The 144179-nt window shown below is 37.0% G+C and overlaps 4 protein-coding genes across 8 annotated transcripts; 3 read left to right on the top strand and 1 right to left on the bottom strand.

Annotated features, from left to right (window-relative positions):
* The first annotated feature begins 423 nt into the window (after positions 1 to 423).
* On the top strand, positions 424 to 32129 carry LRRCC1 (leucine rich repeat and coiled-coil centrosomal protein 1). 3 transcript variants are annotated; one of them, XM_079143749.1, is made up of 19 exons: positions 424 to 689; positions 2697 to 2902; positions 3329 to 3394; positions 8017 to 8184; positions 9516 to 9691; positions 9793 to 10002; positions 13841 to 14037; positions 15354 to 15501; positions 16370 to 16518; positions 20978 to 21182; positions 21714 to 21853; positions 22987 to 23188; positions 25475 to 25660; positions 26722 to 26896; positions 28004 to 28167; positions 28536 to 28744; positions 28836 to 28973; positions 29296 to 29431; positions 31435 to 32129. In XM_079143749.1, exons 1-19 carry the CDS (start codon positions 601 to 603, stop codon positions 31555 to 31557), a joined length of 3087 nt encoding a protein of 1028 aa, XP_078999875.1. In that variant the 5' UTR covers positions 424 to 600; the 3' UTR covers positions 31558 to 32129. The 3 variants fall into 3 exon arrangements, with proteins under 3 accessions (XP_078999875.1, XP_078999876.1, XP_078999877.1); XM_079143750.1 differs by lacking the exon at positions 2697 to 2902 and having other exon boundaries at positions 428 to 689; XM_079143751.1 differs by lacking the exons at positions 424 to 689; positions 2697 to 2902; positions 3329 to 3394; positions 9516 to 9691; positions 9793 to 10002 and having other exon boundaries at positions 8022 to 8184.
* A 10965-nt stretch (positions 32130 to 43094) lies between these two features.
* On the top strand, positions 43095 to 67114 carry E2F5 (E2F transcription factor 5). Of its 2 annotated transcripts, none has more exons than XM_079143795.1 (8): positions 43095 to 45646; positions 58533 to 58642; positions 59487 to 59648; positions 61619 to 61662; positions 62498 to 62562; positions 63267 to 63534; positions 65523 to 65570; positions 66521 to 67114. In XM_079143795.1, the coding sequence occupies exons 1-8, from the start codon at positions 44819 to 44821 to the stop codon at positions 66628 to 66630; spliced, it is 1635 nt and encodes a 544-aa protein (XP_078999921.1). In that variant the 5' UTR covers positions 43095 to 44818; the 3' UTR covers positions 66631 to 67114. The 2 variants fall into 2 exon arrangements, with proteins under 2 accessions (XP_078999921.1, XP_078999922.1); XM_079143796.1 differs by having other exon boundaries at positions 65526 to 65570.
* A 140-nt stretch (positions 67115 to 67254) lies between these two features.
* Positions 67255 to 72758, bottom strand: RBIS (ribosomal biogenesis factor). Its single transcript, XM_079143965.1, has 4 exons — positions 72619 to 72758; positions 70214 to 70330; positions 67843 to 67959; positions 67255 to 67397 (listed from the first exon to the last, which is right to left on the bottom strand). The coding sequence occupies exons 2-4, from the start codon at positions 70325 to 70327 to the stop codon at positions 67329 to 67331; spliced, it is 300 nt and encodes a 99-aa protein (XP_079000091.1). The 5' UTR covers positions 70328 to 70330; positions 72619 to 72758; the 3' UTR covers positions 67255 to 67328.
* Positions 72759 to 90053: 17295 nt separating this feature from the next.
* CA13 (carbonic anhydrase 13) lies at positions 90054 to 124582 on the top strand. 2 transcript variants are annotated; one of them, XM_079148454.1, is made up of 8 exons: positions 90057 to 90261; positions 94003 to 94200; positions 98928 to 99046; positions 105509 to 105604; positions 106845 to 106907; positions 107408 to 107563; positions 111595 to 111666; positions 122043 to 122123. In XM_079148454.1, exons 1-7 carry the CDS (start codon positions 90225 to 90227, stop codon positions 111619 to 111621), a joined length of 696 nt encoding a protein of 231 aa, XP_079004580.1. In that variant the 5' UTR covers positions 90057 to 90224; the 3' UTR covers positions 111622 to 111666; positions 122043 to 122123. The 2 variants fall into 2 exon arrangements, with proteins under 2 accessions (XP_079004579.1, XP_079004580.1); XM_079148453.1 differs by lacking the exon at positions 111595 to 111666 and having other exon boundaries at positions 90054 to 90261; positions 122043 to 124582.
* The last annotated feature ends 19597 nt before the right edge of the window (positions 124583 to 144179 follow it).

Here is a 144179-nt window from a genome sequence, read left to right on the forward strand (position 1 = left end):
ATGACCCTGGACTATTCCTAGAATTTGTCATGCTAGGCTGCATAATTGTTTTCTTCAGTGGACAAATGCTTCCAGGAAAGAAAACGGACTCCACCAATTCCTCATTGCATAGTGAACAACGCACAGCAAGACACCGCACAGAAGTTCAGTGAATCAACAGGAGGAGCGATTGCCGGTGAGGGGACAATTTATACGTGTGTATGACTATGCAAAGTTATGCAAAGCCAACGCTGTGAAACCACCTTCTGAAGGCAGGTGGTTATAATTCATTAAAAAAAAAAATCATAGGGAAACAAATAGGATGGCGCCCTAAATCCCGCAATTTCAGCATTCCGGGGAGGGGAAAAAGTTTCGCTCTACAGCAAGCCCCAAGAGCCACTCCACAGATGCCGTAAAAGGGAGCGAAGCCCTGCGTGGAGAGCTGGCTTCCAGCTTTGCGGCACCGTCAGGGCGGGAAAGTGCCGGGCGTCGGTTGGAGGGAGCGTCCTCGCCCCGCCCCCCACACCAGGGCTGTACCACCGCGCTCCGAGGAGGCGTGTTCCAGGATCTCGGACCCAGTGCTGGCCGCCAGTTAAGTCCCCGCTTCCTGTCGCCGGTACCATGGAGGCGGCGGTAGAGGCAGAAGTAGAAAATGAGGACGGCGACAGCAGCTGCGGGGATGTGTGCTTCATGGACAAAGGCCTGCAGAGGTAAAGGGCGTTCGGCAGCCGGGAGCGGCCCGCGCACCCCCAGGGCTGCGACCGAGGGTGGTGTGTGGCTTGGCGGGTCAGGGCGCGGCGCCGCTGTACCAGCTTCGCCAACACTCGCTGGCTTGCGGTCGTCCTGCTCAGCGAACGTGCTCCGTGGCAGCGCGGGAGTGTCTGAGTCCTGCCTGCTCTGTCCTGAGCAGTTCCCACGGCTCTGCTTAGCCTTGAACCTGCCCACCACCTGCTTCTCCAGCCTTTAACCACTCCTTCCTTCTGCTGCTCCTCTTTAGGGGTTATTGCTTTGCTGCCCTTTAATCGTTGGTCTTCTCGTGTTCTCTTGGTTCTCTTACCCTGAAAACCAGCGGCAACTTAGCATCTCCGGCAACCGTGTAGCAGGAGTTCTCTGGTCCTCATTGGTTTTGCCTCACTTCTCTTTACCACCATTCTAATTTCTTCTGTACAGAACACTGTAACACATATGTTCATATACTTTTCGAAAGTACTGAACATATCTTATTTAGTTTCCCTTTTCCATCTCATGCTGCCCGAACTTCGTACACGACTTACACAGGTTCTGCATTACAGACCGCCCCTGCGTACCTTTTCAGTCTCCACTTACCATTTCTAAAGTTACTTTCTAGCCACACTGAGCTACCAGCAGTTCTTTTGTAGGCGTCTCTTTGCACATGATGCAACTTTGTGGAGTGCCTTTCTCTCTGCAAGTCTTAACTGACAATTATGCATCTTGTTCTCAGTCCTAATCTAAAATTTGCCTGATGACCCGGGAAGATGATTTTCAAAGAAATGTCTACATTTTTATTTAATAATAGCTGCTATTTCCTGAATGTCACCCATGTATTCAGGTTACACACATTATCACTTATCTTCACTGCAATTCGCAAGTTAATTTTTCTTATATCAGACTTCATGCAGCTGGTGAGTAATTAAATTCGGAAATTCAAACTCTTTTGTTTCACCCTCTGCTTTTTCTACTTTCCCACATTATATGCACAGTATTGATTTCCAGAAGGACTATAATTTGAAGCATGTGTTAATAGCATAAGTTATGGCCCTGAATAAGAACTTAGTGAATGATGGAAGTTATGCAATTGGCAAATGCTGCAAACAGATAGCTTTAAAAATTCCTAGTTTGAGATTTGCAAATGCTTCCTTGCTGCCAGTTAGGTTTCCTACAGATTTATAGTAGCTGCCACAAGCTACTACTGATGACTGTACATCTGACTTCTCCAAACAGCACTGTAGTTTGTATGCCTTGAACTACTACAGGAGAGATTCCAGTTATAACTAGTAATTGAAGGAGTCAAAAGATGAGTTCTCTTTAGGGGAGGTACATTCCAACTAGAGATAGAAGACAGGGATGAATGAAATAGCAATAATTTCTGGGGTTTTTGGTATTGACTACGTTCTGGATCAAATAGCCATTGTACACAGTGAAGAAAGTAAGATTATAAATTTATTTTGTAAGATTAGATGTGGACCTGGACTCTGTTACCATAACTACAGGAACTTGGACAAGTTATTTACTTTTTAAAAACTTCAGTCTTATGATAACATACTACTTAGAGTTGTCAGAATTAGATGATATAAAGAATCTGAGGCTTAAAAAGTTGCCATTTGTTTGGGTAACACAGCAAGGTAATGTGCAAATTTGAACTGATGTATTAGAATTTAAGAACCTTTACAATTATTTGCTATTCAGTATTATCTTTACTATCTGTCCCTGACTTTGCACATAAAAGCTAGAAATACCCAGCATTACTCACCTTCCTTGAACAGTTTCATATTTGTATAAATGGTCTAAAATACTGGCTTGTGTTGTAGGAAGCACTGTGTTTTATGATTACACATTTCAAGGCACAAATGGGAAGGACATCATTCTGTAATGAACAGAGCACATAGTTATTATCTAGGTGCTATTTGATGAGTTTAATTATTTGGTCTTATAAAATCCATTTTTACTTTTTTTATAATGTATATTTTCTTTTTTAGCATATCAGAGTTATCTTTAGATTCAACCCTTCATACCATCAATCTTCATTGCAATAACATCTCCAAGATCAAAGCCATTGATCATATTTGGAATTTACGACATTTAGATCTGTCATCTAATCAAATAAGTCAAATTGAAGGGCTAAACACACTGACAAAACTATGTACTCTGAATTTGTCCTGCAATTTGCTCACAAGAATAGAAGGTTTGTAAGTGATTTTCATGTAATATTTAGCATAAAGAAGGTGATTTGTCTTATTTTTCCCCAAATAGAATGGAATAAATATTATCATAAACTTTTTTTCTTTATTTGGTTTATTTAGTTTTATGTGGTGCTGGATCGAACCCATTGCCTCATACATGCTAGGTAGGCAAACACTCTACCACTGAATCACAACCCCAGCCCCTTACCATACACTTCTGAAAACTAACCCTAAAACTCATTATACAGAAGTTTTCTTATAGAAAAGTTTGTTTTTTAAAACTAAATATTTTTATAAAATTGATTTCACTGTTACCACATCAAATTTGCTTCAGAACAGTCTAATAGTACTGTAGTGCTACATTTCTCTAATTTTTTAAATCCTTTAAAAGCTTTATTTTATTTTGTTGTGCTTTATTTTATTTTTAGGACTTGAAGCACTAATTAATCTGACTAAACTGAATTTGTCTTATAACCACATAAATGATCTTACTGGTAAGTAGATATGCATGTATTTTTGATAATGGTATATGTTTGCAATGTATGAAGAGTTAGCTCATCATGTTGGAAAATTCCAAGTTATAATCCACATTTTGACCATAGAGCTCATCTATAGAGTATGCTGAAATTTTAATTCTTTTTTGTTGTTGCTCCCCAAACTATAGTTGAGTAAAAAATAGAAATAAAGACTGAAATGATTAGGAGCAAGGGGAAAAAGAACTTGGATGAGAAGAAGCTACTTTAGAGGAATGATGTTTTGATTTTTGTACCAGGGATTGAACCCAGGGGTGCTTTACCAGTGAGCCATATTCCCAGCCTTTTTTTTTTTTTTTTTTTTTTTTAATTTAGAAACAGGGTCTCACTGAGTTGCTCAGGGCCTTGCTAAGTTGCTGAGGCTTTCTTTGAACTTGTGTTCCTCCTGCCTCAGCTCCCTGAACTACTGGGATTACAGGCGTGCACCACCATGCCCAGTAGGAATGATATTTTAATGTTAGGTAATTAAACAGTATACTGTTTTAGAGAGGAATAATTCCAATGAAACTTTCTACAGTGATGAAAATGTTCCATGTCTCTGCTGTGTGGTATGGCAACCAATAACTAAATGTAAGCACTTAAACTTTGAATGTGCAACATGGGAACTAAAATTATAATTTTATTTCATTTTAATTTAAATATAAAAATCTATATGTAACTAGGCATGGTGGTGCACCCTGTAATCCCAGGAATTTGGGAGGTTGAAGCAAGTTGGAGGCCAGCCTAGGCAAGTTGGTGAGACCCTGTCTCAAAATAAAAAATACAAAGGGCTGGCTACATAACTTAGTGGTAAAGCACCCCTGGGTTCAATCCCAAGTACCAAAAGAAAAAGAAAAAGCTACATATAACTAATGGCTACCACTAGGCAGATATGAACAGTGCAGGTATGTAGCATTCCAAAAATTATTGCAAATTGAAGATCAAATAAAATTATTTTTTTCTCTGTGTTTAGTTAAGTCTTAAGAAGATACAAAAATTGTTGACTACTTTTTAATTATGATTAAAGTGATAACTAATCAAAGTTTCAAGAGTATTACTAGAATTATCTCTTAAAACTAACAAGATTTCACTAATTATCTTCATAACCTTTATCAGTATTTGAAAGAGTATTATTCATTTGTTGACTATTTTTCTTCCTCATTAAAAAAAAGACTACCTTGTGCCTGGTGCCTAGTATACAAAAAGACCTCATCAGTACCCTTAAGCTGAAGTAGCAACTATAGTTTAATTTTTGAAATCTTTTTTTTCACTGAAGACAAGAAAGCATTAGAATTTTGAGTTTAAGTCTAACTCTGTCACTGCTGTGTGCTATTTTACTTTTTGGATACAGTTTCCTTTATCTGACAAATGATTATTAGATAAAAGGGTTCATTCACTCACTGGGCAGATATTTGTTACAAATAGCTTTATCAAGTACTGTCCTATAGTGCTGAAAAAACAACAACAAAAAACAGATAAGGTCCTTGCTATATAACAGGGTTTAAATTATAGTGAGAAGAAACATGAAGTTTATCAAGTCCCTCCTCCCCTAAGTAAGCAAAAGATTTAAACAGACACCTAGCCAAGAAGATGCACAGAGGGCAAATAAGCATGTGAAAAAAAATATGTTTACCATCCTTGGAGATTAAGGAAATGCAAATTAAAACCATAATGAGCTACCACTTCACATCTAGAATGGCCAAAATTTTTTAAATTATCAAAGCATTGATGAGATTGTAGAGCAACTAAAACTTGACTACATTGCTAGTGCAATTTAAAAAGCACCACCACATTGGAATAGAATTTGGCAGTTTATTATAATGGTAAAAGTACAGGTTATTCAGTGCTCTTCCTCAGTATTTACCCAGATAAATTAAGATGTACCCACACAAAGACTCATATGTGAATGTTTATATGATTATATAGCTTTTCATATGCTCGTGTTTATATGACTTATTAATCTCTAAAAATTAGAATTAACATATATATCCAGCTGGTATTACGGTGTTTAGATCTTTTTGGAGGGTTGTGGGGGAATACCAGGGAATGAACTCAGGGGCACTCAACCACTGAGCCACATCCCCAGCCCTATTTTGTATTTTATTTAGAGATAGACTCTCACTGAGTTGCTTAGCACCTTGCTTTTGCTGAGGTTGGCTTTGAACTCTCAATCCTCGTGCCTCAGCTTCCCAAGCCACTGGGATTACAGGTGTTCACCATCATGCCCAGCTATGATTTAGATGTTAAATGTCCTCCAAAGTTCATGTGTTAAACTTTGGCTGCCAGCCTGTGGCAATATTGGGAGGAGGCAGTGGAATCTTTAGGCAATATGGCCTACTTGGTCATGGGAGGCACTTCCTTGAAGGGGAGGTTGGCACCTCAGCTCCTCCCTCTCTGTACCTTCTAGCTGCCATGAGGAGAACAGATCTTCTTTACCTTGCATTCCTACCATGATATACTGTGCTACCACAGGCCCAAAGCAGTATGATCAAATAACTATGGTCTGAAACCATGAGCCAAGATCAATCTTTCCTTGTTATAAATAGATTGTCTCAGGTATTCTGTCACAGCAACGGAAAGCTAATGGATGAAAAAATGTTTGAAACATCTGTGTAGTGGAATACTACTTGGAACTAAAAAAGGAATGAACAATAACACATGCAACGACACATATAAATCTAAGAAGAATTATGCTAAGTGAAAGAAGCCAGTCATAAAAGGGTGTATCAAATGATTCTGTTCATTTGGCTTTATGATAAAGGCAGAGCTGTAGAGGCTTTTAAAAATCAGATTATTGGTTGCTAGGGCCTGGAAATGGGGAGAGAAGATTGATTACATAGGAACAGAAGGGAACCATTCAAAGTGATGGAAACTTTCTATTTGTGATTATAGTGGTAGTAGTACAACTGTGTAAATTTGCTTAAACACACCAAATTATATACCAAAAAAAGGGCAAATTTTAGTAACTTAATATCAAACAGAGTTGAGAACTGTGAAGAAAATAAAAGGAGCAACCCTGGATGTTCTTATAGATCATTCTTAGAATGCTAAAGTTTTGATGTTCAAAAACACTTCAGTAAATAACTTGTATACCCTACAAAGACAATAAGGCAAGATCAAACTTGCCATGTACAAAAGCTAATGAAGGGTTAATGTGCCAGGAAAAGGGATTGGAAGTAGGCAGATGCCAGCTCAGTATAGTAGAAGCAGGGTGAGAAATTTACATTTTATTCTAGGCACAATAGGAGTTGTTGGAGATTACATAGAGAATGACATGATTTACATAAGGGAGTGACATAATTTATGTTTCTAAAAGACCACTGACTGCTGAGTGGAAAGTACATTTTTTTGGTAGATAGAGAGGAAATAAAGGAAAATGGACTCGAAGATAAGTCTTCCCTAGATTAACGGGTGTGAATGGTGGTACTCTTTGTTGATATGAGAAAGATTAGGAAAAGATCACATTTCGAGATAAGTAATGAGAAAATGGATCCTATCTTAAAATAGAGAACATATGTATACATATGTTGAACATAGGTATGTGTGTGCATATAATATGCATTTGGGGGTGGGATTGGGGATCATGGTTGGAGTTGTAGATTTGGCAGTTGGAAGAACTGTAGCCATGAAACTAGAAGATTTCCAAAGAGAGTGTAGATAAGAGGAGTAACTCCTGGTGCACTCTAATATTAAGCATAAGTGAACCATCAAGGTAAAACAAAAAGAAGAACTAGTAACATTAAACAAGAACTTGTAAATGTGATGCTAATTAAGGAGAAATGCCAAGGACTGTGAGTGACAGGAAAATTAGATCTCATAGAGATGGTCAAAGACTTCTGAGAATGTATTCAGAAAGATGAATAGAAGTTAGCCAGAGGTCATTGAGGAGAAAAGAATATTCAGTCAGGTTGAAGAAACTGAAGAAAAGGGTGAGTGAAGTTGAAATGTGAAGAGGACTAAACTAAGTTGTAAAATTGCTCTCTCTGAGGAGCAAGGTGTGGAGAAAATGGGGCATTTATTCACTAGTCCTTTGATAGAGGTGAACCCCTAGAACTGTTAACTCCCTCACACTTCCAGGGTTTGCCTTTGCTGATGAGCAAGCTCCTTCCCTTTTGAGGTAGGAAAAGAGGGTACTTACAAGGGCACACTGACAATATACACAGTACTGTGTATATTAGCTGCAGCTGAAGTCTGGGTGGATGAGTACCAATAACATCTGCTATAAAAATATTCCAAGAAGCTGGGGCAAGAAATATTATCAGGGAGCTAAAATAAATGTCATTTGTATTTATTTTATACTGAAACCAAGAAAAAGAAAGTGTAGTGCAGTGTTATGTCTGGTAATCAAAAATGGTACCTTGGGAGATCCTAAAGCCATAGCTTTGTGCTTATTTTCATATAAGTGCGTACAATGACCTAAGGAGATTGTTTTTCAGTGTATTAAACCCAGCACCCAGAAATTCCAGGGACTGAGGACTCTGTGAGTTGCTAACGTTGTGTTTCTTCAAAACAACAATTGATTTTTCCTGTTACCGGGTATATCTTTATAGCAAGATCTCATGAATGCTATTCCTTTGCCTAAAAGAATTTTTTTCTTATTGCAGGGCTGATGCCTCTTCATGGACTTAAGTATAAACTTAGATATATTGATCTACATAGTAATTGTATAGATAGTATCCATCACTTACTTCAGTGTATGGTAGGTTTGCACTTCTTGACAAATCTTTCTTTGGAGAAGGATGGAGAGGGGAATCCTGTCTGTCGTGCACCAGGTATAAACAATTAATTTAATACTTTTTTTTTTAACAAATAATAGTCAAAGCTTCTTCATTTACATAACAGGCTACTGCATGTATGTAAAGACTGACACATTCATATGTGTGTATGTGTATGTTTGTATATAATATATACAGTAAAACATCTAGAAAAATACACAAAAAAATGATGATATTGGACAACTCCAGGGAAAGGAAATGAATAGCTAGAGATCAAGAAATACTGGAAAAACTTTACTATGTACTTTTTGAATTATATATCATATGAATTTGTCACATTTTAATAAGTGGATGATTGTTTTTTAAAAATAAACTTAAACTTATATGAAAAAATGCTGCTGAAATGCCAGTCACTCTAATTTAGAATCAGTCAAATTGGCAAAGATAAGAGAGACCAGAGTGCCATTTCTAGCTTCAGTTATCTCATATTGCTTAACCAAATAAGAAAAGTGAGTAGAATTTTAAGTGTACCTTCTGAAACTCTGCTTGGATATAAGTTGGCTATAGAGGCTCCATTCTGTGATTCATATGCAGCCATAGGAAAGCTTTTTGTAACATGACAACTTGTTTTGATTATTTTATCGAAAAGGTTTTTTTTTTTTTTTTTTTGGCAGTGCTGGGGATCAAACCCAGGGCCTTATGCTTACAAGGCAAGCACTCTACCGACTGAGCTATCTCCCCAGCCCTGAAAATGTTTTTTAATTCAGTTTATCCAAAGAATTCATTGGTCTTTCTGACAAATACTTAGTTTTAAAATTACAACTGAGCAAAGTTGAAGTGCTCCTATTAATGTTGATTTGTAACTTTCTCATATTTAATTATTCTTAGGGGCAATAAAATAAATATATTATTCTTGGATACTTGATAGATTACATATCTTAATATTAGTTATATGTAATTTTAAAAACAGAAATTACACTAGGCTTGAGGCTTCACTAGGGAAATTCTGGTGTTTTGATCATTATCCACATCATCCTTATAACATGTTTATGTTAAGTTTATGCTATTTCTATTAAAAATAAAAAAGACATGTCCTTCCCAGAATAAATTGCTGCTGGTTTCATGCATTCACAGCTTTAAAGTAATTTTCATAGGTGATGATTATGTTTCTTATCTTCATTGGGAAAATTATTTAGGAGGGGTGAAAGGAGCATTTTGTTTCTTTTATATTTAATTACATGCTGGAAATGTTGAATAAATTGCATATATGACAAATTTATTAGTTGTTTCTTTGAACTAATTTTATCATTCGGGTGATACATATAGTAACTTAATTTATTTTAGAAAACGTTAGCCTTTTTTTAATGTTTAAATTTTCACTTTGAAAGGGTACAGAGCAATTATTCTCCAAACTCTGCCACAGCTTAGAATTCTAGACTGCAAGAACATATTTGGTGAACCAGTAAATGTGGCAGAAGTAAATTCATCACGCCTACAGTGCTTAGAAGGTCTTTTGGATAATTTAGTTTCTTCTGAATCTCCCCCAAATATAAGTGAAGATGAGGTATAGTATTGGGGTTTTTTTTCCCTAATATAAAAGACACCTTTACACTTTAATAAATGAATGTAAATTTAAAAGGATATTTGTTTGTCCCTGTGTCATAGATCCTTGAAAATATGCCAGTGGTACCATCACCCATCAGTGAGTTACCTCCCTTGGAGCAGTTTGCAAATACACCAGCAGATGCTGTTTTGACATCATTTTTATCTGTGTGTCCATCTTCTGAGCCAGAGAAAATTAGTCATGAAAAGGAATTTCAGAATGAGAGAAAACTTCAGAAATTAGATGATCAACTTTTACAGCTTCTCACTGAAGTAACTATTTTTCCTATTTTTGGAAAACCCAATATGAGTTTATTAAAGAAAAAAATAGTTAAGAAAATGCAAAATAAAAATGTGTAAGCTGACCAACCAGAAACACTCCATAATAAATATATCAATATGTGTATTTTTTATTGTTTGTTCTATTTAGTTATACATGATAGCAGAATGCATTTTGATTCATTGTACATGAATGGAATACAACTTTTCATTTCTCTGGTTGTACACGATGTAGATACATGTACATAGGGTAATGACGTTTGTCTCATTCCACCATCTTTCCCCCCTCCCCACACACCTTCTCCCCTCCCCACAATCCAACAGTCATTCTTCCCTTACCACCACCACCACCCCCATTATATATCAGCATCCATTTATCAGAGAAAACATTTGGCCTTTGGTTTTTTGGGATTGGCTTATGTTACTTAGGATGGTATTCTCCACAATATGTGTATTTTTGTTTTCCTGCATGGAAATAGGATTCTGTGTAGCAATAGTGGTAGAAAATAACGCATACATTTTCCTTGTTGCTTTTTTTTTTTACATCTTCTTTACATAATTCCTTTGTCTTGTTCTTCAGTGCCTCACCTTGTTTCTGTCTCTTCACTTTTTGTTTCAACCTTAAGCAAGGTGAAAACTTTGCATTCAGTGTTCATTATCACAAAGAACACTTGAGTTTACTCTTGGCCCCATACATCTTTTCAGCTCTTACTTGTCAAGACCATCTCTAAAATTTACAGCTGACTGACAAATTAATGTATATAGTTCTGTTTCATTTCAATTTCCAGCAATCACTTAATTAATTTCTACTTTCTTGGACCAGTGATCATTTTTTTACCCTTGCTACTGATTCTCTAGTTTGTAAAAATCTGTGAACTAAACACGTTAATTACAGTTCATAGAATTTATTGCTATTGTGTCTCTAGCCCACGCTGCGGCATTCTTACACTGATCAACAGTGATCCCCCACACCCCTTGGGAACTACACCACCTGAATGAAACAGATTTTTAACTTTGCTTGCCTATCATCTGGGTGTAGGATGGAGAGAGAGTAGTATAAGTTAAAAAGACTATCAGTTAAACATCAGTTTGACCTCGAAATTTGTAAGTAGGTTTTTTTGTTCATTTGTGTGGGGGTACTGGGAATTGAATCCAGATGTGTTTTACCACTAAGCTACATCCCCAGTCCTCTTTATTTTTTGTTTTGAGACAGGGCCTTGCTAAATTGCTGAGGGTCTCACTCAGTTGCTGAGGCCAGTCTCAAACCTGGAATCCTCCTGCCTCTCAGCCTCCCAAGTTACTGGGATTACAGCTCTGTACTACCACACCCAGATGTAACGATTTTAATATTCAATTGTTTTTCTCAAAATAAATAAGGGGAAGGAATAGAAAATGCTTGTAGATTGCCTATGGTTCTGGAGATTTTGAATAATCCTGAATTCCTATCATACCTAAAACAATAAACTTGAGGTCAGCCTTAGATATGTGAGAACTAATAAGGGTATGAGATTTCAATTTGAATTGCATAAATAGATAGTAGTAGAACTGGGACAAGAATGCTGGCCTACTCATTGATGTTGATAATGTATATATGAACTTCTAAGAACCCTTCATTTCCTCAGGTTTCATCTTCCGACTTACTCATAGCTGACTTTTCTGTCAGTATCACAACTTAGATTTAAGTTTAGTAATACATTTGTAGTAAACTTGTTAGCATGTCTTAGGATATTCTCATTTCATTTGAGAAGATAGAGATCAATGTTATTGTCTTTATTATATAGAAACAGAACAAGTTTAAATTATTTTATCCAAGAGTACTTTATTAATAACACAGTTGAGCTTCAAACAGAAATCCCATAACCAGATGTTTTCTTTCCACTGTGTCATGCTACTTATTTAGTTATGGCAATAATTCTTCCTACTTCATTAACCAAGAATAGAATAGAAGTCTTAACTATCTGAGAAGAAAAGGTGATTCACTGCTATGCATATTTAAAATGTTTAAGAAAATAATTTCTGAATTTCTTGGTGTAAAAAGGAAATATACAATTTAAACTCAAATGGTTTTGTTTCAAAAGTAATGTCACTGTAAAGTTACTGTGCTGAATTTTGATAAGGACACTTGTTTCTTAAACATGTATCACTGAGCTACATCCCAAGCCATTTTTATTTTGAGATAGGGTCTTACTAAATTCCCAAGCTGCCTTCAAACTTGTAATCTTTCTGCCTGGGATTATAGGTGTGAGGCACCACGCCCAGCGTAAATGTTTGCATTTGATACAAAATAGAGGTATATACCTGAATTGGCAATACATATACCTTACCCAAACTTTTTGAAGATAAATATTACCATCATCCTAGAGTATTCCCTCCTACTTCTTCCTGCAAGCAATCCTTCCCTGCTTCTTCAGAGGAAATCATTTTTCTGATTTCTTTCCTATCATAGATTATTTAATATTTGTTCTAGAATCTAATAAAAATGGAATCATAATACGTACTTTTCATGTAAGGCAACATAGCCTTTTTGAAATTAATCCATGTTACATATATTAATAGTTGTAGTTCCATGTGTTCTTCCATTTTATGACTACAGTTTATTTCTATGTAGAATTGGTTTATTTCTATGTAGTGTTCGATTTTATGTCTCCCTTTTTTTTTTTTCATTATCCTATTGATGTGCCATTGGATTATTCCAAATTTGGGAATAAACTGCAGCGAACATGACTGTACAGTCTTTTTGTGAACGTGTCTTCATTTCTCTTCAGTAAAAAGCTAGTAATGAAATTTCTGAATTATAGGATAAGTGTATGTTTGTTTTTATCTGAAACCAAAACTTTCTCCAAAATGGAAAACTCTGCGTTACTCCCATCAACGATATGTGACTGACTTCTAGTTTTTCGACATCTTCACCAATATTTGATGTTAGCATTGATTTTATTTTAGCCATTCTATTGAGTATATCCTAGTATTCATTTTTATTTTAATTTGCATTTCATTAATGATTAATAACACTTCTCATGTGTTTATTATGTCCATGTGCTTATATATTTTCTTTTTGAGGTATCTTCAAAATTTTTGTTCATGTTTTTCTTGGATTATTTATGTATTACCATGTTGTAAGAATTCATTATTTATCCTGGATAAAAGTATTTTGTTAAATGTACCTTGTGTGAACATTTTTTCCCAGTCTGTGGCTTACACCTTAATTTCCTTAATGGCCTTTTTTTAAAAAATTTTTTTATTTATTTAATTTTTTTTGTGGTGCTGGGGATCGAACCCAAGGCCTTGTGCATGCAAGGCAAGCACAATACTGACTGAGCTATATCCCCAGCCCCTTAATGGCCTTTTGATACTTTCACAGTTGCAACAGGTTTTAGTTTTGATAATTAATCTCATTTTTATTTTATGTTTATTGTTTTTGTGACTTCAAGATTTTTTTATGTATCTCTAAGTAACAAAGATATTCCTCTGTGTTATTCTCTAAAAGTTCTATTGTTTTATCTTTTGTGTTTAGGCCTATGTATATGGTGTACATATTTCTATGGATATTCAGTTATACCAGCACCATTTGTTGAAAAGGTGTTTCATTGGATGACTTTGATTTGTTTTTGTTTTTTTATTTATATTTCCTGAAAGTTTTCATTGTTATTTGCCGAAGAGTTAACTTGATAGAAACTTATCTGTACTAGAAACCGAATTCCCTGTCATTAATTTCCAACATATCTAGTTTGTTAGCCCTCAGTCTTTTAGAAAGCCTTAATCCTTAGCAAAATTTTAAATTTTAATTTTTATACTGAATTGAACTTTTAATATACTTTTTTTTCCTTTCTAGACTTCTACTACTTTAATAGATAATGTTCCTGAAAAAGACCTGAGACCAAAAAGAGACACAGATATAACTTCTGAAAGCGACTATGGAAACAAAAAAGAATGCAGTAGAAAAATTCCTCGAAGATCAAAAATCCCATATTATGCCAGAAGTATTCAAACTATTAAGCATCACAATAGAAACAACAACATTTTTGTAAGGTACTTAATTTAGTTTTAGAATTCCAAGTGAGGCACCCAGAAGTTAGTGTGGCTGTCTCCTTCCTTAAAACTATCTTATTGTGATATTTATTTATCACATTTAACATCAGAGGTGTAACTTTTCAGTCCTGTGGGCTCTAACTAGGTCAGTATAGTCACCTCTCTCTGGTTCTGCAGATTCTTCATCCGTGAATTCAACCAACATTATTCAAAAATATTTTCTAAAAAAAGTTACATTGTTAATGGCATGTGTTACTAATAAAGCCTATAGTGGTTCTATACTGAACATGTATAGACTGTTTTTTCTTAAACAAATCATTACACAGCATTTACACATATCAGATATTTTATGTTATCTATTATCACACCATTCTGTGTAAGGGCCTTGAGCATCTATAGGTTTTGGTATCTGAGGAGGGTCTTGAAGCACATTGCCTGTAGAAACCAATGGACATTTATATACTTGTATAAAGGATTACTTTCTCTGTCATTGCCAAAGTTAAAAAATCAATATATAAAACCAAAATTCCACTGCATTCATTTGCAGTAGGAAATAAAACCAATAAAACTTGAGTCTTAGATGTCTAGCCTTTTTTGTCTCTTGTCAGCAAGTATAGATGGGGAGTCAGGTCCTAGTTAGATGGTACCTACTGAGTTGAGGATCAAAGGTAGGTATGATGGTTATGTTGAATGCCATTAGGATAAGGGAATCTAATGTTTGTACTTTCACAATTGGAATCACCATGATAGTTGTTCAGAAATAACTACACTGGGATAGATACAATCAACTTTTTACCTCTTTACTTTTTCTTTTTAAAAAATGAATTCTTTTGTTGTTTTAATTCTTTCATAGCTGTCCAACTGTTTCCATGTATACTCAGTTACTTAGTTCAGTTATATTCGGGATGTACATTGCAATTTCTTCAGTCTCTTGCTAATGATGGAATCTATTACATGCTCTGTTACATGTCCATTTTAGATTTTCAGTTTTCAAAGGTAATTTTATCTGTCATTTTCCCAGTTCTTGGGTGTCATCTTACCTTAATCCTAAGTGCTGATTATACTTTTTAAATTATTTTGATATATTCAAGAATTCTACCCAACCTGAATATGTTGAGCACTTAATTGTCTTTCTTATAATTTTGAGGCTCTCCATCAACAAAGCACACCCATAAAATTTATGAAGTAGTGTAAGTTACTATTATTTAATATCCTTTTTTAAAAGGTGTTTGCAAATCTTACTAAAATATTAATATTAGAGAATAGTATAAACTGTACTTTTCTTGGAATTATTTTCTGAATTTTATTTTTTGCAGTTGTAATCGTAAAATCAAACAACCTTACTTTAAAGATTTATATGTAAGATCATCTTTAGCAAACTGTAATTTTTTACAAGAATTAGAAGAACAGAAGAATGAAATCATTAAAGTAGAAAATAACATCGCAGAAGACAACACATACCGGGTAAAATTTAGGAGTTTAAGATTATTCACATTCATTATTCATTATTCATTTGAATAATCTTAGTTTTAAGTACAATGTCTCAGAAAACTACGTATGTTTCTATGAGCAAAAATATTGTAAATAGTAATGAGAATTTTTCCTTCCTGATTTCCAGGCATTGTGTAACATGACTGTTTTTATAATTTTAAAGGAATAGAAATTACACATTTATTTAAGATCAGATGTAAGTGAAATCATTTGTTACATACTTATAGAGGGAGAAACCTTTTCCACTTCTTATTAAAGTAGTGGTTCCTAGCTTTTTTGAATGTCAGACCCTTTTCAATAAGGAAATCTGAAACTCTTCTCAAAAAGCAACCTTTACACACAAAATGTTGTATATGAGTTCCAGGTTTTCATGAACTAATCTGAAACCAAATTTTGGGCACAGGTTAATAGGTATCAAAAATTTTCTAAATTACTCTGTTTGCTTGAACAGCATTCATGTTGAGAATTTTTAGTACATGTTCATTTTTTACTTTATATTTTTTATTAACTTGCCAGTTGTACTTGTTGAAGTACTAGTTAGTTGTTCTTCTGGTTGTACTTAGTAGATTTACATTTATACCTTTGTTGTTACTGCTTTTCTCCCCTTATTCTCAACACTGGAGACTTTAATATTGAGGAAAACATATCATTATGTTATGATAGTAATAATAGCAGCTAACATTTTTTTGAATGATTACTATGTGCCAGACACAGTTCTGCACTGTTTATCATCCTTCTATTAATTGTTTAGTAGCTCTTTGAAGTGAAGTAAGATGAAAAATTGAGACGGTAAAAAGTTAGGTTACATTTCTAAGTTCACCTAGCTGTTGTTTCTTTTCAGTCTCTTGTTGAACAACTAGACCAAGAGAGAGAGATGAGATGGAAAGCTGAACAAGCTGAAAAGAAGCTAATGGAGTATATTGATGAACTACATAAACAAGCAAATGAAAAAAAAGATGTTCATAGCCTGGCTCTACTTACCACAGACAGGTAAGGCCAAAATATGTAAACCTAAAGGACACCTTGTAGCATAAAGAATATTAAAGTTGGAGCTAGAATATCTTAATTTAAATTAACTACAGTATGATTAAAAAACAGATGTTTTCTTTTGATTTGAAGAGTTAATGTTTTGTTAACTTGTTACATAATTTAGGAATTCCAGGTATATTTATTTGAGCCCTTAAACTGGCTGGGAAGTGTCAGATAAATATATAGATATGTATTATAAGTAAAAAACAAGCAGGTATTGGCAAAATTTTTCTGTGAAGTTCCAGATTGTACAAAGGACAGTGTTCACAAATTTTTGTTTAGGTTTCCTGGGTCCTCATTAAACTGTTGTCAAGTTTGTCTTTTGAAATTGGCTGTGGTACCTGATAGCCCATGTTTTTTTATTCCATTTTTATTTTTTTTCTTTCTCTGCCTTCATTCTAGCTCCCATTTTATCTCATGGTACACTGTTTAATACAAGTCAGTCTTACTCTACTGTAATCTATGAAAATACCAGTTTTCTAAATATAGTACTTGTTTTTCCCTCTGTTTTCTGTAATTATTTCTAAAGTTATACCTTTCTTCAAATGGTTATAAGATTTTTCTACAAACTTCCTTTTGATTTTTATGTCTTCTTACCCTTGAAGGAATGCTAGTTTTCTAGACTTGTTATTTGCCACAAAATGGATTTAGAAGTTGCTCTTGTTTGCAGTTTCTGTCTGTATAGTGTAAGATCTCATTTGAATAACAAGTTGATGTACACAGCTCCCAGCCCAATTTCCAGTTTCTGTTAAGCATTTAACTGGGAAAGTTTTATGATACTATGTGGTAGTTTCTACCCTCCTACCCACTTCTGTGTTGTGTAAGAAAAATTATAAAACCTGTTGTGTACATTATGAGAACCTCTACAGTTAAGCACACTGTGATGCATTGTGCTACTACAGTCTTCTCTCCCCACCACCACCATCACCATTTTTGTGTTTGGGAACTGCTATCTTTTAAATGGATAAAAGATGGTATTTAGCAGGGATGAGAGACCAGGATGGATAAATTAACAGTTCTCTGACTACCTCAGAAAAACAGCACTCTTGCTTGAAGTAGGTAGGTGGGTAGCCAACATTATCAGCAACACCTTTATAGAAGCCCCTGTAACTGAGTCATGGACATGACCGTGGAAAAGAGGATTCATCTTTTTCTTCAGAATGAAGCAAAACTTATTCTAGGAGTTGTTTTTATTTCATTTTAATTCCTTTTGGCTTATAATTGAAATTCCTTACAGATTTGATAATAGGCTATCTTCACTTTTAGCTATATATGAAGGAATTTTTATTTTATTTCATACTGCAGGTATTATTTAGTGGAATATTAGAGGAAGGTGGGTTGAGTCTGCTTACTAGATTCCATTTAATTTGGAAGGATTTGGGTATATTTCATCTTTATCCTTGTATAACTTGATTTAACCCATCATTCTCGTATTACATATTCATTGTACTTGAAAAATCTTTTTTTTTCTGATTCTAATTTTATGTAAACTCATGTTTGTCTGTCTGTCTGCCCTTTTGAAGTTAGATCCTGACCAGTCTTGATATTCCCATATGTGCTTTGTTAGAGACTCTGTATCCCTAGCTCCTAATACAGGGTCTGGCATCTAGGTGTCATACATACTTGTATTTGTTATCTTAAAAAATTAATCTTGTTAGGTGTGGTGGTGGCTTGTCCTGTAATCCCAGCTGCTCAGGAGGCTAAGGCAGAAGAATTGCAAGTTCTAGGCCAGCCACAGCAACGTGTCAATAATTTTAAAAAAAAATTTTTATTTTAAAGGCTTGGTAGAATACCCCTGGGTTCAGTCCCCAGCACCACCAAAAAAAGAAAGAAAGAAAATATCTTTTCTAGCATGATATGTTTATTGTTTAGACCTCCTTGGTAAACAAATTTGCTTATCTAATTGCATTCTAAAATTGCCTTGCCTGTATTTCTCATAAGATTTTTAAGATTAACATATCCTCAGGCAAACTCATCCTGCTTCCTTATTTTGTATTGTTGGCTCTGATAAGTGGTGTTCCATCAGCATCTGGACAGCCACCAAAAGTAGAAATCTAGGAATAATTGTTCCTAGATTATTGTTTTCTTTCTCTTTCTCATATCCCACAACCAGTAAGTGTTGATATGCTCTTCATTCCATTTCTTAAAATACACTGAATTATCTCCTCTATGTCCTAAAATTGTTGCATTAATTTATGTTTTATCTCTTGCTTAGATAATTGCTCCAGCTCTCCTTGTCTATAGCTTCAGTGGCCCCATCCTATAGTCCACAGAATAATAAATTCTGACATTCTCATAACCTCAAATTGGAGTTGAAAGAGTAAACAAAGACAGACCAGTATGGCACTTCTCTTTTGAAATACAAGAAGAGAGATAACAAGAACAAAAATTAGAGAAATGACTCTAGTAAAGAAATTGATGGATATATTTCTTTAAATACAGCCTAGAAGCAATAGATACTGGGGCAGCAGCCTAGCTCAGTAATTTCTTCATGAGGCTATCTTTTCCAAATACTAGACTTTTATTACATCATCAACTATATTCCTATAGAATGTGGATGAGGGGTGAGGGGTAAGCATCTGACCCAGGCTAGTTAATCATAATGTATTAACCCATGTCCACAATGATATTCATGGGTGCACATATGAACTAAATCAAACTAATCAGAATCTTCCCTGTGACTCTTCTAAGTTGAGCTAGAAGAAGATAATCTTTTCATTTGGTCCTCAGATGTATTAGAATGGAAGTCCAGGAATGTTTGTAGTCCTTCCCTCTATATCCCCTGCCCATTTCCCCCAAACATAAGGATACCTAACAGTTGAAACAACTGAAGATAGCCTCTAGGATATCAGGTATAAAGAATTCCAATGGAATTCATGTTCTTGGTTTCAGTGGCCCCCAGAATAGTTCTAGTCTTCTCTTTCTCTAAGTTTAGCTATGTGGGTCAGTAAATTCTTCCATTTTGTTTAACTAGTTAAGAGTTTTTAACTATAACCAATGGGTTCTGACTGACAGGAAGCAAGCATCAATATGTGGTGTCTGGGGAAGATACAGAGAAGTCAAAGTTGATTTTCAGGTAGTTATTCATACATCACTTAATACCACACAACTTTATAAATATGTCTTTTTCCTCTGTGACTATAGTGAGTGTTTTGAAGGCAAAGACTGCATATTATTCCTCTTGTTTGCTTTTTAAAAAGTCCACAACTAGCCTGACTGCATGAAACATTAAGTATTCAGTAAAGTCTTAAAGTGGAATAGGAAAGCTTATTTAAGATGAAGTTCCGTTAATTTATGTAGAATATAGAGCATTTTTCATTTGGACACATTGTTAGGGTCAGGGATGGGGGAAAGGCATATACTGCATTTCAGCCTTTTTTTTTTTTTAACTGTAATTACATTTTGAAACATACTTCGAATCTTCCTCTTTACTTTTTTTTTTTTAATCTTTTAATTTTTTTACAGGCTGCATTTTGGTACATTGTACACAAATGAGGTACATTATTTCATTTCTGTGGTTGTACCCGATGTAGATTCATACCATTCGTGTAATCATACATGTACATAGGGTAATGATGTCTGTCTCATTCCACCATTTTTTCATACCCCCCACCCTCTCATTTCCTTCTACATAATCTAAAGTTCTCCCATTCTTCTCTCACTCCCCACCCCCCACCCCCATTACATATCATTCTGCACTTATCAGGGAAAACATTCGGCCTTTGGTTTTTTTGGGATTGGCTTTATTTCACTTAGCATAATATTCTCCAATTCCATCCATTTATTTGCAAATGTCATAATATTATTCTTCTTTATGGCTGAATAGTATTCCATTGTGTATATATACCAGAGTTTCTTTATCCATTCATCTGTTGAAGGGCATCTAGGTTGGTTCCACAATCTAGCTATTGTGAACTGAGCTGTATAAACATTGATGTGGCTGTGTTACTGTAGTATGCTGATTTTAAGTCCTTTGGGTAGAAACCGAGGAGTGGGATAACTGGGTCAAAAGGTGGATCCATTCCACGTTTTCTGAGGATTCTCCACACTGCTTTCCAGAGTGGCTGCACCAATTTTCAACTCCACCAGCAATGTAAAAGTGTGCCTTTTTCCCCACATCTACTCCAACATCTATTATTGTTTGTGTTCTTGATAATAGCCATTCTAATTGGAGTAAGATGAAATCTTAGAGTTGTTTTAATTTGAATTTCTCTAATTACTAGAGATGTTGAACCCTTTTTCATATATTTATTAATTGCCTGTATGTCTTCTTCTGTAAAGCGTCTGTCCAGTTCCTTGGCCCATTTGTTGATTGGGTTCTTTGTATTTTTGGTGTAAAGATTTTCTACTATAGTCTTAACATTGATTACATTTTTTTTTTTCATTTTCTACTTTAATGCTGTTCATAATTTCTGCTTAGGCTAAAGGATATTATTTTTAGAGAAAGAACTGCCAAAGCACAACTTGAAGTTATGGTTCACAAGCTTCAAAATGAAATTAAAAAATTAACTATTGAATTAATAAAAGCAAGAGATCAGCAGGAAGATCACATTAGACACTTAAGAACCCTGGAAAAAGCATTAGAAAAAATGGAGAGACAAAAAGGGCAACAGCAGGCAGCACAGGTATTTCTCTTTTTTAATCTATCAGTGATGTGGATTAATTCATAGCTTCTCATCTGTAATAAATTATACTATATGGTAAATCTAAAAGATATTAGGCTGTGTGCAAAAAATAAGTTATTGTTAATTTAAATATAGCAGTCATGTTGACTATGGAATCATACCTAAATTAAGGCTACCAGCACTTACACAAAGTAATTATAAGAAGAGGAAATATTGAAGGTTATTAATTAGGCTTGTATTTCAAAGAGCTAAGTTTTAAAAGTTAGGAGAGTGGGGGACTTCAAGGAATTTCATTTTCATGGTTTCTGAAAAAAATTCCCATCAAAATTTGTAATGCAGATAAGTAGTAGTTAATGCCAGTATATTTGATGCTTATAAGGTTATACTTTGTGTGACTTGTTAATAAACTTCGAAAATAAACTTGGTCACTAGGTCTAATCATTTAAAAAGGCACTTTTATGGGAATTGGCATTAAAATAGAAGCATGGGAGATTGTTGTCTATGAACTATAATTGTGTGCACTTTTCTCAGATAAGACTTCTCCAAGAGGTGGAAATCAAGGCTGCAGCTGCTGATAGAGAAATAAACTTACTTCGAACTTCCCTTCATCAAGAAAAGGAACAAGTGCAACAACTTCATGAACTTCTGGCATTGAAAGAACAAGAACATAGGTAAATGAAAAATGTATCAGAAAAAAAAATTTTTTTTAAAATTTTTTGTTGTTGTTGTAGATGGACACAATACCTTTGTATTATTTATTTTTTTATGTGGCACTGAGGATCAAGCCCAGGGCCTCACAACCCCAGGTCCAGAAAAATATTGACTCTTAAAAATAAGTAAAAACTTCCCCCAATATTTAAAGACCGAGATTGAACATTGATGAAGTTTGACAGAATTAGCTCATGGAAAATACCTTACTTATGTACCCATTACCCTATAGCAAGAACTGGTAGCTAAAAAACAAATTGATGCTTTTATTTTCTGCATTTGAAGAAAGATTTTGTAACAGTGAAGCTTGATCTACACATTTCTCCAAACCCAACCAAAAGTTCACATAAAGAAGTTATTTAATTTACTTCCAAGTAACTTCTTATTAAATTAATCAGTATTTATTTCTCTGAAGCAAGGATCTATGAAAATAATGGAAAATAATTCAGTGCATGCCTGTAATCCCAGCAGCTAGGGAGGCTGAGGCAATAGGATCACAAGTTCAAATCAACTTCAGCAACTTTGCAAGGCAGTGACTCAAAATAAATAAAAAGGGCTGGCGATGTGACTCAGTGACCAAGTGCTCCTGAGTTCAGTCCCCAGTACCACAAAAAAAAAAACTTGACCCAAATCCAAAGATTTATAAATACTTTTGCACTTTCACTGGACTGACATTTTATTTTAAGCTAGTTCCAATCAAGCTGCATTTAAAAAACAAAGGCCTAGTGTGCTCTCTGATAGGTAGAAGCTAACTGGAAAAAAGGGAGGGTGGGGAGGGGAAGAATAGAAATCCACTGGATTAGACAAGGAGCGAGGGGAATAGGAAGGACAGCAGAATTAATCGGACATACCTTTCCTAGCCTCATATTTAATCATACGATCAGGGTAACCGCATCACATACAACCACAAGAATATGATTCTAAATAGAATAAGTTATGCTCTGTGTGTGTTTAATTTACCCAGATACATCCTACTGTCATGTATCACTGAAAAGAAGCAGTTAAAAAAGAAAAAAAAGACCTATTTAAGGACCTTTACAATGTTTCTTTTTAAGGGAACAGCATTTTTTTGATTTGTATTTGTTTTTCATTCTAGGAAAGAACTTGAAACAAGGGAGTTTTTCAGTGATGCTGAGTTCCAGGAAGCATTAGCTAAGGAAATATCCAAAGAAGAGAGAAAACATGAACAAGAAATAAAAGAATATCATAATAAAGTTGATATATTAAACCAGCAATATTTGGATTTAGAAAATGAATTCCGTATTGCTTTAACTGTTGAAGCCAGAAGATTTAAAGAGGTAACAGTTGGTATCTAGCTCTTTATTGAAAACAGAATCAACAAAATATTGTTTGATAAAAAGACTGCATTTTAGAATCCTTGCTCTATGTGCATGCTGGCTGTAGGATCTTAAATTATATAAATTCTTAGAACCTTTGTTTCCTCACATAAATAACTAGTCTTAATGAGATTGGAAAGACTATTAAGATAATAAATGGTGAAGTAAAGAGAGCAGTGGAATGGGAATGGGAAAATGTGAATTTTCCTCTGCTATAGTAGAGCAGGAGTTGACAAAACTAAAGCCCCCGGGCAGAATATGGCCCACTGCCTTTTTTTTTTTTTTTTTTCTTCTTAATAAATTTTATTGGAAAGATGCCATGCTCATTTTGTTATATATTATCTGTGTCCACTATCTGACTCTTACAGAAAAAAGTTTGGCAACGCCTGCTACAGAGAAACAATCTTGCTCCTGTCCCACCAGTTATATGCTAGATCCTATTTGTACTTTTCTGCTGAAGGGTGTGGCTTCAGCAAATCTTCCCTCTCTCTGTCTCTTACATCAGCAGTTTTTCCTTCTCTGTTGAACCATTCCCTTCAGCACATATGCCTTCTGTGATTTCTCTTAAAGAAAACTCTCTTGATCCCATTTGGCTACCACCTTGTTTCTCTACTTTGATTTATAACAGAACTTCTCAAGTATATGTTTTTGCTCTCACTAATTACTCTACTTCTCTCCCCTCTCACCTACTCTGAGTAGGGTTTTATTCCTGTTGCTCTACTGGTATTGCTGTAGTCAAAGCCACTAGCAACAGTCACACTGAAATTCATCCATTCAGTACTCATTTGATTTGACCTGGGAGCAGCATTGATGGAGTTGTTCTCTCCCTCCCTCTCCAGATTCTTTCCTCACTTGCTTGTCAGTACACCATATCTCTTGGGTTTCATGGCTTTCTGTTATTTCTCCTCTTTTCAGTCTCTTCTATTGATTTTTCTTATTTTCTCCAAAATTCCATTACTGGAAATGCCCAAGTTTCAATCCCTAACCTTGCTTTTCTAGACACAGTCTCTTGGTAAACTCCACCAGCATCATTTTATTATATCTCCAACCTGGATCTTTTGCCTGCATTCCAAACTTGGTATAACCACCTACTTAAAATCTCTAATTATTGACTTTTTCTCAAACCACCTTCAACACTTTTTCTATCTTAATAACATCTCCATACTACTAAGGGCTTAAATAAAAAATTAGAATCAGGGCTGGGGAGATAGCTCAGTTGGTAGAGTGCTTGCCTTGCAAGCACAAAGCCCTGGGTTCAATCCCCAGCACCACAAAAAAAAAAAAAAAAAAAAAAAAAATTAGAATCATCATTGACTCCTCTTTGATAGTGCATATCCCATGCCTCAAGATATTCTGTCACCATTATGTTGAAAATATATATAGTCCTTTCTTATCACCTGTTAATGCCACCCTAGTGTAAGTCACATGTGTTTCACCTGTATCATTTTAAAAGCTTTTTAATTGATCTTCCTTCTTCCATCCTTATCCCTCCTTTCTGTTTATGCTGATCATAGCAGCTGCAATGTTCTATTAAAATAAAATGTAAGTTAGATCATATGACTCCTCAAAGTTTTCTATTGTACCTCCAGTTCATTCAGGTTAGTTAAAAGTTCTTTATAATTTAACCCTCTGATTTCATGTCCTACCATCCTTCCCTTCATTCACGCCACTCCCAGTGACACCAGCTTTCATGCTATTCCTCCAGCATTCCAAGCACATTTCTGCCTAGAACATCTGCATATATTTGCAGTTCTCTTCTTTACCTCCTTCCAAGATATCGATGCAGTGTTACCTTCTCATGATTATGTCATTTAAAATTGAACTTGCCTCTCCAGCATTTCACATCCCTTCAACCTTCACCCAAGCACACGTCAGTGAATAAGCTATATAGTTTAGTGTGCTTATCGTATTCTTAGTCCCTACCCACTAGAATGTAACCTTTACAGAGGCTGGGATGTTAGTCCATTTTATTCATTGATATATTCGTATGCCTAGAACAATGATTGGCATACAATAGGCTCTCAGTAAATATTTCTCAAATTAATGAATTCTGGTTGTAGATCCACTATTTCCCTGGGTCTCAATTTTATCATCTGGAAATTAGTTATTGAAACAAATTATCTCTGAATTTTATTCTTTTTCTAAACTCTGATTCTAAAAATGAAACATGGAAGCTATTTACAGAAGCAAATTTTTTTACTTATTTTGAAAACTGTCATTTATATAAAATGTAATTTTGAAATATAGGTTAAAGATGGTTTTGAAAATGTTGCAACTGAGTTAGCCAAGAGCAAACATGCTCTTATTTGGGCTCAACGGAAAGAAAATGAGTCTTCCTCTTTAATTAAAGATCTGACCTATATGGTAAAGGAACAAAAATCAAAACTTGCAGAAGTTTCCAAATTAAAACAAGAAACAGCAGCAAATTTACAGGTAAGACTTCATAACATTATAATTTGCTTCAATTTTTTATATCATTGTTTTCAACTGTGTTATGATTTTAGAAAATACACAAAATGAACTTTTTTTTGGTACTGGGATTGAACCCAAGGATGCTTAACCACTGAGCCACATCCCCAGCCCTTTTTATTTTTTATTTTGAGACAGGGTCTCACTAAGTTGCTGAGACTGACTTTCAACTTGCAATCCTCCTGTCTCGGCCTCCTAAGTCACTGGGATTATAGGCATGCACCATCACACCTAGCCACAAAATGAACTTTTAAATGATAGCAATTATATATTGTGACGTGTATGAAAAAAAAGAGCAACTAAAGGGATTAGAGTTTTGATTTCATGTATTATATTGCTTAGCTTAAAATATATATGCAAAATAAGTGAATTAATTTTAAGAAGCATGTTAAATTGGTCCTCAGTTGTACAGGTTATACAACAAAAATTGGATTGGTAGTGTTCAAATGGTTGAAGTTTGGAAGCGGAGGGATTGGTTGAAGTTTGAGAAACACCAGTTGAATTTCTGATACGAATGTGGTGGTGGTGGTGGTGCTTTTTGGATACACTTAATCATAGTAGTTTTTAAACTAATGTTTTTATTGCTGTTGCCTCGATTAAACATAAGTACTATTTGCCCCAAGGACCACTCAGTTTTGGGGAAGTAACTTTTAGAATGTTGAGGGCTAGGGATATATAGCTCAGTTGGTAGAGTGCTTGCATTGCAAGCACAAGATCCTAGGTTCAATACCCAGCACTGCAAAAAAAAAAAAAAAATGTTGATAAAAATGCTTCATGAGAAATTTTGAAAATTATAAATATAGTTTCTCCTGTATAATTTTAGAATTAAATTCAGAGTGTCAAAAGCTTTTTATTTCATGGTTGATCTTTTTCTTAAGTTAATAAAAACACACTTCTGATATATAACTTGGCAACATTCTTGTCTGTACTTGCTTAAATAATGTTTTTTTCTCTTTGTAAAATGCAAAAGAAAAATTGAAATAAGCACTTAATCACTTTTTTTTTTTAATTTGGGGGTTAAACAGAATCAAATCAACACTCTTGAAATTTTGATTGAAGATGACAAGCAGAAGAGTATTCAAATAGAACTTCTCAAGCACGATAAAGTCCAGCTTATCTCTGAGCTAGCAGCCAAGGAATCACTGATTTATGGATTAAGGACAGAAAGAAAAGTGTGGGGACATGAGCTGGCACAGCAGGGTAAAATTCTCAAATTTTCATACGCACAATAGCCAATAAATTTGGGTGTTGAAAAGAAAAGGGTGTAACTGCCTTGAGATACCAGGGAAAAAGATGACATTTTATCTTGAAGAATATGTAGGCATTTGCCACCCAAAGAGGAATGACACCTCTTAGAAAATGGAAAATAGTTTATTATACCAATTAAATTATAACTGATATTTTAAATTTTTCCATTTAATTTTTTACTCCTGTAAAAAACATAAAAATCATACCTATTTATGGAATACCATGTTTTTATGCATATGTACATTTTTTGTAATTTAAAAAAAAGTTTTTTCTAGTTGTAGGTGGACACACTACCTCTATTTTAATGTAGTGCTGGGGATTGAATCCAGTGCCTCCCACATGTTAGGCAAGTGCTCTATCACTAAGTGAGCCACAATCCCATCCACATTTTGTAATTTTTAAATCAGAATAAAATGTCTCTCCTCAAGTATTTATCATTTATTTATGGTAAAAACTTCAAAATGCTTTTAGCTCTGATATTTTGTATTAATTTCTTCCCAATATGATTTTGAACCATGTATACCTTTATAATAAATTGTTAAAATAATTATTATATGATGATTTTAAATTATTTGTATAGTATGCAGTTGTTTATATTCAGATGTTTGTAACCGTTATACTATTGGGCATGCAGAAATATAAAATAGCATATGATTGAAGACCACTTTAGGTTTAGGTAAGCCCTCCATCTCATTCTTTTTCCAGTTACTATAAGACAAGAGATAATATGCTGTTTTACAGTATTTATAGATGCCTTCAAAATTATGAATAGTTAGATATTGGTCTTAATGGAGCCATGACATGAATTAAGTATTGCATGTCTGAGTTACTTGTCTTTGATTTTATTCATGATTTTAGGTTTGTAAATAGCCCAGGTGTATAGAAGGCTTTTTGTTCGCTTCCCCTCTCCCCTTCATATTATATTATTGTATGCTTTGTGATTTTATACAATTTTTCTGTTTATTTACTATATATTCTACATTGTTAAATTTTTTTTTCATAAAATAAAAAGCCTCCAAGGCATGTTCCCATTTCTAACTGATGATGTTTGTTTTTAAGGATCCACTCTAGCCCAGAATCGTGGAAAATTAGAAGCTCAAATTGAAAGTTTATCTAGAGAGAATGAGTCTCTAAGAAAGGGAAATGAAAGGGATATTGATGCATTAAGAATAAAGTGCAAAATCATAGAAGACCAAACTGAAACCATTGCAAAATTAAAAACTGTAAGTTTGACATTTTATTTTTGAAAAAGGGCAAATGGCAGGTTTGAAAATCTCTGGATCGTAGCATCTACAAAATAATTTGTCTCAGTGATTCCCAACTGTTGTAGAATATAAGACAAATATCTTGTATTTCCTTTTATAATATTTGCCCCTTTGCTCTTGAAAGTGCTACCTGATGTTTATTAACTTGAATTTTATGGAAAATTCTATTATTGCCTTAGAAAAAACTGGAAATAACCTCGTAAAAGAAGTTATAAAAAAAATTAGCATGTTTATAATAGCCTTTTAAATGATAAGTTAAACCATATCTTACCAGAATATGAAACATTTAAGATTGATAAAAATGAAGTGCAGATTTTTTTTCTTAGAGTTTACAAGAAAAAGATGAACAAATCAAAATATTACAAGAAAAAATCACCCAAATAGAAAAATCTGCTCAAGAACAACTTGACGAAAAATGTGCACAGCTGGATAGTATAATTGAGAAATTGGAAAGACACAATGAAAGAAAGGAAAAGCTGAAACAACAGTTGAAAACAAAGGAATTAGAACTTGATGAAATTAGAAAAGCTTACAGGTATTATACACTATTTCTCACTGAGAAAAAAAATAAGTGACTTCATAATTTCATATACCTAATTTACTTTTTAATTTACTTCTCATATTAGTACACTTAATCAGAAATGGCATGATAAAGGAGAACTTTTATGTCACCTTGAAACACAAGTAAAAGAAGCAAAAGTAAAATTTGAAAACAAGGAAAAGAAACTTAAAGCCGAAAGAGACAAAAGTATTGAACTACAAAAGTAAGCATTATGTCCTACAGGATGTTGGGGTCTCTTTAAACATAAACAATGATTTGAGAAGGGTAAAATGTGTAATACTCAAGAGGAAATAAAATTTTACCTTGTATATAAATGGAGTTCTAAAATTTGTAAAATTGAAGTTTCTTTTAAAAATAAGTTATTATATAGTTTAATGATCAGTTCTTGTGTCAAAATATAAAATGGTATCAATAACATGGCATATGGATAGCCCTCCCCCCCCCCAAAAAAAAAAAAAAACACTTGTATACACACCCTCCACATACACACATATATACATAGGGTTTTTCTCACTTTTTTTAAGAGATGCAATGAAAAAGCTTCATTGTCTGGATGATGCCTTTAAGAAACAAGTCGACGCAATTGTTGAAGCTCATCAAGCTGAAATACTACAACTGGAAAATGAAAAGCAGAAATGTATTGATTCTGCAAATTTAAAGGTACTGTAAGTAAAATTCACTATGATTATCAGTGTTAAATAGTTATCACTAAATAAATTAGATCGTTGGAAATTACAAAGGGAAAAGTCTGCATGGTTTTATGACCATATAATAGATACAGGTGTTACCAAAACTGTCATGAGGCCAGGTTTGGTAGTACTTCAAGTTAGTTGTGGGACATAATTCTAATGAAATTAAAATTGTAAATTTGATCCTTGTGTGCACCTGATCCAAGATCTCTGGATGAAAATTTTCATCTCTGTAACCAATCCGTCCCTTTGTTTATACCTAGGTAAGGAGAGAACCTTGAAAAAATTCTCAGAAAGTACTCTGTTCATTAGAGTTTGAAACTGTCAGCCTTATCATCTTGATAAGGTTGACAAAGTTGAATAAGTTTCAGGTGAGACTAAATCAAAGGAAAAGCACCTCTGAAGGTTTATATTAATACAAATTCATGAGCCTTCCCTCAACACTTTTATATCTTGGCTGAGGCTCAGGTATTTTTAAAATCCCACAGATGATTCTGGTATGTTCCCTGTACAGAAATCCACTAGAGTTGGTTTTGAATCTCCATTTTCCCTTATTTTGAGTGGTAATAAGAAACTAAGGTGTCTGGGTGGCTCTCATGCCTGCTGAGGCAGGAGAATCTCGAGTGCAAAGCCAGCCGCAACAGCTTAGCAAGGCCCTAAGCAACTTAGTGAAACCCTGTCTCTAAATACAATTTTAAAAGGACTGGGGATGTGGCTCAGTGGTTAAGTACTGGTTCAATCCTCGGTACCAAAAAAAAAAAAAAAAAAGAAAGAAAGAAAGAAACTAAGGTATCTGAGACTAGAAATTCAAACATGAACAACTGGAAAAGAAATTAACAAGGCAAAGTAATGCTGTATCTAGGATCTAATTAAAGTTGTGACTTCAAGTGAAATAACCTCAGTACTCCATGCAAATAGAAAGAGGTCTTTGGATGTAATCGCAATGAATAAAAATAACTACAAAATTTAGTTATTTCAAGTCACTAGATATTTCAGGTTTTTTGTTTGTTTGTTTGTTTGTTTGTTTAACATCTACCAAGTACTTAACAACAGCATGTCAGGTAATTCCAAATAAAATATAAGATTAGAACCTTAACTGAAGGGAAAATACTGAGTTCAGTGTTGGACCTTCTGCCAGTATGAAGTAGCATTAAAGGAAGGAATTCATTTAAAAGAGGAGTTGGAGAAATAGAACCAGAGCTTAAATGTGATCATTTAAGGTGTTGTGGGCAGGGGCAGGGGAGGGGGGAGGGGGGTACAGGTGGTACTCAGAAATCACAGAGGTGACAGTTTAAATTAGAAGAAATAATGATTTTTCTAAGGGGAAATGTATATTAGGGGTTAGGAAAAAAAAAAAAAAAAAAAGGATGGCCATATTGGTGTATCAAGAATGTTATAGAAGAATGTTTCAAGCAGAAATTAACAGTATCAGATATAGAGGACCTAGGGAAATGTAAGGAATAAATTATAAAATGATCTCTAAAAAATGATAATATAGAACCATCAATGGTACTTTCAGAAATGCAGTAGGGACTAAATTGAAAAGGTTTCCTTGTGGAGGAAGGTTATTTCAGTTTTGAAGATCCATCAAGAAACTGGTTTTTAAGTTGAACTTAAGACTGTGTACGTATAGGCTGCACAGGATAGTAGAAGGGATAAGTCAGAAAACTCTGGCCTGTAATACATAGAAATTGCACAACCTTGAAGAAATTCTCTGTGCTCTAAAATAGAGTTTAAATTCTTTTTCACAAGAACCCTATGAGAACTAAATCAATATATACAAAAGTACTTTTTATACTGTATAAACATATTTTCCCTATTAGCATTTGAACAAGTTATATTTTACTAACCTTATCCTACTGAATGAATCACAAATTACAAAATACATAGCAATAAGTTGACTTTTTTTCTTTCAAATGCATTTTTAAAGTATGTTTTCTTTAGGAAATTAAAAAAGTAGTTTACACATTTTAGGTTCATCAAGTTGAAGAAGAAATGCGTGAACTTCTGGAAGAAACATGCAAGAACAAAAAAGCAATGGAAGAAAAAATTAAGCAACTTGCTTGTGCTCTAAATGAAATTCAGCAAGATATGTGATGGTTCTGAGAACGAATTTAATTGAAATGGACCAGTAGACCTATTGTAAAAATGATTAAATATTGTAATAGTAGTAACTGCTATGACTTTGAAATGTCTCTTTCTACACATTTCATTTTGAATATATTTTAAAAGATTTTTGATCAACTATTAATTGTATATGTAGGTTTTTATAATAAATTGTTGATAATTATGTGTGTTAGAAAACCTCTTATAATAACTAGATTTACAACACTTTTTGTTGTTTCTGTGCTATACATTGTTTGGTAATTACACGATTGCCTGAAGATTTGTAAATGAAGATTAGTATTTTGACTATATAAGGGAAAATATTTTAATCATTGTTGTTACCATTTTTGTGTTAATGAAGAACTAATTATATTTATTGGTTATCTTTTAGTTGATGTAGCTCCATTCTTTTAAAGTACTTATAAGATATAGCCAAGAAGTATTTGAAATTTGTATGATAAAAGATGTGGCATTCTTAAGAAAGCATGTAGCTATCTCCATATCCCACCTACAACCACTATAATGCATATGACTTTTCATTAAAGATTACATTTAAAGTTTTATTAATATTGTCTCTTCCAGAAGATGAGCACTACTGTTGCATGCTCATTCTCCCTTTTAGTCACTGTATATGAAGAGAGTTTTGATTTTGCAACTTGGAAACACTCATATCAAGTCATTAATTGTTATTTTATTCTTGTCACCTCTTAATGCTGTGTATGCAGAGTGAGCCCCTGAGTGCTATGCCCGTCTACTATTTCTGAGAGGAGACAAAATATAATGCCACATTTTTAAAGCTCATATGAATAGTAAACTGTTTTAAAAAATAAATGTAATAGAAAAAAAATCAAATGCTTCTTAAAGAGACAGTCAAATTTCATTATAAATAAGCTTCATACTAAAATCTAAAATGACAGAAGACAGACCAGTACATGTAATGGGAGTCTCAGAAGGGAGATAAAAAGAAATATTTGAGAATAACTGAAAACTTCCTAAATTTGTTTGAAAATGATTAACTCACAGATAAAAATTTTCAATAAAGCCCAAGATAAAAAAGAATCATACCTAGACATGTTATAGTCAAATTGTTGGAAAAATCTTGAAAAGAGCAAACTGATTCAACTGAAAGAGGATTAACAGTGTAACAGCTGACATAAAAATTAATGCAGTTTAGGGGCTGGGGTTGTGGCTCAGTGGTAGAGCACTTGCCTAGAATGTGTGAGGCACTAGGTTCAATTCTCAGCACCACATATAAATAAGTAAATAGAATAAAGTTTTACCAACATCTAAAATTTTTTTTTTTAAATAAAAATAACAACAGGCTGGAAGGCAGTGAATCCTGTATTTGATGTGGTGGAAGAAAAGGAATTATCAACCAAAACTTCAAAATAAATGCCAAGTAAAAACATTCCTAGATTCTAATGAAGACCCAAAAAATAACATTGCTAGCCAACCTGCTTTAAGAGAATTGCTAAAGAAAGGCTAAAAAGAAATTATACCCAACAATATCAAATTCACTGAATGAAATGAGTATTATAAAAAATAATTGTTTATAAAAAACTAATTTTTACTTAGAAGACATGTAAAGTGGTAATTATAACTTGAATTTGTAACGTGATAAAAAATAGCTTAAATTTAGCACAAGGAAATAAAATACTGTATCGTTTATTTTTTCAGATTACATGAGTGTTATGCTAAAGATGACTTAAAATGCATATTGTAGGCTGGGACTGTGGCTCTGTGGGAGAGCTCGCCTAGCTGTGTGAGGCCTGGGTTCGGTCCTCAGCACCACATAAAAATAAAAAATAAACGCATTCTGTCTACCTACAACTAAAAATAAACATAAAAATATATTTTTTTAAAAATGCATATTGTAGTAGTCGCTGAGGAAACAACAAAAAATGTAGTTAAAAAAAATCACTAGGTTCATATCCCCTTCTGTAATGTAAACACAAGGAGCTTTGCAGACATGCTTCCCAGCAAAACAATCATATCTGGGAGAAAATAATTTAAAACAATCACTTAAAAATTATCCTAATGATATATAACAAAGAAAACAAAAATTTGAATCTCAGTACAAACAAGACCTAAAATGCAGAAGATTAAGATATACAGAATAGTCAAATTAACTTTTTAAAAATAAAAAAAGTTGGAGCACACCTTCTTGATTTTGAAACAACTGGATAACTACAATAAACCAAACCATATGTTGCTGACCTAGGGATAGACATGTAGATTAATGGAATGGAATAGAAAGACCAGAAATAATTCCTCACATTTATGGTTAATTGAAAGTTGACATGGGTGACAAAATTTAATTGTGGATAACAGTCTCTTTAATAAATGCCACTGAGTATATCAGATATTCATATACAAAGAATGGAGTTGAAACTGACCTCAAACATATCTCACAATGGACAAAAGACTGAAATATGAGGTAAAACACTTAAGAAGACATAGGTGTAAATATTGTGACTATATTAAGCAACTGTTTCCTAGTTTGGACAACAAAAGCCCAAACAAAGGAAAAAATTGATGAATTTCTTTGAAATAAAAGGCTTTTGGGCTTCTAAAAAACACTATGAGTGAAAAAACTTACAGGGTAGGAGAAAATTATGAATCATGTCTGATAAGGTGCATGTGCCTAGAATGTATGAAGAACTTTAACAACTGAACAGTAAAAGGTAAACAGCCTCATTGAGCCAATCAAGGTTTCTGAGAATTTGAAAAAAACTATCCTAAAACTTATGGAATTTCAAGGGATCCTGAACAGCAAAAGCAATCTTGGAAAGGAAGGGGGAAAAAAAAAAAAAAAAAAAAGCTCTACAGTAATCATATCAAGAGTGGTACTGACATAAAGACAAAATAGACCACTGAAATGGGATAAAGACCAAAAATAAAAATATATATGGTCAAATAATTTTCAACAAGTGTACAAGAACATTCAGTGGAAAAGATTATCTTCTCAATAAATGGCATTGAGAAAACTAAAAAGCCACATGCAAAAGATGAAGTCAGATCATTATGCCATATGCAAAAATTAAAGATCGAAAGATCTAATAGAGAAAATTATGAAACACAAGAAAACTTCAGAGAACAACTTCATGAATTAGAAGTAGAATTTAGCAACTTTCTTGAATATGACACCAAAAACAAGCAGCAAAAGAAAACAGACAAATTGAACTTCATCAAAATTGGAGAATATGAAAATCATATATCTGATAAGAAGTTAATATCTAGAATGTATAAAGAACTAAAATGCAGTAATGAAACCAATAGTCCAATTAAAAAATGAGAAAAGAACTTGAATAGACATTCCCCTAAAGAAGGTAACTGTCCAATATGAAAAAATGTTCATGAAGGGGTGCTATATTTTGTCGAACACTTTTTCTGCGCCAATTGAAATAACCATATGATTCTTATCCATAAGTCTATTGACATGATGGATTATGTTTATTGATTTACGGATGTTAAACCATCCTTGCATTCCAGGGATGAACCCCATTTGATTGTGATGCACAATTTTCTTAATACGTGTTTGGATACAGTTTGCCAGTATTTTGTTAAGGATCTTTGCACCTATATTCATCAAGGATATTGGTCTAAAATTTTCTTTCCTTGACGTGTCTTTGCCTGGTTTGGGTATGAGGGTGGTATTAGCTTCATAGAATGAGTTTGGCAGGGTACCCTCATTTTCTATTTCCTGGAATACTTTGAGAAGTATTGGAATGAATTCTTTGAAGGTCTTGTAAAACTCGGCTGAGAATCCGTCTGGTCGTGGGCTTTTCTTGGATGGTAGGTTTTTAATGGCTTCTTCTGTTTCATTGCTTGATATTGATCTGTTTAAGTTGTGTATATCCTCCTGGTTCAGTTTGGGAGGAGCATATGTCTCTAGAAATTTGTCAATGTCTTCAGTAGTTTCTATTTTGTTAGAATATAGATTTTCAAAGTAGCTTCTCATTATGTTCTGTATCTCAGTGGTGTCTGTCATGATATTTCCTTTTTCACCATGAATTTTAGTAATTTGAGTTTTCTCTCTTTGTTAGTGTGGCTAAGGGTTTGTCTATTTTGTTTACTTTTTCAAAGGACCAACTTTTTGTTTTGTCGATTTTTTGAATTGTTTCTTTTGTTTCAATTTCATTGATTTCAGCTCTGGTTTTAATTATTTCCTGTCTTCTACTACTATTGATTTTATTCTGTTCTTTTTCTAGGGCTTTGAGGTGTAATGTTAGGTCATTTAGTTGTTGACTTTTCATTCTTTTCTTGAATGCACTCCATGCAATGAATTTTCCTCTTAGTACCGCTTTCATAGTGTCCCAAAGATTTTGATATGTTGTATCATCATTCTCATTGACCTCTAAGAATGTTTTTATCTCCTCCCTGATGTTTTCTGTTATCCATGTTTCATTCAATAGCATATTATTTAGTCTCCAGGTGTTGGAGTAATTTCTGTTTTTTATTTTGTCATTGATTTCTACTCTGTTATGATCTGATAGAACACAAAGCAGTATCTCTATTTTTTTGCATTTTCTAAGGGCTGCTTTGTGGCATAACATATGGTTGATTTTCGAGAAGGTTCCATGTGCTGCTGAGAAGAAAGTGAATCCGCTTGTTGATGGATGGAATATTCTATATATGTCTATTAAGTCTAGGTTATTGATTGTGTTATTGAGTTCTACAATTTCTTTGGTTGGTTTTTGTTTGGAAGATCTATCTAGTGGTGACAGTGGTGCATTAAAGTCGCCCAGAATTATTGTGTTGTGGTCTATGGATTCCTGAAATTGAGGATTTGTTTGATGTACAGGGATGCACCATTATTTGGGGCATAAATATTTTACTATCACTATGTCTTCCTGATTTATGGTTCCCTTAAGCAGTATGAAATGTACTTCTTTATCCCTTCTAACTAACTTTGGCTTGAAGTCCACTTTATCTGATATAAGGATGGAAATCCCTGCTTTTTTACTGAGTCCATGTGTGTGGTAGGTTTTTTCCCATCCTTTCACCTTTAGTCTGTGGATGTCTTTTTCTATGAGATGAGTCTCTTGCAGGCAGCATATTGTTGGGTCTTTCTTTTTAATCCATTCTGCCATTCTATGTCTTTTTTTTTTTTTTTTTTTTTTGAGAATCTCTATCTCTTTGTTGAAATGATCTTTTGCTTCCTGCCCTTGCTCTTTCAGCTTATTGGTATTATCATTCATTGCCTGCATTTGCTCTCTTATCTCATCCTTTGCTTCGCAAATCATCTTAATCATGTATAATATGAAGTCCTTTTCTGACATTTCTTCTAACATACTGTCATTGGATTCTATTAATATAGAAGCTAAATTTGTTTGGATCATTTTCTTCCCTTGTTTTTTCATGTTGTTCATGTATCTTCCCCTCTAGCAGTGCAGATCTGGGGTATTGCAGATTTCCCCCTATAGGCTTACAGTGGCCCTATAGGTTTCCAAAACCTTTTCTTTAAGGGGAGATCAATATTAGCAGTGCCCAATTCAGACACTGTGCAATCCTAGACCAAATAGCCCCTATGAGGACATTAACAATATTGTCATAATAAACAGAATAAGTTCAATTATTATCTTCAGTATAACAAATAGATTTGCAATAAAGTCTGCCGTTTCTAATGGAGTACAAAGAGGATGCAGAGGGATGTAGGATGTAGCTGTTAATGGGATAAGAAAAGAATATACAGAAGTTCTAGATAATAGAAAGGGTGAGAGTATAATCAAAAGAAATCGGATGTTAGCATGCAAAAAGGGAGAAAGGGACTCTGAGGGAACAGATAAACAAAAGGAAAAGAGCAAGAAAAGTAAAGAAAAACTTAAAATTGTTCAATAAGGAGAAAAAAGAAAATCTCCACTATAAGTCATATAGTATTCAAAACTCCCAGTCTTCAGTAGCCTGATGCATGAGAGGTACCTGACAAGGAGCTTCAGGTCTCCAGCAGACATCACAGGATGGGATTTGCCCCACCTAAAGATCGGAGCTACACTTCCAGGATTATCCAAGATGGCCGCTCTGGCTTCCAAATGTGTTGGCAAATGGGGAGCTGCAGCTTGGGGTGTGGATGTAGTTGGCTGGAGGTCCTGGAGGCGGGGTGCGGTTGGTTAGTCAGGGGTCCTGGAGGTCGGGTGTGTTTGGTGTGGTTGCGGGATCCTAGAGGCACGGTACAATTTGTCAGTCTGGGGTCCCGGTGATAGGGCACAGTCAGTTGGTCTTGGGGTCATGGCTGCAGGGAGCAGTCAGTGGATGTGAGGGCCCCTGAGGCAGGGAACGATTGGTCAGGCTGAGGGATCCTGGAGAGGGGGCTCAGTCAGTATGGCCAGGGGTCCTATGGGGCCTGGCCGTTATCTCAGAATTGCGACAGCCCCATGGGCAATCAGTTTGCTGACCGTTGTCGGAGGATTGGGAGGTGAACCTCATGTGGTGGGTGATGGATAGGTGTAAGGCAGGCGATGGACAGGCAAGAGGCCGGCAAATGGCATATGATAGGCACCTGACAGTGAGCAATCTGCACTCAAAAAAGGCGTCAATATGCTGGCAGACTGCAGGTGATCACAGTAGACAAATGGGGTAAACAGCAGGGGATGGATAAGCAGCAAAAACTGCCTCACCAAGAAACTGATACCTTCTGCTTGAAACTGAGTTACGGAGTGACAAGGAATGTAGCCTCCCTCTAGTCCATCATCTTGGATCCCCCTGAGGTTTCTTTTAAATGATAACAATTTATCTACCCCCCCCCCCTTTTTTTTGTACAGGTATTAGGGAACAAAGAGCAGTTCATTAAACTTTAGTAACATTTAAGCGTCATCAGTGCAGTAGAAAAAATTAGTGTCTTTAGGTTGATATCATCAATGTAAGTCCCAGTAAGTAAAGACAAGTTGTAGAGGTAGGAAAGTTAAATTGCCAAAATTGGAACCAATTAATTCAACTGGTAGATCGTCGTCAAGAAGTCTTGATATCCCATCTGATTTATGATTTTAGGGCTGACCATACTGGAGGACTAAAAGAAGATATAATAGAAAGGAGAACAGGAATGGTAGACCCTAATTAATTTGTTTACTTATTTACTTCTTTTGGAGATATGTTGTTGCTGCTAATATTAATATTGGTGGGAAGAGGAAAAAGAGGTATCTCACTTAAGCATTCTTATTATGGCTTGAATCACAATGATCAAAGGAGATAGGAGCAGTGAGCACATTTTATGAATTGACTCAATTATACATTCCACGAAGAGGATGTAGCACCTTTTCTTTCGAAGGGTCTGCTCTGGAGCATATAAATGTCTGCAACAGTTCTTTCAAGGTCCCCAGCATCTGATTGTGTTCCCTCTTTATGCCTCAGTCATGCTGGTCTTCTTGTTTATTGCCACAGCTAGGGGGCTAAATCACAGTGTGATCTAGTTGCTTCCCATCAGAAAGCCTGATCCTTGTCTCTCCGAGAGACCCTTTTAAAATCTCCCACAGCATTCTCACTACTGGAAAGAACTGTTGAATCAGGCAGATGGTTCCCCACCCACAAAGCAAAAGAAATACCTACGTACCTGAACTTATAAAACAAAGGCCTGAACCAAATAAAACCTCTTCGATCTTACCTCAGGGTCCAGTTGAGGATATGCTCAGGCTTTGAAGAGATGGTGAGAATTCTTCCTACAGTGGGAATCCTTTATTTGGTTTATATGCACAGTGAGAATGAATTTTAGGGGTATGTGTCTGTGGAGTCTTATTCAAGACTCACCAAATCAAAACATTTCTTCCCCGACAGCAATTTATTGTATCTGTTTCCCTCTAACGAAGGCTGCTCTGCAGTTTTCTACCATGACTCCTACCAGGTTATGGAAGGACTAAACTTAGAGGTTAAGTTGTTAGATTTGTAGTTAGACTGAATTTTGTCTTATCTTCCTTTAAGAACTGTGCAAACTTAGTCTACTCCTGTACACGTTGATATAAGCAAGCATGTAATTTATAAATGAAGTTATCGAACTCTTAGAATATCCTTTTATTTAAACCTAAGGAAATGGTTGTTTCTACAACCATGAAAATTTGTGGCCTAGGTTCAATAACGAAAAAGTGTCTGAAACCCTTCTAGGATTTTAATTGCAGCCTGTAGTATTGCCTATAGTAGATAATTCTTGGAACACACTTCATGGTGGTATGATTCTTCCTCTCCCGCTTCCTCCCACAGTTCCACTTGACCATAGTCTACTCTTACAGCTGCCACAGCTTTCAGTGGATTATCTTATTTTTGTTAGCCAGTTTTTTGCTTTAACCTACATACTACTGTATTTGTTGGTAATGTACCTCTCTTATTTTAAATTCTATTCTCTTGAGATATATTATTGAGACTAGAGTGTGCTGGAAGATCTTGAGGATCTGCCTTTATCCCTTCTTTCCATTATTTTTAAAACTTTGGTGGTGGAGGGGGCTTCTTATTGGCAGATTTTTTTTTCCTTCCTTTCTTCTCTCCCTCTTTCTTTCTCCCTTCTGTCTCTCCCTCCTTCCTTCCTTCCTTCCTCCTTTCCTTTCCTTTCCTTTCCTTTCCTTTCCTTTCCTTTCCTTTCCTTTCCTTTCCTTTCCTTTCCTTTCCTTTCCTTTCCTTTCCTTTCCTTTCCTTTCCTTTCCTTTCCTTTCCTTTCCTTTCCTTTCCTTTCCTTTCCTTTCCTTTCCTTTCCTTTCCTTTCCTTTCCTTCCTTCCTTCCTTCGGTAAAGATGACTTGGTTTGTACTTTAAAATCAACAAAAACCTTTTCTAACAGCACTGGCATGCATCACCTATTATTTTGCGAACATTATTGAACTTAGGAAATCTGCCTGCTCTGTTAAGGATATAGCCCACATAAATTCTGAACTTTTAGAGCCAATCCTTTGTGATGAACATTTGACTAAAGTCTACAATAATAAAATGGTTTTCTTCCTGCCAGCTAAAAGGTCAATAACTATTTGCCAAATCAACTAATTATGGTGTTGAATAAAAATCATTATGCATCACTCATTCATATTTTTTCCTTAACTGCATACAACACAAACTATTAGCTTCTTATCAGTTTTCCTAAAATTGACTTACCTTTAAAAATTAAATAACTTTTAGCTACAATTTAAACATAGATGGAGTCACTAATTTAATGTTCTAGTTATGTTTAGTTTTTCTAATTCATATTAATCATGCCAGTAGTAAAACGAAAAAAACTGTTTTACTATTCATTGGTTCAAATCATCCTGTATAACATTTGCAGCATATGTACTATAGATTAGAGAATACAGATAAATTATTGGGTGTTTTACTCATTGAGGAAAGATTCCAAAGGTGAAAGGTAATATTTCTTTCACTTAATTTTTTTTTTTTTTTACACAGCAGTTTCCCTTCAGAAATTCGCAAAACATTTTATTTGGTAATAGGTCTAACATAGCTCAGTGGAAACACATCCATAAATGAATTTGAATTTTTGCTGAAGAAATTATCTAACATTTTAATAGACTATACATATATAATTATGTAAATATTTTTATAAATAAAAGTTTATCAAGGAAGAACAAGATCAATTGGTAACTTTGTGGTTAGATAATTCTCAGATGCTTCTTAGCATTATATTGAGTTTTTTATTATCCACTGTAGGAATGTAGGATTCCTGCATAAGGAAAGGAATGGTGTGGACGCTGTATACTAGTTCAAATTATCTTTTGACTACAAAGCTTTTGACTGAGAACCACTCTCTTTTAAGAGAGCTGACATTGGGTTTTAGGTGCATCTGAAATACTACGTATATTTGTGCTCCTAACTGGGGACAGCATGGTGAACAGGAGGTCTTTATGTGGTAGCTCATTATCTGGACAAGCATTCATCTTACGCTTTGATGGTTTAGTGATAGTAATTTTTATCTACTAAAATCTCAAAGAAATTGTGGTATCAAGGGTGTTTACAGTAGGAGAGTTGCCTGGCAACTTGGTTTTCCTGGAAGGTCTTAAGAACTGCTACATGTTTGACCATAATTTGCCTTCCTATTTTATGTACAAGAGTAGACAGAAGGTTGTTGGAGCATAAGTAAATTGAACTTTCCAGTGTATCCTAGTTGAATCATTTTTTTGTTAAAACGAACTTGGATTTATTATTTCTATATTAAAATGTGTGTGGTTTCTACACCTACTAAAGTCTAGAACCCACATATGAAATCATAAGCATCAACTTAATGAAGGTGAGAATTAAAATTCTCATAACCCTTTCCAGAAATTTAGAAACAATGTGTTTCTTTAAATATCATTCCGTATTTTGATATATGTGCTCTTTTTATAAGTTGCTTTGACAAGGCAATAGGAAGAGTCAAAATCAATAAATGTGATTTAAAATCTCTCTGATGTGTACAAATTGTATTTTTATTATGTTCGAATAATCTGGATCTCCTGTTTATAGTTACAGGATACAAACTTCTGAAAACAAGGTCTTTGAATCATGTAGCATATTGCCAGACCATGTATGTAGTGAGTGGACAAAAAAAAATGCCATTTATCATAAGAGGATTCATAATCATCTTGAGATGTGCCCCTTTAAGTTTTTTTAAACCCAGAAAGTGCAAAAGATAAATTTTTGTGTGGTGGAAGGTTTTGAAAGGAAAAACACAAAAGTCAAATTTTATTTTAGAACAGATTACAACCATGGGATAGTAGGCTGATGTAAGCAGCCTTCTGATGGAGGTTTGTCAGCTCAATGGAGATCTGAGTTGAAAGTTCCAGCTGAGCACAACCATTAAATACGTCAACACATTTAAAAATCAGTCTGCCATTATCTACAAATAAATGCAGTGTGATTGACTTTTCTTAGATATGGACCACTACATTATGACAAAACCATACATATTCTAAATTGATCCTGGACACTGTGAAAATGACATGTGAAATTTCACAAATGCTAGACACTCTAAATCCAACAAACAATATGGTCTAATAAATTATTTTGCTGATTTCAAAATACTTAAGTCTCCTTCACTTCACCCACATTCTGAACTAGCAAAAGGAGTTACACTTATATAAAAATAATGACCATTTAATCAGGTGCATATAAACAATATTATAATAGATCACAGTCTGCCCCACTAATCTAGTGAGTTAAATCTGAATTTAATAAAGAGTTATTGCCATGCATTTGTTAACCCATAGGCCAATGGTATATACTTCAGTTCAACTGGACTACTATAGTGTAAAAACTATATGACCTACAGTTTGCTGTTACAACATGAAGAATTCTTACACCTTTGTCAGAAATGACACAAATAACTGTAGCATTTGATGAATTTGAGAACTGTCTCTTTTAGAGTCAAAAGGATAAAGAAATCAGTCAAATTAATATATTACAAAAGTGTCCAATAGCATTCTTAAAGATTAGTATTCTGATTTTTAAAAATCATATTAAATAATTTTATTAACAAATTTCAAAAAAGATTTAACAACATTAAAAAAGCTTCTGCATTATCAATCTCTGATCTCCAGCAGTTTTTAGAAAAAACATGCTATTTCTGATGATGCTGCACAGTGCTTCCCAAAGAATGACTATATACATGTGAATTATCTGAAAGTATGAAAAATGCAGATTCTCAGATCATATTCTCATGTCAAATGGTAATTTAATCTCTATTGTTTGCATTTAAGAATCTGTATTTGAAACAAACACTTGAAATGATTTTTCTCCCTAGAGTTTGGGAACCACTGGTATGATTTTTTTTTTTTTTTTTTTTTTTTTAGTAACTCTGACAGACAAGATTTTGAAGTCTAACTGAAATGGCTACCAATTTGTGAATACTTTGCATTTGAACCTTGGATAATTTAAGCAAATGAAAAATTGTGAAAAACACAAATAGTAATGCAAACTTTCAAGTGAATTAGCAGCATTAATAGTAAGATAGATGTTGTGTAGAAAATCTTCTGAAATGACATGAAAATATATTTTCAAAATTATCAGGATCATTATTTTAAACTAATAGTACATGTTACGGTCTGAATCAAGCTTCCCCAAAATTCATGTGTTGAAACTTTTAAAATGCCCAATGTGATGCTATTTGGAGATGGGGCCTTAGGGAGTCAAAATGAAAACAAGAAGGTGGGCACCTCAGAATGGAATTAGTGCCCTAATAAGAGAAATTCGAAAGTTTTGCTTCTCTCTCAGCTACATGAAGATATGATGTAAACCAGGAAGTCATGATGGTTCCCTGATCTTGGACTATCAGCCTCCAGAATTGTGAGAAAATAAAAGTCTGTTATTTAAGCCACCAGTTATGGCCACTCAAGTTATGGCAGTCTGAGTTCACTGAGACACTACACAAATTGTTCTTAAAATAACAATGTTTTATCAATTCCAGACCCAGACCTTGCAAATATAGCAGAATGTTCCCTCTTTAACTAAAACCTCCTTAAGGAGCACTGTTGGTTAACAATAAAAAACAAATTTGTAAAAATTGTTGATTTGACCAATGTCAAATCACAAAGTACAACTATTCTCAGATAAATTATTCAAACGTGGTTGCATTAATTTTTTCATATTTTACTTCAGATTATTAATCCCAAATTTTGTTTAGCGTGTACGTCGATTAAAATAATGGCTGCCTGATCATTAAATTTCTGTACCTTGTGAATGGGAAACATAACATTTTTGCAACAATGGTGTGTCAGCTTTACCAATTAGTAGTGAGGTTTCGTTTCCCCCTTTATTTCAGTGATCCTTTTTTTGCTAGTTTTATGGCTATTTTAAATTAAGCAAAATCTTTCTTTCATGAAACGTCCTTCATTAATTTCTGGCATGTCGAGTTTTTGTTCAGCTAATATTTGTTGAGTGTAAGCTATATTCAAAGTGTTGTGACACAAAATCCTTTAAAATTTTCTCCTGATTCCCAAGTGTTTGTAAATAAAGTGGGGGAGGGGCGCCTTTCCTTTACTTCATCTGTGGTATTTCATTTATTGTCCATAATAGGATATCAATGAAGCACAAGAACATCAACTGCTTAATATTCTAAATAATACATCCAGGATCTAACAGCAAGAACTGGGGTAACTCACAGTCTTTCCCTCTACAAGTCAGTTACTCCATCTGTGAAGCAAAGGTTTTAGAAGTTTGTTGATGAGGATAAAACCAATCCTAAAACTCCATGATTTCATTTTCGCATATTATAATCTAAAATCTTGGATGAAGCTTGCACTTGATTCAAGTCACTGAAATGTTCACAAACGACGCTACAGCACGAAAGGAGCAAAGACCGCCAAACCCTCCCAATGACAGAAAACCACCAACCGCTAATCGCGTGCAGTTTTACAAAGGGAGAAGCCGACGCAGCTCAGAAATTTTTGGCCGCTAGACATACTTCCTGCTCAGAAAGAAGTTTTTCTTCTTTTCTTCCTTTTCCCCCTTCTTGCTCCCCGTGTGGCTGCGTAGGAACACTGTTCCTCAGCACGCTCGCGAACCGCAAGGAGGCGAGTGTGAAACACACCGGCCGTCGCCCCGCCTCCTCCCGGCGCGCTCCTCCCTCCTACAGAAAAATGCGTTTCCAGGCAACGGCGGGCCGCGGCGTCACTTCCTGCCATTTAAACTCTGGTCCCCACCCCTCGCAGCCCCTTCTCATTTCCACTCCCCCTCCCCTTGGCCGTGGGCTCCATTCACGCTTCCCCAGGCTCGGGGAGGGGGCGGAGCGGCCGAGCGGCCCCGAGTCCGGTGGGCGCTGCGCACCTGTTGTTTGCAGCAGCCCTCGACCCTCCGGGCGGCTCTCTGCGGGCGGGGGAGCGGCGCCGCGGAGCCCACCCGGCAGGTGGCCGTGGGCGGGGCGGCGAGCGTGGTGCGCGCGGGCCCGACCACCCCGGCGCCGGGACGCGATGGCGGCGGCCGAGCCCGCGAGCTCCGGCCAGCAGACGCCGCAGGGCCAGGGCCAGGGCCAGCGTCCGCAGGCTCAGCCTCAGCCTCCCCAAGCGCAGCCTTCGCAGCCATCGCCGCAGCTCGGGAGCGTAGGGGGCGGCAGCAGCAGGCACGAGAAAAGCCTGGGGCTGCTCACCACCAAGTTCGTGTCGCTACTGCAGGAGGCCAAGGACGGCGTCCTGGATCTCAAAGCGGTGAGCTCGGGAGGCGGGGATGGGGGCGGACTTCGGAGCTCACGGCCCGGGGAGAAGTCCAGCCCCTCACGAGTGGGTCGGGCGGTGTGGTGTGGACGCGCGCTGTGGTGACTGGGCGCCGGGAGAGTGGGAGCCTGTGGCCTGCGCAGAGGCGCTGGACGCCGGGATGGGGGAGGGACGAGGGACCGGGATGGCCCTGACCCGCTGAGTAACCCAAGACCCCGGCGCCGCGCGGCTCTCTCGACAAAGAGCCCGGGACCTCGAGCGCGCCCGCGTGGCTGGTCTCCGGCGCAGGGACCCGAGGGCGGCGGAGTGTCTTTCCCGCTCCGCGCCCACCTGTGGCAGAGACTCACGGGGTACCCGGGCGCTTTGCTCGGAGATATCGAGGCTTGATTTGCTGTGGGGAATCGATGGTTTTAATGGGGCATTCCGGTTGGGACCTTATTCCGGTTGTTTCTAAGAACGTCGTGCCACTCCTTCCGGATGAAAAAATAAAACTGAATTTTCTTTCCACACCTTCCCCGTTAACATCATAACAGTATTCAGTTTTTTAAAAAACCCTCTTCGTCGTCCACTTTCGTTCATTATCCTCATGGTTAGGAGGGGATATTTGATTTGTGACTTGATTTGGCATCTGTTAAAGATTCTCAGAAGTGAGATTTGCCATTACACGGAAAGGGGATGTTTTCTAACTTTCACCCGAAGAAATGGCAGTAGTTAGTAAACTTTCTCCTGTTTTATGAGAACGTGCGTTTCGTTTTTTGCTGCCGTTCAGATTTTTCAAACAACATGCATTAAAAGCTGTTCGGTTATACAGAATGATTTAACCGTTCCAGGCAGGCATTGGAAGGAGTCCACAGGGCTGAGGGAAAGGGGAATTGGATGACTTGAATTAAAATTCAGCCAGCGCACCAAGTTTAAGAACCAAAGTTTTAAAAAACAACAAAAATTACTGCAGATTCCTTCTCTGACACACTAAATCTGATCTTACTAGGAGGATTGACCCCAGCACCCAGGAGAGTGCTCAGACCACCCACCTGGCTTGACTGTGTCATTGCCAGCTTCCAGTTAGCCTGAAGCAACGGAAATAGTATCTGAGAGCTGGACTGGAGGTCCTCCAGTACTCCCTGGTTGTTGGGACCAAAGACTTGCAGGGGTCAATTCCCTGTCTTCTGCTAGGGGTCCTCCTTCAGGGTAGCCCGCGGGGGGAGTCTTTCTTTGAATATTCTTTCCTTTCTTTGGATATAGTAGGTGTTCACCAAGTGACTGTTGAGTTAAATTATCTGAATTCTTCTACTTTATGCAACTGAAGCACATTGCACTGTTTTGCATTTCCGGAAGTAGTTTCTGCTGTCCTTTTACAAAATGTTATTCCTGAAATTTTTTCCCACCTTGAGAAATTCCCTGCACCTTTTTTTTTTCCCCCTCCCCACCCTCTTCTTTACTCCCTCCCTAAAAGTACTTGATGATATCTATAGTATTTAAATTGTGCTGAATTAAAATGAATTATTTTAAAGAATTTCACGGGAAATCACTAAGAAAACTAGGGATGTTACAAAACAAATTACAAACTCCTATTTAAAATCTAGAAATTCAACTGTAGAGTGTGACTTTTGCATAAGAAATCAGGGAAGTTTGGGGTTTTCCAGATAAAACAACTCAAGGGCTAAGCTTTTGAGAACTTCTCCATCAACTTGCCTCAGATTTTGATGAAACTTTGCCCTTGTTTAACTAAATTCTTTGACTTCCTTCTGTTTCATCTGTGGCCATATAATTTCTCCACACAAATCATAGAGGTAGTGCATAGGAAAAAAGAGTTTAATATTTCATAACAACATTGTTTCTGCAGCAATAATGATTATATTAATGACCTGTTATCTTTTTAAAAATTTTTTTAGTTGTCAGTGGACCTTTATTTATTTATTTTTGGTGCTGAGAATTGAACCCAGTGCCTCATGCATGCTAGGCAGGTGCTCTACCACTGAGCTACAACCCCAGTCCCAGTGACTTTATATTTGTAGAGTAGTTTGAATATCATTCTCATGTATACATTATATACAGAAATACATACATTATATTTATGCATTTTCATTTATTTATATATGGAATCTAATATATGTAAGAATTACTCTGAAGTCTTTCCAGTGATGTTTCTTATTGCATACTGTAGTAAAAGACCATAAAGACATTTTTGATAACAACATGTTCAAGATGGACCAACATAGACAATCATAAAATTTCCTCTAATTTGAAATTGTAAAGACACATTTTTTTTTCCTTATATTCTGTTTAGGGAGTGAGTATATGTTGGCATAAGCTATTGATTTTATTATTATTATTTTCGTTACTGGGAATTGAACCCAGGGTTTTGTCCATGCTAGGCGAGCTCTTGGTCATTGGGCTACATCTCCAGGCTCCCCTCCCCACGTTTTTTAAGAGTGGGGAGACACAGTCTTACTAAGTTGCTCAGTCTGACCTCAAACTTGGAATCCTACTGCTCTGGCCTCTTGAGTAGCTGGGATTACAGGCATGAACCACTGCACTGGGTGCTATTGATACTTTCAAGTTGTACAAATTTTAAAAATTATATTAATCTTACCATAAATATTCACATATCCTGGATTTCATAAGATACTCAAGACCACATAGATGCTATTTTTTTCTGACATATAATACTGAAGAATAAGAACATAATGCTGTATCTTACTGATATGTGTCTTTTTTAATAACAACTGAAGACATAGCAAAGCAAATCAATTCTAAGAAAGCTATTTGGCATATTTTAACAATTAGGAGAGAACAGAAGTACATTGGAAGCAATTTGAGAAAAAAAATTGTGTGTGTGTGGGGGGGGGGTTCCAGGGATTGAACTCTGGGGCACTTGACCACTGAGCCACATCCCCAGCCCTAGTTTGTATTTTATTTAGAGACAGGGTCTCACTGAGTTGGTTAGTGCCTCATTTTGCTGAGTCTGGCTTTGAACTCACAATCCTCCTGCCTCAGCTTCCTGAGCTGCTGGGATTATAGGTGTGCACCATCTTACACAGCATAATTTGTGAAAATTTTATTCATCATCTGCCCACCGTCATTTCATTTAGTCTGTCATTTACAGTAGTGGAGGTGGGGTAATTATTAATTTATTCCAGTCAGATGAAAAGTTATACGGTGCTGGCTATATGGTTTGCTGTTTATGTTGTTTCAGTTAACATTTATTGAAAGTGTACTGTGTGCTGGGCATTTTTACATAAATTAATATTTACATATATAATACATTTACATATACCTCCATATATAATTTTATCTGCTTAATAACTGTAGAAGTGTAGGCCTGATAGTCTCACTTTTAGCTGAGGAAACAGCTAGGTTAAGTAGGCCAAGATAGGTTAAGTAATTGGGCCACTGTCATAGAGTACAAAGTGAGAGCTAATATTTGAAGTTAGACCATTTGTTATTCCCCATGCTATACCATTCCTTTTAAATATTATTTATAACTTGGCTTCTATATTTTATTTGCTATTTTTGTGTCATCTTCAACTTTTTAAAATATGTAGATTGCTTATCTCTTATTGTAATTCCTTAAGTAATAAATTGCCTGAATGATACCTGGGCTAATGTGATAAAGTATTTATGGTGTTTCTTATCTTAACATAGGTAGTTATAAAAAAATGAACATCTGTGGAGTGCACAGCAGGTTACAAATACCTTAGAAGTCCTTCCCCTCTCAAAGGTAACCCTAGGCATATATTCCTAAATAATATGTGGTTTTGTTTATCATTATTTTAGTTTTGCAAAATGGAGTACAGTGCTCCACCCTAACTTTGTAAGGAAAGGTTCCAATTGAAACCCTTATGTGAGGGGTCCAGAGAAGCAAGGGCTCCAACTGTGCTGAGCTGTGTTGCTGCCCATGATATTTATAGGAGCTTTATTTGTAATGGCTAAAATGTGGAAGCCACCAAGATGTTTTTCAGTAGGTGAGTGGATAAACCCAAATATCTAAACAATTAAATTTTCAGTGCTGAAAAGGTAACAGGAAACAAATGCATATTACTCCATAAAAGCATTCAGTCCAGAAAGGCTACATACTGTGTGATCCAATGATACAACATTCTGTAAGAGGCAAAACTGTAGAGACAGTAAAACATTAGTGGTTGCCAAGGGTTAAAGGGGAGGGTGGATGAATACAGTGAGAACAGTATTTTTAGGGCAGTGAAACTATTTTGTATGAAAGCATAATGGTGCCAATACCGTGCTGTTTTTATTATACAGCTCTGTAGTATAGTTTGACGTCTGGTATTATGATGCTTCCTGCTTTACTTTTCTTGCTAAGGATTGTTTTGGCTATTCTGGGTCTCTTTTTTTTCCAAATGAATTTCATGATTGCTTTTTCTAGTTCTATGAAGAATGTCATTGGGATTTTAATAGGAATTGTATTAAATTTGTATAACGTTTTTGTACTATGGTCATTTTGACAATATTAATTCTGCCTGTCCAGGAGCATGGGAGGTCTTTCCATCTTCTCAAGTCTTCTTCAGTTTCTTTTTATAGTATTCTGTAGTTTTCATTGTAGAGGCCTTTCACCTCATTTGTTAGATTGCCCTTCAACAGATGAATGGCTAAAGAAAATGGTATTTGAGGCTGGGGATATAGCTCAGCCAGTAGAGTGCTTGCCTTGTAAGCACAAGGCCCTGGGTTCAATCCCCAGCACTACCAAAAAAGAAATAAAGAAAATGTGGTATTTATATACAATGAAATATTACTCAGCTTTAAAGAAGGATGAAATTCTGACATTTGTTGGTAACTGGCGGATAATGTTGATCATGGGGAGGTTTTACTTGTGCTTCAGAAAGGGGTATTTGGGGATTCTCTGTACTTTTTGTTCAACTTTGCTGTGAATCTAAAACTATTTTAAAATATAAAGTGTATTAAAATAAATAAAGCTGATCTGGGTGCATCTCTTTCAGGGTCTAATTATTAGACAGCTATTAAATACAAGGTAGTTTGCTCAATAGAAAAAAGTTCTTGGAAGACTAAAGCTCTGCAAGATGAGAAAAATTTCTACCAATACCTAATGCTTTATAACTGGCACTGTGACAAGTGCTGTCTTCCTATGAGTATTTACTCCCTAGGACAGAACTGTGAAGGGTGCCTCCACTGTGCTGATAAGGAAATTGAGGATAAAAGAAGTAAAATGATTTACCTGATATACATAATAAATGAAACTGAGCCACTGTAGTCTGTGTCAGAATTAATGTCCTGAACCACCATGCTAAGCAAATGGTCTATCTGCTACTGAAGTTTAAGACTGATTAAAAAAAAAATAAAGTTTATTTATTTATTTATTTATTTATTTATTTATTTTTGTAGTGCTGGGGATTGAATCCAGGACCTTGTACATGCAAGGCAAGCACTCTACTAACTGAGCTATATCCCTAGCCCTTAAAAAGCTTTATTAGAGAGGGGCAGAGCTGTCTCATTTTTCCAGTTCTGTACAAGATAAATTGATTGCTTATAATAGTAGTTTTGAGATTTTTGGTTCTGATGTTGCTACTTCTCATTAATGAACAAAGCCATGAAATGTTTGAATAGAGGTACCTATCAATGGACTTACACATGTATTTGGATGTGTATATTATATTATGCCATTTCTTTGATATAAGTTAAAATATTTTTTATTTTTATATAATTTTTTTAGATTTTGCCAGTTACGACTGACTTTTCCCAATTAGCCCATGAGTCTCTGTTTATATCTTAATGTGTTTGGGAAAGGGAGGTACTTTCTATGATTTTCCTTTCTGAACTTAAAATACAATTACTCAAGTAACATACAAATATTAGAAAAGTTGGGAAAAGGTTAGTAAATTCTAGAATAAAAATGATCTAGTATGCCACCACCCAGAGAACCATGTTCGAATAGTTTTAGGGTTTCCTCAATTTCTTATACCTTTTTATAATAGAGATCAAGTTTCTATCATGCCAAATTATAAATATTAATGATAAATATTGTTTCTTTGAATTCTTTGTAAATGTTAACCTGAACATTTTTGAAATATGTTAGGACACTGCCATGTCCACTGTCTTCAACTTTGTATGCTTTGTGAGTTATTTTGTCCCTTTTATGGTTTTTCTCTTGAACCTTAATTGCTGTCCAGGTGTCTTCCTAGTGTAATGGTGGTACTTCCTCCTGTGGATGTTGCCAAAATGGTTAAGAATGATATAAAATGTTATATAAAATGATATAAAATGCTCACCTATATAAATCGGTCAACTTGAGTAGAAAATTACACAATTTATATCTGTTTTTGCTTTTCAGAAGTCCCCCCCCCCCATGTCTTCATGCTTGACTATGATCTGAATTTGTTAAAGTTAGTGGAATAGATTAACCAGATAGATTTCACTCTCACGGAACAGTATTTCCTTATTTACTTGAGAAATTGGGTGAAAAATAGTGCCAAGCATTTTTCTAAGTATTTCAATATTGTGCTTAATCCTCGCAGCAACAACAGTGTATTAACACTGTTCTTACAGATGAAGAAATTGAGGCACACAGAGACATGCCCACGGCTATAAAGGTAGTTAACAGGCCTTATCCCAGAGCCCTTATACCTGACATTTATGCTGTTCTGCTGACCAGTGGGAGAGTAGCAGATGCACATGTATCTTGCCTTTTTAAGAAAGTTAACAGGAGAAAGAGAATTTTCAAAGTATGCAGTGGGTGATGTGGATAGTCCCTAGATTTTGCAATTTATAGATTTCAAAGGTTCAGCAGGATTTTCCTAGTTAAGCATACACTTTACCAAGATCTATTTTTTTTTTTCTTTTAGCACTCTTTGGCAACTTGAGTGAGACAGTAAAAATGAAGGTCATTATTAAAAGTTTATGTGTTTATTAGAAATGATAATTAGAAAAAAATTAAAGCTTACCTATTTAAAAAATAGTACAGTAGCAATTTGTGGTAGCAAAACCATTGAAGATGTTTTTTAGAAGAGATTCCTTCGGGTGGGGCATTGATAAGGAATTGAAACATTTATGTACTTAATCCTGCTTCTGGAGGGAGCCTTTGTGTCTTTAGTTATTCATTCTTTGGTATTTAATTTCCCTGTTGATTTAATGACCCCTAAAGACCCGTTGCAAACAAACACGGCCTCTTCCAGGAACTCTTTCCTCACCCTAAGAATTTTCTTTTTTTCCACCTTTTAAAATATTTTACTTTTCTACTTTATGGAACTTTTTCATTTTCTTGACCTCATTCTGTAAGATGTGGGCTACAGTCCCAAAGACTTAAATGTGTATGCAGTTTTTTTCTTACTATTATTTTTGAATAAAATAATAAGTGACAATTAAGGTCTTTCTGCTTTTTCAGACCATTTTATACACTCTGTATGAAACCTCAAATAGACTAGTCTTGCTTAACTTGTATATTCAGTGCATTTGTACAACTTGGAAATCTTTGGTTGTTTACCAAATGTTTTTAAAGTCTTTTAAAATTATATAAGCACATTTGAAAATGTTTAGCCACACATTTATTTTTGTGAATATATAATTAACACCAAACTGTGCTTTGATTATCCATAAGCCCACTGAATCTGTTTGCTATTAAACCAGTAAAACAACTACTTTACAAAGCTGTTGTGAGCATTAAATTAGATGACATCTGGGTAAAATCCTGTTACAGTTATCCTGTTACTGGATTAAAAAAATTCTTCATGGTAGATCGAAATCAAATGTTCTACACAGTATCTTCAATAGCATTTGAAATTAGGTGATAATCTGTAAACTTTGAACTAGATCAACCTAAGATACCATGTGGCACAGTTGAAAGCGAGTCTTTTGGGTGAGTTCTGCCTCGCTTGGGGTCCTTTCGCCTTATTTTCAGGTATAATAAATTGGTTTTATACAGTATTGCTCTTGTACATTTTTGAATTTTGATTCTGTTCCTTTTCACTGTAATGTAAATTTCTGAAGCACAGTAGCTAAAATATTGAGTGTGCATGTATTGACTCTTGTGGTTCTGGTAGGTAAACTCTGAAGGACAGGGTGTTTTCTACAGTTATTATTTTCATGTTAGCTTTTTAAAATGCAATATTATGCTCCATGAGAAGAACATCACTGAGCAAATGAGTTGCAGCTAATCCTAACTCAAATAAAGCTACCACATAATCTCTCTCCTTGTCCAGTTTGCCCTAAGCCTTATTGAACCCATTTGTGTCCTCATGATTCTCCAAACCGTTTTTAGAACTTACATACAGATGTAGCTGTCTTGGTTTATGTGGCTTGTTCACCATTGGTGAGACATCATATTTTTAGGATAGGATTTAGTATTTGGAGGAATGATCTATTTCTTGGAGAGGATTATTTTTACTTGTTTACTTTTCTTGCAAACTGAATTGGTATGATATAATCAGATGCTTCCTTTATGGTTATATCAGTCATATCCTATTGCAGTAAATGTAATCTTCCGAAATGAGTTTAATGTCTGCACATGCACACTTGTTCTCAGTAGCAGGCATGGGATGAGGAGAGGGGCTCACTTTGATCTCTGCCTACCCATTGTCTCTGCTCAGGCAGCTGTGCTGGGCCAGAGAGAACTGCATAGTGATGTTGCTGAGTCTTACTGCTAAATCATGAGCACTGATTTCCCAAGGGCCAGTAGTGCTGTCCAGCGTTCCTTCTATACTGTCTGCTGTCCTGCTCTCTTAGAGAAGGGTTTCACTTTTTCCTTTCTTGTCAGCCATTAATAGTCCTATCTCCTCTTCCCCCCAAAGCTGAAAAGTAAAGAAAAGCAACGAGAAGGAAATATCTACTGTCTTTCTCTTTTTTGTCTACTAATGCACCTCAATATACACCCTGTACTCTGCTGGGCTTCATTTATTAATGTCCTGTGATTGTCAAGGCCAATCTCTCAGCATTCAGGCATTCCGTGTGCCCCACCCCTTGCCTACCTATATAGCCATCTCTTTGGCTATTGTCTCTTCTCTCTTGCAGTGTTAATTGTCACTTATTACCAGGTCACTCCCAGCAGCATGCTCACATGTTGAAATAACTCCCACCTTTACAAGAGAAAGGAATAAAAAAACACTTCCTGGAGACCCTCATTTCTCTACAGATGTTGTCCCACTTCTCCATTCCTCTTTGCAGCAGAACTCTTCAAAAGACTTGAGTGATCTTGATTTCTCCACTTGCATGTCACGGTGTCCATGGTCAAGTTCCTGATTTCCAATGTCCCGCAAACCTGTTCCTCCCATGATATTCTTCATCTTTACTTGCTCAAGCCAGGCACTCTTCTGTCAGTAATTGCTGCTTGCTTTACCTTCAAAATATAACTGGAATCTCACTGTTTCTTATCACTTCCGCAGCTGCCCCTTCCATCCAAGCTACTGCTGTCTTTTGAGTAGAATACAGCCTCTTCCTTCTCATTGACCTTTTTTTTTAACCGCTCTCCCATAGAAGATTCTCCATATTGCTGGCAGCCAGAGAGAATCTTTTAAAATGTGAAATTAAATCACCCATGTGCTCAGAGCCTACCAAAGACTTTCCATTTCACTGGCAATAAAGGCTAAGGTCTTTACCATGACCTCACAGGCCCCAGTGATCTGATCCCTTGCCAACTCTCTGACTTGACTACCTTTATCTCTTCTTCTCCACCTCTCATCAGTTTCCCTCTCTTCCTGGCTATACTGGTTTGCTCACCTTTCCTTAAGGAACTCAGCACATTTCACCTTCCAGAGCCTTGTGCTCGGTGCTTCCTCTGCTACAAGTGCTTCCACCAGATGTTCGCAGGATGACTTATCCTGTTCATCTCAAATGTTACTGAGCTGTCCTCTGAAAATATAATTTAATGTATAGCATCCTCCTCCTACCTGCATTCCCTCCAAGCATAATTATTTGTATATTTTTAACTTACCTGTTTTTTGGGGGAGCAGGGACTTTTTCTTTTGTCACTTCTGAATCTTTAAGACCCAGCACTAAGCATGGAACTTTGTAGGTGTTAAATAAATGATGATGGTGGTAGTGATTCAGAGCACGAAACTGTTAACTCTGAAAGCCTCAAATTATTTAATAAAGCTTTTTTTAAAATTCACAAACAGCTTTTGAAAATACAGTGTAAAACAGTGGTCTATATACACACAAACTTGAATCATATCTGCAGTTCTTTTTCAACCTATATTTTTTTTTTTTTTAAAGCACAAATTTTTTTTTTTATTGTAAACAAATGGGATACATGTTGTTTCTCTGTACATGGCGTAAAGGCATACCATTTGTGTAATCATAAATTTACATAGAGTAATGTTGTTTGATTCATTCTGTTATTTTTTCCCTTCCCCCCACCCCTCCCACCCCTCTTTACCCTCTATACAGTACTTCCTTCCTCCATACTTGCCCCCCTCCCTAACCCTAACTCTAACCCTAACACTAACCCTTCCCTCCCCCCTCAACCTATATTTGATGATGAGGCTGTTAGCAGCCAATATTCAAGTATCAACTATGCAGCAGTTATTATGCAAGCTTATCCAGTTTATTCCCCTCAATTCCCTTATATATTATTGTCCTATTTTCCAAATAAAGAGGCGAGGCTCAGTGAGCTAAGGAGATCAGCTGAAGATTGGAAGTAACAGCGTTGGGGCTAAATCTTGGTGAGTTCAACTCCAGAACCTAATAGTTTTGGGGGACTGGGGTTTGAACCCAGGGGTGATTAATCACCGAGCCACATCCCCAGCCCTTGGTTCGTTTTTTATTTTGCAACAAGCTCTTGCTAAGTTGCTTAGAGCCTAAGTTGCTGTGGCTGGCTTTGTACTTGTAATCTTCCTGCCTCGGCCTCCTGAGTCCCTGGATCACCATACCCAGCTTCAGAACCTAACTTCTGAAGAATAAAGCAACTGCTGAAAGAAAAACCTGGAGGTCATCTTGAGTAGCATATGTATGTGTGTCAGTCATCCATATATTTAAATAGAAGAGTATTTAAGAAATGCTGGTTTGTTTACAGGACAAGGGTTAAATATTATGATTGCTAAGAAGTAATAAATATAAACATATATTTTTTAAACAATTTTGAGCTGCAAGTTCTTTCTGCTGGCATCTTGCCTAATGACATAGGATAGCCCTTGGGGTCTGGTTCATACAAACTTGCTCTAACAGTACATCAGGTGAGCTTTTGCCATAGTAGTGAACACTTCGGTATGTTAGTGAGTACACAGACACCCAGAACACAGCCCTGGCTAGGAGTGTTCTGGGTCACTTCTCAAGTGTGCCTCTTCAGAGGAGAGTGAAAGGTTGAATTCTCAACTTCAGACTTTTTTTTTTAAGAGTAGGAAGTAAGAAGCTTTATTTATTAAAGAAAAGTAAAAGCAGACTTCACTGGGTGAAAGAAATTGCTGAGGCTGGCTTTGCACATGTGATCCTCCTGCCTCAGCCTCCCAAATTGCCAGATTACAGGCATGCACCACTGTGCCCAGCTTGCATTCAGATTTTTACAGTTAACTGTAATAGACTGCTGTTCTTCAAACAGCCTGAAACTCAAGAAACAGAACAGACCTTCTTTGAAGGATAAAATATGGAGGGAATTGCTAAGTACAGCAAAAGAGGATACCAGTGAGACCATGCCTAGTTCTAGTTCCTGCTCTTAGTTCCATGGTTCTTTAGAAGAGATGGTGCCAAGTCAGAGCTGGCGACTTCAAAAGAGCCTCACTTTCCAGTTCTTTCTCTGCCATATCCTGTCTACTCACCTGGTCCACTGAAAGAGACTGAAATCCCCTTCTTGAAGGACTAAGTAGGTGGATGGTATATAAGTGGATCAAAAGCGCCTCCGTTTTCCTGAAGGCTAAATGCCTGTGAGGAGAGCGGTAGCCATTCATGGCAGTGTCCTTGCAAGGCAGGTCCAGATTCACACTGTGCTCTGCTGGGTTTTTGTAGGAGCTACAGAATCAAGGAACTAATGATGTCCTGGGAGAGCTGGTAACCAATTATATGCAGTTAAATCCTGTTCATTAGATACTGTGCTGAAAATCGTCAGTAGGGACATAAATACTCCTTTACGTTATTACCATTAATCCTAACGTAAGACTTTACTTTCAGGATAGGCTGTTGTCTAACAAACTCTGAAAACAAACTGTAGGGTAACCTCTCTTTTGAAGTTCTCTTTGTTATATTGGGAAACAAATGTCAAAAATGTGAGTGGAGACTAATTAGAAGAACTGAATGTTATTCTTGAATTCATTAATAATATGGTAGCATGTAATATTTTTGTTGATCTTATATAATGTGTATTAAACCACCAAGCTTTTGTGCAATAGTTGGTAGTGCCACAATTGTGCTATAGATTTTGATTTCTTATAGATTCTATGTGTTCTGTTGATGGCATGAATCATTTCTCTGTTCTCATTATGAGTTTTAAAAATGCAGATAGTTATCAAAAAATTCTGTTTTAATTCAGAATTTTTCCTCAAGTGTCTTAATTACCAAAAAAGAAATTGTAGAGATTTAATTTTTCAAGACAGACTTGTTTTTAGATGAGACTGCTTTTGAACAGAAAAGTAAGATAGAAAGTAACAGGGTAGACAGTTAGCTCTTGCTCAGATTAGTCCATAAGGAGACATGAAGTATTCTCATTGTGCTCTTTTATTTTTATGGGCTTTATGGCATGACCTTATTATATTTATTTATTTTCATATTCCAACATCTGCTACCTCTTAAGTAGAAAAAAACTTTGTGGTATTGGTAATGTTCAGGAGATGCTTTGAATATATCCAGCTATTGTACCCAAGCGACTGACTAGGTCATATTTGGGATTGGATCCTCATGCTGTACACTTAATAATCAGTCCATTTTGGCTTTAAAATGTAAACTGCTCTTTATTTCACTGTTCTATTTGTTTGCTTGTTTTTTCCAACAGGCTGCAGATACTTTAGCTGTGAGGCAAAAAAGAAGAATTTATGATATCACCAATGTCTTAGAAGGAATTGATCTGATTGAAAAAAAGTCAAAAAACAGTATCCAATGGAAGTAAGTAACAAACCAGCACCCTATTTTACAAACCTTAATTTTGCTCTATAAAATTTTATCTTTCTAACATTTCTCCCTCCCAAATCCTCTGTTTTAGCTCTCGGGTAACACCATACCTCTCATCTTTTTCTCTGGACACACCTCTGGGCCTCTGTATTTGTCTCTCCTGTCTTGGAATGTTCCTTTCCTCTCTCTGTTGCTGAATTTATACTCAAAGTTCAAATTTTACTTTCTCCCTCAAGCTGCTTACTCTGAATACTGCTTTGTATTTATTATTAATCCCCCTGCCCAGGTCTGTACCCAACAAAGAGAAACTGAGAACAGGAATTACATCTTTTACACATAAGAATATGACTTCTAAATGATAATTGAGATGCATGATGTTTTTTATTAACTGTTACATGGTTGTGTGTTTGTGACAAACACATTATGTTCTTTAGGATGTCCCCTTTGACCTTAGTTTTTTATTTTGTTTTACTAGCCAAACTTCCACCAAAATACTAAAAGGTTGCAATTTGTTTTACCAACATCATGAAACTGCTAAATGTGACCATTTAGCTTTGACATCCATTTGGTACTTCAGTCACTAGCCTGATGTTCCTGAGGACAAAGAATACTCTATAACATATTGAGAATTTTTGTAATTTGGTGGTTCTTGTCAATAAATTTTTTAAGCAAGTAGGTTCAGAGCTGTAGTGTTTACATTTTGTAAAGATTTTAATGTTTGATTTTCAGAAGAGTGTAAACATTTTTATTTTGAATATATTACTAAATAAGTTAACTTTATTAAGTGATATTAACCTAGGTCTGATCTTGGGAATATTAATTCTCATATGTTTTTAAGAGGTGTAGGTGCCGGCTGTAATACTAAAGAAGTTATAGATAGATTAAGATTTCTTAAAGCTGAAATTGAAGATTTAGAACTGAAGGAAAGAGAACTTGATCAGCAGAAGTTGTGGCTACAACAGAGCATCAAAAATGTGATGGATGACTCCATTAATAATAGATATCCTTTCAAATAAGTTACACATAACTGTAGAATATAGTGTTCCAGTCTGAAGGTCAGTTATTTTATTATGGTGTTTTTAAGACTTAAAGTTTTGTAATATAACATTCTTTAATATTCTTCTAATAATTTATACTAATATTTAAAAAATATTAAGTTACATAGTATATTAACATTATTCCTGTGTTGCATTGAAGGGAAAAAAAGTTAAATCTGTTTTCAGTCCACCTTGATGGGAGGCACTGTATTTGCCAGAGTATGCTTAGGATGGGGGGCGGGGTCTGTGAATATTGCTAAGTACATACATATTTTTAAATAATTATGTTTAGTATTATTCTGAAGTGGTCAAATTTCAGCAACTCTCAAAGTTTTGAAAAAAGTAATTTTGATCTGAAGATGAAATATATGGGTCCACAATCAATTCATGGTGTTTCTGCCTGATATTTTGTCAAAGATACTTTATATTAGAGGACAGGTATCCTTATGTAATTATCATATTATGGTGGAGGAAAAATGTAAGTGATGTACCTCCATGTATTCCTTACAAACCACTACGTACCATAGATACGTGTGATTCTTGTGGTTTGTGAATTTACCAGTACTCTCATGAAATTTTTTTTTTTTGGTGGTCTTAACTACTGAGCCACATCCCCAACCCTTCTTATTTTTTATTTTGAGACAGGGTCTTGCTAAGTTGCTGAACTTTGTTTGAACTTTGTGATCCTCCTGCCTCAGCCTCCCGAGTCTCTGAGATTTCAGGCACGTGCCACCACACCTGGCTTCTCACACCATGGCTTTAACTACAGTTTATCTTATACCACCTTGTGCATTTTTGACTAATGTGTACATCATAATTTATTTTTCATATTGTATTTGGTGAACAGGTCCACAGTCTCATTTGTTATTTTCTTCCTATGGATCAGAGTGCCTTAACTGTGACAACATTGGGGCTTTTAGCTATGTCCTGTAGAGCCCCAGGATTCAAAAGCCATTTAAGTAGGTGATATTTGACTTTACTTCCCTGTTTTATAACTTTATAATTCTGGCCATTCATGATTCTCCAAACCATGACTATGTTTTAAATGTATGTATGTGTGTGTGATTTTCTGTATATTATGATATTTTGACACTTTATAAAATCTTTCAGGCTGGAGAGAAGCTGCCCCTCTGGGGGCTCCAGTTCTTAGAATGAAGCAGGCCTTTGATACAGACTAACCAGTTCTGAACTGTACCTCCTCTATCTGACCTGTATCTGAAGGAGGCAATATTCTTCTGCCTTCATTCTTCCAGGGCCAGAAAAGGAGAGAACCCTGTGGCATAGAGCCTGCCAAAACTTTTCTTTAGCCACTCCTGAAGTTTTCACTCTTGTTGCCTTGCTGTCCTCGTGGAAACCCCAACAAAGACTCTGGCCTAATGCTTTCTCCTCTCCCCTGTCCTCTGCCTCCTGACTACCCTAACGTGTTCCCAACATGGCTTGCATGCCTTCTGTCTCTAGGACCTGAGAGTATAATAAGCTTTGTTTTCTCAGGCCTTTCCCTGTCTCCTTTTGTGTCTATACCTGACTCATAAAGAAACACAAAACAGTGACCCAAGAAGAGTCTTGGTGTGGAAGCTTGTTTGGTTGCTCTCCACTCCTGCCAGGGTGTCCTTTTCCCATCCATTGCTTCTCCCCACCCGCCCCAGGCCCCTGGTGTGTACAGTGTTTTCCATCTCTATCTCAAGAACCCTTAGAAGTTCCAGAAATCAGAATGGCACCTTCTCAAAGCAAAGGATAGGAACTCCTTTTATGGACCTTTATTTGATTGTCTGCTTTTCCAGACTTCTGTTCCTTTTTATCTGACCATGTGTGGCAGCCCTTTCATACATTTCATACATTTGGTGACTGAGTTCTTTTGATCTTCAGATTTATTACTTTAAGTTAATGTGTGGATCTTGATATAAATGCTGTTCCTTAACTCTTACGATAGTACATTTTCCTATGTGACTCATGAAGACATCTGTAACTGTTTTAATGGTAAGTACTGTTAATTTTCCCTTTGTTTTTCCTCTGTTGATTATAGAATAATTGAGAGTTCTTCATGCACTCCACCTGAGGTCATCATTTTCAGGAGGAATTTGTAGATATCTTTTCTTTCTCTACAGTGTTGTGTTGATGGGCTGCTTTAGTTTCTGTTTTCATGGCAACAACTGCTTTTCCCATTCTGACCTGTTATATTCCTTTTTTTCCCCCTCCAGTCCAAATATCTGCAGTGGTTTTTCTTTTCTTTTTTTTTTTTTTTTTTTTGGTTGAGAAATTGGTGAGCAAATTACAGAATTTATATGAAAATACAGAGCACTTAGAATAACCAACATAAGTTAAAAAGAATAGAACTGAAGGAATCATATTACTGATTTAAAAATTTATGATAAACTGACATTAATGAAGACAATGTGTTGTTACTGGCATAAAAATGGACATGTAGAAAAAATGACACAGAATACAGAATTCAAAAATGGACCCCCACACACATGAAGTGATTTTGAGCAAAGGTGCCAAGGTAATTCAATGGGTAAAGGATAGTCTTTCCAACAAATAGTGCTGAAATAATTGGACTTCCAACAGCAAAACCAAAATTCCCTTCATACTTTTCTTGTACCAAATAGAAAAATGAATTAAAGTTATCAAATAACAAATAATATAGATAAAATATATGGATTTATGAATAGTAAAATACAGCATCTAGAAGATAAAAATCTTCATAGCGTAATGTATGTCTAGCCCTTATATTCTGATCAATATTATTTTCTATTTTTTTCTTGATATTATTAGTATTTATTTATTTATTTATTTATTTATTTATTTTGACCAGGTGATACCCTTTTGGCCATTCAGGCACCTTCTGGTACACAGTTGGAGGTACCTATTCCAGAAATGGTATGTAGTATAGTTTTTAAGTAAGAGGGAAAAATGGATCTCTTACCTCAAGAGAAATATATTTTGTTGAGCTGAACAGGAGCTAATAGTTAACATTTGAGTTACTGTTTTCAAGTTTTATATGTGAAAGTATTGATGTCTGAATTTGGATGTTATCAAGTACTTTGGTAAAATCATAGAAATGACTTGATTACAAGTTTAAAAAAATGTATTTGATCTAGGGGACATCAAGGAATGAGTAATGACTGTATTTAGGCATTTGTTACTGGGTTTTATAGCTTCAGGATACAAATTACGTTTTTGAAATGGAGGGATTTTATATTTATATCTCTGTAGAAAAAGTCATTGACTTTGTTCATGGTTGGCTAACTCCAGGGGATAAGATAGAACTTGTACTTGTGGAGAATGCTTGAGGTACTGCTCAGCACAGATAGAGAGGATTACACACAGTGAAAAGTGTATGGTTGTCAAAATTCTATAGCTGAGAGTTTTTGATAGTATTTGAGAAAAGCTTACTTTTTAGGGGCAAATTGTGTAGAGCCCTCAATATCCCATTCTACTCATCTTTACTCTTGTGTTTCAGCTCTATGAGTTTATGTTGTGTGATTTTACTTAGTATTTAAAACCTTTGCCTAATTTTTAATGTTTTAAGATAGTTAAAATACTAATATTTATTACTTTATTTATACTCAATAATTTCAAAGGGTCAGAATGGACAAAAGAAATACCAGATCAATTTAAAGAGTCATTCAGGACCCATCCACGTGCTGCTTATAAATAAAGAGTCCAGTTCATCTAAGCCTGTGGTTTTTCCCGTTCCCCCACCTGATGACCTCACACAGCCTTCCTCTCAGTCCTCAACTCCAGTGACTCCACAGAAGTCCAACATAGCAGCTCAGAACCTGCCTGAGCAACATGTCTCCGAAAGAAGCCAGAATCTTCAGCAGATACCAGCTACAGAAATATCTTCAGGTGGGTTCGGGGCCTTTGTTTTAAAAAGTAGTGGGGAAAATATGAATATTATATACATTGGAGAACTTTTCTGAATTTATTAGTTGTGATATTATTTCTATCACCTAATATGGGAAGCAAAATAATGAGCTTAATTTAATCAATGCATATTAATTGTGTCTCCTGTATGCCTATCACTAGGTTATTATGAGGAATATTTTAAAAAATACTTTTTATATTGCTAGAGATTTTTATATATGTACATATATATAAACATATACACACAGTTCATTAATCACTAATAAGTTATTATGTGTTTAAGATTGTGTAAAGAACTATTAATACTGAGCATATTTATGGGTGGCAACATTTGCTATTTTCTTTAGAATTCCATTTTTATGGGGCTGGGGAGATAGCTCAGTCGGTAGAGTGCTTGCCTTGTAAGCACAAGGCCCTGGGTTCGATCCCCAGCACCCAAAAAAAAAAAATTCCATTTTTAGGATTAAATCAAATTTATTCCTTTTTCTTCCTTTGACTTTTTATATAACGTTTATTTGGTAATAAGATTGTTATCTCAGTAAATCTAGCTATAAACCATTTAAATGTGTTCGAATTATTTAAGAAAAATTGAGTAGATCATAGTGACTTATACCTCCTATTTCTCCATGTTCTTTGTTAGACGTTTTATTATGGAAGCTTAGTTTTAGAGTTGATAAATGTTTTCAACACCAATTACTTAGGAAATCTTGCCTTTCTAAATTGTTTCAACTCTGAGATAATGTAAGTAAAACACTGAAAGTTGGGCATCAGGAGATAGGAATGACAACTCTTAAATTTATTAAAAAAGCAAAAAATGCCTTGGCACACAGTCTTTTCCCTTGGTTCCAGGACTGGATTTATAGCAAATCCTTACTGATTCCAAATAAAGGGAGCATGATAGGGAGTCTCTCAGTGATTTTTGAATGAATGAATTAGTTGTGCTAGTGTAGCTATCATATTATAGATGATTAGAAACTACTATACATAATGCAAATTGTTTTTTACCTATGGGCTGTCTTATTGCTGCTACTATGGGAGTTCAGAATAGTTAAAAGTAAAGCTGAGAAGACTTAACTGGACATGGATTATTTTTTTGCTGCTTACTGCCCATATTCTCTCCTTTTCTTCCTCTGTATTTCTAAACTAGAGATCACAGAAATGCACAATTGAAGAAGTTTGTACTCTATTTGGCATGAATTAAGCAGGCAATCTTCATATGCCTTGGACTTATTTGGTACATTGTATGTACCAATTTAATGCTTCCAGAGCATTAAAAAAAATTTTTTTTAAGCATTTAGTTCTATATATACTCTTATATTTGGAAATAGTGAAGAAACTAATTTTGGGCCAGGTGAAACAAAGCCTTGAGCATCAGAGTAACGAGTTAAGACTAGTTAAGGTACATGACAAAGGAAATAATACAGTTTAGAGCTGCACAGTGGTGAGCACAGGAGTAATAAACTATGAAGATGCTCTGAGGAAGAAGAGATTAGAGGCTATGAAGACTGAAAATTAATTGTGATTACACAACTGTGTTGGAATATAAGGTCAAAATACCGTGACGCCACTGGGATTGGAGAGAGAAATCATGAACAGATTTGAGAAATACGTAGGCAAAATATTTAACATTTTATATGTGACATCTGGAGGTAAAGTGAACGAGGAATGGAAAGTGAGGTTGAAGTTTTAAGGTTGGGTGTCTGGGGGAATCAGAACACCAGACTTTATAAAACTAAGTGAATTTTGGAAGAGTGATGAGTCTTTTGATCTGCATCTTGAGTTTGTAAGTTTAAAAGTAATTCCAGGCACAAAGTAGGTACTCATGAAAACAGTCTTTTCACAAAGTTCTAGTACTTAAGCTTTTCACTGCCAGGGAAGCTGGTGATGTGACTACCCATGTTTAAACATAATTGCCTTTTTCTAAAATATGTAAACAGACATAATAAAATTTGTCACATTTCTTTTTCTAGCAGGATCCCTTAGTGGAGATATCATTGATGAGTTAATGTCTTCTGATGGTAAGCAGTTTAAAATTTTACTGTTTTATTTAAATCAGTAATGCTTTCCTATATTTTTTTAACTGATGTGATTTAAGAGAATTAAGAGAAATGAAGAATCTGTATTTTCTAATTGCTTTCCTATGATTCATAAAGATTCTCCCTTAATAAAAGCACTTTATAGTAAATCAGCTATTCTTCAGAATTTATTTCTCTTTGCTTGCATTTAAAGGAGCGAAGGAGTTCATAAAGGGAGATTTATTACCTTTAATGAATAAACTCCTAATTAGCACTTTGCATCCCTGAAGAATCAGGCCTAAGAAGAGTAAATTAGTATGTTGAAATCAACAAGTAAACTCAACTGTGTAAATACCTCCACTGTGTTTATTATCAAACCACCAATGTGAATAACCAAACTGTTACTAATATTAGCCATGTCATCACTTAATATGAAATAACTCTTAAATCAGTTAAAATATACTAATAATTCTCTCTAGGCTTCACTTCTCTATTTAGTTCTTGGATTCAGAGTCCTGGTTCCTAACAAAGATAGCAGAGACCTAGGAAGTGGTAACAGTTAAGTTAGCAAATGGTACCGTAATGACTTAAGAGATTTATTAAACATTTAGAGAACATCTGAAAACTTTAAATCTAGTGCATACTTCAGCAATATTCTTCAACTGGAATTTTTAAATTATGTGTTTCAGTGACAAATTCAACCAATAATAATTTTAAATTTAAGTATTATTTCTCAAGCTAATACCAGTAACCAATATATAAATTGCCTTTACGTGGAAATCTTTCAAAGTTTACATTAAACATTGGTCATTAATATGATCTTACTTTATATGTAATTTTTAAAAATTCATGTATTACCTAGGAAGTCATTTGAGTTGATGTATTTGAGAGTATTTTATGTTAAACATCATTATCCAGTGTACATAGTTAACGTTGACTGTTCTTGTTTGCAGTGTTTCCTCTCTTACGACTTTCTCCTACACCAGCAGATGACTACAACTTTAATTTAGATGATAATGAAGGAGTTTGTGACCTGTTTGATGTCCAGATACTAAATTATTAGATTCTATGGAAACTTGGGACTATTATCTACCTCTAACTGTGTAACATTTTAGACTTCTTAATAACCTAAGTATTTAAAATAATGAATGTAACACCTTTTAGTTCACTGATTCTGAAGTGTTCTTCTCTAATACTTTCTTTTTTACTTCACAAAACTTCAACCATAAGAACAAAGGGCTCTGGATTGCTATAGGGGAAAAAATGATTTAATATCTACCAGCCTCCCCTACAGCAAGTAGTTACATTTTTGGATTTCAGCTTTGCTTCCAATTCTGAATCCTGTTTTTTCCTCTTATGACAGGAAGATTAAAGTAGACTTCAGGACACAAAAACAAAAATGGTGGCCAAGGGCTAATCACTGTTTGTCTAGTATTTTTACTGCCATGAAACTGTTTCTGTATATCCTTCAACCCAAACAGACATTCACTGCCACTTATAAAGTGAAGGATGTAAATGAGGATATGTAACTGTTTCAGTGAACAGATTTTGTGAAGTGCCTTCTGTTTTAGCACTTTAAGTTTATCACATTTTGTTGACTTCTGACATTCCACTTTCCTAGAGTATAGGAAAGATCTGTTTATGTAGTTTGTTTTAAAAATGTGCCAATGCCTGTACATTAACAAGATTTCTAAAAATAAAGTTGTATAAAACATTTAATTTATTGATCTTTTGGGGGGAATTCCATGCATCTCCATTGTATTACAACTGAGCCATCAATCTTGTAGCTTCGTCAACATTAACTGGTTCATTTTCATGATGCTGAGAACTCTGAAGGGAGAAAAGTATCAATAATATATTTAAAAATTTAGATAACAAAAAATTTGAATATAATCTGTTATCCAGTTTATGGGGGACTAAAGTACACTGTGCCACTGAACTACATCCCCAGCCTTTTTTATTTTTTGAAACAGGGTCTTGCTAAATTGCCCATGCTGTCTTTGAACTTGTGATCCTCATGCCTCAGACTCCCAAGTAGCTGGGATTACAGGTGTGCACTACTATGCCCAGCCATTTTATTCTTCTAGTCCACTCTAGACTATATGGATAGAACAATAAATTCATATATTCAGACTAAATGTTTTAGAATCTGAATATGAACAAATATGCCATACATACTATAAAGCCAAATGTAGTAGAGATCCAACTGTAAAAATTTCATTCAACTTATAGGCTTTGAAAATGTGGAGTTTAATTTTAAATGATTTCTACTTGCCAGTTCTTTCTGCAGAGGTTCCAGAGAAAGGCCTTTTGAGAAGTGTGCAAGTTCCTTCTGTATGTTCACAAAAGCTTTATTCACTCGGTTAACCTTTTCATCATTCACAATGTTTATCTGTTATAAAAGAAAAAGGGCAGTAATCCACCATCTCATAACAATTTCATCTTTACTCTTGTTAAACCTAAAAAGTTTTGTTGACCTTACCAAATTGGGATAATTCACACTAAATCTGTTATAGGCTTACCTAGAAATTTTAGCCAAGAGATTTTTGGTTTTTAAAAACAATGGATATATGCTGGGTGTGGTGGTACACGCCTGTAGTCCCAGCAGCTCAGGAGGCTGAGGCAGGAGGATCACGAGTTCAAAGTCAGCCTTAGCAAAAGCGAGGCACTAAGCAACTCAGTGAGACCCTGTCTCTAAATAAAATACAGAATATGGCTAGGGATATTGCTCAGTGGTTAAGTGCCTCTGAGTTCAGTTCCTGGTATCCCCACCACCCCAAAATGATGGCTATGTCTCATACCTCGACTTCATTGGCATAAACAGGCCAAAATATGTGACCAGTCTTTCTAGGCTATAGTGCTATCATTCTTCATCTGTAAAACAAATCCGGTTTGAATGCTTTTAGTTCCTTTTTTCAGTATTCTCTGAATCCTTCCTTGACCACCTTATCTTAATGGAAGCCCCCAGCAGCCCTCTTCTTTTGAAGAGGTAGAGGTGATGTTCTGACATTCACTGCTGCTATCAAACAATTCCTTCAAAACCTCAGCATGAGAACACTGTGGTATCCCTTCCTTATTGCTGTTACCTACCAATACCACAATTCCTTGCTCCTTCATGAAAGATTTCAAACCTAAGATCAGTTAAATCTCTCATGCCTAGAGGCATCAAAAATCTAATCCGGGCTGGGGAGATAGCTCAGTCGGTAGAGTGCTTGCCTTGCAAGCACAAGGCCCTGGGTTCGATCCCCAGCATCGCAAAAAAAAAAAAAAAAAAAAAAAAAATTCTATGGCCTCTGAATTTCTTGAGGTTCTCATCTCCAGGGATCTTTTCCACTATCTACCACAGCCATCTACTCTTACGGAATATCTTCTGCAAATACTTCCTCTCCTTATAGCTCATTTAGTTTATTAATAATTCTTAAACCTCATGGAAACCTTTCCCCACCATTTTCACAATTTTTCATATCTCCCTATCCTAGTTTTCCCCTTAGCCAGCACAGATCTCATGAGCATCATCTTACCACTTCTTTGCCCTCTTTTAACTTCCCCTCTCATCTTTCTCTTGATCAAACTTGTTTCACAACCTAGTTATGTCCAACTACCCCTTTCTAAGCCCAGAAATGACACTGGAAAAAGTCATAACTGACTAACTTCACTTTAAATTCATCATCACAAACTTAAATTTGCCACTTATATATAATGTCTGGCAATCTTACAACTTTCCCCAGCAAAGCCATTTTCTGAGGAAAGTGTTTGATACTTTCTCCAACCATGCTGCCTACTCAGATCTCTCTTAGACCCTACCTATCAGAACACATAAAGGTTCCAGTACCTCCTATCCAAACGTAATAATCTCTAATATACCATGTTTTGTCCTAGCTTGGGACCTCTGCACTTGCTATTCTCATGCTACTCCCAGCACTTCCCACCTCTTGGCATTCGTAGCTCCCGTGTTAACTGTGAAGACAATCCTATGTAAAACTCAACTCCAAACTCTTCATATCACCCAGATTTATTTCCTTTATAGCACTTACAAAGTCAAACTGTTGGGTTAAAAGCTTAACTCGGCTAGTGAGTTAAAATATCTTTTCTATGACCGTTGTGAGATTTACTGACTCCTGGATAGCTGACTCTATCTACTATTTGAATTTGAAAACGTTTTCTTAAAGAATGTTAAAGAATCTACTTGAAGAAATTTCTCAAATATTTTAAAATATAAAAGAGGTAAACTTTCTTTCAAATTTATACTTCAAGAAACAAAATATTTTATCTTCATTTGAATTCTAAGATAAAATTCCTAAGGAGAAAAAGAAAGGGTCCTGACTGATATTCCATGTCTGGCTCTATTAGTAGATTCTTGAATAGATTTGGGTTCAGAAATAAAAACCGTTTCCCGTACAATAGTTTTTTTTTTTTTTTTTTAATTCCTGTGCTCTAATAAAGTTATTAAACTATTATGCTTCATGTTTGCACTTAAAATGCTTTTTTTCTTACATTTGCGTTTGAGAAAGGAAGGTTACTTTTCATTTTTTTCTTTTTTAAACGTTTAAAGAACTTCCAGTTTCAACAGAATTCAGCTGTTCAGGAGCTTTACAACTATGATTTCCTTGTAAACAACAAAGTCAGAGTACATAACAAATACTCACCTTCTTAAGATTAGTAGTAACTGGTTTTGCTTTGTTTTTAGCCTTAAAGTTTTTTTGGCTGGCTATGTGAAATACATTCCTGGACTTCTGCCCTCTTAATTTATTCTTGGCCATCGTCTAGGAAGAAAGGAGTTCAATTAAGTGCCTACCTTTATGAACTAAATTCATTTAAATCTTTGTTTTAACATAAAGATACCAGTTTAAGAAATTCCATCTTATTACCTGATTATTTAAAAAACTACTAATGTTTTAAACTATTTCTAGGTCTTTCACCCTGACTAGATTTTTTTGCTCTATTGAGTACAGCATACTTACCTAATCCTTTAATTCATTCCCAGTACCTGACCATAGGAGGTACCCAATTAATGTCTGCTAGTTGAATTCATTAATACCAACATGACTTTTTCTCTGCAGCATCTGAGAATGTTAACCATTATCAGCTACCCCTCTGCTCATCAACATACTAACTACACTCTTGGTTCCTGTCATACTTTAGAAACTGCTTTGTATCCTTGATTTCTTTCTCCTTTTTACTCTTATTTCTCTCCTGATCATCCCATCAAAATTAGTTCTTCCTACCTCCCTCAAGTTAAGGCTCTTTCCCTAAAAACTTACTGTCTTTGCTATGTAGCTAAACGCACATTTAGTCTTTAACTTCTACCTTAGAAACAGCTCTCAAATCTGACAATAATTCATGTGAGGAACAGTTTTCAAAATAGTCAACAATGAGCTTTTTCTGTATGTACAAGCATTATGTGTGTGTTATAGCACTGTATGTATAACTCATTTAATCCTCACAACTCCTCTTTGTGGGAAGTACTGTTATCCCCATTTTACAGATTAAAAACCTGATGGAAAGAGAAGTAGATTTGCCCCCAGATCACACTGTTAGTGCCTTGGGATACCAGGATTTAAAGCCATGTAGATTAGATCAGAGCTTATGTTGGGTGATACTGTTTTTCAGATGCAAATAAAAAAATCAGTTCAAAAACATGGTGTAGTTGCCTATAGCTGCAGTCCCTGGATCCACTTTGTTAGACCAGATTGTCAAACCATGTCCAAGGATCAGATCAAATACCAAAGTATTTATTTGAACAGAACTATGTCCATTCATCGTGTGCTTCCTGTGTTTGCTTTCCTATTACAACTATGGCCCACAAAGCCTAAAATAGTTAGTATCAGACTCTTTACCAAAAGTTTGCCAACCCCTTGCTTAAGCCAGCTAACAGTGTCTTATCTTGTACAGTGCCATGTGATGAACATTCCCATCGTTAAAAATCTTCACTGCCTATTCTAATACAGAAAGAGGAAATTATACCTTGGCCCGGCATATTACCAGTACCCTAAATCTACCAAATATTAAACTCCTATATCTATACAAACTACACTAGCCAGTCTAGCCCACATTCTTCCTGCCTCTCCTTTGCTCACATTGTCTCTCTTTACTGGAATTTATATCCTCCATTAAGCCTAAGAAACTTCAGAGAAAGCACTGCTCTTGAACCCCAAGAGTACTCCTACTTAAAGGAAGTGAATGCAGTAGAAAAGACATGATTACTACATAAGAAGAAAATACACATTAAAACCATTCAAGTACAGTAATCTAAAATTTACAATAGGAACCAAAACCCACTCACGCATCTAGTGTTTATTAATCAACTATTATGTCGGGTATAGTACAGAACTGATATATTCATGGAACATACACAGCAACATAATTGCATGTTACATATTACAAATTATGTATCAGGGAACGGTGGCGCAGGACTGCAATCCAGGGCCTGTAATTCCAGCGACTCCAGAGGTTGAGGCAGATTAGAAATTTAAGGCCTGTGTTGGCAAGTTCTAGGCCAGACTCGGCAACTTAGTCTCAAAATAAAAAATAAGACGTGAAGAGATGTACGTAGCTCATTGGTAAAACCTCTTGAGTTCAATCCCCAGTACCGTAAAGCAAACCAACATAAAACTACATATCCCTGTTGGGCAGCCCTCCCAATTTTAAGAAAAATTCTCTAGCCAGACGTGGTAGCTAGCGGACGTCTGTAATCCCAGCGATTCTGGAGACTGAAGCAAGGGAATCGCCAAGTTCGAGGCCAGCCTCAGCAATTTGTCTCAAAATAAAAAATTAAGGGTTGGGATAGTGTAACTCAGTGGTAATCCCCAGTATATAAAAAAGAAAGAAAATTCTCTGACAACCACATGGAAATCGAAATCGTAACAGACAATCCCAAACTGGGAACCTGCTAAGAGGTGGCACCGGGATTTCAGGCCTGGGCTTGTAGGCCTGCTAGGGCTGCCTGAGGCAGAGCACGATGAAACCTCCAGGCCACAGCGGCATGAGGCCGGCCCAGTTCTCCTTCAACCCCAGCGAATTCAACGCTACCCAGTCAAAAAATTTCATTTACCTCTCACCAGATCCTCGATACCCGCATGCAGCCGCTCAATTTCCAGGTGACGCCATCTGCAGGCACACGGTACAGGAAGTTCCGGGGAGAAGATCCACTCAAGATTCCTCTCCCAAGTCATAGTTCCACCCACCGAGCTAAGCCCCGCCCAGGGAGTGGAGTCCCAACCACTCAGAGGGGGTTGGCATTCAACTAAGTCCCGCCTACGGAGCGGGGTTACGCCCAACTTTAACCCTCACGCGGAGTCCCGCCCACTGAGCGTAGTTCCCGCCCACAGCTCTGCAGAGCGAAGCCCCTCCCTTCGAACCTGTGTGTTCCACCCACAGGGCGGAGTCTCACCCTCTCAGCAGGTCGGTATACCAGGGCCATGCCCCGCCCAAATAACGGAGTACCGCACAGGGAAGCCCCACTCGCCGACCTTAATTCTACACCCGCAAGAGGGTTCCCACCCACCAAGCGTAGTCCGGCCTCCAGGGCCGACTGTGTTCCACCAAATCAGGTGTTGCGAAGTTCCACCCACCCCGGGAGGTCCCGCTTTTGTATTGCAGCCCTTGCCTTCCTCGGAGTTGTGGGTGTTTGCGCAGCCTAAGCGAGCTTGGGGTTTTGGAGGTCCAGCTAAGTCTGGTGGACTCTCTGGGGTGGATTCGTGTGTACAGGAACCGTCTGAGGTGTTTCTGAGTCATCTAAGCCGTGAAGACCGACACACGTGTTCCAGCGTCAGCCGCTGCTCCTCGTTAGTTCTGCCCAGGTTCCCAGGAGGTGGCGCTGTGGGCCTCCGGTGGCGTCCCGGGCTTGACTGGCGGTGGAAAGAATCTTGCCTGGCAGTGGATGGAAAGACTTGAGTCTGGAAAAGATCTAAAATCTATCACTTCTTAGGGAACTTTTATAATGAGCGAAAGTTAAAATACTTTTCTCATTGTAACTTCCTTTCTTCAAAAAGAAAATTTCTGACAGCGCAGCAGAGATACAAGAAACCAGTCACAACATATGATGTAAAAGCAAAACAAGTACCAGTTTAAACAGAAAATTTTGGAAGAAACTTTATTGCCTTCCGGTTGTATGTGTCTATGTTTCCCATATAAAACGTTCTGGGTTGAGATTTTTAGAAAATTGACTCCATTTTTCCAAGAGGAAATCCCCATTAATGCTAACAGTTTTCACATGTTTCCATATTTATTTTTTTTATGTCATAGGAAAAGCCAGATTTTGAAAAAAAAAAAAAAAAAGTAGGAGTACTGACATTTATATGCAATTTTGGAATTTACAGCCTACACTCTGCTCTAAATTAGACGCTAATACTACCCCCTTTTTTGCAAGTGAGGGTATGAGTAGTGTTAAAAGTTTAAGCGGTCTTTTAAAATTTTTAAAAAATTTTTACAGACTGCATTTTGATTCACTGTACACAAATGGGATACAACTTTCGTTTCTATGGTTGTGCACGATGTAGATTTATACCATTCCTGTACTCACACATGTACATAGGGTAATGATGTCTGTGTCGCTGGCAGTCTCACAACTCCTAATTGACAAAGGCAGACTAGAATCCACCTGGGCAGGCACTTTCTCAGGTCCCCTTTCTGCCCTATCAAGCATTTACCGTAGAGAGATAAATCACTTTTCAGTAAATCCTTTTATTATGTTTATACCAATCACAAAAATTAAGGAATGTATTAAGAGGCATAATTACCTACCAGTGTATGTAGTATGTATTATATATTCATATTTTGTGTTCTTTTTAAAGATCACCTTTTTAAAAATACCTTAAAGTGATGGTATCAAATGCCTACAATGCGTGGGAGCAAAACCAGAACAAAACCAAATCTATAGAAAACCATGAGACTATTTTATAACACCAGAATTATTGACATATACTGAAGCAATAAGGCATATTATGGTTCCTTGAATGTGAAGTTATTTATATACACACAGGAAACAAAGAAATAGACATAAAGGAATGAACTCACAGTGTTTAGGCCGGGCTCAGTGGAGCACCATCTTGGGAGGCTAAGGCAGGAGGATGGAGAGTACAAAACCAGCCTCAGCAAAGGTGAGGTGCTAAGCAACTCAGTGAGACCTTGTCACTAAATAAAATACAAAATAGGGTTGGGGATGTGGCTCAGTGGTTGAGTGCCCCTGAGTTCAATCCTCCCCCGCAAAAAAGAAAAGAAATTATAGTGTTTGAACTTGTGGGGGCTAGCTTTTACAGTGAAATTGTGAGATGAAGATACAAAGATCAGGAAATAACTTGGTTGTACAAGCAAGAGAAGAGGCATTATATAAGGTGAGGAGGCATGGATTTCTTTTTCATTTCTCCCACCAACCGTTTAAGTTTGGAAAAGTTACTTCATTTTTCAGTGCCTCCTTTCTTCATATGTAGATGGCCACTAAACCCACTTCAAAGATCATTCATCATCTGCTCAGCATCCCTTTCTGGGTAACTAGTCTTCTCCCATCAGATCCTGGTTGGGCCAACAGTTTGTGGTCCTCCTCTAAGGATTTTCGATGTAGAGATAGTGGGAATGTCATCTCTTGTATTCCATGGTGGTGTGCCACGATGCAGTTAAACTGAGGCTGCTGGTGACTATCTACAGTGGAGAAAAAGGACAACAGAAAACGGATCTGAACAACAGAACAGAGAACTTGGATGGTATCCTTTGACTCCTTGGATTCAACCAAAATTGAAAGAAAGGTTCTTCTCTCTATTTCTCAGTTACCTGATCTAAAACAATGTTGTTGTTTTTGGAGTGGGGGAGTTTAAACTGCTTTTGGATTTTTTAAAAAATTCTTATACCTGAAAGAATCTTGATTCTATTCTGTGTACTTACTTCATAGGATTATTGTGCAAAGTTAATGAGATACAAAACAAGAAAGCATAAGGTACTACTTAGACAAAAGAAAGGAGCATGTTAACTAAGAGCCATATTTTCCTATAAACCAAATGAACCATACATATAGAAAGAAAAATATTGAAGATTTTTTTAACTTTTAAAACATTCATGCTAAGATCATACTTCCAGTTTTTCTAACAATCTTAAAAATGAATAAAACCATAAATGGAAAAAAAAAAAACCAACTTTCCAAAAACTTAGGTTTCCTGCTGGGATTTAGCATGCAATTTCTTCATATACTCTGTCCTAAAAGAATTGCCTCAGGAAGCAATTCAAACAAACAAAGAAGAAAATGAGAGTACACATAAATAATTACAAACTGTCTATAACAAAACTCAAAGCCCTTGACCTGAACAAAGCCAGTCTTGTAGATGATACTGCAGAACAGTTTCATCTATTCAGTCCTATTTTCCACACTACTCAGTGTCATTCAATCAAAACATTTTGAAGACCTAGACTCTGTGGGAGTTTAAAGGAAGCACATCCAATATTTCTTCCTTTTAAAGAGAGCACGATCACCTGTGCTTAACAAAATGATGATTTTTTTTTTTTTTGACAGATAGCTGTTGGGATTTGATGCATAGAAATACACTGTTTATAGAAGAAAATAATTCTGACCTCTGAAAACATCCATGTTAAAGTTCTCATCTGTCTTTGAGCAGAAAAGACCATTTATATAACCCAAAGGAATCTATTCATGTATGCATGTATTGTTTGTCTATCTGCCTGTGTATGAATATTCACATACCTCGCCAACTGTATTCATTCTATATGTACAAACCATGAGTTCCTGGTGAAATCCCCAATTCAAATTAAATACTATAGGGTTTATTTTAGTTCTCTGTCCTCCTTATATATTTTTAATATCCTTTTCCACTGGTGAGAAATCTGACTCCTATTGTTCTAACATACTCATTTGGTTTATCTACTTTCACTGTTGCCACCTACCTGCCCTGCCCCTGCTCCTGCCCTATGCAGGTGCCCATCTCACCTCCACTGAGCTCCCATCAACCACCTGGGCTACTGCCATCTGCATAGCCTCCACCTGCAGTGATGGTTGGTTTCCTCACACTGCCCAGTCTCTGACTTTCCCTGGGCTGCTGCCATCTTTCCTCCCCTTTCTAAGATCTAGTGAATTTTAGACAGAATTAGGAAGGAAAGAGGGGAAAAAAATAAGGAAGGATGGGGAGGAAGGGAAGAAGGGACTTTTCTCCACCACATTCTAGTAGAACACGTACATGTGCGCGCGCACACACACACAAGATGATTTGTTGTGGGGAACGATTCTGGTGGCAGCACAAAAATAGCTTGGAGGTTGGAGTGGTTGGAGACAAGGAGGCAGGCTCAGGAACTAAATGATGAGGCCTAATGATGGGATGGAAATTCCTTGGATGACCATGTACTTACTTTGGCTCCTTTGACTGTATGAAGAACAGTCAATAAAAAATTACATATATTCTGCATTTCTATGTCGTTTCTTTGTGGACCAAATAAACATTAAAGCTACCCTCCCTTGAAATCTGCATTTCTAGTCACTCCTGTAATCCCAGTCACTCCGGACGCTAAGACAGAAGGATCACAAGTTTGAGGCCAACCTCAGCAACTTAGCAAGGCCCTATCTTAAAATAAAAAAAGGGCTGGGGATGTAGCTCAGTGGTAAAGTGCCCTTGGATTCAATCCCCACAACCATAAAAGAAAAAACAAATCTTCATTTTTTTTTTTTTTGAGAAGCCAATTAGATCATGACAATATTTATGATTATGGAAATAGACAATTGTTTTAACCCCTCAGTTACAGAGCATTTATTATAAATTATGAATGAACATTTCTAACCTAGTCTATATAAACAATAGAGTAGAACAAATCAAATCTTCCACCTTTTTATTTAGGTCAAATTCCTGGAATATGTGGAGGTTAAGGAGCCAGTTTATGAAAAGAGATGATTAACTCTTTGTAGTGAAGGAAAGCACTCCTTTGATTGATATGGAGCTGTAGGAGGTAGGTCACAGGCTTTTGCTTTTCACTGTGTATTTCTGTAACCAAACTTCATATGACATGTGCATGCTTGTCTCTCTTTTATTCTTCAGGACCCCAGTCTGTGACTAATCATCCTTGAATTCCCATTCAGGATTGTATATTTCCACCACATGGGAGTTATGGAATAAGCATTTGATGAATGAAATAAAATTTCTGAAGCATAAAAAGCAAGCAAAGATTGGAACTACTACACTGAAAAATATCTTAAAGCACTATCATTGTTAGCATGACTAAGACCTACCTAGAAGAAGACCCTTGACTTCCTGTAGCACTGATTTCTGGAAATAATAGGTGTTCCACAAATATGTTTTTTAATTTAATTAAGCAATTTTTGTCTAGAGCAACCTAGATAAATGCCTAAAGATCTTGAACCCCTACTAATTACAGCCACAAACAAGGGCTTTCATATGAAACTTATGAAGGTTAAGAATGGTCAAATGCAAATCTGAAAGGCATAAAAATATCCAAGGCCTTTCACATTTTTTTATGAAGTTTGGTTAAAATGTAAGTAATGGTTAAAAATGAGAGGAATTATGAAATAATACAAGCAGGTACATGTTTCAGATGGAAAACTGTCAACAGGAAAGAAGGCAGTGTGCTATTAAATTATAATTTGACACTCTAAATGTGAGCGATATTTAAAAGAGAGATGAAGTATGTAGTGCTTTGTAATTATTAAGTTTTGTAGATGATGTAATTTCCGAAGCTATCTAAAACTGAATAATGATTTTGTTTTTCATTGAAAATTATGTTCAGAGTCTATGGAAACTAAATCAGACATTTTTGTTTTGGGAACCAGGGATTGAATCCAAGTACTGCTTAACCGCTGAGCTACATCCCTAGCCCTTTTTATTTTTTATTTTGAGACAAGGTCTTGCTAAGTTGCTGAGACTGGCTTTGAACCTGTGATCCTCTTGCCTCAGCCTCCTATAAAGCAGACAGTTTTTGAGCCTCCTCTTGTTTTATAGCAATTCCATTGTACTGAGGTCCTACTTCGAATGACATGGGCATCTATATTATGATAAATACAACAAAAAATTTTGCAAATGATGAGATATTTCGCACACATTTGGCTCCTTAAAGCCTTTTATTTTTCGTTTTGAATTAGAAAAATCATGAAGCATCAGAGTAGAACTTTGTAAAATTCAGAAAAGTACAAGAAGAAGATGAAGAACCAGCAGTCATTGCATTCTGACCTAACCTGCATCATCTTTCTCTCACTTGGATTATTGCAATAGCTTCCTAATTGTTTCTCTAGTTTTAATCTCTACTCAATGTAGCAGCCAGAAGGATCAGTACTAAAATGTTAATTAGATTGTGAAACTAATCATCTCAAAATCCTCCAATGTTCTCTCATCACTCAGAACAGAAGCAAGTACTAATAATGGCCTGTGAAGTTCCATCTGACTCCCCTTGACCCCTGCTGCTTCCTTATTGCTCATTAATACAGCAGGTGTGCCCTTGCTCTTTGACCTTTCTGCTTGAAGTACTCTCCCCCTAAATAGCTGCAATGCTAACTCTCTACTCCTTTCAGGTATTCTCTCAAATGTTACCTTTCCAGTGATAACTTCCCTAATGACCTCTAAAATTGCAGTCCTCTAAGATACCTGCCTCCTTCTCTGCTCTCCCCTTATCACTATATAACATATTATATAATTCTTTTCTATCTGTCTCCTTCTACTAGAATGTAAACTCCACAGAGTTTTATCCAAGTACTGCTTAACCGCTGAGCTACATCCCTAGCCCTTTGTATTTTTTATTTTGAGACAAGGTCTCAAAATAAAAGAGTACTTTTATCTGGTTTTGTTTGCTGCTATATTTATTTTCTAATGTTCCATGACAAGTCATCCCCAAATCAAGTGACTCAGAACAGTGATCATTTACTGTGATTTCAGTGGATCTGGAGTTTGGGAGGGGTTCAGCTGGGTAGTTTTGGCTCACAGTCTCTCATGAGGTTTCAGTCATATGTAGTCTGAGGCCACAGTCAAAGAGACCTCATTGCGGCTGGGGCACCTGCTTCCCAAGCAGCCCACTCACATGGCTGCAAGCTGGTGCCAGGCTATAACCATGATGCCTCAAGTCCTTTCTTAGTGGATCTCTCCACAGAGCTATTATAGTATCCTCAGGACATGGCAGCTGACTTCCCTCAGATGGAGTGTTCCAAGGGAGTACGGGAGAAGTCAGTGAGCTCTAGAAGTCAAATGCTATCACTTCTGCTGTATTTTATTAACCACACATGCCAGTCCTGGTTCAGTGAGGAAGGAGACTACACAAAGAGATGAATACCAAGAGGAGAGGATTACTGAGGACTGCCTGGGAGGCTGACTCATGCAGCTCTGTATCCCCTGAATACTGCCTGAAACAGTGCCTGGCATGCAATGGGAGTCCAAGAAATACTTTAAAGCAAATCAGTAAGCCTGGCATGCAATGGAGTTTAAGAAATACTTTTTAAAAATACCTTTTTATTTATTTATTTATTTTTTGTGTAATACTGAGAATCGAACCCGGTGTCTCACATGTGCTAGGCAAACGCTCAACCACTGAACCATAACCCCAGGCCTAAGACATACTTTAAAGCAAATAAGTTCCCCCACTCAGTGTTTTTGTTTTGTTTTGTTTTAAGTATTTTCTTAGATGTTGATAGACCTTTATTTTTTACTCATTTATTTATATGTGGTGCTGAGAATTCAACCCAGTGCCTCACACATGCTAGGCAAGTACTCTACCACTAAGCCACAACTCCAGCTCCCACTCAGTGTATTTTGATATATTTCTTTATATTCCTTTTTTCTAGACATATGTACGCTACTGTTTATTCAAAATGGGATTTCCCTATAGAAAAATATTATAATTATATATCTATCTGCATATCTATTAATAAGTATAGTTTTAAATAGGATATCTAGGGCAGGGGTAGTGGCTCAGTGGGAGAGTGCTCACCCAGCTTGTGTGAGGCAATGGGTTCCATCCTCAGGACCACAACAATAAATAAATAAATAAATAAAATAAAGGTATTGTGTCCATCTACAACTAAAACGATATTTTAAAAAATGGGATATCCAAGGTCCTTTAATGATTAAAAGCCTAGTGAAATATATAACTTATTTTAAACTACTTCTTATCATTAACATTCCTGTTGTTTCTCAATGATTTTCTATTATGAATACACTGCAATGAAAGTCCTCATACATAAATCTGTGACTGAATCTCCTAGTATTTTCCTGGGCAACACTCTTAGGAATAGAATCTAAAGTTACGACCATTTAAAATTACTGATTAAATTACCACATTATTTCCAAAAGATCACATATTTTACATGTAGGAGTATGAGCACAACATTTTCACCAAATTCTCATTAACATGAATTGTTGATACTTTTTAAAATGTTGATAAGAAAGAAATGGCAAAAGATTTTTTAAAAATTATACAATTATATTTTTTGCATTTTGTTTTATGTTCATAGTACCACTTTCTTTTCTTTCTTTTTTTTTTTAAGTTAACTGTCCATCTGGATGTTGAAACAGATAAAACTTAGAGGTGAGGAGAAAAAGACAAAAGGAGTAAATGATATAATTATTAAGTTTCTGACTTGCACAACTGTGTCCCATTTAATAAGATAGAGAAAACTGTGAGGAACATATAACTTCATTTCAGACACTTTAAGTTGGAGCATTTGTGTATAATTTAGTGCCCATAGAACTGTGCTGCCCAGTAGCCAGTAGCCTCTTGTGACTAGTCTGAATTGAGATATGCTGTTGGAGTAAAATACACACCAGCTTTGAAACATTTTATAGGAGAAAAAGAATGTAAAGGCTATGCTTGTATCACTAAATTCCAGCTGAGTTGGCCTACCATTGTCATGCAAGCAGGAAATGCCACTGCAGGGAATTTGCACAGGTATTATGCACAGGTGGGCTATGGCTAGTGTACCGGCATTCAGGTGTGCCAAGGGATTCAATTCTGGGAAATCATTCTCTGGTTGAGTCACATAGCCTAGCATGGACACGGTCCATGTTTCAAGAACTCCTTTGGGGTTCAGTCTGGTAGGCTCATTTGAGGGAGTCAGGGCATTTTCTTACTGGCAAGGTGGCATGGGGCCTGGACTGAGTGGTGTTTGCTTCAGGATGGGCAGCAAGGTGATCTCTAGGCTTGGTCAGGGCCTGGTGAGAGAAGACACACTTTGGTTGTACTGCTGGACCAGGGGGCCCTAGCTGTCTTTACCTGTGTGCTGCAAATAACAGCTCCATAGAATCAAGAAGAAAACAAAAAGGCAGCAACCAAAAAAGATGTTCCTTTCTCCTGCAATGTTCTCCTACCAGAGGGCTTGACATTGATTGGGCTTGCTGCAAAGAAGAGGGTTTTCGGGTTTCATGATCAAAGAACTGGTAATGCCTGGTGAATTTAAAGCTAAGAGGTAATAAACTGATATCTAATACAATCAATATTTTAAAATATTGATTCATGTTGAAAAGATAATATTTTGGATCTGTAGGATTCAGTAAAATACGTCACTAAAACTAATTTCACTTTTATTTTTACTTTTTAGAATGCAACTAGTGAAAAGTTTGGATTTACATGTCGTTTACAGTCTTGACTTAACTCACATTGTTTCTCTTGGATTGTGCTGGAACAGATGTCTGAGATAGATCGCTTATGTGCATAGAAATTGATGGAAGTACCTAGGAAAAGAGTGTAAAAAGAGGAGAGATCCTAGTAAAAAGTCCCAAACCCCCTCAATTTAAAGGTTGACGTAGTGAATAATTCAATTTATCAATTTGGGCTATGAGGTGCTCAGATATGAGGACCAGGTGGTTGGGAATGTAACTCAGGTAGAGCACTTGCCTAGCATGCTTCAGGTCCTGGGTTCCATTCCCAGTACTGTGCATGTGCGCGCACGCGCACACACACACACACACACACACACACACACACACACACACACACACATTAAAGCAGACAGCCTTGCCTGCTGTGGATGGGCCTTATTCAATCAGTTGAAGGCTTGAAGGCTTGAATGGAGTAAAAAGATTGACCTTCCAAAGAAGAGAAAATTCCTGAAGCCTGACTGCTGTTGAATTAGGACTTCGGCATTTTCATACCCTAGGACTCAAACTGAAATATTAGTTCTTCCTGAGTTTTGAGCCTTCTGACTTGAAATGAAAGTATCTTCCATCAACTTTCCTGGTTTGAAGGCCCCATCTTGCCTCCATAATGAGATAAGCCAATTACGTATAATATCTATCTATCTATCTATCTATCTATCTATCTATCTATCTATCTATCTATCTATCTATCTTCTATTTCTCTGCAGAACCCTATTTAATAAGATCGTACAATCGAACATGGAAGGAGGAATCTGAGGAGCATTGTAGTGGTGAGGCAGAGCAAATGGAAGATGTACGAAGGGTCAGGGAGGAATTTTCCCCTTAAAGAAAAGAAATGTTAAAACATGCAAATATGCTGATGGCAATGATGAAGGGTGGGTGGAGTTGGCAGTGTAGGCTATCAGAGATAACAGAATGTTTGGTGGGAGAGGGAGGTCTTGATAGGCATGTAGGGCCAGTGCAGCAAGCCTTCCATGGTGGGATGCTGGGATGGAGATGGGGAGTTTCTTGGAGTGACAGCAAATCTCACCTTCCTCAAGGGCAGATGAGAGGCGATAAGGGCATGCTCTTGATAGAACAGTCTGTCCTTTCCTGAGGACAGAAGGGAATGGGAAAACCTGTACCAGCTGGTGACGGAATGCCTGTAGCACCCATAATTTCTTTCTTGTCCTTATAGCTCCAAGAGTTAACAGCAACATAGTGACACTGACTTATTCCATCCAAGTCCAAGAACTATTAACTAAATTTTTTGACAGCTGAAATTGTTCTGAACTGGATTATTTGAACTTTTCTACATTCATTGATATTTATGCAAATTCATTTCCTTTTACATTAATCTTGGCTTTCTCTCTCTCTTTTTTTTTTCTCTCATTGTTACTTTATTTACTTCTGTAACACGTCCAAATAGGATTACCAAATACAGTGTGGACATGTTTCTAGTAGAAAACTGTGAAGATTAAACTAAATAACAAAAATGTAGAAAGTAGGTTTTAGCAATGTGTTTTTGTCTGCAAATATAAGACAAAAAAATGTTTGGCTCTAGCTTCTGAAAACTATAATCTGAGAAGAGACTTGAGAGTGATTCATTGACATTACCCTTTCAATTTTGGTCTGAGAATCCTCATCTTGGCATGAAATCTAGGTCACTTGGGTAAGTCCTTTAAATTTTGTTTTTTTGACTCAAATTCTGCCTCGGGAGATTGCATTATGCAACCCTACCCTTAGGATAACTTTAGGAATGGAAAATTAAAGAAATTGAAACTCCATATAATATCAATGCTGTTATAACCAACACTCCTCACAAGATAACAAATGATAAAACATTTCTGTGGTTAATAAGTCCCAGCTGCACAAATCACAGACCTTGATGAGAGAAGACAAGAGGGTACAAATTGTTGGAGAGCACCTTGGACTTGGAACTGTGCAGATTGGAGCTATGTCCCTGAGAGTGTACTTGCTTCTCTAGGTAACTGGGTAGTCTTGCTCAGCTCACCTCCCGGTTTAGTGAAAGTCAGAAGATAAGAGGTAATGAGCTTCACATTTGGAGTTTATAATTAGAATGCCTGGAAAATATGCATCTCAAAGAAAGGCTATTACATACCCTAATAAAACAATATTAACTCATACTTTGATATCTTTACTATATGACTTAATTAAGTACTTTTATGGATTTGTAATTTACAAATGCTGCTCATTATGATGCACAGTGTCCAGTTAATTAAAGTGGAGTCCATTAAAGCATGTTTTGTTGCACAGGAAGCTTAACCTGGATCTAACTGGTATTACAGGGTGCAGGAACTGAGGCAGCATGGAGTTCCCCCTTCAAGATTCTTGTGTTCATGCCAGAAAGATTTCAGACATCTCACTCAGAGTAGCAGACGTGAATTTATTAGAAGGGATAGGAAAAGGGGAAAAGGGACACTTTCAAGAGAAAGAGTGGGTCCTCTGAGAGAGGAGAGGGATGGCATATCTGGAAGCCAGGGAGGCTTCCAGATAGTCACACCCAGGACCAAGGATTGAACCCGGGGGGCACTTAACCACTGAGCCACATCCCCAGCCCCTTTTTATTTTTTATTTAGAGTCAGGGTCTCACTAAGTTGCTTAGGGCCTCACTAAGTTGCTGAGGCTGACTTTGGACTCGAAATCCTTCTGCTTCAGCCTCCCTGGCAGCTGGGTGTTCTCACACACCCATCTCTTGACTTTTGACTGACAGTGGGATGGCATCAGACTTTCTAGTTGCCATTGCCATGACAACTCCGGGTCATTTTGGCCCATGCACCCCAATTCTTTTTTTTTTTTTTTGGGGGGGGGGGTGCTGGGGATTGAACCCAGGGCCTTGTGCTTACAAGGCAAGCACTCTATTGACTGAGCTATTTCCCCAGCCCCCATGCTCCCCAATTCTAATTGGAACTTGTTCTTATAGATTTTATGGTTGGGGGAATTATCCTTCTCTCCCTGAGTTCTGGGATCTGATCTGTGTAAGGATCACAAAAGTCCACCCCTGTGTTCTTTTTGTCAGAATTGTAGCCTGCATTTTCCCTACCACAACAGGTTGTTTGCTGAGGAATGTAATATACCCTGCCAGCTTAAGTCAAACAGAGCTGCTGATAAATTGCTTTTAAAAACAGAAAGCATGTGGGGGTGGGGGAGCAGTCAGCATAGAATTATTATTATAGAATTATTCCCTTAACCTTATGTTCCCACCTCTCTGTCTATTCTCTGTCATTGGTACAAAGTGAAGTGGAGACAATACCTTATCCTCAATCAGAATCCCTGAGTTCCCTGGTCAGGGTAATTCTTCTTTTACTTGTTTACAACTAATGGTTGTGAAGGCTGAGACAGAGGCTCTTTGTTAAGGAGAAAGAGCATAAATGGTTATTTAGTGAGTTTACAGGTTCATTGATCAGAGGAAGGAGAAGGGGGTGGTGTCTTCCTAAACTTTTGTTTGAAACAAAATTTAAACATACAGAAAAACTGTGAGAATAATATGGAAACCTAAATATCTTTCAACTAGTCTCACCAATTACTGACTAAGATATCTGAAAGTCACTTTCCCAAATTTAGGTATTTTAACCCCACAGCTTTAGCATCCATCTCCTACAGCATTCCATCTACCATTATCACATAAGTTAATCATAATTGTATTATGCTGTCATGTTTAAATTTCCCCAACTGACTCAGAACATCGATTATAGCTTTCTTTATAATCTAAGATCCCATTGAGGTTCATTTTGGACAGTGTGAATATTTTATTAATAAATAACATTTTGCCCAGAAGTTTTAGCACCCATTACTGATCTTTGCTTGAACCAGTTATTTCACTGATCTTGCAGAAATAGTTATTTTAAAGTTTTATCACTTTATCTGTATTTAATAGCTGGCATAAAGAGTATCTCTTGGTGTCTCTCTCTTTCCCTCACTTTCTTTCTCTCTGTATCTCACATTCTAGCTCTTGTTGTGAACATTATGTGGACTCTTGGATATTTGAAAGGGGCTTATATGCTATTACTATCATTTTTCTTTTTGATAGTCCCACTGTCCCAAATTTGGCAGTGGGACCTCCTTCAAGGTAGCTCATTTATGTATATGTATATGTATGTATCATACAATCTCATTAGTTTTTGAGAACTTTCTAGTTCTCTGGCATAAACACTATGTCCTAGGCTCATCTTGATTTTTCTCTGCCCTAGACCTGACACCAATCACTTCTCCCAGGAACTCTGGTTCCATCTAATGGGAAATGGTGTTCAGAAACCAAGATCTTGATGTCAGGTGTCTCATAGAAAGGGGTAGATTCAGATTTATGGTGTCTGAAGCTAATACAGCTTTGGAATTTTTTTAAAGAGAAAAATACAAAATTAAAAATACAAAAATTAGGTAGATAGCCTTAGAAGAGGATTCCAAGTAAGGGCCTATAATTTAAATTTTATAAGGTTCCTTACTATTTGGGTGTTATTGCTTTCAGTGAACAGAGTACTCAAAATCAAACACCATGGTTTTCTTTCTTAGCTTCTGCTGTTTCATATTTTTGTGTAAATCAGGATGAAAATCATATTTCTGAAGATCTTCGGTGTATTTGCTGATTTGTTCTTACAATAGAGACAAAAATGGTTTCAGAATCACACCACCAATATTCTTAACCAAAATAATCCTACTAAGATTTTGTTGCAGTTTTTTGTAATACATTACCTTCTCTACTAAGGATATGTAGCCAGAATACTACATCCAACTTTTGCTTAATTATTTTTCTGTATGGTTATGTTGTAATTCAATATACAATTAACTTCATTTGTTTCCATTTGAAACTGAGAGGTTTTACTCTTATTCCTAATCTTTGCATCTCCTAACCACCCATCCTTTATTAAAAAAAATTTTTTTTGTTGATTTGTGGTTTATCTTCCTGAATTTTTTTTTTTTTTTGTCCAAAGTTGCAACTATTTTGGGGGCAGTGGTGCATGCCTGTAATCCTAGCAGCTCCACAGGCTGAGGCAGGAGGATTGAAAGTTCGAAGGCAGCCTCAGCAATGGTGAGGTACTAAGCAACTCAGTGAGACCCTGTCTCTAAATAAAATACAAAATAGGGGTGGGGATGTGACTCAGTAGTCGAGTGCTCCTGAGTTCAACCCTGATACAAAAAAAAAAAAAGTTGCAACTATCTAAAAAAATTATTGTTTCTCTTTTTTCTTTAAACAAATACAGTATATTACACTCTTGCATCTTTTTTCTTCCACCTACTACATGCCAGGATTCACCCCATATCTGCTCAGGGAGATCTTCATTCTTTTTATAGCTGGAGAGTAGTCTACCATACGGATACTCTACAGATGATCTAACCAGTCTCCTATAAGTGTAATTTGATTGTTTACATTATTTAGGTTGCTGTTTTGGAAAGGTGGATAGAGCTAATTCAAACCAGAGTGAATTATGTGCTCAGACAATAAAACTAACAATTTGGGAAGCATTTGAAGCCCACCAATCAGAACTTCTAAAATTTTGGTTCATTCATTCATTTATCCATTTATTCAACCATTATTATTGGATATTAGGATCTGATATTAGAGCATATTCACCTTGATGTGCTAAATCATTTGAGTTACTGAAATGGATTTACTAGGCTTCTTATAGAGATTTGATTGGTTTATAAAATATGAAGCAGTTAACACTGGGAGCAAGTGGTTAATGGAATTTGAGTTTCTGTTACCTCTTTCACTGCATGTGTAGCATGCATAGATGTGGCCCCAGGACCTGAAAGCTATATCCGTAGGTTAGATGCAGAATTAGAGCACTTACTTAGCCAAGTAAGCAAGGCTTAACTTTTCAAGACAATATTCTTAAATACATTAACCAAAATAATCTTTCTCTCTCTCTCTCTCTCATATATATATATTATAATATATATTATAAATTATAATATATATTTATATGTATATATATTTGGCCAACCCTCCTCCATATCCATGGGCTCTGTATCTGTGGATTCAACCAACCTTGAATCTAAAATATTAGGAAAAAAATTGCATCTGTACTGAACATGTACAGACTTTCCCTTGTCAACATTCCCTAAACAATACAGTATAAAGACTATTTACAAAGCACTTACATTGCATTAGGTATTGTAAGTAATCTAGAGGTGATTTAAAGTATATAGGAGGAAGAGCCGGGCATGGTGGTGCACACCCGTAATCCCAGGGATTTGGGAGGCTGAGTGAGGCAGGAGGATCACAGATTTGAGTCCAGCGTGTGCAACACCCTGTCTCAAAATTAAAAAAAAAAAAAAAGGCACCTGGGATGTAGTTGGGACCCCCTGGGTTCAATCCCTCCTCCCCGCAAAAAAAAAAAAAAAAAAAAAAAAAAAAAAGTATACAGGAGGGTACACATAGGTTGTATTTAACTACTTTGCCATTTGAACACCCTCAGGTTTTGGTGTCAAAAGAGGGTCCTGATTAATCCCTTGCAGATACTGAGGGATATCTGTTTATTGTATTCCGTGATAAAAGTCAATATAAATCAGAAATTATTCTTAAAAGTTTGGCTTCTACTATATTCATGGCATAAATGAACCCAACTATACCAGATAATATGTCAAAAAGAAAGCCAGAGCCTTCCCCTCATTTTTAAGAAGAGTTTAAAGTTTATTGTAAGTTGTATTGAAATATTTTTCTTTTATTGCTTTCTATCCTCACTTATAACTACACAAACGGAAGGAGGTAGAGGCTGCAGTAAGGGGTATATAAGACAGGTAAAGAGGAATAGTGTAAGTGGATTTTAATTTAGTGGTGCCTAAACAATGCAGCGATTACCAGGAGACTGGATTTCTACTCCATGCAGGAGCTGTGTGGATGGCAAAAGAAAAAAAAAAAAAAAAAAAAAGTAAATAAATAAAGAGATAAAAAGGCGATACTTAAACTCACTTTTTTTTTTTTTTAATGGAAGGCCTGTGCCCATTAGGAAACTCTTCACATTAACTGTCCGTTGATAACACTGCACAGTTCAATTCAAAATTTCAAACTGACCTCAATTCAACCTCAGGCAGCTAAAACAGTAATTACAATCCTGGCAAGTCACACAGTTGACTATTTTTTGCCAGGAGCCAACCCACAACACCCACCACATCCACAGCTAGTTCTGCCTTCAGGTCTAGGGCAGCAGGCCTACCGAACATCCAGGGAAAGGTGGTCGAAAACCCTCCTTCTTCGGGGTGAGAAGGGCAGTAGAATCCAGGGACTGAGTTTCAACAGGCAAGTTTAATTTCCTCCTACAGACACAGGCCTGTAGGGTGGTGGAGTAAGCCCGAGGGAATGAGATGGAGCCAACCCAGGGTGGGGGTCTCCTTCCTCTGCGAGCTCCTGCCCCCATTAACTTTGTGAACCAGGGCGGGCCACTTAGCAGTCTTAAGTCTCATTTCCTTGTCTGCTAATTAGGGGCACGTATACTACCTTCTCAAGGGAATGCTGAAAGGATCTCAGGGGAAAAAATGTGGGTAGCTCTCAGTTAAGACCCTGGCCTATGGTAACCGCTTAATAAATAAGAGTCGTTATTTTAAAGTGGTGCTTATTGCCATTGCTTTGTATGTATTTGTAATCACCTCCGCCACTGCCATCACCGACCTGTTCACATTTCCACCAGGATGCCCACCTCCCAGCTTGGTAGGTGCAGCCTGGGTAATTCATTTCTAGGCAACTTTCCACTGGGTGGGTGATTTCCAGAAGGCAAGAAATCCCCTCTGGAAACGCGTTCGAGGGCCGGGTGGAGAGTGGGGGCGTGTGTATTTCTCTTTCTGTCTGCCTAACCCAGTTTCTCATTGCTGCGCCCACACTAAGAGCAGCAGGGACTGTGCCCCAGGATGCAGCCCAGCTCGGCAGACTTCCTAACACTCTGCGGCACTGAGCTCCTTCCCGCGCACCACCGCCCCCTGGAGGACAAAATCAGAGCGCCGGGTCCCGGGGTTCGAGGGTTGCAACTGCTGAGCGCTGCGCCCGCGGTCCCGCCCTCGGCTGGGTCCCGGCCGCGCCCGCGCGCCTCCCTCCCTGCCCTCGCTGCCCAGCCACATCTTCCACAGCCTGCCACCCGGAGGGACCATGTCGAGGCTCAGCTGGGGATACGGCGAACACAATGGTGAGCACCTTTCACTGGTGGGAGGGGGCTCCGCGCGGGGCACGGCCGAGGGGCCGGCGGATGCCCCCGCGCCCGCCGACCACACGCTGCTGATCTCACACTTGCAAGAAACTTTTCGGTTCCTCTTTTAAACTGGATGGCGCTCCCTGGAGCCTGATGCAGGAAGCGGAGGGCAGGCTTAGCCCAGTGTGGACGGGAAAGCGTCTTTGGCGGGGTGCGGGTAGTGTGTGAGTGCTGGGGTGTGTAAGCTTCGCCAGGAGTCCCCAGACCCCAGCTCTTCACATATGTTCATTCACCTTCACTTGAAAAGCCGAGAACTTCCCTCGTAAGGACCACTTATCAATTAAGGCTTGGAGATTAGAAGTCAGATGACACACTTCAGTGAAATGAGGACAAGTTCGCTTTCGGTCTTTAAGCTCTTCACTTAGGAGAAACGAATCATGGAAAACCTTTGAAAAGCTCCTTAAAAAGTCTTAGTAACTTGCATGTTGACACTGAAGATTAAGTTGACTCCTTGGCTGCTACTATAAAGTACTGCCACAGCAATTTTCAGTTGGTTGAATGCTACTTATGAGTTTTGTAATAAGGTTTCAAATTCTGGGAAATGAAGTTACACTTCGGGCTTGTCTCCATTCTTTCTGTCTTCTCCTTCCACATCCTCGCAGAGGCTGAGGATTAGGATTATGGAAATTGTAATACAGCGATAAAATTTAATTATTGAACAATAATGATAAGACATAAGACATGTACTTTTCTTCATTTTTTGGGGGGTGGTGGTGGTGGTGTGATGGTACCGGTAGGTAGGAATTTGGCCCAGGAATTTGTCACTGAGCTCCATCCTCAGCTCTTTCTTTTTATTTGTTAAGATCTGGTCTCTTAAATAGCCCAGGCTGGTCTTGAACTTTCCATCCTCCTCCTGCCTCAACCTTCCAAGCAACCGGGGTTGCAGACCTGGGCCATTGCCCTGGCCACTTTTCTTATGTATCCTAAATTATCAGAAGTTTAACATTTTTCTTGTTTGTATGTTAAGCTTAACTGATGGTTTCAAGTAATGGTTGTTTTTCAAAGTAATTGCAAAAAACGATGCTAAAAAAACCTTATGGTAGATGACTGTCAAAATGAGGGCTATGAATAATAAAACTTTGATTAGCATGCACATTGTTGAACAGTACTGAAGAGTAACCTTTCTAGAAAGTTTACTTTCACAAAGAAACAGAAAATTCCATTTCAAACCATAGCTTGAGGTTATGAATATTAACATGAGTCTAAAAATGAAAGCAGATTTAGAATTTTAATAATAATTTAAGAAAAACAAACCTCACAAAACAAAATTTTTTTCATCTTTGTCTCTCTGTTGGAATCATTTTCATTACTTAATAGTCTTTAAGTGCCCAAAGTGCCCACACTGTGATTTGGAAGAAGGGCATTTCAATCAATGGATATTGATTATATTTAAAGGTTACTTTGTCTCTAACTAAGCTCATTTTCAGAAATTTTAAAAATTCACCTCCGTGAAGGCATTAACATGAAGTGATTTTGTATTTTAGTATTTTAGCTAGGAATTTTGGACCTTTCCTGTCTTTTAGCAATTGTTTTCTGAGAACCACACCTTTAAGTAGATTAATGTTGGCAGAATCCCACTGGATATGTTTTGAATCCTGATTAGGCAAATTTTGTTGCCTTTTTTTTTTTTTTTTCCTGCTTAGACATTGGCAAAACCAGTGACTTGAGTAGACTAAAGGAAACCTAAACCGAGAATAACAGATTTGATACAATGGGGCATCTCTAGAGGCTTAAGTCAGGGAAACGAACCCACAATACTAATTAATAGATAATATTGGATATTTGATACCAGGGATTCAACCCAGGGGTGCTTGGTCACTGAGTCACATCCTCAGCCCTTTTTATTTTTTATTTTGAATCAAGGACTTGCTAAGGTGCTTAGGGCCTCACTAAGTTGCTGAGGCTGGCCTCAAATTTGTGATCCTCCTGCCTCAGCCTCCTGAGCTGCTGGGATTACAGGCTGTCCCACTGTGCCCAGTGAATATTGGAGATTCGACAACATCGTTTTATTTTTTTCCTTTTTGTTTGACTCTTCTAAAAATGGCTCTTGTTGTAAAGGATTAGAAATAGGAGAGGAAAGGAATTAAGAAGAGAAAGAAGCTCTTTGCTGAATGTAAAAAAAGTCAATAGCATGTTGTGACACATGCATTGCGTGTTTGCAATCTGATTCTCATGGGGTTAACTCAACCTTGCTGGCAGTGATAATAGAAAGCTCTTTCCACAATAGAAAAGAGGATGATATTGTATACAGAAAGAGTATTCAAAAGGTAAATGAAAGTGTTTAATAAATAAGGAAATAGAATGCCTTTTCTGTAATATTTTCTAGGGACTTTCAAATGCTCAAGTTGCTTTCAAGTCCCAAGTGTCAGGCAGCTCTTGTGTGTTTAGTTATGTATTCATGCTATGACTTTTTTTTTTGTACCTGACGCACATGTGAAAGAAATAAAATATGCTTTCTCCTTCTCAATAATGAAAGGTAAAAAGCAGCATTAGTTTTAGAGGTTTAAACTGTTGATGATTATGATATATTGCATTCCTTTAAATCTCATTCTTCAGTTTTATCATTTAAAAATATTTGTTGTAACAAAGTCTAATAACTGCCATGCTACCTGTTTTAATCAGTACTTGATTTCTAGAGAATCAGTGGTTAGCAAGGTAGGGAAAAGCTTAGTCAGTAGCTCTGTGCCCTACTTACCTAGTGAATAAATTGCAGGCATAATAGAAAGGAGAAAATAAGAGCCTGCAAACCTGTAAAGTGACTCACATCCGTAGAATGACTTGGAGCTTATGTGAAGCTGCAGCCTGGATATTGATTTTGAGGGTCAGAACTTGATTAGAGTCTCCCAAATGAAGAGGATAGACAAGGGAACTGTTAGTTTATTGACTTACGTCAGTGTACCTATGAATATTTGATTTGTAAACTTGATGCAATTTTGACTTTTTGAATAGAGGATCAGAATGACAGTTGTCCCTTGTGTTGGAATTCAAATGCAGCATTGGGAAAGGAGCCCCTGAGGGACCTTCTGATGTGTAAAAATGAGAAATAAATTGTGACCTGACTCTATTGCAGGTAACCAACAATACTACATTCCCTGACATGATAGAGACATTTTATTGGGATTATTGTACGTGAAAGATTATGTATGCTCTTTGTCTGTTGCATATCACAGTTAGTTAAGCTGAGACCTGGGTGATACCAAAATATACCAGCAAGTGGTAGAAAAAAAGAAGAAAATGTGGAAAAGTATTGAGGATGACACTCTTTCTTTGCTCTTTAGATTTCTCAGCAAGTTTGACTCCATTCTGTAAGCTTGTTGACCTCTGGAGCAACCAGAGCACATTCTTGAATCTGAGACTGGATCTCTTTGTTTTCAGTGGTGAATTATGCTCTTGTTTTTAGTTTGATCTATGGGTACCTTTGGAAAGTACTTTTACAAAATTTACATGTTCTTTTGTCTACAAAGGGTAGTTGATTCTGAAAATGACTTTAAGCAAAGCAGGTGTTTTCCATACCTACTAAAAAACAAATAATCTTGTTAAAAAAATTAGATGCTAAATTCCTGAGAATGAGGATGTTATTAATTTGTTCAATTTCAGACATATTGCATTGCACGTAACAAATATTTATTGAAAGAAAGAACTTAACTTAGTCCTTTTTTTTGCACTTATATATGTAAGGTCCTATTCACTGGAATGAATTTTTCCCCATTGCTGACGGTGACCAGCAATCTCCGATTGAGATTAAAACCAAAGAAGTAAAATATGACTCTTCACTGCGACCTCTTAGTATCAAGTATGATCCAAGCTCAGCTAAAATCATCAGCAATAGTGGCCACTCCTTCAATGTTGACTTTGATGACACAGAAGACAAATCAGGTTAGCTTTCTTTTTCTTTTTGGTGGGAAATGAAGGATTTGAACAATTGGACTTTACTTTCTTATCTTTCATATATTGTTTATGTTAGTCCTGGAATTTGCCAGATCAAAGCATATTTTGTGTCTTCAAGTGAATTGAGATGTCCTGTTATATATATGGACCTTAAGATAATGTTACTTTAAAATGACACAAAGGAGTATTCAGAAAATTATGCTTAATGTTATTTTAAATTGACCTTATTATGACTTCACTTAGCATTTATCATTATGAAAAATACAGACATTTAATAGCATTTCATAAATAAGTCTTAATTTGTTTGAATAGAAAAAGGGTTTCTAAAATATCATAATCTCTCATTTTAATTACAAAAATAATCTATCCTTGTAGTAAACAAATAATATGGAATTGTATGATTAAAAACTATCTCTGTGAATTTAACCACTACTGATTCTTCCATAATATTTAACTATGTAGCTGTGCATATAGATATGCATATCATATTTTTTACATTTTCTTTTTAACAACAAATTTGGACTAATGTTATATTACTTGGAAAATGTTTCCCTATTTGAAAAAAAAAGGTATGGGCATCTTTCCAAATACACACACACACACACACACACACACACACACATATATATGTCTTTATTTATTTTGGTACCAGGGATTAAACCCAGGGGTGCTTAATCATTGAGCCACATCCTGAGCCCTTTTTAATATTTTATTTACAGACAGGGTCTCACTGAGTTGCTTAGGACCTCACTAAGTTGCTGAGGCTTGTTTTGAACTCTTGATCCTCCTGCTTAAGTCTCCTGAGCTGCTGCTATTAGAGGTGTGCACCACCATGCTTGGTTTCTAAATCTAAATATATTTTTAGATCCAAAGAAATTGATCAATGAACTGAATCAGCTGACCTTGTATCATAATTTATACACTATTTTCTTACCAATGAACATTTAATAGGGAAGAAGAGTACAAGCCTAATGTTTTTTTTGAAAAAGCAATATTTGCTGGGTTTGTTGGTACATGCCTATAATCCCAGCAACTCAGAAGGCTGAGCAGGAGGATTGCAAGTTCGAGGTCAGCCTCAGTAACTTAGTGAGGCCCTAAGCAACTTAGTGAAAACTTGTCTCAAAATTGAAAATAAAAAGTTCTCCGATGTGGCTCAATGGTAAAGCATCTCTGGGTTCAATATCCAGCATAAATAAATGAATAAATAAATAAATAAATAAATAAATATTAAGAATATATGTACCCAGCTATCCCACTACTTGGCCTATACCCAAAGGACTTAAAATCTGCATACTACAGAGATGCAGCCACATCAATGTTCATAGCTGCTCAATTCACAATAGCCAGACTGTGGAACCAACCTAGATGCCCTTCAATTGATGAGTGGATAAAGAAACTGTGGTATATATATACAATGGAATATTACTCAGCCATAAAGAATGATAAAATTATGACATTTGCAGGCAAATGGATGAAATTGGAGAATATCATGCTAAGTGAGATAGGCCGATCTCAAAAAGCCAAAGGACGAATGATATCGCTGATAAGTGGAGGATGACACATAATGGGGGGGAGGGAAGGGTTAGAGTTAGGGTTAGGGAGGGGGGCAAGTATGGAGGAAGGAACTACTGTATAGAGGGTAAAGAGGGGTGGGAGGGGTGGGGGGAAGGGAAAAAATAACAGAATGAATCAAACAACATTGCTCTATGTAAATTTATGATTACACAAATGGTATGCCTTTACGCCATGTACAAACAGAGAAACAACATGTATCCCATTTGTTTACAATAAAAAAAAAAAAAAAAAAAAAAAGAATATATGTAACATCTATCCTTACTAGTATTTTGTTAGTACTTGGAATAAAAGTTTTGTTTGATTCATTCATGGGATAATGTCTTTCACAATGTGAATAAATAATGGACCCATCAAATAGAACTTGTCATTTGTTGATTTATTTACTAAATGAAGAAGAAAAAGAGTATTTTCTTAAACATTGAATCTTTCTTCAAGCATACTTACTGCCCAAAAATAGATACTGCTCATTCATGTACAACTTTGAGACTTTTGTTTTTTAAGTGTAGGTATTCTTACTGGAAAAATTCCTAGTCTAATTTGATCTGCAATAATCCAGTTTTGTTCTCTCTCTCCCCCCCCCCTTCCTTTTTCTTTCTTACTCTGATTTCCCTCTACTGGGGATAATCAATAATATTGCCTATGTTTCCAGATTTGGTACTTCATGATCATAAATGCGTGCATAAAGATCTTGTTCCTATCTAGAGCACAACTAAATTACCAGGATCCACTGAAAGTGTCCATGAAGTACTTTGTCCTCCTCTAAGGCAGAAGTTGTGGAAATATGAGTTATGATTTTCATACTTTTGTTCTCAGGATAAACCAAAAGAGGTTATTTCATGATGATTCTAGGGAGTAAATCAATTAAGAAGTCACAATTATTAACATGTGGTGTTACCTATTTTCTTTTTCATTAGTAAACTAGAAAAACACACAGATGCTTTGAATGGAACAGCTTCCATTTTGTAAAGAAGTCATTCTTGACCATAATTCATTTTGAATTCTCCCAGTCATCAAACCAGTCATGAAGTCTTCCCCATAGTCCTGAGATATTTACTTGCATATCTAGGTGGGAAAGTAGGATGAATAATTTGATACTTGGAAACATGAAGTCATTCTCATTCAAATAATTTTCTTGCCATTGTTAATTTTGTACCATAATTTAGTGTTTTTTTTAATTTGTTCTAATTAGTTATACATGATAGTAGAATACATTTATGCATTTTGATATATCATACATAAATGAAGTATAATTTCTCATTTTTCTGACAGTACATATTGTAGGATCACATTGGTCATGCAGTCATATATATACATGAGGTAATAGTGTCTGTTTTACTCTACTATCCTTCCTACCCCCATACCCCTTCCCCTCCCTTTACTTCCCTCTACCTAATCTAAATTTATTGGTTTTGTTATAGACTATCCCAAAGTTGGTGTTAAATAAACCTTTATATTTCGGCTTCTTTTTCCTGCCTGCATTCCTTTGGAAGAGCTCTGCTCCAAGAGACCGATCATTAGGCATTTGCTAATCATAATCCCAGGTTGGATATTTTATTTGAAACCCTCAGATGTGAAGTCTAAATATGTAGCATGTAAGGCAGTCTTCATTGTGTAACTGGGCAGAGCTGTGTTAATCTGATTTTAAACCCTGGACTCAGAGCAAGCTTTCCCCAGATCAGCCATTATTCTTGGATGTCTCCCTAGCAAAGTGTGTTTTTTGTATCACTTTCTTTCTTTAGAGCCAGCTCACTTGCCTCTTCTCCCAAAGTCAATTCCACATTGATTACTCAAGCTCTCTAATCTGCCTTTTATCTGTGAGGGAATGACTTTATCATTCAGCTCAGGTTTTATTATGCAACAACAAGGAAAAAAAAGAACAATAGAGCTGTTGATTCTTTTCCTTTGGAATGTCATTTCATCCTCAATTGATGCAGACTGTGGTGTCACTTAGGGAAACATGCTTTTACACTAACTTTGCAAATCCTGTTGAAACCACTTAAAGACAAATCAAATATTTTATTCATTTATTCATCAGCTCTTCATTGTGCCTTTCCTCTGTGATAGTTATGCTAGGTGATAGGCACAGCAGGGACCCGGACAGTGCCCTCCTGAGCACTGCCCAGTGGGAGAAGAAGCAGTAAGATTATTCTGTTTTAAAAAGAGTAATAGGAGCATGATGGCTGAGTCTGATCTAAGTGGCTCTTACATTTTTCAGAGTGCTTTGAAAATAGCCATTTTTATGTATTGTAAAGAAACCTGGATCCAAATGCTTCTTATACAAGGTGGATCATTCTTAACAAATTTTGAGAATATATATATATATATATATTAATATATATATATATCCCCAAATGCCATATACATATGTGTATATATGTGTGTGTGTGTGTATGTGTGTGTGTGTGTGTGTGTGTGTATGTATGTATACACATATATAAAATCTTTGAAGAGGAGGGTAATTTAAATCAAACTGTTGTTAAGGCTGTACCTCACCATCTAACACTTAATTTTGTTGGAATTTGATGGCAGTTTAGAGTTTAGTGATGCTGTGGTATATTTAGCATCCAGTGCTTCCTTTCCTCTCAGTATGAAAGGCAGTGATAGGTGCCTTGATTCAGTTTTTAATTTTTGTGGCAACATTAGGGGAAGCCCATTACTATTTCCAGTTTTTAGATGTGGAAGCTGAAACTTGGAAGTTAGAGTTTGTACAAGATCACACGTTAATAGAGAGTATGAACCCTGTTCTTCTAATTTATGCAGACACCTGGGCCCTAGCCATACAAGGACCCTGCTCTACCAAGCTCCAACGGGACCTTTTTTTCATGTCTTATCCTTATTCAAAGAGTCTGGATTTCCTTCCCTTAAATAGAGCAATATTTTGTCTTTCAGAATTTCGAATCCTTCTACTTTCCAGCCAATATGTCTGTTGTGATTTTCCAGGTGTTCCGTAACAATCTGCATTGTGTTCTCACTCCTCATAAACATAAAGTTGTATTCCTGTCAGCAAACTGAATGACACATTTATAAAGAAAGATTCATTGGATGATTTGACCATGTTGAGTAATTCAGGGAGATGTGGGGTGTGACGGAATGTATAAAATTGTTTCCTTGCTAACCCCTTGATATCTGTTGGTGTTTAGTTCTGCGTGGGGGTCCTCTCACTGGAAGCTACAGGTTGCGACAGTTCCACCTTCACTGGGGGTCTGCTGATGATCATGGTTCTGAGCACATGGTAGACGGGGTGAAGTATGCTGCGGAGGTAAGCCACTGGGCACATCTGGGTCTTTTAGGGGTTTCCTAAGTGATACAATTCAAGGGACTTGAGGGCCAACTCTTTTCACTCCATATAGATCCTGAGCCCATTAGGTATCTCAGTGTCTGAAACTACTTTATTCACTCACCATGAGAGTTTATTGATATGAGAGCTTCCAATGTGGCCCATCTGACCCTTAAGCTAATCATGAAAATTTAAAGTTACATGTTCACGTTTTAGAAATGAGTAAATTGGAGACTTGGAGAAATTAACTTATCCAGTTAGGAAGCACTGAGTGGGTTTAAACCCAGTCCTATCCGATAACAAATTAAAACCTCTCTTTTTTTTTTTTTTGTTGTATCTCCTGAAAGGCCAATGAGAAGGGAGAAAAAGAAACATTTGTGCTATGTCCAACTGTGTACAGATTTGATTCAGGCTCAAATATACATGAATACATATAAAATCCATATTAAGTAGGTTGATAGATGACAAGCATTTCACTTAGGAAAAAAAATATAAAGGTATAAACTTTCCTAAATGTTACATTACCTCTACATTTACAGATATAAAATAGAATCTGTTAATTATTCAGGTCACTGATAAAGCATAACACAAAATAAAGAATTCATGATGTGATTCTTTTTCACTGGAAAGTTGCTTCTTTTTTGTTATAATATTCATTAACAATACTTTACTTTTTCTAATCCTCTAACTAACGGAAAAAGCACAATATGCCTTAAGTTTTAATACGATTAAGTGTTGCTAACACTAACTTTACCATGAGATGAACAACCAAAACCATTCAAGTGAAACTAAGTTGGCTTGTGTGTCTTCTAGGCAGTGTTACCAGATGAGTTCAGATTTTCTTAATTTTCTCATGGTTTCTGAATCACAGAGTTTAGATACCCCTGTATGGAAAAATTCAGCGAACAACTTTCCAGTTTTATTCTTCCATTAACACATACACCTGCTTTGAGGCTGTCAATCAAAAATGTCCATTTTGCCAACTAAATCACTTTTATTTGGGGTGAAGTGTCTTAGGGTTTGGGACGTGCTCTGACCATAGATGTGTATGCAGAGTCTTCTATGATGGTGAACAAAAGACAATGAGAATGTAGAAAGGAAGAGTCCTGAATCTGTGTTGTCTCCATTTAGATCATTTACTGAACAGTTTTCATGTTTCCTGTCTGAAGTTTTGTGTTCTGAATTTAATCATTGTTCTAAATCTTAAAAGCTCTGTGGAGATGAAGAGGTGGCTGCTTTGAATCACTGGCCTCTAACTCTCCCTAGTAACTCAGGAAAATTGGTCACATTTATGGTTATGCCCTGTACTTTCACAAACTTGAATGTGGAGTCTCAGAGAGATTTACTGCCAGTTGGCAAGTAGTTATCTGAATAGGGCCTCCTGACCTGAAATTGGTCACAGGCTCAGAGTCCTCACTTGTAGATCAGGGGCCATCTTTGAAGATAAAACTTCGACTAGAATATCATACTGTTCTTTAAACATATTTAAGCCTGTTTCCTGCTTCACAGGCTCATATGTTCATTCCTTCACTCACTACTTAAGAATTCATTGAGAGCCAGCCATGTCCTCTTGCACAACTCACCTGTGCTTGTCTGAGGGGAGTGCCAGCAAGAGGAAGAGATGCCACAAACTCATTACCATGCAGCCTAACCCAGACTGGGAGTCAGAGAACACTTCCCTGTGGAAGAGGCCTTTAAACCCGAAACCTGAAGCATGTGCAGGAGTGAACCAGGCAGAGGGAGAGACAGCAGTGGTCCTCAAGGGAACCCCCAGTGAGAACTGGGGGTGGGAACAGCTCCACACTTCGGAAGAACAGAATGACCTGTGTGGCCAGAGCTTGGAGAATGAAGGAGACAGACCTCAGAGGCATAGCTGGAGAGACTGGGAAGGGCCTGAGCTTACTAAGTCATCATGAAGAGTATGAACTTTATTCTAAGTGCATCAGGAAGCCACTGAATGGCTTTGAATTGAGATATGATTATCTTTTCCTTTCAAAAATGTCATTTAAGCTACAGTTGTCTCTTGGGAAATAGGAATGGCTAAAGGGAGCCCTGAGGAGGCTTTTGGGGAAGTTTCAGGTAAAAGATGATAGTGTAGGTAGAGGACTGCCTGACTGGAAGCAGCTCTAGTGGGATTTGTTGATTTGATTGGGTTTCTCAGTGAGGAAGGGGAGGAGCCCATGTTTTCATTTGAGGTAGGAATTGTTGATAGAGAAAGAAGTTTAGTTAAGATCTCAGGGCTGGTGGATGGCAGAGGTAGACAATAAGAAAGCAAACAAATAAAAAAAAACCTGATGGTGGTAAATTCTTTGCAGTGGTAATATTATGTTATCTGGTGGAGTGACTGAGAGGTTAGAAAAGGCCTCTTTGAGATGACACATGAATCGGGACTGAGTGACAGGAAGAAAATCATGCGAAAATCTGGAGTTGAATGTTCTAGGAAGCGATAACAGCAAGGACAAGTACTCTAAGGGAGGAAGGATGCTGGCATGTTCAAGAGGAGAAAGACACTGGCCTATAGGATTAGAGTTAGATGAAGCTATGGGCTGTGTCCCAGAGACACAGAGAGAGACCACGTTGCATCTGTTGGTGTTGGGCATGGTGAGCGGTGTGGAGTTTATCCTTAACGTAGTGGGAAGAAGACCGTGGAAGGTTTTGAGCAGTGGCATGTTCTGCTATTTATTTATTTCAGTACTAGGGAAAAAAACCCAGAAGGGCTTTACCACTAGGCTCCATCCCCAGCCTTTTTTATTTTTTATTTTGAGACAGTCTCTCTAAATTGCCAGGTTGATCTCGAACTTGTGATCCTCCTGCCTCAGGCTCTCAAGTCACTGGGATGACAGTGTGAGATATCACACCCAGCTCTGTTTCATATTATGAAATATAACTGCCATTTGGAGGAGAGGGTGTTGTGGGGCAAATTTTGGAGTATGGAGACAGATTATAAGATTATGGGCATAGTTTGAGTGAGCAGTGATTGTAATTTGGGCCGTGGGGTGGTGGAGATGCAGAGAACTGAGAAATCTATGATGTGTATGGATGGTAAAGTCAATGGGACTTGCCCAGGAGAAGGAAGGAAATAGAGGAGTCTAGAAATATTCCTAAGATTTTGACTTGAGAAACCTGGAGGGTGGTTGTGCCATTCACTGAGATAGGCAAGTCCAGCAGGAGCCGTTTCCATAGAGGAATGACCTTCCTATTTTGCACATGTTAAATGAGGTGCCTGTTAGGTGTTCTAGGCTCATGTTCAGGTGGGCCACCGGATACAAACCTGTACTTTAAAGAAGAGGTAAGGGCTGCAAATGGTGGCATTTGGGAGTCACTTGTTTGGGTTTTAGGTTTAAAAGAATTCCTTTGTGCTCAACTCCAGAAAGGATCCCAAAGTATTAATTATTTTTTCCAGCATTTTTAATTTAATTTCATGAGTATCATCAAGTAGTATCCCCTTATAAAAAAGAAGAAGAAGAAAAGTGAAAGGGAGAAGAAAACATTTAAAAATGCAACATGTAAAGAAATTTAAGTTGGGGCCTGATATGATTTGTGACATTACAGAGAGATATTAAAGTGACCTAAACTGTAAAAAAAAATTTTTCCTAAGAGTTATGTATGTTCAGAAACTAGGCTCATAGTCCACTCTAAGTTTGGAGATTTATCTGATTACCATTTATCCATAATTGCTATAGTTTGAATCTTGAATGTCCCCCGAAGGCCCATGTGCTGAAGGCTTGGTCCCCTCGGTGGTCCTGTTGGGAGGTTGTGCAACCCTTGAGAGATGGGGCCTTGTGGGAGGCCTGCAAGTCATTGGGGGTGCACTGTTGAGGATAGTGGGACACCCTCCTCTTTTTCTTTTTTGCTTCCTGGCGATGAGGTGAGCAGTTTTGCTCTGACTCGTGGTCCTGCTATGGTGTGCCGCCTCGCTACAGACCCAAAAGCAAGGGGCCAACAGATCATGGACTGGAACCTTCAAAACTGTGAGCTAAAATAAACCTTTTCTCATTATAAGTTGATTATCTCAGGTCAGATAGAAAACTAACAAAGTAATATATAATAAGCATATTGTATATGTTGTTAAAAGTGAAAGTTTGATTTCTACATTCTTGGCAGTTTTTGGAATAGTGTTTGGCAGGATAGTTTACATATCTCTACTATGCAGTTTTAAAATGCTAAAGTTGGATCATATTGTCATATTGTCATTTAGAAATTATTTTTCACTGGGAAAGAATTTTATGTCCATTTTTGCAGTGGCTACAGCACCTTCTTGTCATTTAGCTCAAATCACTGCTGCTGTTATTGTAAGTCAGGAATTGTGAGTTTGCTATTTGATTGCTTGAGTTTTAATTCAAATACAAATGTTGATAAAGTGACGTCAGTTTCTCTTTGAAGGTATTGCTGCTAGTTAAGCAAGAGTGTGGGAGAGAGGAGGACTTGTTTTATTTATTTATTTTTGAAAAAATTTTCTTGCTCTAGTTTCCCATCTTTTTTTACATAGTTGTTGTTATTTAGTTAGCAGAAAGATGGCTACTTACAGGACGTATATATCTCAATTTACACACTCATTTTCTATTCAGATGTAGTTGTGACCCTTTGGTGTCGTTTCCTACTAAGGGAGCAGATGTATTGGCGTGGAGCCATTTAAAACAACTCCAGCATCCTTATCAGCCCCTCCCTGAGAGTGGAACGTCGTTCTCTCATGTGAGCCACGTGAATCTTGTTTCCTCCTCCAGTGTTTTCAGGTTTCTTTCCTCCCCCAACTTTCTCACAGCAACTTGGAACATGGTACTGCAGGCATCCACCTTTATAATTTCCGAATGGAAATTCCACAATTGTCCTTGAATTGGATGATGAACTGTTTTATAATTTTACAGCTGACTAGTTATGATAATTCTTATCTAATCCTGATATCCCTTCATATTAGTTGTCTGTGAGATGCAGAGGTATATTTGAAGGAAGGAACGAAAATATGCATTTGAACATAATAAATTTTCTCTCTAACGCCAGCTGGAAATGAAAGCTCACACAAGCATTTCTTTCCTGATGTGCCAAAAGGATTCACTAGGAGTTCTTATCTAGGGGCGGTCCTTCGTATCAAGTCCTTGGACGGCATAGCCTGGCCTTCAGCATTTATGACTGAATAGCTAAATCTTTTGGGTGTGTCACATTGCCCTTTGGCTTCTCTCATAGTTTGTCCCTCTCTTACCCAGGATTGATGACTCTCCAAAATTGGTTTTCTACTTTATTGTTATTCTGCAGTCTCTCACACTTGCTTGTGTATTTGACTTCCTTGGGAGAACACTTAGGTATTCTTTGGGTTTTGCATAAGGTCACATACATGAGAGTAGAGTTGTGAAATAGTTGAAGCCTTTTCTAGAATTCCAGGTCCCTTGAACTCCTCTTCCTGTTCTTCTTCCCCTTCCTCCCACCATCCGGTTACACTAGCTGCCTTTCATTTTCATCCTCAGATACCTCTGGTTCCTAGACTCAAAGCCTCTTTTTCACTATTAAAATTGCTTTTATCAAAAGATCTGAATATATTTATCTAAAGTAATAAATACATAAAAAATAGGCAAGTGAGGGAATGAATATGTCAATTAGTTTGATTTAGTTATTACATATTATATACCTACATTGAAACATTACATCATTTCCTATAAATGTATATAGTTATCATTTGTCCATTAAAAATAACCTAGTAGTAAACTTCTTAAAGTAGTTTCTTAAGGACAAAGCCATCAAAAGTGTAAAAATATAGTAACAAACATCTGACTGGTCATTTTCAGGAGCAACTGCATTGTCCTTGGTAACAGGAATGTCCCTGAAAACCTGCTGTGTAGGAAGTTGACTCCTCCACCCAGCTGTGGAGCCCAGGTTTCCTTGATGGACCTGTTGTCAGCTGGGATCTGATCTAAGGCAGCTTCACTGCAGTTCTATCAATGGAAGACACAGTGGCTCCCCAAGTCACCAGGGAGCAATGGTTGGAATTTGCTAGAGCTAGAAAGACTGGACAGGATGCTCAGGGCATTGTAAATAGCAACTCAGCTGAGAGTGGTGGTACTCATCTGTAGTTGCAGCTACTCAGGAGGCTGAGGCAGGGCGATCACAAGTTTGGGCAACTTAGTGAGACCTTGTCTCAAAGTAAAATAAAAAGGAATGAGGATGTAGCTTAGTGATACAGCACTTGCCTAGTAGGTGTGGGACCCTGGGTTCAACCCCTAGTATTGGTAAAAAAAAAATTGTATACCACAAACTAGCTAAGTGATCATATCCTTCACTGTTGTCCTCGAGTTTTTGGATAAGTCAAAAAGAGAATTACGTCCAAGGTTTTTGTGAAGAATATATACGTATGAATGCTAAGCTCCAGAACACCTATATTAATCTTTATTTGCATTTACATTTTTCAGGATGTATTAAAAAACATCTGAACTGTGTTGTGTACCTTCCTTTCAGCTCCATGTTGTCCATTGGAATTCAGACAAATACCCCAGCTTTGTTGAAGCAGCTCATGAGCCAGATGGACTAGCTGTCCTGGGAGTATTTTTACAGGTAAGAATCCAATGATTTCATTTTTAAAAATTAGCATGTTGGATAAAGAGCTTCAGTCATTGAGTGTACATTCAGCTGTTTTTTTTTTTTCATAGTAGACTAGTTCTAAGTTTAGTATTTTCCTTTTGAAGTGAATGCTAAGAAGTTAAATATTAATGTAGGAGCATTGTCTTGTGATTCTTCTGATTGTCCATTATATAATTTTCCTGTGAGTAGCAACAGCAGTATTAAGGATAGCAGCAAAAATAACAACTGAGACCCTTCAAAGAAGACCTTTATTCTAGGCTCTTCCTGATTCCTGATTTCAGTATTTAGATATGTAGGACAGAAAAAAGTTCAAGCCCATGATTTTTGAAGCACTTTTTGGACACAATGGCATGTTGTCTTTAACTAACTGAACAACTTTTTAAAAAGTTTTGTTGTATTTCTCTTTGTCCAACCTTCCCATGTGGACAGGCGAATACTGTTGTCCTCACACTTGGGGTGGTGTGGGCCTCTCAACTCCACTGTAACTACTGTCTTGCAGGCTGAGCAATTTTGCCATGCCACATTCTCTGAGTGATGTTGTAACTCATGGATCTGGGACTGGGGGCTGGATGTGGGGCAGAGGCAGGGAGTGCCACAGGTAGCATCAGGTTCTTAATTTTTGGCCACCAAGAATGAGTAGGGCAGCAGGATCCAGGTGGGGAAGAGAGCACACTTTAATTCTGAAGGATTTAAAACCTTCAGGTGGAGTCAGAACATCCCTAATAATGAAAATATTTATATTTGTGTATTTCTGATGCCTTTGCTCATGAAGGCATGTCCCCTTGCTTTGGGACCTCAAGTCATTTTAGGCTAGATGTGGGAAATGTTTTTGTCTATACTTTGAAATGGCAGCCAATTTGGATCAAGGGTCCGAATGTCACATCTCAATTAATAGTGCAGGTGTTTTAAGAGTTTCCTAAGTAAGGTTTCTCTCAAGTTAACCTATATGACAAACATTCATTAGGAAAAAAAAAAAAAAAAAAAAAAAAGTGGAGTTGTTGCTACCAGTTTTGGAACCAAACTGAAAAGTTCAGTACAGGAATCCTGTAATATAATATTCTTCTGGCATGATAAGGCTGTCAGAAGAGAACCTTTATTCTAGAACAATCAATGTATCTTCTGTGTACATTTTTAGAAATTAATTTAAAAACAGTAATTGAAATGACTTGATTTGCTACTGTAACCATTTTTTTTTTAAATTTCACATTTTTAGATTGGTGAACACAATTCCCAACTGCAAAAGATTACTGACATTTTGGATTCCATTAAAGAAAAGGTGAAATGAATTACTCTGTATTAATGACTGACATCTTTCTCCTGTCTTTAATTCTTTTATCTTGCTTAAAATACTTAAACCTTAGACATAGTATATACTGCCTGCTTTGAAGCAACCCTTCTTGACTAAAAATGCAGAAATAACTTAGTATCACTGATCTTTTAAAAATAAGAAAGGTCTTACATTATCTAAGGTAATCACTGATAAATCTTATACAAAGTTACTTTCTAGAATTGTAGTTTTACAAAATAGGTCTTGATTTGTAAAATATTTTAAAGATCATTTATATAAAAACAAATCTTATTCTTCTGAAATAAATCTGTATGATGTGCTGTTTTAGATGAAGCAGATTTTTTTTTAAGATGCTAAAGGTAGATTCTGAATAACTCCATAGTATTTCATTGGATGTATTTGTGGTGTGTGTGCGTGTGTGTGTGTGTGTGTGTGTGTGTGTAAAGCTCTTCCATTGTAATTTGTGGGAATTCTCTTCATTCATCCAGGGCAAACAAACTCGATTCACAAATTTTGACCCATTATCTCTGCTTCCACCCTCCTGGGACTACTGGACATACCCTGGTTCTCTGACTGTTCCACCTCTTCTTGAGAGCGTCACGTGGATTGTTTTAAAACAGCCTATAAATATTAGCTCTCAACAGGTATGTAGCTTCTTTCACATCGATGCTGATTCACTCAGAGGAAATTGGCCTGCTGCATCCATGTTTTAAAACCCTGTCCATCATTTCTGCCACATCATTAAGCCTGTGTTTTCCCTTTATTAATCAGATGGGAGGTTGGATTAGATGAGATTTGTGTCCCTTTTTTATTTGATCGTCTACGATTCAATGATCTCTTTCCCATCTCTTAGAAATGTAAGGCACATAAAGAAGCCCATGAGAGTGAAGCACTGTTTTGAATTCTAGCTTTGCTTTTGTTTTCTTTTGTTTGCTTTGAGACATGGACAGGCTGGGATACAAACAGGAAAATCAGGGGAGAGGCTGTATAGAATGCGACAGTCTTTCTGATCTCAGTCCCTACACTGCTTCTTCCACAGATTTCAGGGTGAAAACTGAGAAGTGTGCTTAGAAATGTGTGCCCGCTAAGTTTAAGAAGTGGTCTTATGGACCACTTAAGAATTCAAGAGGGACTACTGTAACTCAGTGGTATGGTGCTTACCTAGCAAGTGTGAGGCCCTGGATTCAATCCTCAGAACTACAAAAAAAAAAAAAAAAAGGTGGTTTTTATTTTTTGTTAACAAAACTTTGGTAGGGCTTCTAAGCATTTGGTAAGAGGCTGTGGGCTGGCTGACTATACCCTTCCTGTGAAGACGTTTACTCACTCATTTTTCTTTAATTAATTAAATATTTGCAATCCTGGGAATCAAACCCCGGACCTTGGGCATGCTAGGCAAGCACGTGACAGCTGAGTTATGACCCAGCCCTTCATCTTTCTGTTAAATGCTTACTGGACACCCACATAAGGCCAAGCATTCTTCCAGACTTAGGATGCCATGAGTACCCAGAAATCACTGGAGCTTTAATGGTGTGACTAATGTGTGTTCTGGGATGCTGACTCCTTCGTGGGTTTTTATTTTTGTTGTCATTGTTTAATTAGGTTCTACAGTATCTTAGTAGAACATAGTTTATTATATTTTTGCAGCTAATTAAATACTCCTTCCTGTTCCTGGCTTGCTCCCCTACCTAGCTGTTTATTCCAACACGCACCCCTGTCGTACTAGGACTGGTTCACCTTCACCCGGATCTTTGTAGGCAACATTTCCCTTTGGGAACACATCTAACTTCCTGTTGGATGTTCTTCCTCATTGACCTCATCTTTAAGATTATAGACAAATAATACCTTGGTGTATACATGTTAAAACATTTTATAGAAGACTGGATAGAATCCAGACTTTGATTGACATGAAAATTTCTGTGAAATTTTTCATCATTCTGTCATGAGAAAAATGACCTACTGCTGATTTAGTGGCCTTATTAAAGGAGTTTATTTCTCTCCCCTTGAAATGTTAAACTGCTTACTTTTAGATTCTTTTATTAAATTTCGATGTTTAATAATAAGTGTTAATTATAACACGAAGGTATTTAAAACCAGGGGCTCGTAATTTCCTTCATATTTTAAGACTATCTCTATTTCCTTAAAAACACTTGGAAAGAGACTGAGGTTGTGGCTCAGTGGTAGAGCACTTGCCTAGCATAGGTTTGATTCTCAGCACCACATACAAATAAGTAAAAAATAAAGGTCCATTGATAATGAAATATTTTTTTAAAAACTTGGAAAGTACCTTTTTGTTGATTCTTATTTTTATTTTTTCAATACACTAGTGATTTAGAAGAGAATATATCAAAATACATAATTCCTTAAAAAGAATACAATTAAACTTATTCAAAACAACTCCCTGCAAATTTAGAAATTATAACCACCTGGCTATGGATTCATGACTGTCTTATTTGAGGCTCATTAAATTAATATTATTGATGTGGTTTTTTATGTAGGAGAGTATATTAAAAAATAGCTTCATATTAGAGCTCTGGTGTAATTGTTAATTCATTTTGAAACATTAACTGTAGCAGGAGAATTTTCATATATTTTGATTTTTTTTCCTCTTTTTTTTATTGTAAACAAATGGGATACATGTTGTTTCTCTGTACATGAAGTAAAGGCATACCGTTTGTGTAATCATAAATTTACATACGGTAATGTTGTTTGATTCATTCTGTTATTTTTTCCCTCCACCCCACCCCTCCCACCCCTCTTTTCCCTCTATACAGTCCTTCCTTCCTCCATTCCTGCCCCCCTCCCACCCCCCATTATGTGTCATCATCCACTTATCGGTGAGATCATTCATCCTTTGGTTTTTTGAGATTGGCTTATCTTATCTCACTTAGCATGATATTCTCCAATTTCATCCATTTGCCTGCAAATGCCATAATTTTATCATTCTTTATGGCTGAGTAATATTCCATTATATATATATATATATATATATACACACACACACCACAGTTTCTTTGTCCATTCATCAATTGAAGGGCATCTAGGTTGGTTCCACAATCTGGCTATTGTGAATTGAGCAGATATGAACATTGATGTGGCTGTATCTCTGTAGTATGATGATTTTAAGTCTTTTGGGTATAGGCTGAGGAGTGGGATAGCTGGGTCAAATGGTGGTTCCATTCCAAGCTTTGTAAGGAATCTTCATACTGATTTCTAGAGTGGCTGCACTAATTTGCAACCCCACCAGCAATGTATGAGTGTACCTTTTCCCCACATCCTCTCCAACAACTATTGTTGCTTGTGTTCTTGATAATCGCCATTCTAATTGGGGTGAGATGGAATCTTAGGGTAGTTTTGATTTGCATTTCTCTTATTACTAGAGATGTTGAACATTTTTCTATGTTTGTTGATTGCTTGTAGATCTTCTTCTGTGAAGTGTCTGTTCATATCCTTAGCCCATTTGTTGATTGGGTTATTTGCATTCTTGGTGTAGAGTTTTTGAGTTCTTTATATATTCTGTAAATTAGTGCTTTATCTGAAGTATGAGTGGCAAAGATTTTCTCCGACTCTGTAGGCTCTCTCTTCACATTTGTAATATTTAAGTTGTGTATGTCCTCCTGGTTCAGCTTAGGTAATTCATATGTCTCTAAAAACTTGTTGATGTCTTTGAGGTTTTCTGTTTTTTTTGGAGTATAGATTTTCAAAATAGTTTCTAATTATGTTTTGTATTTCATTCATGTCTGTAGTGATATTTCCTTGTTCATTCCGAATTTTAGTAATTTGAGTTTTCTCTTTCTCTTTGTTAGTGTGGCTAAGGGTTTATCAATTTTGTTTATTTTTTTAAAGAACCAACTATTTATTTTGTTAATTTTTTCGATTGTTTCTTTTGTTTCAATTTCATTGATATCAGCTCTGATTTTAACTATTTCCTGTCTTCTACTACTTTTGGTGTTGGTCTGCTTTTCTTTTCCTAGACCTTTGAGCTGTAGTGCTAAGTCGTTTATTTGTTGATTTTTACTTCTTTTGTTGAATGCGCTCCATAAAATAAATCTTCCTCTGAGTACTGCTTTCGTAGTGTTCCAGAGATTTTGATATGATGTGTCTTTGTTCTCGTTTACGTCTAAGAATTTTTTTATTTCCCTCTGATGTCTTCTGTTATCCATTCATCATATAATAGTGTATTATTTAATCTCCAAGTATTGGAGAAGTTCTGTTTTTTATTCTGTCATTTATTTCTAATTTCAATCCATTATGATCTGATAGAATACAAGGTAGTATCTCTATCTTCTTTTATTTGCTAACAGTAGCTTTGTGGCATAAAATATGGTCTATTTTAGAGAAGAATCCATGTGCTGCCGAGAAGAAAGTGTATTCGCTCTTTGTTGAATGGTATATTCTATATATGTCCATTAAGTCTAAATTGTTGATTGTGTTATTGAGATCTATGGTTTCTTTATTCAATTTTTGTTTGGAGGATCTATCCAATGGTGAGAGAGGTGTGTTAAAATCGCCTAGTATTATTGTGTTGTGGCCTATTTGATTTGTGGAATTGAGAAGGATTTGTTTGACGTACATGGATGAGCCAATGTTCGGGGCATAGATATTTATGATTGTTATGTCTTGCTGATTTATGCTTCCCTTAAGCAGTATGTAATTCCTTCTTTTCCCTTCTGACTAGTTTTGGCTTGAAGTCCACATTATCTGAAATGAGGATGGATACTCCAGCTTTTTTGCTGTGTCCGTGTGCCTGGTATTTTTTTTTCCCATCCTTTCACCTTTAGTCTGTGGGTATCTCTTTCTGTGAGATGAGTCTCTTGCAGGCAGCATATTGTTGGATTTTTCTTTTTAACCCAGTCTGCCAGTCTATGTCTTTTGATTGATGAGTTCAGGCCATTAACATTCAGGGTTATTATTGTGATATGATTTGTATTTCCAGTCATTTGACTCATTTTTGTTTTTTGACATGATTTGGTTTCACCTTTATTTGGCTATTCCTTTAGGCTAGTTCCTCCCGTTGCTGATTTGCATCATTGTTTTTCATCTCTTCCTCATGGAATATTTTGCTGAGAATGTTCTGTAATGCCAGCTTTCTTTTTGTAAATTCTTTTAGCTCTTGTTTATCATGGAAGGATTTTATTTCATCATCAAATCTGAAAGTAACTTTTGCTGGGTATAAGATTCTTGGTTAGCATCCATTTTCTTTCAGGGCTTGGTAAATGTTGTTCCAGGCCCTTCTAGCTTTTAGGGTCTGGATTGAAAAATGCTGATATTCTTATTGGTTTCCCCCTGAATGTAATTTGATTCTTTTCTCTTGCGGCCTTTAAAATTCTGTCTTTATTTTGTATGTTAGATATTTTCATAATAATGCGCCTTGGTGTGGGTCTGTTGTAATTTTGTATATTTGGAGTCCTATGAGCCTCTTATACCTGGTTTTCCATTTCATTCTTCAGATTTGGGAAATTTTCTGATATTATTTCATTGAATAGATTGTTCATTCCTTTGGTTTGTTTCTCTAAGCCTTCCTCAATCCCAATAATTCTTAAATTTGGCCTTTTCATGATATCCCATAATTCTTGTAGATTCTGTTCATGATTTCTTACCATATTTTCTGTTTGGTCAACCTTGTTTTCAAGATTAAATATTTTGTCTTCAATATCTGAGGTTCTGTCTTCCAGGTGTTCTATCCTATTGGTTATGCTTTCTATGGAGTTTTTAACTTGGTTTATTGTTTCCTTCATTTCAAGGATTTCTGTTTGTTTTTTTTTTTCAGTATCTCTAACTCTTTATTGAAATGATCTCTTGCTTCCCGTATTAGCTCTTTTAACTATTGATTGGTGTGATCATTTAATGCCTGCATTTGCTCTTTCATCTCATCCTTTAATGCCTGCATTTGCTCTTTCATCTCCTCGTTTGCTTCCCTGATCATTTTAATTATGTACATTCTGAACTCGCTTTCTGATATTTCTTGGGCTGTGCCGTCATTGGGTTTTATTGATATAATATCTAGGTTTGTTTGGGACATTTTCTTCCCTTGTTTTCTCATATTGGTCAGATATCAGTGAGACTCTGAGATATTGCAGATTTCCTCTATTGGCTTATAGTGTCCCTGTAGATTTCCAGTATATCACCTCCCAGCCTTCAGTAGCCTGAAGTCTTGGAGCAACTTGATAATGCAGTGCTTCTGAAGAAAGCTGCTCCTAGTCCACTACTGGGTCCAGGGCTGGGGGCTGGTTCTGCATGGAAATCCTCTCATTGGGCAGTCCCGCTCCTAGAAGCTGGCTGTGGATCGTGCCTGCTGCTGGAGGGAGCCAGGTTGCTTGGGAAAGCCTCTAGCTGTCCTGCCCTGGTCCCAGAAGCCACCTGCGGGCCAGGGCCGCCACTGGGTCCGGGGCTTGGGGTTGGCTCTGTGCGGAAAACCTCTCACTGGGCGGGCCTGCTCCGAGGAGGAGGCTGTAGATTGCGCCTGCCTGTGGAGGGAGCAGGGCTGCTTGGGGAAGTCTCTCGCTGCCCTGCCCTGCTCCGAGAAGCTGCCCCTGTCCGGGCCTGCCACCCCAGCAGAGCTTCACCTGGTGGGAGAGACTCACCCCGCCGTTCTATGTTGGTCCCAGTCTCTCAATGCCTCCCCTTCTTGAATCCTGAGTTCTGGAGTGATGGGAGATGCAGTGCCTCTCTAGTCCGCCATCTTGAATCCTCATAGATCTTGATTTTTAACGAGAATGATAATTCAAATTGTTATATGATGTAATATTATGATGGTTTTAAGAGTTAAAGAATGGATCAGAAGATATTTAAAACATCCAGTTCCATTCTAAATATGAGAAAAACATCAAACAAAGACCAACTGAGGAAAATTCTACAAGTATTTAATTAGGACACCTCAAAACTGTCAAGGTCATCAAAAGCAAGCTGAGTCTGAGAAACAACCAAGAGATGCCTAAAAAGAGGGGGTGACTGAATGTAATGTTTCCTGCATGGGATTCTGAAAGAGAAAGTAGATTAAAACACAAACACCTGAATAAGGGAAGGAAATTAGATAACATATATTTAATATTGCTCATTAATTATGGAGAAAGTACCACACTAATATAAAATGTGAATACTAGGGGAAATTCAGTGTGGGGTACATGGGAAATATTTTTAATAGCTTGCGCTAATTTATATAAACATAAAATTGTCCTAAAATAAAAAGTTTATTTTAAAAATGGAAAACATGCAGTTTGGGAAAATTATTTAGTTTCTTAGCTCTTTTGTGTAAGTTAAGTTGAAAAATCTTGTATCACTGAGTTATCACTTTCCAAAAGGTAATTTTTAATCTTGATTTCAGCAGTTCTTTCTTTTTAAAGTCACTGAGAAATATTGCTTTTATTCATTTTCCAATTCCATCATACAATATCACTAGCTGTGAAGAATAAATCCTCTTAAGTTGACACTAAATTTTTTTCGAGGGTTTTCTATTGCTATTTCTTACCAAGTCACTGTTTGACCTAAAGGGAAAATTAGATGCTTTTTTATTTTCTGTTTCTTGATTCAAATCCATTTTTATCCCTCAGAGTCACCAAGTGAGTACTAAACTCTTGATTTAACTGCCATGCCAGTGAACAGATATATTGTTTTCCGACACTTTTAATAATATATCTGTCATTTCCTTTTGAAAACTGACATTTCTTGCTGAGTTTCTTTGAGTTCACCTAAATCATCTGAATTGATATACTCAGCTGCTCAAATTCAGTGCGCAAAATACTCCTTTAAAAAAATCCTTTTTAAAATTATGACATTATTCGTACATTAAAGAACTCACAAATTTTAAGTGTGTGGTCTGATTTCGGTGATTGTATGCAACCTTGCAACAATCACTTAGACCAAGAGAGAATAGATCTCTTGGCCCTTCCTTTCATAGCCCCAAGCAACCACTGGATTGCTGTCACTAGAATTTTATATTTTTTAGAATTTTATTTAAATGAATCATATAGTAAATAAATGTTTGTGTTTGATTTCTTTTACTTAGCATAATGTTTTTAGGTTTCACCTGTTTCTTTTATTTTTATTGCTGATTTATTTTCTATGGTATGGTTATACCACATTAAAAAATCTCTTCAGCAAATGATGGAAATTTGGGTTGTTTCTAGTTTATAGGTGTTATATATTAGTAATAGTGGTCCATATTTGGATATTAAGAGCAATTCACATACACACTTGTGTGGACACATTTTCTATGGCTTGGTTCAGTACCTAGGACTGGAGTCACTAAGTCACGTGTGTTTGATTTTATAAGGTACTTACATCTTACTTCCGAAGTGGTGTGCCACCTTGCATTCCCATCCGCAATTTATAAGATTTCTAGTTGCTCCATATCTCTTCGAGCATTTGGTATTGTCAGTTTTTCTAAGTGAGCTATTCTAGCTGGTATATGTGATTTTTAATTTTCACTTGCCTGATGTCTAGTGATTGACTTTTAAAATTTTTTATTGTAAACAAATGGGATACATGTTGTTTCTGTTTGTAGATGGAGTAACAGCATACCATTTGCGTAGTCATACATTTACATAGGATAATGATGTTTGATTCATTCTGTTATTTTTTCCCTCCACCCCACCCCTCCCACCCCTCTTTTCCCTCTCTACAGTCCCTCCTTCCTCCATTCTTGCCCCCCTCCCACCCCCCATTATGTGTCATCATCCACTTATCAGTGAGATCATTCGCCTTTTGGATTTTTGAGATTGGCTTATTTCACTTAGCATGATGTTCTCCAATTTCATCCATTTGCCTGCAAATGCCATAATTTTATTATTCTTTATAGCTGAGTAATACTCCATTGTATGTATGTATGTGTGTATGTATATATATATATATATATATATATATATATATATATATATATATACCACAGTTTCTTTGTCCATTCATCAATTGAAGGACATCTAGGTTGGTTCCACAGTCTGGCTATTGTGAATTGAGCAGCTATGAACATTGATGTGGCTGTATCTCTGTAGTATGCTGATTTTAAGTCTTTTGGGTATAGGCTGAGGAGTGGGATAGCTGGGTCAAATGGTGGGTCCATTCCAAGTTTTCTAAGGAATCTCCACACTGCTTTCCAGAGTGGCTGCACTAATTTGCAACCCCACCAGCAACGTATGAGTGTACCTTTCTCCCCACATCCTCTCCAACACCTATTGTTGCTTGTATTCTTGATAATCGCCATTCTGATTGGGGTGAGATGGAATCTTAGTGTAGTTTTGATTTGCATTTCTTTTATTACTAAATATGGTGAACATCTTTTCATATGTTTGTTGATTGCTTGTAGATCTTCTTCTGTGAAGTGTCTGTTCATATCCTTAGCCCATTTGTTGATTGGGTTATTTGTATTCTTCGTGTAAAGTTTTTTGAGTTCTAACATTTTTTTTTTTATATGACGTTGCACGTGTTTTTTTTTTTTTTGTGAAGTATCTGTTCAGATTCCTTGCATATTTTTAAATTGGGTTGTTCGTCTTCTCGCTAGAATTGCAAGAGTTTTTTGTATAGTTTGGATAAAAATTCTTTCTCAAATGCATGTTTTTAATTGGTGGATTATAATGATATATTATAGTGGGATTCATTATGCTATGTTCATACATGCACATAGCAAAATGTGATCAACCTTATTCCCCAGTACCTTCCTTTTCCTTCCCTCTTCTTTCTACCTGATCCACTGTCTCCACTCCACTGATGTCCCTTGTATTATTATTATTATTTTGTTTAGTTCCTTATAATTATATATATAAATTGGATTCACTGTGGTACATTCATACTCAAATGCATGTTTTGCCCAAGTTTTCTCCCAGTATATGGCTGCTTTTTGTTTTTGTTAACGATGTCTTTTGAAGAGCAAAAGTTCTTAATCTTGATGATGTACATTTTATCAGCTTATCTTTTAAAGTTTGTACTATTTAAGACTCTTTATCTAAGAATAAGCTACAACTTTTTCCTATGACTTTAAGTAATAGTTTTAGCTCTTACAGTTTTCTGTGGTTGTTTTGGGTTCATTTTGGTGTATGATGTCCCCATTCATTCTCTTCTTTCTTTCTGATATTCTAATTACATTGCATTAGACCTTTTAATATCATCTAGCAGGTCCCTGAGGATCTATTTTTCAACTAAACTTATAAAAATCTCTACTTTTCATCATAAATATTTTTCTATTGATGTCTATTTATTTGCTCTTTTCTTTGTCATGTCAATTTGACTTTTAAGTCCATCCAACTGTATCTTTTAGTTCTAAAATTTCTATTTGGTCAGGCATGTACCTGTAGTCTCAGCACTTGGGAAACTGAGTGGGAGGATCACCCTGAGCCCACAAACCTGAGACTAGGCTACATAGTGAGACACTGTTTCAAAAATAAAATTTCAACTTGGTTTTCCATTATTGTTTTTATTTTCTTGCTAAATTTTTTTATTACTCTGCTGAGATTTTTCATGCATTAAAAAGATGCTTTCACTTGACATATCCATCCAGTAGTTATAATTACCACTTTCAAATTCTTATGAATTCCAACATTGGGTTAATCTTGGGTTGGATTCTGTTGCTTTTTCTTTCATTAAGAATGTTTTCGGGCTGGGGAGATAGCTGGGCTGGTAGAGTGCTTGCCTTGCAAGCACAAAGCCCTGAGTTCGATCCGCAGTACCGCAAAAAAAAAAAAAAAAAAAAAAATGTTTTCCATTTTATTGATTCTTCATATGCTAAGTAATTTTTTGCTGTATTCTAGATGATATGAACATTAAGTTGTGAACATTCTGGATTCTGTTCTTTTTCTCTGATGAGTATTGCTTCTTTTGTTTCAGCAGACAGTTTTTTTGGCTGAACTAGAAGTACAGATTTTTTTCTTTCATCATAGCTGTGGTCTCAGTTCAACTGGTCTGTTTGGAATCTGTTTAGCGTATGCATGGTTCCTGGGTCAGTCAGAGATGTGGGTAAAGATTCGAGAATCCTCTCTGGCTCTCTCCTTGCAATCCTCCCTACTGTGGTTGTGTGTGCCTGGCAGACTGCATTCAGCTCCAGAATGCAGCTCCAGGCTAAAAACTGGAGAAACCAGAACTTACCAGAGCTTTGTACGAGGAGACTATGTGCAAGATCTCAGTCTGAATAGCTAGAAGCAAAACTCAAATGTGCTTTTTTAATAGTAAAATTTTTTTTACAACTAATGATAATTAATGATCTAGGAATGTTTTTCCTTTACTTTTGTATTACTATATTACTTAGGAGATGAGAAAATAATTCAGTCACTTTGACATTAATTTTAAGTTTATGTATAAAACAGTATATCATTAGCTTGAAATTAAAGTTCTAAATTGTGGTGGACTGTACAAGTGAATCATAAAATTGTTCACTTGTTGCCAGTTCTTTGCAAGGAATGGTACAAGAGATACAAAGATGGATAAGAAGAGGTTCTTGGACTGTGGTTGTAGCTCAGTGGTAGAGTGCTTGCCTAGTATATGTGAGGCACTGGGTTTGATCCTTGGCACCACATATAAGTAAATAAATTAAAGGTATTGTGTCAATCTACAACTAAAAATGTTTTAAAAAGTGACCCTTGTCCCAGGGAACTTGTACTCAAATAGAGGGCATAAAATAAGTTACACAAAAACCATAACACAATGGGCTATGCTTGGTGCCATAAGACCACCATTACAGAAAGTAATGGAAGTTCAGATTAGAGACTATTTTCTAATGGAGAAATTGGGAAAGATTTCTTGGAAAAGTGATATCGAGATGTTTAAGAGATTAAAAGATGGATACTGGGTGCAGGTAGTAAAGGAAAGGAGGGAATTTCAAGAATGAACATCAAAAATAAGACCAGGAAAGAGAAAAGCAGAAAATATGTTGGCAGTTTTGTACCTGTGGTGTGCAAAGCTTAGTGTATCCAAGGTCCACTTAGGGAAGCTTAGCAAAATGTGGAACTTGGGCCTTATTAGGAATTCTGGTTTGGAGGTCTGGGGTAAGATCTAGGAATCTGAAGTTTTAATAATTACCCCCAAATCTTTTTATTCAGATGTCTGGGATCACCCTTCACAAACTGGCTTAGAGTGGCATCTGCATGTGAAAGAGATAGGTAGATCTAGAAAGGTTGGTTGAAAGTGGGTGGTCCGAGGCTCAGAAACCATGCTGATAGTGCCTATTAAAATGCTAGGAATGTCACATGCTTTAGAGATGTATTTTGATATGTTTATACTAAACTAATATGATGTTTGGAGTTTGCTTCAAAGGAATCTAGTTTGGGCAGGATAGGGCATGGAGAGAATGGGTGGGAGCATGGGTGGAAAAATTGGGTGTGTATTGATAGTGGAAGCTGGATGATACATTTGTGGCAGTTTGCTATTTTTTCTGCCTTTGTGTATGTTTGTTTCCACAGTACAAAGTAAATAAGAAGATATTAGGGGGAAATGGGAAAAATAGATAAAATCGAAATAAGCTTCTGTGGTCATTTCATGGCTTATTTGCCAGATGACTTATTGAAATGCTCTCAAGCTCCTTTTCTATAAAGCAGGATGGTAGTATATTATTGATAGGGTTGTTTTGGAGATTTAATTGGTTAATGTGATGCAAAGCAGTGCCTGGATCACCACGTTCCATAGGAGAGCGTTTTTTCATTGTTACTCCACTTTGGCAGGCAACAGTGTTCTGTTTCACATGACTGAGCACATAGCATTATTTACAGAACCTTTGAAAAAGAGTATTTCATCTTACTGGGGTTGCTATATAAGAAAACTGGGATTTCAGTTTTAGAGCCAAGTAAACCAACAAAACAGGTCACACCTACCTCAGCCTCAAGGCAGAATTGGCGACACTCCTTGCCAGGAACGCGTAGATGCTGAGTTAGCCTTGGTGACAGAAGGGCAGGTTCTCTGCCTGAACAAGCCTGTGGCTACATGAGAGGATGACACTGGTAGGGGCCAGTCAATGGAGGACACAGGACCCAAAAGAAGCGAATCCGAGTAGGGGTTAGCAGGTACAGATCCTATCTGGCTAATCAAGTGATTGGGAGAGTCATACAGGGAAAGGATTTGATGAGACAGCAGGACAGGTTTGGGCTCTCCTGTCAAATGAACAGGCTGGTCAGAGAAAGATCTAAAGTAAGATTCAGCTCTGAACTAATGAGGCTAAAGTGGTGCAGAGGTAGGGAGCCAGAGGAGTTGAATGTCATGTGTGTTTAAATAGAGCCAAGGTCTTCAGAGGAATCAGTGGTATCACTGGGAGGCAGGCTGTGCTCTGTGTGGCCCCTAGGCCAGCACTCTGATGTGGGACTCTGTATGCTTACACAGCTGCCTGGAATAGCCCCTCCACATGAACCTGATTCTCATGATCTGCAGAAGCCTGGGTGTCTTCCCAGGGATGAGATCTCATTGACTTCTCCTACTTGACCTCATCAGACATTCTCTTAAGTTCCATCTAGTTTTAGGTACAATGATCTAGCCTAATGAAATTATGAGTAATAGTAATATGAGTAATAGAAATTATGAGTAATAATAAGCTGTAGCTATGCGTTTCATCCTTCCCATATCTGGGCTCTTTAAGGACACCACAGAATATCATTTGTGAAAACACAGGAGTTTTGTGCATATGATGGATGATCCTATGCTCCATAGAGCATGGTTATAAACTAGTACCATTTATTATGGAGAGACCTTTCCCTCTGCCTCCCATCTGGTTGATACTGCGGTGCACTTGTTTGTTTGGTATTTGCACAATCACACAGGGCTGGGGACTCGAACCTGGGTCTCCAGCATGAGAGTCAGGCACTCTACGAGAGGAGCTATATGGCCAGCACTGCCATCTGGTTGATACTGTATGTGAAATATACAGGTAAATGAAGATGATGGAAACCCAATTGATGTGTCTTAATTCAAATTTTCTTGACTCTGAGATTAGATAACTAAGAAGTTTAGAGAATGGAGGCTGTCATTCCTAATAGTTTACCAAGTCGTCCTCATCAAAACTATTTTAGTCAGCTTTTTTACTGTTGTGACCAACAGACCTGACAGGAACAATTTCAGAGGAGGAAAAGTTTATTTTGGGGCTCACAGTTTCAGAGGTCTTAGTTCATAGATAGCAGGCCCTATTCCTCAAGGCTCAAGGTGAGGCAGAACATCATGGTGGAAGAGTGTGGTGGAGGGAAGCAGCTCACATGGTGATCAGGAAATGGAAAGAGAGAGAGAGAGAGAGAGAGAGAAAGATAGGGAGAGACAGAGAACTCTCCTCACTATGACAAAATATACACCCCAAAGGCAACCCCCAATGATCCACCTCCTCCAACCACACCCTACTTGCCTATAGTTACCACTCAGTTAATCCTGATTAGGGGATTAATTCCCTGATTGGGTTAAGGTACTCATGACCCAATCAGTTCCTCTCTAAATCTTCTTTCATTGTCTTACCCATGAGCTTTTGCGGGACACTTCAAATCTAAGCCATAACAAAAACATAACAACAATAACAACAACAATAAAACAAATGCCAAAAACAAGTTTTTGCAGTACAATTTTGGTGAACATTTTTGAGAAGCTAGAATCAATCAATTTATCCAATCTTCATTTTACTACTATAGGCCTGTGTTAAATTTTAATAAATAATATTAAACCACCCCAAAATTGTTAGAATTCTACAAAATGTACTTACTACAGAGCAACAAACTTACAATAGAGCTTTGTATTGGTTACAATTAGACATGTAAGTTTATTGATTTGCAAAAAATACCTAGGATATCTATTAGTTGGAAAAAGAAGGTTCCAAAACAGCTTTATAATTGAGCCCATTTTTGTAATAAAACACACATCACACTTGTGTGCATGTGAGAATACGTAGAAAAATACTCTGATTTCTAGATGCATACTCTTTAAACCACATTTTAAATGTCATTTCCTCTTATTACTTTGATCTTGAAATAAAGAATTATTGTATACTTAATTTCAGAACACAGATATTTGCAGGGAAGAGAATTTGATGGAAAAATTCTTTATGACATTTATGTCATAACTTAGCAAACTCTCTTTGGTTCCTGGTGGAGGAAAGGTTACGTTGCTTGAATTCACTATGCATTTTGTTGGCATTGGCGTGACTTTTCATGCTGAAATTAATGCTTCTCTTTTCTTGAACAGCTGGCCAAATTCCGCAGCCTCCTGTGTACAGCAGAGGGTGAAGCAGCAGCATTTTTGCTGAGCAATCACCGTCCACCCCAGCCTCTGAAGGGCCGAAAAGTGAGAGCCTCTTTCTGTTAGCAGTGGTCTCCAGTGTGACTGCCGAGAGACAGCAAGCAAAACTAAACACAAAAATCCCCACTAACGGTTCTTTCTAGAATTTTAATCTAGGAGTACCATTTTATGATCAGCATCAACACCATGAAGAAAGCTAGATCTCTCTAATTAAACTGACTTGGCTCATCTACTTCAGTTTTGCATGGAGGAACCAAACAATAAACTCGGTCTGATGTTAATAAAACCCCTGAGGTACATGTGCTTCAGTCTTTCAAAAACATGGCTGGCCTCACAAAGCTCAGAATGTACTGAAGATCCTACCTTGCCATAGACTGACTCACTTCCTCAAGTTTCTCTGTGAAGTTTAATGGCAAACTTAAATCATTTCCAGAATGATAGGATTGTGAAACATTTTTCTAAACAAGTGATTCTGTTTAATGTTTTAATATAGTTTATTCATCAAAGTAGATATTCACTTTTAAAGTGAGTATTTGCCATGACTGTGTTGCTGATTCTCATGTGATACTTTTAATAAAGTGCAAGATATGAGAGTTATGGGGGTAGAATGTATCTACTCAAGGTGTCCACTTCACAGAGCAAAGACAGCCATATGGTTTTGGTGAGGGATTCCCAAGGCTATAAATAGTGATTTATACTTTAATCAATCATACACATATCATATTCTTTTGGTAATGTTAATAATGAAGTAGCTAGTAATTGACAGGATGCAGTATCTGCCAGTTTATGGCATTACTGTGATTTGAAATAAACAGATCACACAGTAACCCTGAGCATGACGAACAGTTTTCCTGCTTTTGCCCTGTTTTGACAATAGAGCAGGAAACAATCCTTTGTGGGTCATTTTTAGGTCAATTAGTGAAAAAATGATTTGTGTCTCATATAAATACACCATTGGTCCATAAACCCTTCAACCCATTTCCATGGCAAATCCCATTTCCCCATTTCTACCTACTCATTAGTCTATTAAGTAATTTTGTAAGATGGCATTTGATGTTAATTTTAACCTTTTATCTCATGTTTATTTTGGTTGCTTTTGTTGTGGAAAGATGAGGGCAGTGTTCCCTTTGCCCTTTCTGTTATGGAGTGACACCAAGCATTAACTTAATAGCCACATTTAAGACTTGAACACGTGCCATAGTTCTGTCTTCTCAGAGAAGTTTGCCTGAGTGTCTTTGATTTGATGATTTGTTTCAGAACTCTTCCTCTGAATGTAGATTTTATTAATTGAAATTATTGTTATATCCTCCTTAATATAATAAGTGAGTATCAGTAAATTGTGTCCCATGTCGTCTCCTGGTGCAAAAGAGGAGCTTCTGAAGATTAAAGTTGGCACCTTGGTCGCTGTTTCCTATCACTGTCTCTATCATGAGGCTTTGTGAATTGATATGCAGTAAATATTTAACGAATTGTTTAAAATTTTTTTGCTATCTTTGTGATTATCTCTCTGCTTGAGATGAAATCCACTATAAATTAAAGTAAAATATGTTATCTCTCAAAAATTGTTTCTGAAAGGAGTATTTATTAAACCTGATTTGTATAACTAGAAGTTCAAATGGTTTAAAAAGTACCCATGTTGGATGGGAAGACATTTCTTTAGTTTGGAAAGACATGTTGTGAAGCATCCTAGTGAGGAAAAGAAGGCTGCTTTCTTAGAGAATGTAAGTTGCAGTATCTGGATGGGGTTTAGGATAGGGATTGTGATTACTGTGTGTGAGAATTACCACTTCATAATTTACTGTTTCTGCTGCAGTATTACATCAGTTCTATGCCACAGGTTGCCCCTTAGTAGCCTAAAAAAGTCTGCACAGTTCCGATCTCCTTGAAGGTTGTCTGCTTATTTTTACATCTTATAGAGGCAAGAGGTTTAAATGTGTTTTAAAATTACTATATTGTTTCCTTTACAAAAATTCGAGTTTTAAATGGTAGTATAGATCTCTGGTGTTTGTTAAGCATTTTGTATTATAATACAAATTGGATTTAACTACAATAAAAACATGAAAAAACTGTCAATTGTATCAGACCTGTGTATTTGCAATATATGGAATCAGATTACAGTTTTGCACAGAAACATTGCAAACACAGTGCCAGAAAAAAACATTTCCCCCCTCAACTGTTTTAAGGTAAGTTGTGTCCTGATTCCTCACCATCCCTCACACTGTCGTGCGTATTTGTTTCCTCTGAACAGGAACAAAGGCACTGTCTTACATATCCACAATAAAGCTAAAACGGACATGAGATTAACATTGTTCTATTATTGCCCATGCAATCCACTGGAGAATAATTTGTTCATTTAGTTGTCATGTTTCCTTCAGTCAGGAGCCTGTTGTGCAGTCTTTCCTTGGTTTTCTTGATTTTGATAGTTTTGAAGATTATGTACCAGTATTTTATAGAATTTCCTTTAATTTTCTTAGATTAGATTCAGATTTTGTATTGGGGGCAGGAACATCTAAGAGATGCTGTGTTCTGATTGCATCCTGTCAGGTAGTCAATTTTAATTTGTCCTATGATGGAGTATATTCACTTTTGTCACTTGGTTATGAATGTGTCTGCTAGTCTTCGTCATGTTAAAGTGATTATCCCTTGTAGTTATCAAATATTTTTGTCTGAAAGGGATTCTTTCAGTACTGTAAATATCCAGTTTCTCATTAAACCTCCTATATATTCATTTATTTTCATCATGGATGTAGAGATTCCTATTTTATTTAATGAGCAATAATTTGTTACTACCATTATTGTTATGTATTTTTATTTATTTATTTTTTTTGTGGCCAGCTAGAGCATCTTCAAGCTGGCTTCTCTGGCCATCTGAGTTCCCATTTTTTACTTTCTGACTGTTACATGACATTCCTGGCTCATCTTACATTTTTCCTTTACAGGCTCTAGAATCAATCATTTCTTCAAGGAGCTCTGGCTTCTTTTAGTAGAAAATAGTATTGAAAAAACCATGATCTGGTCAGTAGGTGAGTTCAATGCTATTGGAGTGTTGCTACTTCAAGACCCGCTCAGAGAACAGATGTCAAGAATGTGCACACATACACGTACACACATACACACACACCATGTGTATTTATAAACATCTGTATGTTTTAAATCTCTCTCTCTCTTTTTTTTTTTTTTTTTTTTTTGCGGTGCTGGGGATTGAACCCAGGGCCTTGTGCTTGCAAGGCAAGCACACTACAAGCTGAGTTATATCCCCAGAGTTTTTTTTTTTTTTTTTTTTTTTTTTTTTTTTTTTGTTCCAGGGATTTGAACCGCATGCTAGGCGAGAGTTCTCCAAAATGAGCTCTTTCTTCAGCTCCTGTATGTTTTAAAAACTGATTTCATACTTGTATTTACAATTTCAATCTAACACTATAGGATTCCTTCTATATTTGTATTTCCTTTTTCCAGAAGTGAAAAACTTGACTTCTGTTGTCCTTAATATACTAATTTGGCCCATTCTCGTGCACATGGTCAATATTCCACCACCATCTATGGTCTCTCCTACCCTCCACAGAAATTCCCTTCTCACTCAGCTTGGGTTCTGATGTCCTTTACTGGGCTGCCTTGTCCCTGAGGCCTTACAGTGCTCACTTGCTTGACTCCATCTAATGGATTATGGGTCAAATGATTTAGGAACAGAAGGGAAGGGAAGATAAAGGAAGAGAAAAAAACAAGATTATATTATGAAATATTGCTGAGCTGTTCCTTCTCTTCCTAACAGAAGGCTACTGAAAAGGTAGTTTTATTTATACATATTTTATTTTAAGTGGTAATGAAATGGAACATTTATAAACGGATTTTGGGTCTTTCAAGAAGGGCTGCAGGAAAGGTACACCAAGAAATCATAGTCTCATTTATGAGACTGGGGAGGCATCCTGGCCTGCAGATAACTACCTCAACTTTCTTTTGTTGTGAAATTTGCCAAAGAAGTTCGAATTCTTTACACTATGGTATCAGCACCTATCAAAGTGCAAACTCCACTCAGAAGATGATTTTTAAAATTGACAGCAGTCATTATACTTCAGCTGAATTTTGTATGACAGATTTTGATGGGAATTAACACTGTGAAAGAAGGAATTAACATAAATACAAGTCAACTCTCTCAGTGTTTGGATAAGCAAGATGAACTTAAACCATTTACGATATTGCCTAAATTCTTACCTGTACCCTAACACCTTGCAACATGACCAAAGCATAGGAAATCTTCAACATTGGTGAACAGGAATACTCCTTTTTTTTTTTTGGCTTTTGCAGTGCTGGAGATTGAACCCAGAATCTCATGTATACTTGGCAAGTGTTCTACTCCTGAGCTCTTTATTGTGTTGAATTGACTGGACATTTCTCTAAACATCTACCTGTTCCTTCCTGGAGAGGAATTACAATAGCTAAGGACTCCCTCACCCCCATCCCAACCCCTTCATGGACTGAGAAAAGTCTTCCCACCAGAAGATTCTCAACACTTCCTTGCTTCCTCATGCCCATCAGAATAAGTCACCAAATGGAAGGAAGTGGGTCCATTGAACTTCCTATTTCCAGTGAATTTGTTTTCAGTACAAGGTCCTAATACAAGGTCCTCTGGGTGAAAAGGGAGTCAGGTTACCTTAGCTGTGCTCAAGGGTGAAAGTTGTAGAAATTCTGTGAGGGTTTGTGTCTCAATGAGATCAGATGAACCGTAACTCAGTCCTAAGCTCCTCATGGAGGGCATGACTTAGAAAAACATGTCACACAAAGGTTTGCTATTTTAACAAGGACTTCTGGAAATAGGCATCCATGGTCAGGCTGGTACTGGAAGGAGCTGGAGGTACAGGGAGCCTCTCTGAGGGTCCCAGACACAAACATAATGAAATGCTATTGTCATTAAAAAAATGTATATGTCACTATCAGTTTCCTACAGGAAAACAGAAACCACTCAGTTTTTCAAAGAGAGGGTGTAAATGCTTAGAATTAATTACGGAAGTGAGGGAAGATGCTGAAAAACAGAGGACAGGGAGACAAGCAAGTTTAGGAAAAGTAGGAATGTTCTCCCTTCCTTAGGGGAAAGCAGTGTTCCTGGAACCCAGGAACCAGGGCCACACAGTCGAAGCTGAAAGGAAAGTGGGCCTGGCTAGCAGGGTCTTGTTATTTTTTGGAGAGGACCCACTAATACTTGAGACCTTGACTGAGGCAGACAGACAGGGAGGAACACTTTAGGTTCTCTGTCCATTCCATCCTCCAAACTCCTACTGGTGGCACCCAGTGTTGGAGCCTAACCAGAAGCCAGATCACATGGAGACATGCGAGGTCATCCCTTTGCTATACAGAAAAAAATCAGTGGATAAGTACAGGAGTGGATCTGAAGGCAAATGGACTTAGCACCTGCCAAGGCACTGGGCTGGAACCTCAATTAGGGAGGTCAGGCACATGGTTATGAGGCTAGACCAGAAATTTTCAGAGATGGAAGGCCATTCCCTTCTACTCAGGAAATTTAATTTGACCATCATTTATTGAACATCTTACATGCTATAAAGATGATTAACAGGTGATTCTTGCTCTTAAATGACTCAAATCTTCCAAAGCAAATATAAATACAAAGTTCATGAACACAAGGTATTAAGTATCTTACTTTGAGGTCCCATGAGAACATTAATTCATAACTATAGAGTACCATGAGAACATTAATTCTGGATGAATAAGTTTTGGAGAAATTGACATCAAGATTTTCAAATGTGATATATTTGGAACTTGAGTTCTTTTGTTCTCTATATGATTTTGCGCCTGGGTAGGGAACTATGTAAGTATTCTTTTGTTTGAGAATGATAGAAACTCCATTTCAAAATAGCTAAGGAAAATAATGGGATTTGCTGTTTCACACAATTGAAAAAATCACAGATAAAGTTGGCTTTCATAATGGTAAAGTTGACTTTCATCATGGTAAAGTTGACTTTCATCATGGTCAAACCAAGAGCTAAGATTAGACCTCAGTTTTTTACTTCTTTGCTGCCTCCACCTCTGTGGGCTCCATTAGCAAGTCAGACTTTCTTTTTCTGTTTGCAGGATGGGTGTTTGCACCTCTGTACCTATGCCACCTCTATAAGCCACACCTGTGCTACCAGCTGAGCTTCTATGTCCAAAGACCTTAATACAAGTCTGACTTGAATTCTCATTGGTCTAGACTAAGTCACTTGCCCTTCCTTAACCAAGCCATCATGGCCAGTGGAAGAATGCTGGCTCAGGAGAGCAGGTGGAGTCAGCCTCTTTCAAAACTAACTGAACTAAGAGTAGAGGAGGGTGGCTATAGTGAAGTAGCTCAGTGGATCGGACACACAGTTCAGTTGCTGTTCCATGTCAGGCTCAGGTGTAGACACTGGATTCTGATGCTTGTGGTCTGTCTCTTGGTGGCCTCTCTCAAGTTCCAAGGAGGTAGAAATGTCTTCTTTAGATTTCATCCTTACCTTTCTTAACTGTCATTGAACTTGTCCAGCACCAGGATGGATGGAGTATACCTTCTCTTCCCAGCACCTGGTTCTCACAGGCGACCCAGGAAGAACTTGTTGAAAGCACTAATGGATGAGGACGTGGATGAAGGACTCTGATTACAAGTCAAACTGGCGCAGCTTGCAATTCATTCTTTCTCAATGAAATAGCAAGTGCCCAGAGATCATTCGCCAACAACTCAAACAATTTGTTCCCTAAAGAAATGCTGGTCTGCTGGGTGTGGTGGCACACACCTGTAATCCCAGCAGCTCAAAGCCATACTCAGCAAAAGTGAGGTGCTAAGCAACTCAGTGAGACCCTGTTTCTAAATAAAATACAAAATAGGAATCTGGGCGGGGGTCTTTTTCTACTGAGCCCGCCATTTCTGACATTCTGCTCTAGGCTTTACTCTCATACTTCGGATTCCCATGTTGCTCTGCTGTGTAGGTGCTGAAGATCCCTAGGAGCAGGCCTAGGAATTTAAGAAATGGTTATTCTAACAGGAAAAATAAATAAGGAAAATCTCTCCTCCCGATGGCTGCAGAATGGATTTCCTCCAAATCATTTGGATATCTTCTGGGAACTTCTCTGCAAGAGTGAGCTTCAGATTTGTTCATTCAAGAAAAAAGGGCGTCTCCCTAAGTTGCTTAGGACCTTTCTAAGGTGCTGAAACTGGCTTTGAAGTTGTGATCTTCCTGCTTCAGCCTCCCAAGCCACTTGGATTTACAGGCATGCACCACCATGTCTGGCAGGACTGACTTACCACTGTAAAGGCATTCTCTGCAAAGGGATCTTCAAGGAAGCCTAAAGAAATGGATGGAAAGGGACTCCTCCATTGCATATCCATATACCTAAAATAAGAAAAAGACCCAAACAGAGGTTTTGGGTACAACTGACAGTGGGGAACTCAAAGTTGATGGCATTGTGATAATGATAATGGAGAAAGATCAGGCTCAAAAATATGCTTGCTCCAATCCCTGGAATACCACATGGGAGAAAAAGGGTTAAGAAATAGTAACTTAAATGTAAAAAAACAAAATAAAACTAATGGATACGTGTACAGCAAGCCCTGTGGATGAAATGGGAGAAGGCAATATCAATTCTGTAAGCTTTTTTTTTGTCTTGGGCTGGCCCAGTGAGCTACATGGTCACTTTTAGACCTTCGGATTAAAATCCATGAAATTCATGTGCCAACATGGGAAAACCTTCGTTCACTTATTTTGATTTCAACAGTGATTTTAAAAGAGTTTAAAGTACCAAACTAACTTGAATGAAGGAAAATTTGAGAAATATGGACATCAGATAGAGTGGTAGGATCTGTAGGAATCTGCCTCCTCTGCATCCCCTTTTACTAACGGATTGTGGCTTGTTTTACACATTGAGATTTTAGGCCTTTTCAACTTACTAAGACAGACCTTCACTGAGGCAAATTTCATAACATTTTGATTAAGTTTGAATAATTAATTTAAACTATTTATATTTTTAACTAAATGGTTTTTCAAATACAAATAAAATGAATATTACAAAACAAAACAAAACAAAAATACAAAATAGGCCTTGGGATGTGGCTCAATGGTTGAGTGCCTCTGAATTTAATCCCTGGTACCAAAAAAAAAAACAAAAAAAACAAAAACAAAAACAAAAAAAAAGGAAAAGAAATGCTAGTCTAACAATTTTGAAGTTACTCTAAGATAAATGGAGGTGGAATTTTGTAGATTTGTACATGACAAAATGCATACACCCTCTCCCCAGGATGGTCTCCAAACAAATGTCACCTGTCCTTGCTTTGACCAATGTCCACCAATCTCTCCTCTGAGGGAAACTTTTTCTACTGCCATCACCTGGACAATCGGGAAATTTCCACAGCCCTGGAGCAGCTGATCTCTGAGTAGCCAGCCAAAGAGATCCCAGTGACACTTTTGGGGGGGGATCGGTGAAGTTGGCACTACTTCCTAATAGTACCAAGATGTTATTTGCCTTTTCACTGTTTTGATATTTGCACTTCTGCTACAAAAGTGGCCATAGTTTCAACTACTGTTTCTTTGTACAAATCAAGGCTGTGGCAGTAAATGACAGTACCAGTCATAATTTTCATCACCATCAAGCAATCACAATTTTAACACGCCAGAGTCCAAGAATGTCCTTGTTCTGAAATAAATATTATTAATTTTATTAAATCTTAACCACTGAGTACACATTATTTTAATGTTTGACCAGACAAAATGGAACATCTCCATGAAGAACTTCCCAAATGAGTTGCAAATTGAATATGCTACTGTCTTCACGGAGCACCATTTTTGACAGAGCAGCTGACAAACTCTGGAGATTTAGACATGGGTAACAGGCAAATGTTTTCTTGAAAAGGAACAGAGTTAAATTCTTAATCAAGAAAAACAACTGAAAGTATATGTTGGTGGTGACAGAATTAGAACGTTCAAGAGAAAATTATGATTTGGGAAAACTGGTGTCTACCTCCGTGAGTGTGCCAGCTTCTTAGTGCTTAAAAACATTTCTGAAGAGGCCAGAGATAATTTTAGGTTGTCTGATTCTTTTTGATATTTTTGAATGAATTGTGTCAATATTTTGAAGATCTGCATACATCAGAGAAGCAATATTTTCTAAATGACCAGTTCATCATGTTATCTGTGCCTCCACAGATAAAATATCTGTTCAAAGTTCACAATAGACCAATATATTTTGGTAAAACAAAGCATGAAAATATTATTCCTGCAGTTTATTGATATGCAACTAACTTTTAAGAAATTGCCACTCGTTGAGTTTTGAAACCTATTGAAAAAGTACTGAAAGAGATTATTGCTCCATTTTCTAGCTACATATCTGTGTGAGGCTGGATTTCTTTAAAATGGTTCAAACAAACAGTCTATCACAACAGACTGAATGGAGAAGCAGGCATTAAGAGTCAACTGTCTTTTATTTAGCCGGACATGAAGGAATGTATAAAAAAATTTAAGTATCACTTTTTTATTGTTTTGTGATATATTGTTATTGTCACAAAATTTGTTACTTAGTATATAAATTACTTATTTATGAATTTATGATCTTTGAGTTAACACTTTGATGCTTTTAATTCTAATACTGTAAAATATGAAGAGATACAATCTTCATAAATAAAAGCTCTTTGGGATCATTAATAAATTTTAAGACTGTAAAGAGTCCCCAGACAAAAAGGATCAAGAACCACCCCATGAACCATGCCAAGATTCAATGTTCCACCCTGTTCTTCTCAACTTTCCTCTCCTCTAAAACTTGTGCTCAGTTCTAGTGAACAGACTGGCTTACGCTGTAATAAAATCACCCAACTTACATAGATATTGCCTTGTATGCACTTGGTCTCACACTATTGGATGTAGAATTCATCAGTCCATTCAGATACTTCAGGTTCCCTCTTCCCTGATCCTCCCTCACTTTTTATGTTACCTCTATTTTGCCATTTTCTTCCCAGTATCAAGGCTAAGGCCAAACAATATGCATTACTTCCTGCTTATGCGCAGGAAGGGATAATGCAATTTATTCTATGTCTGGGTTAATTACTTGAATTCAAATCCAAACGACTCATCTTATCATCGTTTGAGGCCCTGACCTAGCGGTTCCTTGGGCTCTGCCAATAGAAATTCCCCACCTACATTTGCTCCTAATACATGTGCACCCCTACTGCTCTGAGCATTATATTTCTCAATACTTCTCCTTGGAATAGAGTTTTGTTCTCTATATCTCCCAACATTATCCTCAAAATATAGATAATTTTTTCCAAAAGAACTAAAATAACTTGGTTTGTTAGCTAGTATTTTCTCAACCTTTGTCATGTTTGGATAAACTCTATGTATGTGGTTTTCATCTTTCTATTCTGTCACAAATCAACCTTTTCTCTAGTTGGCACAACTGACCTTTAGGCACATGAACACACTCTCTCAAGTAAGGCTCAAATCTGAGGGCCCCCTAGCCCCTTAAGAGGAGCTTTCCTATTTCTACTCTAAATCCATTATATAAGCCCAACTCTAAAAGCTATTTAGTGAAAATGTAGTGTTTTAAACTCATTTTCCTTATTTTCAGGTTTTTGGTGCAAAGTCTCAGTATGATCCTCCAAGCACAAAAAATAATATTGTTTCAATCTACCAATCGAATGGATAAAGAAAACAGAGTGCTGTAATTCAGGAAATGAGTTAATGCAGGCAAAAGGTCTCATTATAACCTGCTTCATCATTTCATCCTCTTTTATTTTCCTGGGGATATTTTTCTAGGGAAGCAGCCCTGACACAGGTCAATGCAGTCTTTTCTCAGCCAGCTGGAAGACAGATGAGAGACACAGATTGTGAAAAATGTCACTCAGACTAATCACATTCCATGACTAAGTAGAGATTTTATAGGTATGTAGACTTTGGACACAATTTTCAAGGTTGTTATAAAATCAACATCTTTGGGATCCATGAAATTCCTGCAGCTCTAGATCCAAGGCGTCTCCCAATTATCATGCACCTGACAGTGCTCCTTTCTCCCTGGCATGGGGACTCTGCTGTGTAGGGTTTCTTCATCTGTCACTCAGACATTCTGAGATCCATCAGTGAAACAATTCCTATCCCCCTCCTGCCAATCCATTTGCTCCTTTTATTTGCTGGGCTGTAGATATACTTTCCATGTTTTTCCTTTGGAAATTAGAATCTGAACAGACACAAGCTTCAAGTGCTCCTTCTCCAAACAATGAAAGGTTCTGTTGTGCTTCGCAGCCATCCAGAAGCATGCTTTTAGCTGAGTTTGCTCACTCACCACAAGAGCTTGAAATTAGAGACCCAGTTATTCTTTTACTTTTCCACCAGCATTAAGGAACAGAGGAAGCAGAAAGCTCTATTTGTTTTCCTTGTTATGAGGATACACTTCATTCCTGTTCAAACAAAAACTCTTTGTTGTATATAATACAAGCGTATCCTTGTTAAAAATTAGTGGGATTAAAATGCTATGAGGATACATCCCATTTTAATCTTTTTTAAAAATCTCAAAGGTTTCTGTTTCAGTATGCTAATATTGAATATACTAATGATCAAAATGGATCAATTCTTTTTTTAATTGTTTGTTCTATTTAGTTATACATGGCAGTAGAATACATTTTGATTCATTGTACACAAATGGAGTACAACTTTTCATTTCTCTGGTTGTACAAGATGTAGAATCACACCATTTGTGTAATCATACATGTACATAAGGTAATGATGTCAATCTCATTCCATCATCTTTCTTTCCCCCTTCACCCTCCCTTCCCCTCATTTCCCTCTACACAATTCAAAGTTCCTCCATTCTTCCCTTACTCGCCCCCTACCCCCCATATGTGTCAGCATTCACTTATCAGAGAAAACATTTGACCTTTGTTTTTTTTTTTTTAGATTGGCTTATCTCAGCATGATATTCTCCAACTCCTTCTATTTATCTGCAAATGCCATAATTTTATTCTTCTTCATGGCTGAGTAATATTCTGTTGTGTATATATACCAGAGTTTCTTTATCCACTCATCTATGGAAGGGCATCTAGGTTGGTTCCATAAAAAATAGGTCAATTCTTGAATTAGTCCCTATAGCAGATTAATGTTTGTTGCAAATGTAACAGTCTCTCATGAATTCAAATGACTTGGTAAAACTTTCCTACATCCTCTTGTTCTGTAATAGTTTCATTCAGGTCAGTTTATGTATGAAATGTCCTGTAGCTAAGTCATTAATAAAACCCCAAATTGTCTACACTCGTCAGTCCTTGCCCTTTCCTATTTCCCTTTAATGATTGTCACAGAATCAGAGATCTAGCTGATGCTTAACTATTTACTAGACAGAGGTGGTACATGTGCACTTCTATCCCTTCACTTGTCTTCTGAGACCAATTTCCTGGTTCCTCCCTCACTAGCTAATCCCTTTCCAGTCTTTTCTTATATCTTCTTCATTCATTCCCTAGGTGATTTTTTCCTAGCCCCATGACTTTAAATAACATTTAAACATATGCATAATACCCAAATTTATATCTCCATCTCCAACTCTTTCCCTGAACTCAGGAGTCATACACCCAGTTGCCTGTAGGACAGTTCCATGGGTTGTCAGATAACATGTCCAGACAGATTTCTCAGTGCTACTTTTCATACCCTTTACTTCTCTGCAAATGCTCCCCCTCCCAGGAGGCTCCATCTCAGTGGAGGGCACCACCAGCTGCTGAAGCTCACATCCATCTTTCCTCTCTTACTCTCCCACCCAAACTCAATCTGTTAGCAAGCCCTCTGACTTTTACTCTTAAAATATGTCTCTCAACTGCTGTCCTCGTTCTGCCCTTGCCACATAGTCTTCTCCACACAGCAGCCAGGTGATGCTTACAGAGTAGGTCAGAGCTCTTCCTTCCATTCAGCTCCCACACCAATGACTTCCTGTCACTCCATATAAAATCCTTATGTTGGCTTATGGAGTTCTATATGCTTTTGCACCAGCTGTTCCTGCCCCTGGCACTGACTCAGCAAGTTCTCGGGCTATCAGAACAATCAGGCAAGAACACTTTGGCACAGGAACAAGGCTCTTCATTCCTGTGCTGGAGCACAAGGGAGGCAGAACCAGAGGGACAAAAATCCCGGCTGACTCAAAGGAAAAAGGTGCACAGCATTGATGGTACCTGTCGGGTAGACAGGGACCCAGCATCTTGAAGCCATTTCATGGAGAGGTGGAGTTTCCATCATGCCCTCACTCCTCTGCACCATGCCTCTTCCCCTAAGCCGCATCTCCATTACCATCTTAGGTCTCCACCTTGGGGTGTGATGGTTACTATGCTAGTTAAGCAAAGGTAACTATAGGTTACGTCAGTGACTATTTTACACATGTGCTTGCCTCTTACCACCTGGAATTGCCCCTTACATCTGGGAAAGTTCCCACATGAGTTTTGGAGCAGGGCAGAGCACTACTCTGCCTCTGTGGGTTTAATTTTAATGACCTTGTTTTTCTTGGCTCTGACTTTTTTGTGTCTCTGCTGATCACATAGTCCTTTGAAAACTGAGTTGACTCCCCAACCCCCTGTTCCAGGTGTGTTCTCTTAATTCCATAGCCTTGAAGACTGGTACACTTTAAAACTCCCAGTTTTCTGGGGTCGGTTAACCTTGTAAACCTGAGAGCTAGTTTAGCTCTCTCATCCCTGTTCTCTCCAGAATGAACATGCTTCTTGTTGTTCCTTGAACAGGACTTCAAGCCTGAGCATCTGATATTCTCTGCCTGGAATGATGGTCCCTGGATATTCACAAGGATCACTTTTTCATTCACTCAAAAGTTACCCCCTTAAAGTAGACTTCCTGACTCTGCTCTCTGAAGTAATGGCTCTGCTTCTGTTACTTTCCTTATCCTTACCCTGCTTTATTATTTTTTAATGGCCTTCACATAGCATAATTAACATAGTATAATATTATTTATTTTTAAGTGACTTCTGTCTTTAACTACAATGTAACTTCCTTAGTGACAAGAATTTTATTTTGTCAACCAGTGTTCTTAGCATCTGGACAGTGCTTGGCACATAACAGATCTCAACAAATACTTAACAAATGACTTTTTCATGCTCATTAGAATAACAGATTTACAATATAATCTGGAATTTTCTGGACTTTCTACTTCTGTAAAAGACTAGGTATATGTTTTAATCAGCTTTTTCGCTGCTGTGACTAAATGATCTGACTAGTACAATTATGGAGGAGGAAAGGTTTATTTGAAGGCTCACAGTTTCAGAGATCTTAGCCCACAGAAGGCTGACTCCATTCCTCGGGACTCGAGGTGAGGCAGAATATCATGGCAGGAAAGTGGGAGAGGGAAGCAGATCACATCATCAGAAAGCAGAGAGAGAGAGAGAGAAAGAGAGAGACAAAGAGAGAGAGAGAGAGAGAGAGAAAGAAAGAGAGAGAGACAGAGTGAGAGAGAGATGGAGAGAGAGAGAGGGAGAGGGGGGGAGAGAGAGAGAGAGAGAGAGAGAGAGAGAGAGACACACACACGGAGAGAGGGAGAGTGAGAGAGAGCCGGAGAGAGGGGGAGGGGGAGGGGGAGGGGGAGAGACTCCACCCTCCAGATACAAAATATATACCCCATAGCCACGCCCCACTTCCCGCCTTCTCCAGCCACACCCTACCACTTCAATTAATCCCATTGGGAATTAATTCACTGGTTGGGTTAAGACCCTTACAACCCAACCCTTTCTCCTCTGAACCTTCCTGCATTGTCTGACATGTGAGCTTTTGGGGCATATCACACATCCAAACCATAACAGTGTACGACTATAATTATATATCAACCTTGATATTATATTAAGTGCACAGCATTCCTTAAAAAACTCTTAAAGATATTGCAGTTTTAAGGTGTCAGTGCAATAATGCACATACATATGCGTATAAACTATTTTTAAACGGTACTGCAGCATTTTGAAATGCTCCTGTAATTTTTTGCACAATATTTAAAAGTATAAATATTACTCATGTGAAGACCCTGACTCACAATATAATGGATTCCATCGGTTCCTAACATTCAGGTCACTTCTTTATAGGTACGGGATCTTCCAGAATAACACTGTTAAGGTGGGAGACCTTAACAAATGTTAGAGGAATGAAATACAGGAGACGATGGGGAGAATGATAAGAAAGATGTTCTTGCAGGAAATAAAGGATTTTTGGTAAACAAAACGAGCACTTTGGCAGAAATTAAAGGAACGTTAAAAGGAAAAAATTATGTGAACTTAATTTTCTTGAAGGGGAAAAAGGAGGAGTGGGTGAAGGTGAGTTATTCCTCACATCAACCACCAGGTGGTGCTGTCGGATCACAAAAGCTGCCTGCAGCTAGAGGAGTGGATCAGCCAAGAGGAAAATGGAAACCATCACCATTACTTAACTCCCATTCGCTTGTGCAGCATTTCAGCCCCTTCCAAAGTCTTCCTCGCCTCATTATTTCTAAATGTTCCCAGAGGGTGTCTCATTTGTGCTCATAAGTCAGCTCGCTCTTGTTGTCTCTTAATTTTTTCTCTTCTCCCTCTGTTTCTCCTTCATCCACGCCCAGGTGCATCTTCTGGCCACGATTCCCTCTGAGAGCTGTGGTGCCACCTGCTCTGGGTACGTCTTATTTCTTTGAGTACTATACTGTTTCCACCAGGCTCTGCTTCTGCTACTGCCAGGGAAGAGAAGGCCGAGGAAGTATTCATTAACAGCACACATGTGAGATGCCCAGCCCTCTGCATCTTCCTTTGCTGAGTGTAGGTAAGAAGTGGCCTCAGGTGGAAGCACATTTAGATTTAAATTTCTTGGTCAATGTTAAGTTATTTTTTACCTGTACTTCTAAAAATGCGTGACTCTTTCATAATTTTTCTACCAAAGGGATATTCTCTTCTGTAAGCACTGCATTAGATCAGGGGTCTTTAAGCAGACATAATCTATCATTTGATTACAAAGACCTTGGCATTTAAGACTTTCTTATTAATGGCTTATCTTACTGTGTTATTTTTACCATCCTGTCTACTCTTTGGTATGCCTCCTCATTCTGGTTGAGATTCACAGCGAGAAGTTCAACTATTGTTATTTCTTCGATCCTTATTCAACTTCAGCTTTTCTTTTGGGTCAAGATCACATACATTCATAGAATCAGATTTCAGTTCATGATCCCCTCCATTTCCCTCCTTTTCACTACCATCCTCTCCATTTCTCCCACTCTCCTTCTTGTACTCTACCAGACTTCCTTTCACTCATCTATTTATTTATTTATTTATTTATTTATTTATTTATTTATATTTGATTGGTTCTCTCTACCTATGCATAAAGGTATATTTACACATGTATGTAACATGATTTTTAAACAATTCATTCTCCATTTTCGCAAGCTTCTTAACATTTCCAGGCCCCACTTTTCTAACTCATAGAGGAGACTAATGATACCAATATAAGAAATTTTTGTGCGTCTTACATAAGGTAAGGCACTTAAAGGAATGATCACAGTGCCCTGCACACTTCATCAATATTAGCTGTTATGTTTGAATGTGAACAGTCTACTAACAAAGTTAAAGTAAGTTTAAGTAAGAATAGTCTAGTGGTTCAAGAGTTCCCTGTAGGTACAGACACTAGATGTCACTGCTGACGCTGAGTACTTTCACACAGAGGTGAGAGAAGATCTAAGAAAAGGAATGGGTGGGAGATGGTTCTTTTAAGAAGATAGGTCTCAAAGCATTTCTGTTTAAATCCCCTATGAAATGTGAGTGGACCTTAGAAAAATTGGAAAGTTTTCCTCAAAATATTTAGATATTAATTAAGCCAGTATGTTTTGCTGATTTAACTGATAGATACAAAAAAAATATCAATAGATACTGATGATGTACTGAAGACGCCAAAACAAGGGAATTAGCCTCAGAAGACAGAGGAACATAGGAGGAGACGGGAAGGGGCTGTCAGCAAGCAGATGAGTAACAGAAGGAGCAGGGACAGTAAGAGATGAAAACACCCCACCATCCTGTGTACAGGACAAATAACATCACATGGCAGAAATATGAATGTTTTTCTTTCTGCTAAATTTCTGCTAAACTTACTTGCATTTACAAGCCTTATTTTAAATGCCTTTTAAATGTTTCTAGAACATTAGATTAAATGAAAATATGCAGCCTAAAGTAAAATCCCCATATTCGGTGGATGTGCAGGAAGAGTAGAGCTTCAGGTTGCTGATTTTTTTTCAAGGGTACTAGAGGTGGGAGGAGGGAAATACCCCTTTATCAAGTATTAAAAGAGTTGGGAATGTAGAGCTTGCCTATCGGTGTTTTCTGTGGCTACCTTCTGCTGTTGGGGGTCTTAACTCAGGAACAGCCCTCTGCATTGGTGTCTCTGGCACTGAGCAGGGTGGATAGACAGTAACTGTGTTGAGCAAAATCAGTGAGGAGACAGGCAGCTGGCTAAATCGAATTTTTTTCACTTTTGTTTCCACACTTTACCTCAGAATTTTTATGACCGAGTGTAATGGAATGGTCACATTACCAATGACAACTAGAACCTGTTGAGGTGCAATTCTAAGCACTGCACACGAATCAATTCCTTTGAGATTACAGTGACCCCATGGCCAGGGGCTATGATTTTCTCATCTTACAGACCACAGTGCCCAGGAGGGTCAGGTTAACTGCCTAACACATTAGGGCTAGTCATGGGTTCAATAAAACTCATTTCCACTAAGTAGTTTATGTTTCTAAAACAACACAAACTAAGATAAGACAATCTTTTTCATCTATCCATCATCTTTCTCATCATCTTTAATTATGCATATTTTGTACAGTTGTATGTATATACAGTATGCGTGTGCTCCAATCTTCTCATTAATACCACATTACACAGGGCTGGGGTTGTGGCTCAGTGGCAGAGTGCTGCCTGGCATGTGTGAGGCACTGGGTTTGATTCCAGCACCGCATATAAATAATAAATAAATAAAATAAAGGTCCATTGACAACTAAAAATATATTTAAAAAAAATCACATTATAGATTTTGTCTTATAAACATTTTATTTAATTATACAGTGATTTTTAGTGACCAAGGAAATGATGACAGTTTTCATACCATGCTCCACAGTACCCTGAGAAGTTCTCAGAGGTGTTATGGGGCCACTTTTAGAGATGGGTCAGGGAAACAGGTAGGACTCACTTCCTCCCTCCACATGCTTTCTTCATCTGCAATAGTTTTTCTTTAGAAATTAAATATTTTTACATCAATTTATGTATTTAGTGTATGCACACTGTTTCACTGAAGAGAGTATCCCATGATCAACACAAAGTTTAAGTATCACTAATTGTAGTTCTTCTATTCTTCTATCATATAGTTCTTTTATTCTTAAACATTTGGGTTGGTTCCATTTTTTATTACTATAAACAATATCGCTACAAGCAGCTTCATATATGTACACTATTTTTCTACTTTCAGTTGTTTCCTTACTTCAAATTCCTGAGGATTTGATTTAGGCCTGAAGGGCATGAGTGTTTAGAAGCAAGATAAGAAGAATTGTCAAGCTGCCCTGTCCAAGGCAGTTCACAGAGTCCCAGGTGATGTTAACATCTTCTGTCTACCCACAGGGGGACTGTAAGTGCGTTGAAAAAACAAACACCCCCTCCCTTCCTCCAACAAATAAAATGCAAAACAAAACAACAAAACAAAAGACACAAAATCTAGCAACATGGTGTCTCTGGGTCGACCTAATTTAAAGGGGAGATTGTACACTGTGCTTCAAAGCTGGAGGTTAACTCTGAGCCAGCTGAAAGCCAGTTTTAGATCAGTGAAGGTACTATAATAGATGGCTGGGGAGTTAGTGAGAAAAAAAGGTTAACTCTGAATGGGAAGTCTACTGAGAGAGAACTTCAAGGGCCAGTTACAGAGGGCATTTAGTGATCACATTGCGAAGGTCATAGATCCCGGGCCTCCTGGAATCTTGAGGGGCCTGTGTGGTTGGGGGACTGCATCCTGAGACCTAGATTTCCCAGAGAATATCTGGATCATGAAATTTAAATAGAACAGAATTTATTTGGTGCTGCTTATTCACAAGGCTCTATTGGAACATGTTAATGTATTTGACACCTGCAGATAACAGTTTTAAAATCTCACATTATCATCAAGAACAAAGAAAAAAATAATTCATGTTTTTACCTCCATATGAATAACAATTCATCATTTTGCTTTTTAGGAATTTTAAAAAATGAAACATGAGTGTATCTTGCTCTTATAAAGTTTGGATAATGTGTTTTGCTTTCTTTATAAGTTGAATATTGGAAAGAGAAGTTGAGGAGCCACATAAACTGCATATAAATCTGTGCTTATCAATCCAATATTTGAGTAGTTTATAAGGAACTTTATAATCTGAAGAGTAAGGTCTGTTTTTTGTCCAAAAGCACAAGGTTACTTCTCTAAGTCAAAGGCATAAATCCCCACACTGGCCTTTCTGTCTCAAGTTCAGCAGAGAGAACAAGGAGATATGGTAGCATTTTCTCATCTCCAGGTGACATCACCCAGGGGGCAGAGTGTGGCAAATGGTTGAGGAATGTCACTCATTGCCCTGAAGGTGCTAATCTCTCTTCTCATGAAGCAGAGACATTCAGTCTATGGTGTCACATAGATGCCAACCTTAAGGCTAGAGCAAACAAGGACAGATTAAATTTGCGTTCGAGAAGACACTGAATTTACCTGCCAAGAGTCCTAAGTTTGTCTTTTGCAAGGAAAAGTTGGCTTAAGTTTGAATCTGTATGGGATGCAGTAGGACTGGATTAATGAGCCCTCTCCCGTTCCCACTCAGAACCTGTGAATGAACCTGGAAATCGTGCATGCAACAATCGTTTCTATTCTTTACAAGCCCAAACTCTTTTTCATCAGCATTGCCTTGGTTCAAGCCTGACATCACGTCCACCTCTCTTGCTTTCATTCAGACCCCCTCACTACTACATAGTCCTCTCTAGAACCCAGACCTGGTAGAGTCCATCTCTGGGCACACACCTTTCCTGAATGTTAGGCTGCTAACAGAACAGAGTCCAAACACTTTACTCCTGCACTCAGGAGCTCAAGATCACTGGCTCTGACCCCTATCTGGCTCATTTCCTGCCACTCCCTGGGCAGCCCCCTGGGTCTGCCCTTTGCCATCAACCTTGTTACTCTGAGCAGGCCCTTTCTTTTTCTACCTTTGTTCTGGCTCCCACTTTCTTCTCTATTTTGAAATGCCCTTTCTCTATTTCTTTGTTCTTTAAGGACCAGCAGATGTAACCTCTGCTCTGAATTCTTTTTTGAACAATTTCTCTCCACTGGACTGAACGAAGAGCTTCTTGAACTCTGCTCTGGTGTGTTTTGTTGGTTGCTGCCTATAGTTCTTTTATCTCTCCCATTTCTGGCAGACTGCTGATATTGGAGGGCAAGGGTGTATCTATTTCATGTTCGCAACCCCAGAACTAGCACAGAATCAGACACACAGTAGATGCTCGTTTAATATTTTTGGAGTGAATTTATCGATTTATTAAAAGGTATGATCACTGGCCAGTTATTTATTTATTCAACTGCCCCTTATTTGTCCCTGCTATTTGCCAGGCACTGTGATGGGCACTGGCATCAAAGTTGAAAAAGATATTATTTACTGACCTTAAGGGGCTCCCAATCTTGGGAAGGAGATGGACACATAGTTGGAATTATATTTATGTATTTGTTTTGTAAAATAGAAAAACATTCTTCTATTTGACTGTTTTTTCCCCCTGCATGAAATTAGAGTGAATATTTTAAGAACATAAGTGGTAAAAATACATAAAGTAGATCTAATTTCTTTTTATAGTATTCAAAAAAGATGCGTTTAAGGGTAATTCCTTTTTCCTCTATCAACGAGGGCCCAAATCCTGTGTGTGCTGGGAATTTGGACTCTTCTTTTCCTAGCCCCGGCAGCCTCCCCCACAGCCTGCCAGGAGGGAAGCGGTGGTAGGAGAGAAATACACAGGCAGAGGAGCTGCTGCCTGCACTGCCAGAACCCTGTGGAGCTTTGCTACCGGTCCAGAAATCCGTAGCACTTGAAGCAAGCTGCATCCACAAACATCCCTAGCTTTCTTTTAGTGAAGCAAGGAGATAAAGCAGAGCTCAACCAGAGAAGCAGGAGAGAGTCCTTTGATTTCAGTATATTCTTGTCTGCTGGGCTTGGAGTATTTGCTAGAACTTTCCTCTAGTTTGTCCTAGAGATATGAGGAGTCCCAGTCATTAATGAACCATGACATATAAAGAGACAACCTGAGCTAGTCAACTGGCATTTTGTAAAGGTCAGAGGTTACCATAAAATGTCTTGTGCAGAGACATCATTCTTCAACAATCATTCTTCTACGACACAAGGGGAAAAATCCAGATGCATAGGATCCTAAGACTAGAAGAGACCTCAAGAGATCAGGTAATACTGGGGACTGAATTTGAACAAATTATATTCCATGATTTTATAATTATGTCAAGATGAATCCTAATTTTATGTACAACTAAAAAGAATTAATAAAAATAATTATATCTAAAAAAAGATCAAATAGTTCAACCCTTGTCTTCAAGTAGGACAATAATCATAAAAGAAAAAGAAAAAAAATTGAAGGAACACCATAAACTGGATCCAATTCTGGATGCCAAGTATTTTTCCAATGTCTGGCATCAGTTAACACCTGTGTTTCATATGAGCTGATACTCTAAGATGGAACCTACCTGTAAAATTTTTTAGAACTTTCCTACATGTATCATTATTACTATTTTGCTCGTGTCTCGAGAGTGAGCATTTTAAAGGTTATGAAAGGTAATGCAGTATTGAATGTGTCAATCATGTTGTGCCCTGCAAAGTGGGTGGCCTTGAAAACACCATAGAAACAAACGTCAGTCCTTCCACAGGAGAAGATGTGCTGTTGCTTCCTTGTGACATGGGAGCAAGTCACAAAAGAGCCAATATTGGCTCTAGTTGTGGGAATGCAGAACTACCAGTTACATGATGTACAGGAGAATCCAAAGAGGGTTATGAAGAATGTGAGCATGAGCTAAAGACGTAAGCAATAGTATTTCTCAAATATCAGTCCTTTTATGGTATTCATT

Source organism: Sciurus vulgaris, assembly GCF_902686455.1.
Source record: "Sciurus vulgaris genome assembly, chromosome: 1".
Taxonomy (NCBI): domain Eukaryota; kingdom Metazoa; phylum Chordata; class Mammalia; order Rodentia; family Sciuridae; genus Sciurus; species Sciurus vulgaris.

What these genes read in the sequence shown, in the direction of transcription:
- E2F5 (XM_079143795.1), top strand. Translation starts at nt 44,819, where the DNA reads ATGACAGAAAACCACCAACCGCTAATCGCGTGCAGTTTTACAAAGGGA. An exon ending in GCGTCCTGGATCTCAAAGCG is followed by an intron (nt 45,647 to 58,532) that starts GTGAGCTCGGGA and finishes TTTTTCCAACAG; the next exon opens with GCTGCAGATACTTTAGCTGT. An exon ending in AAAAACAGTATCCAATGGAA is followed by an intron (nt 58,643 to 59,486) that starts GTAAGTAACAAA and finishes TATGTTTTTAAG; the next exon opens with AGGTGTAGGTGCCGGCTGTA.
- RBIS (XM_079143965.1), bottom strand. Translation starts at nt 70,327, where the DNA reads ATGGCCAAGAATAAATTAAGAGGGCAGAAGTCCAGGAATGTATTTCAC. An exon ending in TTACTACTAATCTTAAGAAG is followed by an intron (nt 67,960 to 70,213) that starts GTGAGTATTTGT and finishes CTTTTATAACAG; the next exon opens with ATAAACATTGTGAATGATGA. An exon ending in AACCTCTGCAGAAAGAACTG is followed by an intron (nt 67,398 to 67,842) that starts GCAAGTAGAAAT and finishes TTCTCCCTTCAG; the next exon opens with AGTTCTCAGCATCATGAAAA.
- LRRCC1 (XM_079143749.1), top strand. Translation starts at nt 601, where the DNA reads ATGGAGGCGGCGGTAGAGGCAGAAGTAGAAAATGAGGACGGCGACAGC. An exon ending in AACAACAACATTTTTGTAAG is followed by an intron (nt 14,038 to 15,353) that starts GTACTTAATTTA and finishes TATTTTTTGCAG; the next exon opens with TTGTAATCGTAAAATCAAAC. An exon ending in CCATTGCAAAATTAAAAACT is followed by an intron (nt 28,168 to 28,535) that starts GTAAGTTTGACA and finishes TTTTTTTCTTAG; the next exon opens with AGTTTACAAGAAAAAGATGA.
- CA13 (XM_079148453.1), top strand. Translation starts at nt 90,225, where the DNA reads ATGTCGAGGCTCAGCTGGGGATACGGCGAACACAATG. An exon ending in GGGTGAAGTATGCTGCGGAG is followed by an intron (nt 99,047 to 105,508) that starts GTAAGCCACTGG and finishes CCTTCCTTTCAG; the next exon opens with CTCCATGTTGTCCATTGGAA. An exon ending in TAAATATTAGCTCTCAACAG is followed by an intron (nt 107,564 to 122,042) that starts GTATGTAGCTTC and finishes TTTCTTGAACAG; the next exon opens with CTGGCCAAATTCCGCAGCCT.